Here is a 139173-nt window from a genome sequence, read left to right on the forward strand (position 1 = left end):
CATGTGCTGACCTGGCTTTAGCCAGCAAAATGTGAAACAGGTGATACCTGATTTTAAAACTACAAGTAGCCACTGTGCCTCATTTACTGAATCCTTCGGAAATCTGGTCACTGGAAACTAAAAAGGCTAAAAGGTATTTAATTTACTTTATGCTGGTTTTCTGCGTTTTTAAAGCAGTAGATCTCGCTGCTTAGAGAAGTGGGAGTGCATTTCTTGGCACTTGGTGCAGGCCTTCAGTGCTGAAGATAACTAGTAGCATTATGTTAACATGCTGCTTTTACCTCTCTGTCTTGCCATCACAGTGAGCTTTACTGACCAGTTACCAGTTGCAAAATAAGTAACTCACATTTCTTCCATCAACAGCTAAATTTTGAGACCACTATCAAGAGCACAGAGAAGCCATGAAGCTGTAAAAACAGTGAATTTTTTTTCCCCTGATCTGCTTCGTTTACCACGGTTTGTGTTCTGTAGGCTGCTGCCTTGTCAGAGTGCTGGCAACCATCACTGCTGACAGGAACAAGAACATCCAGGAAAGAGCAAATTTGCAGTGTATGACTTACCAGTTAACCCCCCTCTGGATAACAGGAAAATACTAAGCAGTTCTTCCAAGGCAGAGACAGTAGACCTAGTCTGCAATATTAAGTACCCATCCAGAGATAGGCAGATCTTTCATTATCAATTACACTTCCGTTTGTGACAACTACCCTTTTAAACTAAATAAAAAAAACCCAAAAACATGCTGATTTTTGCTTGGGTAAATTCTTGATCACAGAAACACCACCCCAGCTTCCCAGTGCATGCAACATGTCAACTACCGGTACTATGCCAGGTCAGGCTGTGCTTTCCAGGCCATAAAGAAAACAGTACAGCCTGTAACTTTTGTTTCCAAAATGAGCAAACAAGTTTCCACGTGCTTAGATCTGACCCACTTCAAAAGCTTCTGCCCTGAAAATAACCTGTGGAGGTAAGTTGCAGTAAAAGAACAATGCTGTAGAGGAGTGGTAATGCAGAAAGGTATGTTAAAACCTGGGAGAAAAACTACTTGTGTTAAAATAATTGCATCTCAAAACCAAACTGTGAATACCCTTCACAACTTCCAAAAACTACACAACTGATACTTCAAGTAGTGCATGTAACTGCTGAGAAACTGCAGTGACTTATGGAATTAATGTTATGATTTGGTACATAAAATTGTAGCTACTGTGAATGGTGCAATGCGTTGTGAGTAACCGGATATCTCCATACTTACCCTATGCCACCTCAGTGTGCTCATTAAATTTTGTAATGCCATTCAAGGGCCTGGCAGCAGATTAACTTCTCTGCATAGATCTTGTAAATTTTTCTAGTGCCAAATAATGGGTCTTTGTTAATGGAGGCAGCACAAGAGAAGGCAGAGGTGAGCTGATGCCAATTCTGACATTTTAACTGCTCTGAACTATAGTGTTTCATGTAGTAATGATAATGACCAAAAAGAAGTGACCTCTGTCCAGACCTGCTGTGGAAGAGGAAACATGCACACAGAATGCGTGTGACCTGAAGGGCTTAAAACCTACTGCTTCTCAGTATGTAGTCATAGGTATTATGACTAAATAATGACCAATTGTAACTAATAGTTTATGTAACAACATGTAAAAACAGTTCTAAAATAAATATCTGAGCTATAGTATCTTAGCAATATTAAATATGTTTGCTTTTGATAGTATTTTGATGCTATGCTGATAGCTTAATGTATGAAAGCATAATATTTTGGTGTTAGGGTAGAAACAAGAAGTTCTCTCTGACAGGTAAAGGACCAAGATTATACAATGTACAGTCAGATCAAGTCCCACTTACTATTACAAGAAGCATACCTTTCATAACACACAACGTAACACAGAAATGGCAAAAGGATAGGGAGCACAAATTCAACAGAAAATGATAAAGAAGTACTGGTGTTCTATCCAGCTAGTTAGACTCAAGAAGGATGCCATGATTCAGATAACCATCCTCAGATAATAAACTATTTCAGAAATTAAAAGTAGAACAGCTTACTCTTTTAGGTGCATAACTGCGAAGAGCGAGGGGAAGCAAGCAGCCGACTCAATGTGAGTGATAAAGCAAGCTTCAATTTATTACGGCGCGATTATGTCTTATATACAGTTCCAGTTAATTATATGCCTACAAGTCATCTGCTAATTGGCTAAGCTCTAAGGGGTTACATTTTCATACGTCCTCCTACTTGCGGTTTCTGCGGATAGCTAGCTACATATATTTTTTTCTCTCTTGTCTACGTGAATTCCTCAAAGTTATTTACAACATTAGGCACAAGGTCAGTGCTTTTCTCAGCTTCCTTATCAGCATGCCTCAGCACAGCTGCAAGGCCTGCTTCAGCTAACTTACGCTAACTTTGTTTCAAAAAGATCTTTAAGGGAGTCATGGCCGTGATCACACAGCCATTCTGCAACATTTCCCCCTTTTTCTCTTTGCGCAAGCAAAACTTGTGCAGTTACACGCTCGAGTAATTTTCGAATACAAAAGAGAGCACAGCTTAAACATACGAGTGCAATGCTAACAATTATTACTATAAGCAACACACTTCACAACAGCCCTTTAAACTACCAGAAGACCGCCCTAATAATAGAGCACCATAACTTTGTCCATTAATTATCAGAGGTCCTCGGACACGAGTTGCAATTTTTTGTGTTCGGTTGTCAATTAATGTTGTATCTACTGCTGTTGCCAGGTCCAGGCCGAGGCTCCCTTGGGTGGCGGGTTGTAACACGGTGTCTGTCGATAAGAGTTGGTCATGTCTCCTGGAGGGGGTGTCGTGAAGGTGACAGGAGTCGCGATTGGGGTCGATGCGCTGCGGCTCCTCGCGCTCGGTTTCTCGTTTCCCGTCTGCCGACAGACGTTGGTCTTGTGGGTTCCTTGCTGACAATTTCGGCACCACACTTGACGTTGTCGACATCGGTCACGGGTATGTCCTGGCTTCCCGCATCGATAGCAGAGGAAGTCTCGGCGCGTGGTGGTCACTGGCTTCGGGGGCGCGGTAGCCCCAGGGGGGCGCAGAGGCGCAAGCGCTGCAAATGCCTGACTTTGGGCTTGCACTAAATCTCTCCCTACTGCTTGGATTGCTTCCACTAGCAAGGCTTGCTGACCTACTGGCACCCGACTCATTCGCTCTAGCATTGTTTCTACAGAAGAATCTAAGGGCAGGGTTACTAAAATGCCTTTGGTGTAACTGTTAGTATTCTCCAGAATACACTGGCACAATAACTGCCCTTTCATAAAGTTAGGTGTATCTGGTGGGCTCACTGTGGAGGCCTGACTCATTCACTGTACTACGTAACTGATTTAATATTTTCCAATCAAAGCCTCCCAGGTTCCCTGTCTTTGGTTAGCGGCATTCATCTGATACGTTACAGGGAAAGCTTGTAGGGGGTTGTCTTGATCAGCAATATCAAATATTCCCTGAGCAGCCGCTTCTTGTGCTATTTTTTGCCAATTAATGTGCGTAGAATGCACCAGTTTCTTTACTGGTTTTTTTTTTTTTGGTTTTTTTTGGGTTTTTTTGTGTTTTTTTTTTTTGTTTTGTTTTGTTTTTTTTTTTTTAGAATTTTGTATTGACTGCTCACTGCTATTTTCTTCCTCAGCAGCACTTTCGTCAAATGTGTCCCCGCCCTCTGGCCCCCCCGAGGCTACTGTGCCGGAGGGGGGGGGGGACGGGGACGGACGGACACACGAAGGGTCTATAGGTGGTACAGAGAGCACTGTTTGTGATAAAGAGGGTATTGGAATGTGATTTTCACATAGCATAATTTTTCCTGCATTAGGATCTGTGCTTGCAAGTCGGCTTGTTACTGCTGCAGCAAGGCGCTCTGCTTGATATCTTTTTACACAATTAGTTACTTCATGCCATGATTTCATCAATTCTTAGCAACTTTATCATCATCAATTACTAAATCCCATAAACAATCTCCATAATTACGCCATTCATCTACTTCAAACATATGCTCAGGATCTGTAAAATATCCTTTCGCTTTACCCATAGTAATTAACCTGGCCAGATCTTTTAAAGGGCCTACTCCCCGCTTTTCTAAAAAGCATCATAAAAGTGCTACCTCTTTTTCCATAGCGCGCTTAAAATAGTCCTTTTCCTTGATTAAGATGCAGCCTTTTCTCTGGGTAGACACTCACGGACGGCAAACCTTTCCTTGATTAACGTCGGTTCAAGCATGGATCGAGGTACGATGCCTGCATCAGTCGATCTTCGCTCCCTGGTCGCTGCTACCAGTGCTTCTCCGTCCTCGCTGTCCGGTGAAGAACAAGGATTGGGGGTCCTTTGTTCGTGTGCCACTTGCGACGAGCGAGGGGAAGCAAGCAGCCGACTCAATGTGAGTGATAAAGCAAGCTTCAATTTATTACGGCGCGATTATGTCTTATATACAGTTCCAGTTAATTATATGCCTACAAGTCATCTGCTAATTGGCTAAGCTCTAAGGGGTTACATTTTCATACGTCCTCCTACTTGCGGTTTCTGCGGATAGCTAGCTACATATATTTTTTTCTCTCTTGTCTACGCGAATTCCTCAAAGTTATTTACAACATTAGGCACAAGGTCAGTGTTTTTCTCAGCTTCCTTATCAGCATGCCTCAGCACAGCTGCAAGGCCTGCTTCAGCTAACTTACGCTAACTTTGTTTCAAAAAGATCTTTAAGGGAGTCATGGCCGTGATCACACAGCCATTCTGCAACACATAACCGCTATTTTTCTCAAGCTGAAACAGAACACAAACACATGATAAATGAAGAAAGAGATTACTTTGTGTTTCTGAAACGTGCTTCAATGATTTCTAGTGATACTCTGAAGTTCAAACCAGAAAACTTTGAGACCACGATGGCCTTTAGAAAGATAATAGCAAATACTTAACTGCACCACAAGTTACTTTATTACATATTACATCCATATACATGTTGTAATATGGATTTATATAACTTAGCAATAGTCACAGTAACTTTCATCTAAGCATTTTATTATTACATTTTCCAAGTTTTGCTTTATATCAAATCAATATATCAAGACAATAAAATGGCTTATCTTAACAGCTCACTTGAGGCCAACTACTGAATATTCCAGAGGGAAGGAAACAGAGTGAGGTAAGCATGCCTGCAGCAAAGATAAATTCCCATCTCTGCCTGTGTACAGTAGGTACCATAAGCAGATCCATCTTTGGTGAGGTGGCTCTTTACTGCTCAGCTTAAAACTTCACATAATCAATTGAGTTCAATAGAATTACATTGCAGAAAAATGCATGGATCCACTAAGTGACACAGTGTTAGCCTTGCTATCCGTACAGGTGCCCTGCCCCAGAATGAGACCTTGAGCCCTGTGGTGGTATTTGGAATGTTTCTGCTCCAGGCAGGGGAGATTTAGGCACTAGGGAATGAGATTTGCATCTGGGAATGTCCCTCACTGGGGTCTGTAAATACCGGGGGCCGGATTGAGGACATGGGGGGGGGGCGTATCCGGGCCGCGGCCCGTAGTTTGAGGACCCCTGATATAGCTGATGGAGGGCGGGGATGTCTGCGTAGTTGCCAGCTCTCCGTGAGCGAACCCGGCTGCATCCCCCGGCGCGTTTGCGCTGCTGGCTGCGCCCGTGAAGCCCGGAGGCAGCCGGAGGACGTGCAGCCGCTCCAGGCACCGCGGGCCATGACCGGCGCGGCTCTGGCAGCTACGGGGGTGCCTGCGGGTACAGCCTCACGGCACGGAGGCTTTGGCGGCGGCCGGGAGCCCCATTCACCGGCTTTGCTGAACGGAGCAGCTCCCCAGGACAAATTCGGACGACGCTCGCCCCACCCGAGCGCTGCTCTTGCGAGCTGCTGGCAGCGCCGGAGCTGTTTTGAGCAGAAAGGAGCGAATGAAAAACCGTGGGGCTTTGTGCGAGGGGGTGGCCGCCTCGTCGCCCGTGGAGCTCCCAGCCCGGAGTGCTCCGTCTTTCATTATCAGCCGACAGTGGGCGCGGACTGTATCGCAAGGCCCCCGGTGACACGGTGATGCGCTGGCACCGGGGTGCGATGCAGCTCTCACTAGACAGTAGGTAGGGCATCGCTGCTAAAAGGCATGCACAGAAACAGGGCGCCTGCAGCCTCCCGCGGGCGCGGGGCCCCTGCCGCTCTTCGCGCCGCGGGCGGGGGCGGGGCTGCGGGACCGTTCGCGAATATAACCGGGCCGAACGCCCCGAGCGGCATCCCGCGTTGGCCAGGGGCCGCTACGGATCGTGCCGGTGCCGCACGCTAATTGGCCGCGGCCGCATGTCGGGGCGGGGCTAAGACTAAAGCCTGGATTGGCAGCTCGCTCTTGCCGTTATTTAGCATTGGTCGCACAAGTTGGCGGTTGGTGGGTCCGGCGGCGTTGATAGGTGGCGGCCGAGGGGCGCTCGCAGCTCCGGCGCTTGATTGGCTGCCGCGACTCGGGAAAGGGCGGGGTGACAGCAAGCGCACGGCGGTACGGGCAGCGCTGAGGCGCAGCCGGAGTCGGCGCGGCGGTTTCTCCGCGGCGGCGATCTCCAGCTGCGCCGCATGATTCGGCCCTGCGCCGCGGCGGCTCTGCCGGCTGCCGCCACGGCGCCGGGGGCGGGGGCACGGAGGGTGAGTGGAGAGCCGTCCGCGGCGGTGATGAAGAGGGTGGTGGGCAGTCCGGTGACTGCCGTCATGCAGGAAAGCTTCAGTTGCGCCATCACCAACCGCTTCTGCCACCTCCTGGACGACCAGTCGGACCCCTTAGACATCCTGCGCGCGGCCGAGCTCCGCCAGCGGCCCGACCCAGGCTCCGGCCCCGGCGGCAAGGCGGGCTGCGGCAAGAGAGAGTCCCAGAAGGAACGCAGAGAGCTCGGCCCCGCCCTGGTGCGCAGGGGCCCACCGCAGCCCGGTACGCTGGGGGACGAGGCGAGGCGGGCAGGCGGGCCCGCTGGGCCGGGGTTGTGCGGGGGAGCGGGGCGCCGGCGGCGTGGGGCCGGGGCGGGCAGCCCGAGCCGTGCGGCGCGGCGCGCTGCGGGACGCAGCAGGGCTAAGAAACAGGTTAGTGCCTCTGTCGCTGCGAATGCGAACCTGAAAGTCCCCTTGCGGAGGCGGGTGACAGCGGGAGCGTTGCCCGGGTGCCCGTGCTTGGGCGCGCTCCCGACGCGGCGCTGCGGAGCCGGGCTGGCGGCTGTGGGGGGGGCAGCTTCAGCGGTAGCCCATGGGCATGTGGAGGGACGGCAGCTGCCACGGCGGCACCTGCAGATTTCGTACTGGTTTAGCATCCCTCTTTATGCGTTTCCGCACTTGTCATCCTGTCCATTTGCCTTCCGTGTTCGGTGCTTCCAGGCTTTTTTCTTGGTACCGGTGACTTTTTTCGGCACTTCAGCTTCTTCACGGTTATAATGTGTCGGGGGATCTGTTGCTTAGTTTCCCTTAAGCTTGCACTGATGCCCAAAACTTTGAATAAAAACTTATTTCCTGGGTGAACTCTGTAGCAAGGTGTTCAGGAGTGGTCGAGGTCATTTGTCAGCTTCTAAGTGTTGGTGCTAAATATTGCTGCTTTTTTTTTTTTTTATCAGAATGCCTGACAACAGACCACGTTGCTGGGCTATATAGCTCCTTGCATTTGGAGGCATTTTTGTGAGTCTGATTGTATGCTTCTATGTAGTAACAATGGTTTGAATAGGAAGGGACCTTAAAGGTAATCTAGTTCCAATCCCTGTACACTTAAGCTGCCTATAGACAAGTAGGAGGTAAAGGATGCTCTTCACATACCTCCATGCTCCTGGCTTGTTCAACTTTTTTATCAACACTTGAGACCCTGATGTTCACTGAACAGGCTCCTTCACCTTCTGTTGATAACCACAGCAAATATTCTCTAAATAAAATAAGACTGTAACTAGTGTAAGTGTTGGTCTTACAGGCAGAGGTCTCTGACAAAGTCGTGTAACAACCACAGAGGAATCTCAAAAGATGAGTTTCATACAACTGTCCAAAGGGACACACAACTTGCTAAGATCACCCCCTACAAAGATGCTCATTAATTAGTGCATACTTGGCAATGAAAGATTTTCTGCTCCACAAGGTCAAATAATCACTGTCAGAGCAGTGAAACACTGTAAGTCTAAGCAATAGATTCTGTAGCACTGGGAATGAATTGAGGCGGCAACAACCCTGATTCAAAGGCCACACCTTTTCCTAAGGCATTAAAACACATAGTTCAGTTACTGAGGATTTAACAGGAACTTTTACCACAGGATGAAAATAATATCCTAATAAGAGTTATTGTGTTAAGCTTCATTGACTGCTGCAGGAGAATGGCAATTTACAACTCAAAGAGGGTAAAACCAGAATCTTCTCAATATTTGGAAACCATCAGCCAGCTCTCAGATACTTTAGATAATGAATCACCTGAAGCTCAGTACCAGGCAGAGCAGGACATGGACCTGTTGGAGTGAGTCCAGAAGCAGACCACAAAGATGATCAGAGGCTGGAGCACCTCTCCTATGAAGACAGGCTGAGAGAGTTGGGGTTGTTCAGCCTGGAGAAGAGAAGGCTCTGGGGGGACTTTATTCCAGCCTTCCAGCACCTAAAGGGGACCAGCAAGAAAGCTGGAGTGGGACTTTCTAAAAGGGCCTGTAGTCACAGGACAAGGGGAAATGGCTTTAAACTGAAAGAGCGTAGGTTTAGGCTAGATATGAGAAAGAAATTGTTCACTGTGAGGGTCATAAGGCACTGGCACAGGTTGCCCAGAGAAGCTGTGGCTGCCCCATCCCTGGAAGTGTTCAAGGCCAGGCTGGATGGGGCTTTGGGCAACCTGGTCTAGTGGAAGGTGTCCACTAGAATTACACAGGTGTCCACACAGAATTACAACTGTAAGTGTAATTCTGTGGTAATACACAGTGACCTTGTGGAGTGTCTGATGATTTTCTGCTACCCTGATATTAAGAAACCCAGTTACTTGTATAGAGACATCAGGCATATGTACCTTGTTTTAATTTCCTGCTAATTTTAAATGAAGACTGCTGGTTATATTAGCCTTTGTGAAAACGAATTAATATCTGTCTTGAGAAGATTTACTTGCTCTGAAAAATGCCACGCTTTCTTCTTTAAAGAAAGTGCTATCTTGGATTTTGTGTGCACCATGTTTATGTCTTGGGCTTGTTGTGAAGTAAGGACTGTAAATGTATAGTGCTCAGGATGCTAAACCAGGGCAGAGACTGAGACTTGGTCCTGCCTGCATGCTTCTCCTTTGGATGTGCTGTCTTAGCAAGTCTGCTGTGAAGGACAAGGATCACCCTCTGACTTTGGGTAAATACAGTGGTGGCACAGCTGACGAGTATTAAGTGGCAAGTTGAGGCAAAAATCTAGTGCTTTTTTCTTGAAGGGGGTCCCCAGCTGGTTATTTGGACTGCACAAAATGTATTTGTTATACAGGATTAAACCAGAAAAATTCTGGATACAGTAAAAGATTCAGGGGACTGTTGGCTTAACTGTTGAGAATGAGTAACAAGTCATTACTGCCTGCCCCCCCCCCCCCCCCCAGTTTCAGGCATAAGTCCCTCTAATTTCATTTCGCCGATTAGGAATTAAACACTGTAAAGAAGCATCTAGACCCATCTGAACAGGTGAATGGGATTCTGATGTTACAGGTGAAATGACAAAATTCAGTCTGTGTTATGCTAGTGTTATCATCACAGAACAGCCCAGGTTGGAAGGGAAGACCTCAAAGAATTGTTTGGTCCAACCTTATCTGGGAAGGGCAGCCTAGAAGAGTTCACCTAGCACCCTGTGCAGTCACATCTTGTAAACCTCCAGTGACAGGGACTCTGCCACTTTCCTGGGGAGGCTGTTCCAGTGATACTAAGATGAAACTTCTCCTTGTGCAGCTTGTACCTGTTGCCCCCTGCCTTTTGTCTTCTCCATGTGGCTCCTAGTGAAGAGAGAGCGATCATCCTCTTTGTAGCTGCCCTTCAAGTACTGGAATGCTGTGATGTGGCCCTCTTTGAGCCTTCTCTTTTCCAGGGAGGAGAGGGCTTTGCCAGATAATCCAGTACTTTGACCTTTAGAATCCAGACTATTTGTTATGAATTGACACAGCTGTAAGGAGGTTATTTTAATCTTTCTTTAAGAAAAAAACCAACTTGCATCTCAAACTCTACCTAACCTTACACTTTTGATCTTAATGATGCTTTTCTTTTTACCAGCTGTGTCGTTTTGTGATTTTTAGGCTGTGTGCTGGGGATTTGAGTAAAGGCTGTTTGTAGTTATTACAGGTCTTACAGTTGCACCACTTAATGTTAGCTCAGTTCATTCTTAGCACAGTGGCCAAACTGTGTTTGCCAGCGCTTTATTCAAAAGGCCCAGTTGCAGAGCTTGCATTCTTTACTGGTACAGGCAAATTAAATTTGTTGATCATGCAGTAATAAGCTCTGTTCTGTTGAAATCTCTAAACCTTTGTTGCTAATACCTCTAAAAGGTTTTCTTCTTTCATGTACTTTCGATGACTGGTGTAACGTTTAGATGTAGTTCCTGAATACTATGTGTTTCAGTTTTCAGCTACAGTTTGAAGTTTATATGGCATAGAATGTTTCTGTGGTATTTTATCTTATACTGACTGCAATTTTCTTATTTTTAAGTAATCTATTCTGGTATCATTCTTTCAGCTACATAGTCAAAAAGGTTTGTCCAGAGGACTGCAGCAGGCAATCCTGTAATTGAGTACTGGCAGACATGAAAACAAAATACCACAGAATAGAGTGTTAACTTTGTGTGTCCGTCTTTGGTGTGTTGCATGCAGTAGCTGAAGCCTTTTTTTGTATCTTGGGATACTATGGTATTATTCTGCAAATCGTGTAGTTAGCAATACTTTGATTCACAAAATTATTTGCTTGAATTTTGGAATTAAAATCACAGGAGCACACACATGCAAAGGGGAGGAAACAAGGTTGTTTGTGCAGTCTGAAAGCTGCTGTACTCTGAAATATATCAAAATAAGTTCCTGAGAGTGTGAACTGTCTTTTACTATTTCCAGTTATGCAGCTTTATTGTAAAGGAAGATCAGTTGTCCATGTATAGGTATTACTGTGTTACTGAGGTGGTGATGAAGTAGTGTCTTTGTATGCAGTCATAATTAATGACAGAGATCCTTGAATTGTAGCACAGTTTCTCCACTTGCCCTCATTCCAGACCAACTGGAGCAGTATTCCTGTTTCATTTTTGTACTTGCTTCATCTCCTCTGAACTCCCATTAAATTGTTTCTTGAGGCTCAGATATTTTTATTTTAAAATGAGCTGTTAAGCTGAAAGCAGAGGAAAGAAGAATCTCCTTGAATAAGTGGAAAGACACATTTGAATTTAGGACCAGTGATTGTGCTCCTGTTAGCTTTGTTATAACATCTACAAGGCAGTTCAAACCTGTCTGAAATGAAAAATTCTAAGCACAGTTTACATTTTTTATTCTGTGTATGTAGGTGTGTGGGAAGTCTGTGCTAAAAGAGCTGTGAGTGGGATACATAACAAGTTTTCTGGTACAAGGCTATTTAGCCCAGTAGCAGAAGAATTGCAGGGCAGTGACCCAAATTACATACTATAAATGAGCTATAAAATGACAGAGGAAATTTGCTATCAGTAAATGCAAAGTAATGCATGTGGGAGAACATGGATTGAGGTGGGGAGTGGTTTTGCAAGCTATACTGCAACATGAAAAAGTCTTCTAATTCAAACTACTGTAGTTTAGGAAAGAGAGCTTGTAGTTATTTGCACTGTTGAGAGTAGAACAGCAGGTGTGTTTCCACACCCTCTGGGAGAGAAGCAGTGTTGATGTTACTGAGATAGCAGTAGCAAGGCTAGCAGAAAAGGAATTGTTACACCTTTGAAAGGATCTCGTCTTCCAACATACTGAAGTGTGTCTGCTCTTTTGGTCGTCTCAAAGATGTTAAAACTAGAAAAAGCACACTAGAGTGACATGCATGATGAAACTTGGGGAACGATTTATATATTGAGAGAAATCTAAGGTTTCTGTCTGAGAGGTGTCTGAGGTTACAAAAGCAGTGTGTATAGAACTGCTGGTGAGACTTGGAGAGGGCAAAGAATATTTTTTCTTGCAGAAGTAAAGGGATATGATTTGAGACAGGCTTTGTGAAATAAGGAGAAAGAATGCTTTTTCTACAGAGACTAATTGACCTGTGGCCCTTCTTGCTGTAGGGTGACGGTGGTACATCAAAGCATATGTCTATTCAGGCAGAAGTCTGGGTAAAGTCATTGCAGCCCATCTGCAGATCTGTCCTTCATATATCAGCGCTTGTAGTATTTGCTTCAGAAAACCTCTAAGGGTAGATTACCGGGTAAAAAGTATTTTGTCGTGGCTTTTTTCTTTCTTTAAATACGTGTTATAAGGCATACAAGTCTTTCATATGGCTACTGTGGTTGCTTTAATGTTCATCCTAACTGAATCAAAACTATACTCGGTTTGCCTTAGCTCTGCTTCTCTGTGTGGCACTTGGGCAAAACAGAAATAACTCTTCATTTGGTACTTCTTTGTCTCAGGCTGCATTTGTGGAAATTGAGTATTGATGGAATCGTCTCACTGGGTTTGAGCGTCACCTGTTTTGGTGGGATGAGTTGGTCTCTGGCTTGTGAGAATTCCTAGAACACTATGATACTGTATTGTCAGCTGGATTTTAGGGCAGAACACAAGGTTTCAGTGCTCCTCGCAGCAGTAGTCTCCCTCAGCCTGTGAATTGCATGCTAGCTGCAACTTTCACCTGCCATGCCCCATGTAAGGGAATGGGGGAAATGGAGCAAGATTTCTGCTCTAGCTTATAGTCACTGATAGCAAGTTGCAAGCTGGGCTTCTTATGTTGTTTGTCTGAAGTCAAGGTTTGCTGTACAAAAAACTTTTTTTCCCTTAAAAATAAAAATCTAAAAAGTGAGAGCATGCTGTCTCAGGGGCCAGTGAAAAGCCCACAAAACCTAGAAGACATCTCTTCCCAAGCTAAAGTCCTGCATGGCTGAGGACAGATGGTAAACATGAAGAAACTTGGAAAGAACTAGACAATAACACTGCAAAGGCAGGTGCATTTTGCTGTGTTGTTTTGAATCTGTCTGCTAAAACATAGAAATCCAGTGTCTGGGAAACCAGGCAATGCAGGTCATAAATACAATTTCTGCTTTCTGTGTTGAGGTCTGTGATACACATATGTTAAAAACACTTTTCTAGTATAAACAAAGCCTAATAGTAAAGTATTATTGTGGGGAAAGTGAAAACTACTTAATCATAGAGAGCTAACACACTATAGAGTTTTAACAATGGCTTGTAAAACTGGACTTTTTTTCATCAGCAATGTTGAGTTCTGCTAACTGGTAATTCTAGTATTTATAGATGTCTTTCTAATAAAGGCTCAGCTGCTGCTTCTGGTTAAAAAAAAAAAAAGGAAAAAAATCTGGGCCTGTTGAAACAGTTTCAGCATCAGATTTCTTTTTTGATACCTCAGCTTAGAAAGGAAAGTGATGGGCACCTCAACCAACAGACTGGGCTGCTGCAGACACCTCCCAGGGGAGTAGTGGTGAGGTGGGGAGGAGTGCACAACATCTTCAAGCTGAACACAGATTACAAATATAACTGTAAGACACAGCAAAAACACCTTAAAGAAAGATTAAACTTGGTAACTAGGAAAGAGCAATCTTCAGTTTTCAGCATGAGGTTTCTAAGACCTCAAGTACGTGATCCACAAGACTCCAGAGCTTTTTTTGTGGTTTTGAAAACCTGCATACCAGTCTATGTGTGCAAACAAGCAGACAAAATTGGAGTGTACTTGGAGAAGTAGTTGATGAACAAAGTGTAGTCCAGTTCTTTTTAAGTGACAGCTATTATGGCAGCGCTACATAAGACTGCTTGTGTTTTGTTGGTTTTGTTTGAATATTTTTTTTTTCCCAAAGGGTAGGTGACCCTTCAGCTCCTTAAATAAAAATGAATCTGCATTGGGACAGACATATGGCAGACAACTAAAATTGGATAGCTTATGCTATTGCTGCTGCCCAGCTCCAGCTTAGTTTGCCCTTATATGCAGAGCTGAAAGTTGTGCTGGTATTTGAACTGATTCACAGGCAGGTTACAAGTTTCTGCCTGAGGGTAGCTCAGTTTACTAGAGAGGTGTAGTTGCTGCACATCATTTTAATCTGCTGGTGCATGTCTGTCAGCCCAGTTAAAAATGTTGTTATACAGGTAATAAGTCCCACAAATAGTCTTTCTAGTATTTAAAATCCATCTCCAGTAATTACAGCCGCTCATTAGAATCAAAGTGCAATAGCTTTGTGCTGAAATCAGAGTAGAGCTAACTGCTTTGTTTAGTGCAGTGCTAGTGACATGTAGTACACTGGCATATCTGGCAAGAAGACTTGTTCTGGAGTACTGTTAAGTGGTACTGGGTAGCAGAACCAGAGACATCTTTTTAAAGTGACTTTTGCATCTTCATTATTTTGGCATTGCATTGCTAGTTTTAAGGAGCTCTTTGAAGGTGAAATTGAGGTTAATACTAAGTATCTAGGGAAGGTGGTCTCTGATTACTGTGTCCTTGGCAAGTTAATCTGTTTGAAAGAACTGATGTTTCTGATAGCCAGTGAGAAGCTCAAAAATAAATAAAAATGCACACTTGTATGGCAGTTTTGTATTCAGATCCAAACAAAATAAGTAAAAATGAGGTCAGAAATGAGTCGTCACTTTTTCCACAGCAAGATTCCAATTTGGAATTAACACTTGTATAGTTGGTGGTGTAGTTAAGATGTACATGCTGTTGGGAAACATGTCTGCTCTTATGTGCAATTCTGTATTTATGATTTTGCTTTTCAATAAAGCATCCTCATTCGGAAAGCTTACTTAGAAACCAATTTCAAAACCTGTCCTTATCCAGAGATTACATCATAATTTTTGGAATTCAAATATGCTTGTTGCTCTAAGGATGGAGCAACTCCAAACCTTGAGAAGAGAGAATTAATGGAAAATATTATGTCAGGTGGTTTGTAGTTTAAAGAAAAGCAAAGCTAGGGTTGCTTCTGCGCACAGATAAAACTATCTTCTGTGTACAGCTACAACTGTCCTTCCTGCATAACAGAAAGTTTTATTTACCACTCTTCTACCTTATTCACAGAGTGGGTAGTTCTTTGAAAATTTCTTTTTAAAGGTGACGTTACAGACTTCATGCTTGCCACCTGAGCTTTGATCAGAGATCTTCTTACATGGGTATTTCTGTGAAGCTATGAATTAATTTGTGTCTTAATATTGTAACATAGAATAGGCTTTTTTCTCTTTATGTGTTAGCAACAGAGGCACAGTAGCCAGGACTGTCACTCCACTAACCTGAGCTCAGTAACTTGCTTAGCATTGCACAGGTGCTTCTTGTGGAAAGAAGAGCTCAGTTTTGTTGGTAAGAGAGCAGTGTTTCTGTAGTCCCTTGCTTGCTTGACTTAAACGAACACCTTTTTGGGCTAATAGTATAAGAATAGGGGCCTAGAAAACAAAAGGCTTGCTTGACTCTAGAGAACTTTATCCTAAATAGAGCACAGAATCTGGGAAAATGGGGAAGGAAGCACATAATGAACTTTAATCTTATGCTACATGTATATGGGTTGAATGGGTAACATCAATTCATTGTCTCTTACAACATACAGTTTCTCTGCATACACCCTGCCCTGCCTGGTGCTCCTTAACCCCAACAATGGCTGAACAAACCCCCAAAATGCTTATGTATGTTTTATCTTGGAATATGTTGATGTTCTAGAATCAGTTAATGCTGTTGGAGCCTTTGTACTTACTGCCTGAATTTCTGCCACTTAAACACCAACTTGTAGTGTTGGTGAGTGGTCCCCTCCTCCGCAGAAGAGTGACAAAGGAGGTGACTCTCTTCTGGCTGTTGGGTACCATAGTTGTGAGCTTGAAGCAGAGGTGTAGGCTCAGACTTCTAAATTCAGCTCATCTGGCAGGAGGTGTTCCATGATCAACAACTAACACCTGTCTGTAATGGTCCTCATCTTTCCCCCACCTTCATTGCTCTTGCAGCCATCTTGCAATTCATGTCTTCCATTGAAGCTTCTCTGCCTCGTCCTGTAGTACGCTAGCAAGGTCTTTGAGAGAAACAGGTTTTGTCTCCACTTCTGTGCCTTAATGTGAGCAAAATAAGATTTTTTTTTTCCTTAGCTTGTCTCTTCTGAAATGCTTGAGCTGTGTCAACACTCGTATTTTTGCCTGAGGCAAGGTTCATCAATACAGAAGGGAAAGTAAGTAGATGTCTTTAAAACAGAGCGTCTGGCAACATTAACTGTAAGTACTTTTAAATTTTGGTGGACGTGTGATTGGAAAGGGTAAAGCAGAAGACCGTAAGGTGTAATCAACTCATTTCAGCCAGTAGTTTGGTAACTAGTAGTATTGTTAAATTGTTTGTAATCTCAGTGTGTGTGTGTTTAGGCCAGAAGCAAGCATCTAAGCAAGGAGTACAGCAAGGATTCAATCACGGAGGAGCACAGGTGAAACAAAACAAACCTGAATGGAGACCATCTTTCAGGGAATACCATTCCTACGAAACAGAGAGAGATGCAGAATTTTTAATGGAAAGGTAGGTATCATACAGGGAGAAGTAAGGTGCCTTGCAGAGGATCTGCATGGGAGTGGAAAGACTTAACCTTCTTAAAACAGATCTAGTAGCAAGGTATGACTCAAAGGCATGGCTGCATTATTACCATGTAGATTTGTTGTGAGATGACTTCATTCATGCCTGTTGGAGCTGTAATTTCAGCTTCCCTGCAGATAGGTTCGGAGTGGTTTTGTTAAATGTTAGAAACAAAAGGTGAAACTGGAAAGTGTAAACATCTGAAAACATAACCTTCAGTCTGCAGCATAAATGTTCTTTTCTGAGCTTGTGTACCAAGCTTTGCAGAATGCGGTGCAACTTCCAAGTTGAATGAATTTTACTGTTCAAACTGAAAATATATCTTTGTCTTACTATTTACTGCTTGGGTGAATGTGTATCAATTTTGCTTGCTTTGTAAGTACTAGAAAATTCCACCTAAGATGATAGCACTTGAGAATGTGGATGTACTTACTTTACATCACAATAGTTGGTATTTTACAAGTTCCCTGAGATTTTTAGCAGCTGCATGTAAATCTGGGTTTAGCGAGTGGAGCTGTTGTCTGATAAAGTTGGTGAAGATTTGACAGTTTTATATGCTTTATTTAACTTCCGTGATGTTTTCAGTGTTATCAATAAGCAGCTGAACTTTCTATTCCTGTTGTCTGTAATAATTCCATCTGCATTCAGTTTATGTCCATTTTTAATGACAAAGCTGACACAAGTGCTCTGCAGAGATGCACTCTAAAAATCTGTACACTAGCTCTCATGTACTGATGTCTCTGTCAGCTGCACAAATACACCACGTGAACTTTTTTTCTTGTTAACTGTTCCGTAGAAACAAAATCTGACTAGAAACCTTGTTTTTAGACAAATCAAAAGGTCAGACTGTGAAAGGCCAATAAGAGGTCGTGGCAGAGGAAGAGGTGGAATGCGAGGTAGAGGAAGAGGTGGCAGAATAAGCAGATGTTTCGATGGCTTTGACCAAAGAGGAAGACTGGAACTTGAAAGGCAAAGTGGGAATGGCAAAGTGTAAGTGTTCTCTGTGCTGCTTCTTACTTAGTATACAAGTAAACAGCGCCACAGTAGTGTCTCTTTAAGTATTCTGTTCCCTTCTTCTGTATCCAAGTTGGCTGGGTAAAAGTCAGCACTGGTTTTAGTTTGAGGTCCTAACAAAAAAAAGCTCTTAAACTCACAGAACCCTATTTCTCTCTAGAAGAATGAAAGCAGATGACAAAAAAAGTGGAGGTGAAGCTTGCAACTGGGGAACAGTTAAAAATGATACAAGGTACATCATAAACTTTTGCCCACCATAGATCATAATTTTCCATGGCCTACCTTAGATCATCACTTCTCCTTCATCAGTTTCATGTCCATTTTGAGTTTTGTAAGCCTTGCTTTCTGTTAATTGTTGTGATTAATGTAGTTTTATTGTTTTCTGAACTTGTCTCCTTCGTGTTTGTGAGATTAAATTGTAGCAAAGGCATGGTGATGTTTCTTCAGTTAAGACTGTCAAAACTTTTTGACTGGGGCCAAATTGCCTTTTAACTGAAAAAAGGTATGACTCTTCTCAATAGCTGAGAAGTGGAACTCTGGCATTTAATGGCATTCTACAAAATGCTGATTAAAAGATTGAAACTCTGTTAGTGGGCCTAAAGTCCAGTGGTTTTTTTTTCTCAAGTTTTATGAGTAATTTCTAAATGTCGAGGCTGTAATATAGTTCACTGTGGAGGTATTATTTAGCTGACTCTATCACTGAAATACATTTTAAAGCACACAGGAGGATCAGTAACAGAATGTGATGACTTACTAATGGTCAGTTAGTTTTTTAAAAAAATTGGGAATTTTCAGTTCAGTTCTCTTTCTCCTAGTGGTTTCTGTCCAGATTTGCAAAAAACTCACCAGAAATGTAGAGTTTTATCTATTCTTTGCATCTAGCAGTAAGCTACTTTTACCAGTAGCTTTTTTTTCCTCACATACATCTAGAACTCTTTAATGGAAGGCTGATAAAAGGACAGAGAAAAGGCAGCACTTTGAACTTACAGCAAATATCTTTGGCCACATATACATTCATTCACAAAATTGTTTAAAAATGAAATCTAATTTTATAATAAAAAATTAAATTTAATTTATTCAATTAATTATTTAATTATTCACTCAATTTTAAAAAATCTATAATTATAAGATTTTATTTTTAAAACTTAGATCATGGGTTCAGGCAATCTGGCTGAAAGGTTGAAAAATACAGCCTTGATGGGTAATAATTCTAGGGCTTGATATTCCTAGTTCTTCTGAAAGATTGTACTTAACTTCTATCTCTTCTGTAATATTTCATACTAAAAGGATCGGTTGGATACTCTGGCTTTTCAAAACAAAGGATCAACTAGGTTAACATAGTTCTGAGTGGATAGCACAAAACTAGATGACCAAAAGCACAAAACTAGCTTCTGTAGAATGTCAGGGCACATTGTGTGAACTTCATAAAGTATGAGAAATTTAAGATCCCTTATATTTATTCTCACTTGATAAGTTTGATTTTTAGTTCACTAACACCAGAACTTGTGATATAAACATGAAACATCAATGCTTTCTTGTGATGTTGTGCATGTGGTAGAAGTGACATTAAATTGGAATTGTCTAAACAATTCTCTAAAAGCCTGTTTGTGCCTTAATAGTGCTTAGTGGTTCATTGAAGCTAGAAGGTGTTAATTTTAAATATGTATGCCTACCAGTGGAATAAAAGCAAGTGTGCCGGGGCTCTCATTTGACAGTGAACTACTGTCCATGTTACAGAAAATACGAACTTGGAGTATGGAATTTACCATTTTAATAGTTTAAAAGAAACAAAAAGGTGAACCCAAACATTAGTGATATACTGTAATCAAGTACTGATTTTTAGTATTCATGATCAAATTATTTTTTTGCAATGCATACTTTTAACTTTTTTGATTAAAAGTACATAGAATTCATATTTTCCTAATAATTCTCATTCTGGTAGTTGTTCAACTAGTCATTTAGTAGATCTACTTTCTGCTTATAATCCTAGAGTTTTTCTCCTCTATTTTTTCCCTTCCCAAGCTGGAAACAAATAATGTATCTATCTGCAAGGTTTTTTTCCAATGTGACCCTTGAAGACTTTGTGGGTTTTTTGTTTATTGTTTTAGTGGGATGGAACAGACTTCTGTGGAAGAGACTGCAGAAACAGCTCAGCCGCCAGGGGCATCTGAAGGACAGCATCTAAACAAGTATAGTCTAACTAAAATATTTTCTTTCTAAATGCAAAGAAAACAATTGGATGTTACTGATATACTTGTTTTGAGAGACACACTTGAAATGTAAACTGTGAGGTTTTGCTAGTGCACATGTTTAAAAATAGAAAAGAATTGCCTATGTTTGTGAGTCAAGAAAATGCATCCCTATATTCTGACTAAAGCTTGGTTTATACAGCTGCAGATGGCTTTTAATTGCCCGGTAATGCTTATACCTAAGATTTGGTGATAACTTAAGGCGGAGCTCCATATTCTCTGTTACCTTTCTAATTTTGCTGATTTATAAAAACTACCCTGCTTTTTGAAGTTCTCAGAGAAAAAAGTATTCAAGGTGCCTATGCAATCTTAGAAACACATCTAAAATACACTAAGATAAAATTCTCTACATCAGTATTTGTCAATCACTAGCACAAGGCACTTGTCATTTACTCATGCAGGGCCCCTGCAGAACTTGAAAAACTTGCTGGAAATGGTCTTGCAGTGAGCCTTTGAAGTAGAGAAATGGAGAGAGAAATCTGCCTCTTGTTTTCTGGCTTTCATTCTGATCAGTGTCCAATAAGAATTTACTTTGCAGCAAATAGACACTGACTTAAGAAAAAGTAACTGACCATCTTGTCCAAGTAAGAGACTTTAAAGAATAAACAAACAGCATATGGTGAATATCTCCTAGTGAGTGAAAGGTCAGTGCAATATGTCAGTCTTCTCGTCTGTTGCTGTGAAGCCTTTTTTACCTAATGATGCAGCTCCAGTTGCTAGTGGCCTTGGCTCATTTCTTAATTATAAAGCTGACTGGACTACAAAAGCTGTTTTTTATGTTCAGGTTGTATAATCATGTAAGACGTTGAGTTGGTATAGCTTTGATTCTCTTAATTTTAAACTGGCTTTTAATTTATAGCTAGAGGTGTATATACATGGGGAGATCTGTCTCTGAAATTGAATGACTATGATTTGATTTCCAGAAAACATTAGATGGGCAGTGTAGATAAACTGTCAAAAATGCACTGTATTAGCTGAATATGAGAAGAGTTATTCAGCTTTTTTTGTCAACTACTGGTACCTCTACTTGTTTCAGTCTTGTATTTGTTTCTACTCCAATTCAAGCTCTTCGTAGATATGTCCTGACCTGGAACACAAGGCATGAGAAGTATGTGTAGTGGAAAAGGCATCTGACAGAATCTGCTAGTTATCTTTAATTCTTTTTCCTTTCTCAGAAATCACTAGGTATTTGGTCACACTGTGAACCTTTCTGGAGATTTTACTCCTCTTCATGTTTTTTTTTTTTTAAAAGCTTCATTTAGGAATAGTCCGCTGAAATCCATGAGATTAAAAAATACAAGTAACCTACTGTTGTGGTTTAACCCTGGCCAGCAGCTAAGCACCATGCAGCCACTCGCTCGCTCACCAACCCCACAGTGAGATGGGGGAGAAGATCAGAAGAGTAGAAGTTAGAAAACTCATGGGTTGAAATAGAGGCAATTTAATAGGTAAAACAAAAGCCGCACATGCAAGCAAAGCAAAAAAGGAATTTGTTCACCACTTCCCATTGACAGGCAGGTGCTCAGCCATCTCCAGGAGGGTTGGGCTCCATCACATGTAATGGCTACTTGGGAAGAGAAATGCCATCATTCTGAATGTCCCCCACTTCTTTCTTCTTCCCCCAGCTTATATACTCAGCATGATGTCAAATGGTATGGAATATCCCTTTGGCCAGTTTGGGGCACCTGCCCTGGCTGTGTCCCCTCCCAATGTCCCATGCCCCTCTAGTTCTCTGGCTGGCAGGACCTGAGAAATGGAAAAGTCCTGGACTTAGTATAAACATCGCCCAGCAACAACTAAAACCATCCGTGTGCCATCAACATTGTTCTCACACCAAATCCAAAACACAGCACCGCACCAGCTACTGAGGAGAAAATTAACTATCCCAGTGGAAAGCAGGATGCCAACAAGTAGAAAATTCTGCATTGTGTACTCTTTTCACTGCAGTAAATATTGTCATGAAGACTTACAAATCTGTATAGAAAATACGGATTATGTATACCTCATTGCTCTTACCTTTGGGGGTAGTATGAGCTTGGTGAGTCTATGTATTTTAAAATAGAGGAGGAGACAATATTACCTAGATAATTGGTGATGGTTTTATGGCATACACCCTAATAAGGCAGAATTATTTTTGTTATTCTTTTAATATTTAAAAGCGGAAAGTGGCAGGGTGTGGTTTTCAGGCTTCAGCATGTATCTTAAGGTCTGAAATGCTTAGGTTGCCCCTCTCTCCAGAGCTGCTGTCTTCTGGCAGGTAACACTCCAGCAAAAAATTCTAGCTAGCCTGCCTTCTGCTTTTGCTACAGCCTCAGTATTAAGGGTGTAGGTGCGGCGAATGAAGAGACGGGACGCAGCTTGATGCAAGCAAATGTCAATTTATTATACAGAAGCACGAGTTTATATACACTTTCAGAAGCTGCGCGTTTTAAACAGATTGGTTCTTGAAGCTAAGCACTGCATACTAGGCAACCCCTGATTGGTGGTTAACTACCATCGATTAACAGCAAGGTGTTACCTTTCCTTGGCGCCATCCTCTCCCACTCCCCTGTGCTCTGCGAACATGCCTCATCATGTTAATTGTTGTCTAGACAAGCTGGAGCACATTCCCCTCAGCTAACTGATTGCCACGCTTGCCCTAGTTTCCAGACTGCTCCTGCATCTCCCCCTTCCTGTTGCACAAAAAGAACCTTTGAAACCGAACGAGTAAAAACAAGGTATAAGTAATAGAACAAATAAAAAACCAACTAAGACATATTATCAGTGTCAAAATAACCCACTGTCTTTGTTCCGTACAATTTTACAATTTCCCCTTTTTGTTTTTGAACAGCTAGTACCAGGTTTGCCATGTTCTGCAGGGCCCTTGCAAACATGACAGCAACCAAGGTAATAGCAAACAAATAATACTGCCAATTGAGTGAATGGATGCCAAAAAGGCTGAAATTTTCTCAGATTTTGATAACATGTTGCTGCAATGGGGCGCCTAAAATCCACACAGCACATACCATCAGAATCCTCACAGCCATGTCCTTGAACCAACAACAAAAAGTGGTGGCAATTTTGACCCACATTCTTAACTGCCTACCAAACAAGGTGATTTAACTCTTTAATGCTTTCCCTGCTGTTACTCTGGGTAAGAGAAGAACCGCTGCGACACGTTCCCATCATAGCCTCCTACTACATTAGCATCTACAGAAAGACAATTATCGACATTCAAAGTGTAAACAATATCATCTTCTTTTGGATTAACATTATACATAGGTGGAAGGGCACACCAAACAAGAACTGGTTCAGTCAAAAAGTTCGAAACATAGCATGCCTTCTCTGAACATACCTCTGGGGTCATTCCCTTCATTCCCTCTCTTTTTTATGCAAAGAGAAACACTTTTACCATAACAGAGAAGCTCCTATTTACATCTCTGAGCCCAGTTTGGACACAAACCGCAGCTGTATGTGCCACCAGGCTCAGGGCAGGAATCATTCATGCAGTTACATAGCTATATATCACTACAAGCGTGCAGACACCTATTAAACACTAGATAACCATGTTTATCTTTCCTATTCTCCTTCACAATACCTAGCTGTTCTCTCATCTCTTGTTAGGTCAAATATTCTCCAGTTTCCTCTCCTATATCTCTCTTCAGACATTCTCTATCCTCCCCTTTTTTGCTTGTTAATTGCGAGGAGGCAAAGGAGGTGTGTAGCTGGGTGACCATGACCTGCTTTATGTTACAATCAACTAAACACTGAATACAGGAAAAAAAAAAGGTATAGGAGACATAAGGCAAACATCAATAAGGTGGTTAAAGATAATTATAATAAATCCTGTAATACTTTTGAGTCATGGCCCAAAGTTTCCCAGCCATGAGAAGAGACCAAAGGCATCCCGCCCCTGGCTCTGTTGCAGATCTCTGTTTTAAGGCTTTTGAGTTTTGTATACTTTTGTAAATTAATTCACAGTGGTCACTCAGATTCACGTAACACATCCTATCAAAGTCTTCACACTTGTGTCCCTGTGCTAATAATAAAAATCAATAGCAACTTGGTTCTGTAGCAACATATGATGGACAGAATCAACATCTGTTAATAAGCCAGAAAAAAAAAAAGAACAGTATTTGTAGTATTACTTTGTTTAGCAAGCTAGCAGCCTAATTTACTAAGCAAGTTAAGAGCGTGTACTATTCTTACAGAAGAGATTAGAGAAGCAAAAATCTGTTATGCTGCATTCCAGAACTCAGCCTGAGAATTACAGTCTGCTGTGAGTTCTGCGTTACAATCATTTGACACATGTTGGGGTTGCGATTGTGAAAGTTGCCCGTTTACAATTTTCATTGGCATTATCACAGCTAGTTGTTTTAAAAGCAACCCTTGAGCTTCCTGATGTTCGACTTGTTGCAAAATAATCTGAAGCCAATCAATCAAGTTAGTATTACAGTTAGTGACTCTCTAGGACCCTGCAAGACTGTGGCAAGACTCCCACATCCTGACTGCCTTAATAGCCATCTCATTCATTTGCAAACAGTTGTCCCTGGGATACCTTGCCTGAGTCACAGAATCGGCACAGTTAATTTTCTCCAGCCAAGTGCTCATGGTTAACAGCAATTCCCCGATTAAGGTTTTCAATCAAGGCCACTACACATAGCTCACAAAAATCAGATAACCACATCGATACTGTATCAGTTAGTACCATACAAAGCAATAACTTCCAATCATGCAGTGTGAGCGTATAAGGCTCTGCCATCACTTCAGGAAGGGACATAGCAAATTTATTATGAATCCTCCCTTCCCGCACTGCTTTGCTTAACCCTTTAACAGCCTTGTATTGCACAGGCTGCCACTCTGCAGGTTGATTTGTCTGACAAAATACTGAACATGCCATAGCGACTCCCAAAACCCCTCACTTAAGTGTTTCCCACTTGCATTCCTGTCACCAATCCCTCAGACTCCCTTTCACCCTCCCCAAAAATACAATCAATGCATCAGGAGAGACAAGGGGGTGGGGGAAAGGTCTAGCTCCTTTTCCAGATCTATAGGACCTGGATCAAAAGGTTTATCAGTGTCAATGGAATCATTGTCCGAGTTGTCCTGTTCCCGTGCTTGCTCCTGTGTTGTGAGGGTCGCTGCAATCAGTGACAGAAGCTTTGGGGGCAGAGGAGGTGTGGACGGAATCGCCATCGCTGACTGTGTCTTGAGAAGAGTCGCGCTGTCGGTGGAATTTACAGCTTCCTCCGGTTTAGCACCGTTAGTAGAATTAGTCCACACTTGGCAAAGAGTAGTCAGGATTTGCCACCAAGATGTTAAATGCATTCCCTACACGGAGTTCCCCTCCGCGGCAGCATCATAAAATTGGCTGCTGTATGTACACACTTTCATTCTTTCAAAGTCTCTAAAGTTTCTTGGCTGCTCACCTGTCTCGATAAATACAGGTGTTATCCTCGGGGTTTAGGTTGTCCGCCTGGTCCAGACAGCAAGACAATCGTTCAGCCAAGCCGTCTCCTCCGGAACACAGCCCTCTTCCACGAACTGTCTTCTTTCCGTCCTTATTCTTCCAAGGCTTCGGAACACCACCATAGGGGTCACCGTTTGAGGAGACTGAGGCACGGACTCCCTGATCTGACTAGAAGATCCTTTATGAGTCCATAAACGTCTCTTTCTGGGGACGAAGCCCGATTCCCCGTTACGGATTTCCCACAGCTCACCTCTCAACTCCGGAGGGATTTCAGGCCGGCTCCTGCTTCCTTTCAGCAGATCATTCAAAGTTCTGTGGGACTCGCTGCAAGTCGCTCAGACAGGCGATTCGAGAGCCCTTCACGTTAGATCCTTAAACGCATCACATCGGGGTCACCAATTTGCGGCGAATGAAGAGACGGGACGCAGCTTGATGCAAGCAAATGTCAATTTATTATACAGAAGCACGAGTTTATATACACTTTCAGAAGCTGCGCGTTTTAAACAGATTGGTTCTTGAAGCTAAGCACTGCATACTAGGCAACCCCTGATTGGTGGTTAACTACCATCGATTAACAGCAAGGTGTTACCTTTCCTTGGCGCCATCCTCTCCCACTCCCCTGTGCTCTGCGAACATGCCTCATCATGTTAATTGTTGCCTAGACAAGTTGGAGCACATTCCCCTCAGCTAACTGATTGCCACGCATGGTCCTAGTTTCCAGCCCCATCCTGCATGTAGGGGTGTGTGTTTGCTTAAGCTACTGCTAGGATTTTTCTCATTTTGACTCTTAAATGAAACAACTCCAAGGAATCCATTTATTTTCTGCTGCTTTATTGCAGTTGTGTGCTTGTATTGAGGAAGAGATGGAAGACTTGGGTTTGCTTCTTTGCTCATTCTCTTTCCTGTTGTAACTGTTTCCATTTAAAAGAAAAAAAATACGATGGGGAGGTACTGTATAGCTTTCTGGTGTGGTACTGGCTAATTTCTATGCAACTTTTGAAAGACTTCTCTGGGCTTCTGTAACTTAGGGGTTCTTGCCTTCAGGACTATGCCCACATTGCTGTTCTTGAATTTCCATTTGCAAAGTACTGCAGGACAGGAGTTTCTTTAATACTTTAATATAAATTTCTTTAATATAAAGTTTCTTTAATACTTTAATATAAATTATTCTTTCCGTATCTTCAAATTTCCTTGTTTATCAACAATATCCATTTCTGTTCATAGCATCCCAAACTGCATGCTAATAATTGAGGGGTTTTTGATGCAAGTTTTAATTATAAAATATAAAAGTAGTACAGTGCTATAAGTTTTCCTCACAGCTGCTTACTGTTGAACTTGTCTTTATGGTCTGGACACATAACATGCCTGTGTTCACTGGTAATTCAAATGAGTAGATTTTTCTTATTATTATGACACATAACCTAATCAATTCCTATCAAAGGTATTTGCAAAGTTAGTATTTATACTGTAGAGATTTCATCACATAGGACTTCCTTTTTGGTGAAGTTGTGTATTCTGGTCATTTAATAGGAAGTTTTCAAAATTTTGTCTTAAAGTTTTCTAAGCTATTTACCTCTTTTGTTCGCTTTTGTTTGGTGGGTTTGTTTTAATAGTGGCTTAAAGCTATCCATAGACCAGGCCACATCTTTGTAAGTATTTGATTCAGTGTTTTTCTTCTACAGTTCACTTGTAGAGTTGTTGCTTGGTTCTTACCTTGTTTACATTTTGCCATAATTAGTTTTAATGCTCTTTTAAATTATGTTTAATAGGAAAGATTCACGTAATTGATTTCTTGATAAATGCTGGATAAAAATTTGGTTTGTGCAGCTGAGTAATACAAAAATGATTGGGAAAAAAACTTTGCTACCATTGTTTTTGGTGATATCACAGCGTGATCAGAGTTGGAAGGGACCTCTGGAGATCATCTAGTCCACCCCCCCGCTAAAGCAGGTTCACCTAGAACAGGTTGCTCAGAATCATGCCCAGGCAAGTTTTGAATGTCTGCAGAGGAGACTGCACAGCCTCTCTGGGCAGCCTGTGCCAGTGCTCTGTTGCCCTCAAAGAAGTTGTTCCTCATATTCAGATGGAACTGCGTGTGTTGCAGTTTGTGCCTGTTGGCCTATGTCTTTTCACTGGGCACCACTGAAAAGAGTCTGGTCCCATCCTCATGACACTCACTTTTAAGATCTTTGTATGCATTGATATTGGTATGATCCCCTCTCAGTCTTCTCCAGGCTGCACAGGCCCAGCTCTCTCGGCCTTCCCTCATGAGGGAGATGCTCCAGCCCCCTCACCCCCTCGGCAGCCCCCCGCTGGCCCCTCTCCAGTCGCTCCCTGTCTCTCCTGAACTGGGGAGCCCAGCGCTGGGCACAGCACTCCAGGTGCGGCCTCACCAGGGCAGAGCAGAGGGGCAGGACACCCCCCTCCACCCGCTGGCCACGCTCCTCCTGATGCAGCCCACGCTGGCAGCGGCCTCCTTGCCCACCGGGGCACACTGCCGGCCCACGGGCCACTCGGTGTCCTCCAGGCCTCCCAGGTCCTTCCCCGCAGAGCTGCCTGCCAGCAGGTCAGCCCCAGCCTGTGCTGGTGCGTGGGGTCGCTGCCCCCCGGCGCAGGACCCTACCCCCGCCTTTGCTGAGCTTCATGACGCCCCCCCCGCCCCACTGCCCAGCCTGCCCGGGCCCCGCTGAACGGCAGCGCAGCCTCCGGGGTATCAGCCGCCCTCCCAGCGCTGCACCACCAGCAAACTGGCTGCGGGCACGCTCTGCCCCTTCACCCAGGGCGCTGGTGGGTGGGCTGAGCAGGACGGGACCCGGTGCTGAGCCCCGGGGCACAGCGCTGGCTGCGGGCCCCCAGCTGGGCTGCGCCGCTGGTCACAGCCCTCTGGGCTCTGCCATCAGCCAGGTCTCAGCCCACCGCCCTGCCCACGCGCCCAGCCCACCCGGCCTGCGCTCACCTGGGGCGGCTGTGGGAGACAGGGTTGAAAGCCTTGCTGAGTCAAGGTAGACAACATCCACCACTGTCCTCTCATCTACCCAGCCAGTCATTCCATCATAGAAAGCTATCAGGCTGGTCAGGCATGATTTCCCCTTGGCAAATCCATGTTAACTACTCCTGATAACCTTCTTTTCCGCCACATGCTTAGAGATGACCACCAGGATGAGCTGTTCCCTCACCTTTCCTGGGATGGGTGTGAGGCTGACCAGTTTGCAGTTTCCTGGATCCTACTTCTTGCCCTTTTTGAAGGCTCGAGTGACATTGGCTCTCCTCCAGTCCTCAGGCTTTTATCCTGGCCTCCATGACCTTTCAAAGATGATGGAGAGTGGCTTAGTGATAACATCTGCCAGCTCCCTCAGCAACTGGGGGACATCCCATCAGGGCCCATGGATTTGTGGATGTCAGGTTTGCCTAAATTGTCTCTAATGTGTTCCTTCTTGACCAAATGGAACTTTTCCTTTCTCCATACTTCATCTCTTTCCTCCAGGGTCTGGGAAACCAGAGGGCTGGCCTTGGCAGTAAAGGCTGAAGCAAAGGCGGCATTCAGTAACGCCACTTTCTCTGTGTCCTTTGTCACCAGGGCACCCACCTCATTCAGCAGTGGGCCCATGTTTTCCCTAATCATCCTTTTGCTACTGATGTACTTGAAGAAGCCCTTCTTGTTGTCCTTGACATCCTTTGTCAGATTTAATTCCAAACCAACCTTAGCCTTCCTCATTGCCTCCTGCATGTTCTGACAACATCTCTATATTCCTCCCAGGTGGCCTGTCCTTTTTTCCACATTCCATAAACTTCCTTCTGTTTGAGTTTTGGCAGAATCTTCTTGCTCATCCATGCAGGCCTCCTGCCCCCTTTGCTTGATTTCTTACTCATAGGGATCCACCTGTCTTGAGCTTGGAGGAAATGATGTTTGAATAAAAGCTAGCTCTCTTGGACTGCCTACCTTCCAGAGCCCTAACCCATGGGATTTCCCCATGATGGTCCTTGAAGAGACCAAATTTACTTCTTCTCAAGTCCAGGGTTGCAATCCTACTTGTTGCCCTGCTTCTGCCATGTGGGATCCTGAACTCCACCGTTTCATGGTAGCTGCAGCTAAGGCTGCCCCAAGTCTTCACATCTCCAACTGGTTCTTCTTTGTGAGTACAAGGTCCAGGGGTACACCTCCCCTCACTGGCTCCTCCACCACCTGTGTCAAAAAGTTATCGTCTGTGCTATGCAGGAGCCAGCTGGACTGTGTGAGCCTGGCTGTGTGCCTTTCCAACAGATATCAGGGTGGTTGAAATTCCCCATGAGAACCATGGCCTGTGACTGTGAGGCTATCTCCAGTTGTCTGTAGAACACCTCATTGACTTCCTGACCAGGTGGCCTGTAGCAAACACCCACAACAGTGTCACCCATGTTGGCCTGTCTCTTAATCTTTACTCGTAAGCTTTCAACTAATTTTTTATCCACTCCTAGGTAAGCTTGATACATGCCAGTTGCTCACTCAATTAAGGAGCAGCTCTACCACCTCTCTTTGCTGGCCTGTCTTCCCTAAGAAGTACATGGCCGTCCATGACATCATTCCAGTCATGCCAGCTATCCCACCACGTCTCTGTAATAGCAATGAGGTCATGGCCCTGTGACCACACACAGATCTCTAATTCTTCCTCTTTATTCCCCGTGCTGTGTGCATTGGTGTGCGGGCATTTCAGAGAGGTAACGGAGCATACAGGTTCCCCAGCAAGGGTGTGAGTGGAACCACCATAGCCCTGCAACCCTTGAGGTGGTTGGCCTTCCAATACTCATCATAGGAAGCAGCTAAGGAACAGGTATCACTGCTCTGGTTGGCCTGGCTTATTCCCCAGTTGGATGCGATGGTGTGAGCATTGCCACTTTAGACCCCTCCTCCTGAGTCCCCCAGTTTAAAGCCTGCCTCACCAAGCTGGCCAGCCTGCTGCCAGACTCCCTTGCCTCTTCTAGGCAGATGGGTCCCATCCCTCCCTAATGGGCTATAGTCAAAGAATGTCCCATTGCCATATGAAAATAATTGGCCAGATAACAGCTGAATGCCATTCTTTTCTATTTCTGTATGCTAATGTGTTCATGTAGGGCAGTTCCTGCAAGAAAGGTAAACAAAGCATAGCTAGAGGGTTATGGCGATCCACTGAAAACACTGAAGCAGTAAAGGAACCATTACTGAAAGCTTGCATTTGGTGTTTGGTGTGTATGTTTAACTGCAACACCATACTGTTACAAGGAAACACATGAACAGTTTTGTTTGGAACAGATGTCACTGCTGGTAGGGTAGGTCTCAACTGAGTAATGTCTTCTGGGTGGGAACAGGTATTGCATACTGAATGCAGTTTGTTCACCACAGAGGCTGTGCTTACGTGTCTGACAATATTGTTTTTTCGATCAGGCAATAGCTTGATTGTTGGTGTGCCAAGGAACTTACTAACTTGATTATTGAAAATACACACCAAGCAGTTAATAAAAATGTATAAAGTTAGAAGGTAGAAAGTAATGCATAGAGTGTACTTTCATGCAGGCTTGGTGCAAATGCAGGTCCTGCAAATAACCTGCTGCAATCGAGCCTCTGTCCAAAATGTGGTTGCTGTTTCACTAAAGAGAGGTGTTTCCTCTTGCGGGTCTCGGCATCCTAAACTGGATTTGTACTGCTAATAACGTAACAGCTAAAACGATCTTTTGGAGTAAAATCAAATCATACTTTGCAGTTGAAAAAACAAACATTTGCAGTGTAAATCCACCAGTATTTCCTTTAGTACAGGTGCATAGTTGTTTTTGAGAGATGTGTACTTTCCAAAGCAATACCTGTGATTGCTTGAGTGGTCAATTTGCTGTGTAGTGAGACGTCCTCATGTTGTCATATGATCATTGGAATGTAGATCTGAAAGGGGTCTTGCTCACCCAAGGCATGACCAACCATACCTGTGCTGCTTCTCATAGCTGTCTAGTTAATTTTAATGGCCTGTTCTGATAAGCAATTTCATTGTCCCTTGATGGTCTTTCCAATACTTTGAAAACAGAAATACTGTTTGCATGTTTTGTTTTGTTTTCCTGAGTGTCTTGCCTTAACATCATGGATACGCAAAATTTTCTGTCTTTTTTTATATCATGTATGTTTATTCCTCAGCAGCTCTTTAAAGGCTTCCCATGTAGATTGTGTATTTTAGACCTCATATCTGTCTTGCAATTCTATTCGGGGCTTTCTACCTGTTCCCACCCAGAAGACATTACTCAGTTGAGACCTACCCTACCAGCAGTGACATCTGTTCCAAACAAAACTGTTCATGTGTTTCCTTGTAACAGTATGGTGTTGCAGTTAAAATTCAGCTGGACCAGGTTACCTGCAATACTCTTGGATAGTTCGCGGGACTGGAGTCTCTGCTTCAGAACTTCTGCCTTGCTAGTGGTTCTTTCTGTGTTTGGGTGGCAGGTACTTTTGCTTGAGAGTACATATTTCTGCTTGTCCTTGAGACTTCCTGGTGGTGGTTGTTTTGGTTGATTGTTTTCAAATCGCTTAGGTGGTTCCTTTAGCATCTCATACCACTGGTCAGTCCTTCAGTATTCTTGAACACTTGCTCTGTTGTCCTTTTCTTTTGCAAGCTTTGTGCCATAGAAAAGGCAGTAAATGTAGTATGTATTATGCTGTGGATAACTGCACAGAGCTGGCCCTAAAAGCTCCAGTCAGATGCTTGTTTTTCTGTGGAAGAAGGCAGAAAGGGTTCCTGAAGTGTCTGGGGAGTAATCCCTGCTGGTTTTCCTGTAGCTCATGGTATTTGACTTGCTTCTGCAGCAATTATGGTGATGAAGCGAGTTGTGATCCTTGCATGCAATGCTACTTAATAGGGAATAGCTTTCTGCAAATATCATTAAAAGGCACACCTGTAGTATACTCTTAATAGCTGCTGGTCCTGGGCAAATCAGTCTTGGTCATCATCAGAAAAGTGGCAGAAGAGTAGTCAAGCAGTCATGAGTGCAGAAGACTTTTTAGTTTTATGTATCTTGTCTTATGAATACAGATATAAAGCCTTGGACTTCTGTCTTTACAGTTCAAAAATATGCAAGGTAGACTCCAACATACTCAATATGTTTTCCTTGAACATATCATCATTATTGCAGTTTGTGACAAATCAAAACTGGCGTAGGATTAATCTGGTTTTGCCAGGTGATAGTCTCCTTGTGTACTACTACATCTGACAAAAGAAATCAAAGAAGCATCTTGTGAAATTAACAAAGGAAGTGTTAATAATTACCTAGAAGATCCCATGGTGTGATCGTCCTGTCTTTTTGATGACTGAAAGCTGCACTGAAACATGAATCCATCTTGTATTGTCATCCTGTGGTACAAGTCAATAAAACCATGCAATTGGTGTTTTAAAACTGCTGGGTATGCTTTTTTTTTTTTCCTGTGGCTATATTTGCTACAACTAGATCCACTATTAAACAGTAGAGTTGAGAATATGTGAGATCAAAAGACAGGCTGGCTTTCTCTAGAATCCAAAGTGCTTGAATTTACAATGGCACTGGTTAAATACCAGAACTTACTACAGGAGGCTGGAGACAGCATTTGTTCATATGACTAATTTCAAATAGGCCATAAGTACATTTTCCAACTTACATTAATGTAAAGCTCAAACATCAAGTTACTGTGGGAGTAAGTGAAATTGAGGATAGTAATTTGATGAGAAACATTCAAAATGTTTTGTTTAGTATCCTTACTTTAGAGGTTAGTGTTCTTGTTCATCCTGGCATGTTGCAAGCTAATGGTTTTTACTTTACAACTATAAACCTTTAGAGCTGCTGAAGGAGAGCCAATGGAAGAAGTAGTTCAAGAAATGACGTTAGATGAGTGGAAAAAGCTTCAGCAGCAGAATCGACCAAAGCCTGAATTCAACATCCGGAAGCCAGAATCCACTGTTCCTTCCAAAGCAGTGGTGATTCACAAGTCAAAATATAGAGATGATGTAAGCATTGCCTCAGGAATTCTGTAAACTGCTTTATGCTCAGGGTTAGGAAACTGTCTCTATATTCTTTTTCTACTAGTTTTAGTATAATCTGAACAGACTAGAAATCAGTATCTAAACTTTGTTACTGTAATGACATATGTGCCCCAAAACTTGCTTTAAATTTACCATCTTTTCATTTTCTTCTCTCAGATCGTCACCGCTGTTTTGTATGCAAATACATAACATATCAAGTTGTTCTACCTTATTACTCAGTCTTAGCAATATAAAAATCATGTCCTTGCTGCTGCCACCTGTGTAGATCTGTGGTAATGCTGCTAGAGAAACAGTTTACTGAACACTTCTTATCCTAACTTTGAATCTTGTTTAGCTTACTTGCAGTATACACTTGCATATATATATATAGAACTCAGGTTTTGGCATCTGTTAATCTCAATGCTAAGTGTCCCATTTCTCATCTGTGCTGGATCCCAACTTCCATTGTGTGCTTGGAATACAAGATTTTTTAAAAAAAAAAATTTTATTTTTTTTTAGTTTTAGGGTCCTGCTTCTTAGAAGTAACTCTGGAGAGCTTGTTCTGTAGTAATGTGCTTTCCCCTCACCTCTTTTCCCTAAGTGTTATTCCATGATATTACTGAGATTGACATTTCAGGGAAAACTTCTAGTTTATTGATATGATTGGGGAGAGAGGGGAAGCTTCTTTCACAGATTCTTGCTTACTTAGGGTTCAGGTTTTGGGAATCTTAGTCAGTCATGACAGAATTGTGATCCTTAAAGTCTGCATGCTTGTTTGAATACACATATTATTCTTTGTCTAGTTATAATATTAACATCAAAGCTGGCAGCTTTTTTCAGCCTTAATCGCTTTAGGTCACTGAGCACTTCCATGACAGACACCAATACTGAAGTGGCCTGCATTCTTTTTAGCATGACTTTTTGTGGTCACAGTTGCTATTATCCCCTCTTCCTTCTCTGAGGGAGATGGTGGCAGGAGTGAGGAGAATATCTTTCACAAGCTCTGAATAGAATGCAAGTGTATGAAGAGTGCATGCAAGTTTCTGTTCTTTTTGCCCGTAAAGTTTCTTGGCTGGCAGTATCAAGGGACCTTGTCAAAATGAACATAGAATAGGAGGTACAGGAACTGCATAACATGGAAAAGTCAAATCCCTGTATTAGGGATTATTAATCATTTAAATAAATGATTCATCATTGTATGGGATGAGTTTGCATATATTTTATTATGACTACAGTGCGCATTAAAATTATGATGGAAAATAGTCTTACATCCACTAGCTAGACTAGGAATACACAGAGTTAAAATGAGCAGTAATCTCATAGTTGCAAATAGATTGGTTAGTAGCCAAATACTGTGCTTTACTATGGCCTTTTAACCATTACTTGAAGGTAATTATAGGAGTAAGTAGATTCAGCCTGATTCTCTAGTCCCTTAAAACCTTGTAGATGATATTTCTGGAAAACCTCTTCAGTGTTACAGAGATGGTACAGAGGATTTTTGTTGACAGGACTCTCTGAGCCAGCAAAGAACTACCCCAGGCATCTGGGAAGCTGCAAATGCCTCGCCTCTGTTAAAACCCTGTGCAAGTTAAGGCCTGTCTTCTATTCCAGCTGTCATCCTGATTTATCTGCTGCTTAGTCTGTAATACAAATGTGCGTGTGTAACATATCATGGAGGGGAGATGGTTGTACATGGAAGCTAGAGACTTTAACCACTTCTTCTTTTTAGTTGCAAAAAGGCAACTTTGAAGATGATTCTCATGTCTTTCGAAGACCAGTGAATGACATAACATCTCAGCTGGATATTAATTTCGGGAGTCTTCCTCGCCCTGGCCATGGATTAAGAGGAGCACGAGGTGATCGTGTTTATGGCAGACAACGTGAGGAGTCAGGACCTCAACCAAACGTAGGAGTAATGTTTTTTATAATTTTTTATTTATAAAAATTATATTTTTATAAATAAAATTTTATTTATAAATATTTATATATAAAAATATAAAAGTTTGCTTGGTTTTTTTTCTTTTTGGTGGTTGGTGTGTGTGTCCTGCCCACTTTTGTGTGGAATTACTGATTTCTGTAGTGACAGGCTTGTTTCTAATTTCTGCCTTATAGTATGTTGGCCTGGTTATTTTGTGTTCTTGAACCATCATGTCACTTAAAATTAAATATCAGTTCAGGTTTACAACTCTCAACACATAAATTTCAAAAGTTCTGGTTAGTAGTTGCTATAAAGGTAACTAAAGGAAAGGATGCAATCAAGATTTGTTTCTGCAATTAATTTTGTTATAAATTGGAAAGTAATTAAAATTACTAAAGACTTGTATCACTTAGAAAGAATTTCAGTATACTATAGTAATAGTACTTTGATTATTGAGAGTGAGATCAGTAAATCTGGGATCCTACAGATGAAAACAGAATCCTACAGCATCCTGCAGAGTGATAAAAGTATTCAATATAACCATTAAAGAAAGTCCACTGAACTTTTTCTCTTAAAAAAAAAAAAGCATTTGTATACTGAAAAATGACATCTTTATTCTTCAGACTGAAGGTCTCAGCTTTCTTCTCTCTAGTATGAGTAAAATAAGGTTGGGGAACTTACAGAAGTGATTTGATGCATTTGTTTCATCTGAATGAAGAAGGCTCTTTAAAATAACAGAACACAGAGTTTAAAACTAGAATCCAATATGTGCAGTAGGCTTAGAATGTAGAGAGATAATAATGCTTCTTCTAAAAACAGACAGCACTTTGGGTGAGATGGCTTTACTTTTTTTCTTCACTTCAGTGCTGCAGAACTTGGGAACTTCTAGTCCTTCCCAGACAGGAGATCAGCATTATAAACATGGTCACACTGAAGAATTTATAGTAGTTGTAACTTCTGAGATGAATGCTTAGCATTTCTGTGACAGTGATGGACGCAAAGCATTTAACTTGAATAGCAGAGTGAACACTTTTCAGGATAAAATACATATACATAACTGTCAGATGCTTTTGAAATGGATTCATTTTTATAAAGCTACCTTTCTTACTTTATAGGTGCAACTTGTTGCTCCAAATCCTGATGATCCTGAGGATTTTCCAGCTTTAGCGTGAAGAATCGTCATGAATGGTGGTATCTCAAAGTAGATTTGGTGTAGCTGTGAAGAGCCCAGCTTTATGCTGGTGTGGATTAAGTCTGCCTCGACTGGAAAAGCTGTTGGAGTGGTTGGTGTGGAACGATTGCATTCTTCTGTTAATGGGGTTGGTTTCTGGACACACTGGGGGACTGGGATCCTGTCATAGGTTGCAGTGTCTGCCTTCATTTGTGAGAACTGTATGAAGGCTTACAATACTTCACTACAAGGCTTCAAATGAAGTTCAAGAGTACAGTGTTTAAAAATGTGTATATAGAGATTGTTATCAAGTTCTTCATGACACCATGGTGAAATGTAAACTTGTACAACATGGTCTGCGATTGGAACTTGATTTCACTGTACCTTTGAAAGCTGCTTTCCCAGTTTCTTTGGGTGAAGTGTGCATTTCACAGTCACAAGTTCTTTGGAGTCTGGCAAATAAAGGAAGTGCTTACTGGTTTGGGTTTGATGTATTATTTTCACAAGTCAGAGTAGCAGATTGAAGCTTTTGCTATTTGGATGTTATCTGGAAAACAAAAACAAAACCAAAAAAACTACCAAACAACCTAAACATCAGACCTTATCCAAAACAGTGAACATCTCTGAACGGAAGTGATCTTTAAAATTAAGGCAGCACAGATGCTTTTAATTGATAGCTAACCATAAATCTTGCTTCAGTAGCAAGATATATTCTGCAACTACTTTGAAAACGTAGTAAAGTAAGAATTTTGAGCAAAAGCCTGTATGTGTATAAGGATATATACATACAGACAGAACTAAACTGTGAAGGAAGCTTTTAATTCTAGCAGGAGCAAGTACAAACTAAAAAGTTTCATTCCTTACCAAGAAGTTTGTATCACATAGGGGATGAGGTGGGATGTCCCTTCCTTGCAGCTTTAACATGACTTCCTTGAGGCAGGTACCCTAACTTGTTCCCTGTCAAAGGGGACACTCAGAGCCGTTCATGGGGGATCTGAGAGAAACAAGGAAATGGTGCCAGAAATGATGAGGGACAGAAATGAGAGGACAACCACAATGGACATTTTGGAAGTAGCTGTTAGCCTTAAAGGAGTCTACAAATGCCTGCTCAGCTTGAAGTCATTCTTTCAGTTTACTGGGAAAGCAGATTAATATAAGCCTTTCTGTTTTTCCCTGTTCTCTGCCTCACTTTGTTTTCTATCACTCTCTTTCTAAGCACTCTCCTTTGAGAGCAGATAGTGGATGAGACTTAAAGAAAAAAACTGTTTTGGTTTGAAGTAAGCTCGAGGAGTTTTCAGAATCTTAAAGTAACTTATCTCAGTGGTAAGGCTTTACACAAGTAGGATATTATCACCCAGGGAGGACTACTGACTTTTCTACATGCTCCAAACAGATGGTCTGCAAAATAGTGCTGCCCAAAGGACTTTTCTTACATTGTTAAATTACTTATATGAAAATTTGCTATAACATGAGATTTTGGATTCCACAAGGAGCTCATTTTAGTGGCATAGAGATACGCTGACAATCCACGGTAGAAAGAATGTGCAAAAGCAAGGGAAGCGTTGGTGTTAGAGAAACCTATGCTGCTGCTTTCTGAACTGGATGAAATAACATAAATGACTTTTTCACCTTGTAGGAGTGTTATCCTAGGTCTGGGTTCTTCACCTGGCATGCAAGAGCCAATCCACACACACAGAGCAGAGCAATTGTTTATTGCATGTTTATTGCACAGAGATGGGTGCTGGGTGGTAAATCCACAAAGCTAGCACACTCTTAACACACAGTAAAACACTTTATACACTTTGAACAATTGTCTAAAACTATGTTTAGTCGCACTTAATTCTCACTGGTTTGTAAGAGCCTTGTCTCCATTTGAAGGTACAGTATTCAGGTACACAGTTCTATGGGGAGGGGGCTTTGTTTGTAGGAGGCTTTCTTTGCTCGAGGGTGGATCTTTTACTATGCTAATTAGGATAGTTCATACATAGTTTCAGTAATTTTCTGTTCAGTCTCATTAACCATTTGGTTCTCCTTGAGCTTAGCTTGACATACTGGTGGTATCTATTGCTTCCCCAAGGCCACGTCTTATTAACTATCTGTAAGGGTTGATGAACGTCCTCTGTTTTTCAAATTCTTTCTTGTCTTTCATTATAGATATTTACAAATATATATTTTATAAAAGTAAATAATTCTTGTATCAGGAGCAAGCTGCTACTTGAAATCACTGCAGCTGCTGCTGCTCTTGTAATAGGTGTTTGGGTGTTTCTGCCAAAAATGGCAATTTCGTGATTGTGGAACAGAAGTTATTTTGTCTGTGGGAGTCTTCGAATTTTTTGGGTTTTTTTCCCTTCCTCTTCACCTTATCCCACCAAACAGGGAAGAATGTGTCTAAATTTATGTTTTTGCTTGCAGGTGTGAGTGTATATATAGGTGTGGAGAGCTTCTTTGCAAGGCTTACCCCTCTTTTCCATTGTCTTTTAAGGGTGTAGCTTCTTCTTTTACTAACACCTCTTTTTGCTAAGGAAAGCAGTGAAATACTTAAAAGCAACCCTTCCACTAAAAATTTGAAACCTTGTTATGCTACTGGGCTGAATCTGGTGTAATGCAGTTGGTTCGGTTCTGACTGTTCTCTGGGAAGGCTGAAAGGATTGTTTTATTTTTCAGTCTGGTGCCTGATGCTGCAAAGATCCTATTTACTCCTCTAACTTCTTTTCAGACTATCAGACTTCAGTATGGCTTAAGGATATATACATACAGAGAATCAATTATTAATTGTAAGTGGTGACAGTGACCCAATTCCTTTGCCTAGCTGTGAAAAGGTAACTTACTAAAACCCAGTCATCTGTCGTATTTAAGGTACCAAAATAGCTGTATCTGTTAAGCACGTTTGCTGCTTAACATAGCACTCCTGGTCTAGCTTTACTCCTTCACATAAAGCAAATGGAAGCAGGTATACATATATACACAAACACTAGTAAACCATGGCATGCATCTTAGGAGGAGATTAAATTGTGTTGCAGATCTTAGTCATGTTACTCTCTAATGTACTACTACAAGGTACTCTACTGTTAGTATTACTGTAGCGAGTGGCCTAGGAAAACTACTGTATTTCAGCTTTGAGTTTTAGATTAATATAAATCTCATTAAGTTTGCAAAAAGAAGAATTCACTTTTCTCTACAACTGCCATTTATATATGATAGTGTTGATAACTGTGTGGTCCACTTGAATCATATGTAGTGCTGTAGTAGAGTTTATTACTATGAAAGTGCTTTTAAAGGGAAGAGGAGAGGAATGTCTGTGCTTAACATAAGAATACTGAAGGATAACTAAACAGACTGAGAAGTAAAAAGCCCTGGTGAAAAACTTTAGTTCATGAATACAAGTATTAGGCAATTGAGCCCATGGGATATGAGCTTTCAGCTCTGGTTACGCTTGTTCATGTGAAAACAGGGCTGGGAGGGTATGAGCAGCCTTTGGGCCCAGACCGCAAATCTGCAGCCCTAGTACATCTATGTCATTATGATTATTCTTACATAATTCTCACTCCATGTTTTTTTCCTTCAGAGGTGTCTCAGGCACATGTGCACCTACACACACATCCACATAAAAATACATATATACACACATATATATGTAGTGTTGAAAGTAATGTAACACTGACTCATTTTCAGTGGATCAACAATTGAATGTGAAACAGGGTTATATTTGCAAATAAGTACATTTCAGTCACTGAATAACAGGCGTGGAGTTAGAGCTTTTCTTTTTCAATAACATACGCTGGGCAAATGCTGAACAGTTTGTGCTTGGAAAGGGAAAACCTTCACTGGAAGAAGTAAGAACTGTTACACTTTGGCTCTATTAGAATTTAATATGAAATATATTGGATTTTCAGCTGCAAACAAATGCCTTTTGAAGATGTGATGCAACAAGTGTCGCTGGGTCTTCAGAGCAGCTTTAGATACTGCATTGCATTTAATTGCAGTGTTATGTTTAAGACTAAGCTAGCACCTACTGAATTGAATAAAGTTTTTGCACTCCCTGTCTGAGTAGCTAGTGTGACTATCCATATTCTGTGTTGTGTTGTCTCTACAATGTTTTACAGCTATTAAGAGGACTCCATAAGCTGCTGCCTGCTTTTAGCAATGGTAGTTCCTGTCTATGTTTGCACTGTATTCAACAAAAGATACTGTTTTGCATAATGTAGTTGAATTAGCAGGATAGTTTTGCCAAAACGTAAAAATAGCAGCAACGAGGTAGGATTTGTTCTCCTCTGGCAAGAGGAATAGTAAGTTGACATACTATAATCCAGGAATTCTGCACTTGTTACTGGCTTGGTTATATTTCTGTTACTTACGGATTGAATGCTGTTTTCAGGTTTCCTTGGCTGTAGCAAAGGCTCTGGAGCTTGGAAGCTATTGTGGGAAAAGTAAAGCCTAGTAACGTTTTGAATGAAGAGTCCAGTGAAATGAAAGAAGACCGTAGGCTAGAAAAGGTCTGATCAGTGGGAGGAAAGGAAGGAACCCAAACAAACCAACATTAAGTAATAGCTCACTTTGAGACATGATGTTGGCATTGGAAGAGTTGTCTAGAAGCATGACACCAGGGTACATGTCAACTGTTGCGAGTACTGAGTAGAGTTTCAGTCATGGGAGCATGACATTTCAGGAGGAACAGTGAAAGATTAATCTGGTAATGGTGTTACCGAAATCTCGGAATGAAGAACTTATCGACACCAATGTGATGTAGATAAGCAGACACTTCTTTATTGACGGCCGGGTGCGTGAGCGAGTCCTCTCACGATCAACGCACACCAGGTCTCAAAATCAGACACCATATATAGAACTTATTCATACATATTCATTAAATATTCATGCATAATCATAACATTTCCCATAAATCATTTACATACTCTCCTCCTATATCCGATTCTGTGCAGTAAAGCGTAGAAAGGTCTAGAAATGGGTCTGGGGTATGATTTGGGTCAGTGGTATATGAGTCGGTGGTCTCGATCTCCCCCTGCCGGAATTACCTTTTACTAAAGTTCACGGTTTCTTGGCAGGTAACTACAAGCTGTTCCAGTCAACTCTCCCCAGTTCCCATTAATCCTACATTCTGACATCTCAATATACTTTCTATATACAGAAGACTAGTTAGATACAAAGAAACCTTTCAAACCCTAAATGATTACTTAAGCTTCAACAATGATTCCAACCCATTCTTCTGGCCTTAGTACAAAATGTACAAAGGGTCTCATAACTACTTTTACTAAATAATCATAACTTTCTTCAACATATATTTTTATCCTCCTATATTTCTATTCTGTAAAATAACTCTATAAAATCAGATAATCAAACCAATAAAACCAATTGATCTCAACTCTTTAACAAATCGACAACATTTCCCCCCTTTGAAAGTGTTGAAAATCATTATTTCAATACTTTCACACTATTTATATATATCTTTTGTTTCAACATATTTTGGTGATGGATCATATCTTGGTAAAATAGTTGGTACTTCTCTTATAATCATACGATTCACTGCAATTCTATTGATAAACTTTCTTCAGACATACATATACTAGCATGCTCATCAAAAGACAACTAGTAACAGAAACAAAGTTTTAATTATAGATTGTATCCAAGAGCTCAAATTCCATCCCAGTTTGCTAAAAATTTTCCCAAACCAATCTTCTGACATATCCTTTTAAATAATTTCAGTTTCTTTTTCAATTTTTCCCGATAGGTCCAGATCATGTTCCACATCCTGAGTGACATTTGGAATGTGGATACAACAGTGGTCCAGTTTATCCTTGAGATATCCACATACTCCATGTTCTTTAAGTAGGAGCATATCTAGTGCCATTCTATTTTGTAGAGTCATTCTGAAAGTCGCCTGTATTTGCATGTTCAATTCCTTAAACCCCTTTTTGTTAACGTTTGCTAATTTTTTCCACTTGACCAGTTAACTTATAAAGCCATGCTCTGTTCCTATATGATGCTATAGGATTTAAAAGTGATTCAAGTGCCCAACCAATTTTCACTCTTGTAGATGGTTCATTCCAATTATCATCATTTGTCTCGGATCTCTTTGTTCGTTTTAGTTCTAAATTCTCTAGGGATCCTCTAAATGGTGATTTCTTCCAAATCGGACACAATGTTGGCATGCCTAAGGTAATTTGTTTCACTTTACCATCTAATGGTAGATGAGTTGTCTAGGTTCCATCACTCAATGCCCAAATTAAATGTCCAGGACTTCGAATAGTAGATTTTCTACAACTAAACAAAGTTCCTCTTCTGACTGTAAAAGTACTGGTTAAATTGAGAGTATTCTTAAGACCTCGACAAAAACAACCATATTTTAAAACAGTGACCTACGGAGGAATTCTTTGGATTACTAAGTCTGCATTACTGCAATCATACACTTTTTCACATTTCCACCATGGCACTACTTTATTTTCCTTCTCTCCCGATGTAGTTGACCTATCATCTACCCAGGGTAATACTAAAAAAAAAACCTTTCCATCCCAGGTAAAACACCAAAAAGTTCTTACTATATACTGAAAATGGGAAAATATGGACATAGACCATATAGAGTCCCATTGTTCTACTAATTGGATACCTTGGCCAGTTTTATTACACTTCCATTTCATGATACTTCTGCTCACATTGGTTTTAAGTTGTTCATCATAAGAACACCATCCCACAGTCTTAAATCTCCCTATTTTGGTAAAAACATGATTTAACAATTTTTCGCAATCCGCCAGACTACCTGGAGTTTTTCACTGTTTTCTAGTGACTTTCACTTGCTCATACCATTGAGTCACTGGCCTCTGTTCACAATAATTGATTTCATTTTTATGTTCCAGGTTAGTCAAATTCATAGTTAAAATTCCCCATGGAATAGATTCACCTACTGCCCTCGGTATTGGCAAACAAGCAGTGATCTGCATGACATTTTGTAAATTGGCAAATTCTTTAGTCAATCCTACCAACAAATTTTCCTCTGCCATTTGTTTGGGAATGTCAATCACTTGTTCTGTTTCTATTTGTCTTTTGTTCCTGTCCACCAAGCCAGCCCATGATCCCACCAACATTAGCAACCAAAAAAAATCCAAAAACCAATCATAACCTGATATAAAAAAAAATAGACATGTTTCAAAGTCAATTTTTAAGTCTCTGGGTCACGATTAGCAATCTTCCACAGAGTAGATGCTTTCTTCACGGTGCTTTCTTCACTCGAGTATAATGTATCCAAGCATCCGATTCTGCAATTTTGATAGCTGTAAAAGTGGTTAGCAGTATCTGGAAAGGTCCTCTCCAGTGCTCCTGCAAAGGTTCAGAGGTCCAAGTCTTCACATAGACATAGTCTCCTAGTTGAAAATCATGCACTGAATTTTTCAGGGGTAAAGGTCTATTCCAAATTACTACACTCCAAATCACAGCCAAAGTTTTCCTTTGAAAAAGCAAATAGTTATATACATCCTGCTTTCCTTTTACATGTATGTTTGGATTTGGTTCTAGAGACTCACATGGTTTTCCATATAACAATTCATAAAGACTGACTGAGGTTCCACTCTTTGGCTGTACCCTGATGCATAATAATGCCAATGAAAGTGCCTGAGGCCACTTTGGACTGGTTTCTTGACAAATCTTGCTTATTTGTCATTTCAAAGTTTGATTCGTTCTTTCCACTTTCCCACTAGACTGTGGTCTCCAAGAGGCATGCAAATCCCAATTAATACCCAACACTTTGCTAACACTTTGGACTACTTCAGCAACAAAGTGTGGACCTCTGTCAGAAGAAATTCCAATAGGAACTCCAAATCTCGGAATTATTTCCTGTAATAACCACTTCACCACTTCTTTTGCTTGTGTAGTGCGACAGGGAAGGGCTTCTGGCCATCCTGTAAAAGTATCAACCCCTACTAGAATGTACCGATACCCATTTTGTCTGGTAATTCTAAAAAATCTACTTGCCAATAATCTCCAGGTTCTGTACCAGATTTCAGTCTACCCATTTAAACCTTTTTCTTAATCATTGGATTATTTTTCAAACATACCTCACACTTTGCAGTTATCATTTTAGCTATTCCCAACATCTTAACTGATACCACTTGTTTTCGTAAAGATGTTACTAAAGCTTCTGCCCCCCAGTGACATTCTTGGTGTTTTACTTGAATTATCTCTCTCATTAAAAGAGGGGGAATTATTACCTGTCCATTAGGAGTTATCCACCATCCAGCTAAGTTTTTCTTAGCATTTAATAACTGATCTAATTTGTCATCTTCCTCTAAATATCTCGGTTTTTCCCTAGGAAGGGTTATTGTTTTAGAAGAAATTATTGCCATTTGCGATGTTTGTCTCTTTGCTACCTTCTTGGCTGTTTTATCAGCTAAATTATTTCCAATTATTATTTTTATATTTCCAATTTGATGTGCTTTACAGTGCATGATTGCTACTTGATCTGGTTTTTGAACTACTTGCAATAATTGCAAAATTTCTGTTTGATGCTTAATGTTTGATCCTTGAGAGGACAATAACCCTCTCTCTTTCCACAAGGCTCCATGGACATGCACTACCCCAAAGGCATATTTTGAATCAGTCCAGATATTTACTTTCTTGTCTTTGCTTAATTCTAAGGCTCGAATTAAAGCGATGAGTTCTGCCTTTTGGGCTGATGTGGTACTAGCCAATGCTCCTGCTTCTATAACTGTAGTCTCTGTTGTTACCGCATATCCGGCATATCGGACTCCTTGTTCCATAAAGCTGCTTCCATCAGTATACAGTTCCCAGTCTGGTCTCTCCAACGGCACATCCTTCAGATCTTCACGACTGGAATAAACATACTCGATGGTAGCCAAGCAATCATGTTCCAGTCGTCCTTTTTCCTGTATGGAACTTAAAAACACTGCAGGATTTACCAGGTTAGTTGTCTTTAGAATCACATCATCCTGTTCAGTCAATACCACCTGGTACTTCATCATTCGGCTGGGGGACAGCCAATGTCCCCCCTTCTGTTCTAGGACAGTTATCACCATGTGTGGAACATAGACTGTTATTGTTCTTCCCAAAGTCAATTTCCGAGCTTCTTGTATGAGCATTACTGTTGCTGCCACTGCTCGAAGGCAGTTTGGCCACCCTTAACTCACTGTGTCCAGTTGTTTAGAGAAGTATCCGACTGGTCGTTTCCAGCTTCCCATCTTCTGGGTTAGTACTCCCAGTGCCAGGTGTTGCCTTTCATGAACAAACAACTGGAAATCTTTGGTTAGATCCGGCAGTCCCAAAGCAGGTGCAGACATTAAGGCACGTTTCAATTCTACAAAAGCCTTTTGCTGTTGTGGGCCCCATACAAAGGGAGAGTTCTTCTGGGCCTCGTACAGCGGTTTAGCTATTAGCCCATAGTTCATGATCCAAAGGCGACACCACCCAGTCATTCCCAGAAATGCTCTGAGTTCATGAATATTTCTCGGCTCAGGTATACCACAAATAGCTTCTTTGCAATTTTTTCCTAATTGTCGTTGTCCTTTTAAAATCTCAAAGCCGAGATATATCACAGTCTGGCAGGCTATTTGGGCTTTCTTCCTGGATTCCTTATACCCATTTAGTCCCAGGAAATTCAAAAGGACAATAGTCACCTGTATACAAATAAATCTTTCTTTTATAACAATCAATATATCATCCACATATTATAAAAATAAATATCCAGGTCTTGGTTTGTCCTGTTTCCAGATTTCAAATTCCTTAGCTAAATGATTTCCAAAAATAGTTGGACTGTTTTTAAATCCTTGGGGTAATCTAGTCCATGTCAGCTGCATCTTTCACCCGGTTTGAGGATTTTCCCATTCAAAAGCAAACAGTTTTCTGGTTTCCTTTTCCAAAGGTATACAAAAGAAAACATCTTTTAAATCAAGCACTGTAAACCACTGATAATTCTCCCTCAATGCTGTTAACAGTGTATAAGGGTTTGCTACCACAGGATAAATATCCTTAACTATTTGATTTACTGCTCTCAAATCTTGTACCAACCTATATTCACCCGATGGTTTTCTGACTGGTAAAATAGGAGTATTATACTCAGATTCACATTCTTCCAAAATTTTATACTCCAAAAATTTATCAATCAACTTCTTTAATTCCTATCTCACTTCCGGTTTAATTGGATATTGTTTAATTCTCACTGTTCCTACACCTTCCTTCAAATCTATTTTAACAGGCTCTGCTAGTTTCGATTTACCAGGAATATCTGTTTCCCATACAGTAGGGATCACTGCCAAATCCACCTCCGGTGGAATTTCTTGTTCCTTTACCTTTTCTTGTATCATCAGGATTTCTCCCGTTTTTGACTCAGGTATTTTCAAGAAAAGTTCTCCTTCGTCAAAAACAATCTGTGCATTTAATTTGGATAACAAATCTCTTCCTAACAAGGGTATCGGACATTCTGGTACATACAAAAATTCATGTGTAATTATCTTATTTCCAAATTTCAAATCCAGGGGTTGCAGGAATGGCCTGTTTTTGTTCCAGTTTTTCCTTTACAGGTATTTAATAAAAAAATGTCACTCCTGTATCCACTCCCAACCTCACAATTTAAACAACATTTTTTTTCCACTTTCTTATTATCAGAAGTTATAGCCATTACCAAATTATCTCTAATAGTTAGCTTACATTCATCCTGCCAATCCTTTCTTTGTCTTAAATTAAAAAAACAAATCCACATCTGGCATTTTATTCCATTTCCCTTTTCTTTTACAATACAACATTAACTACAAAATAATATTATAATTCAGTGTCCCTTCATGGGCCACTTTTCCTGATCATCCAATATATACAAAGGCCACCAATTATTACAATACTCAAATTATTACAATACTCAACCATCTGACTCTTTTGCAGATCATCCTGTAAATTTCCCCAATGTGCCAATAAACATCCCAACAAATAATTTTTCGAGATTTTGTCATTTACAGCAAGATTACCCATGCTTTTACTTTTAAACAACCGAGTTAACTTAGATGCCATGGTATAATTACTCACAGTACAATACACAATTATTCAACTCTGTCACTCCGATCCGCGGATCCACACTCCACACTCGCTTTCGTGCTCAATTGCATGTCTCACCCTTACAGCCACACTCACACTTTCCAACAGTTACTTTAAACAAACATATAACACAATATTATACCTCTTAATTTTCTTCTTAATACACAAACACAAAACCACAAACACAAAAACTTCTTCTAAATTTTTGTTAGAGGCACTACCTTAGAGAACACTATAGCATATAGTTTCTCTTGTCTACACTTTTGTCCAACCCTGCAATAGCTTTCGCTTATGTCTTACGGGCAGACGCCTAGGCTTCCACTTCCACAAGGATCCTTTTAGTCCAACCCTGCGCAGCTTTCACCGCGTCTGACAGGCAGACTCCTAGTCCTACCCTGCGCAGGCCTTTCACTGCATCTGACAGGCAGACTTACTCAGTGGGACTCCAACCCACTGGTGGGACTCTAACCCACTCCTTACCATACACTTATTATAGTGGGACTCCCCCCCACTTTCTCTAGTGCACTTACTTACTTACTTTAGTGGGACTCTCACCCACTTACTACAATTAGAAAAAAGAAGTGTCTTACCAAAATCCAGGGAACGTCGCGAAGAGCCTTACGGATCGGGGATCGATGGGTATCCCCGAGAAATCCTCGGTGCCGGCTGGAACCGATCAGGTCCCCGACTCCTCTGGTCTCCTTCAGCGAGGTCCCATCTGGGTCACCAAACTGTTACCGAAATCTCGGAATGAAGAACTTATCGACACCAATGTGATGTAGATAAGCAGACACTTCTTTATTGACGGCCGGGTGCGTGAGCGAGTCCTCTCACGATCAACGCACACCAGGTCTCAAAATCAGACACCATATATAGAACTTATTCATACATATTCATTAAATATTCATGCATAATCATAACATTTCCCATAAATCATTTACATACTCTCCTCCTATATCCGATTCTGCGCAGTAAAGCGTAGAAAGGTCTAGAAATGGGTCTGGGGTACGATTTGGGTCAGTGGTATATGAGTCGGTGGTCTCGATCTCCCCCTGCCGGAATTACCTTTTACTAAAGTTCACAGTTTCTTGGCAGGTAACTACAAGCTGTTCCAGTCGACTCTCCCCAGTTCCCATTAATCCTACATTCTGACATCTCAATATACTTTCTATATACAGAAGACTAGTTAGATACAAAGAAACCTTTCAAACCCTAAATGATTACTTAAGCTTCAACAATGATTCCAACCCATTCTTCTGGCCTTAGTACAAAATGTACAAAGGGTCTCATAACTACTTTTACTAAATAATCATAACTTTCTTCAACATATATTTTTATCCTCCTATATTTCTATTCTATAAAATAACTCTATAAAATCAGATAATCAAACCAATAAAACCAATTGATCTCAACTCTTTAACAAATCGACAACAATGGCAGAACTGAAACTTGGGAAGAAACACAAACGGGTCTGGAGAGAGACTGTGTTTGAAGGAGGGGTAATGAGATGGCTGACTTCTGCTGAGTAGAAAACCAAGGGACTACCCAGTCACCTTAAGAGAATGGCATCAAAGCACTGATGGAGGTAAAAGCAAGCTCACAATGGTGAGAAACAGTCTGCTTCGGCATGTGCGTAGTGCCCACCTTCCTGCTACTGGCAGCAATCACTTTGCATTTTCTTGCATTACTAACAGCTGCTGCCAAGTGTCATCGCCTGTCTGCTCCCTGTCAAGGAGTTTGGGATTTACCATTTTATCCTGTTTGTGGCATAACTGGTCTGCAGCAACTGACACAGTTGGAAGAGCAGGGAGTCAGAGGTGCTAGTGACACCGAACTGCTTTTTATCTGCTGCTGCGCAGCAGGGCCAGTGCGTGCAGGGCTGAGGGATGAAAAACAGCATCTGCTGCTTGGCCCTTTCGTTTTGCCACATATTCTTTAGCCACCCTGTGGACTGGGACAGAGTCTCATAGCAAGGACATGGTCAAGGAGCGGAGCTGTTTAAAGGACAGACTTTATAGATGCCCTCTAGTCCCTCTTGTCACAGTCCAGCACTTGGACCAGGTTCTTGGAAAGACCCTGTGGATGGAAGGTGTTATGCTTAATACCAGATTTACTTACTTGAAGATGGTTGATGTCACACATTTCTGATTTAGAGTGATATAAAGCATAATGACACAACATAAATGTAAGCTATACTTCGCAAAATATAGCAATTGCAGTACATGTTGCAATTGCAATACATCGTTCAATCACAGTACCAGTGTGATTCCCATTACTGGACCCTATGATAATCCTGTCACCCCACAGGGTGTCCCCAGTCCCTGACAACAAACAGGAGGGTTGATGCCAGCTCACACCGACTGTTCTGTTCAAAATGCTTTTGGCAGTTCCCTGGTGCTTATACTCTGTATATTCACTCTCCCCATGCTGCTCTGTCCAGTTCAGGGACATCTTCACTCTCTCCAAAGCACTTGGGCAGAAACATTTACACCACCAGCTGATCCACTCAGCTGTTGATATTCACCTAAAACAAAAGCCACCCTCTAGTCCTCTTGTGTTGAGATAAATTCATCTGCTTGGCAACTGCTGTGGTCCACCACAGCCTGCATCACTCCCTGAGCTTCACAAGCACAATCACCCTTGCCCATCTCCTCTCAGCCTTATTCTATTTTGGGGCTTGCTAGTCAGTTACACCCAAGTGAAACCAACAGACAAAACACAACTGCAAGAGAAAGCAAGCATATCTCTCTCAAAATACTTGTAGTTAGGTTTAAAACAGGTATTTTAACACCAGCTTTGAGTATTTCTAAACAGCGCATCCATTTGGCTACAGTGTATTTTTATCCACTCCTACACATGCTATGTAGAAACTGTAACGCGAAGGAGGCTAAAATAGAGCCAAATCAAACTTACTCAAATACTATACAGGTTATTCTCACAGTGCACACACTTGCAAATGGATTTGACCTGGGCCACCGCTCCGGCTGTTCTCTGAAAGATTTTTTTTTTTAGTCCTCTGCCCTCTCCTGCCCAGTGCCAGTACTCCTTAAATCACTAATGGTATCACAGGGCTTAACTGTTTTCGTCCAGACATCACATGCATAAACCAGTGTTTTCACAGACAAAACCCTCACTTTTCAGCAGGGAGTTAGGTTGTCAGGAAAATGTCATTTCAACATTAATGTAATTTTAGAAAGGATCACCTTACAACAGATGAACACGGATTTTCTAACCATAAAAATGTATCTTTTGAACAAGAAAGTTTACTTGTCAAACAGTCTCTGCTTCAGGTGTGCAAATTCTGCATTTTCTAATGTAGGTAAGGTAAGGGTGATCAGAAGTATTTGAGTTGGTCAATACTTTTTGCTGTTGTTTTGTTATTTGTAAGTCTAAACTAGACCACCATCAACTCTTACACAAAAAGAAGTGTTTCTGAAAATTTATTTTTACTTTTGAGAAACCTTCACTTTCACAGTCAGTACCAAATTAGATTGTATTTAATATGATGCTCATTTCCGAAAATGAGTACTGATCATAAAGAAAGGACACAAATTAACTAAACCCCATTGTTCTATCTTCTCCAAGTTTTCTACTGGGTAACAGTATCCCAACAATTTAAATACTACTGTTTTCCAAAGTGAGTCCCCTGAAACGCAGAGCCAGACGGTCTCTATTTTTAAAATTGGAGAAGTATGTGTTTTAAAGATTTGTGCTTTAATTAAAGGTTTTCAGGCAGCTGAGATTCTCACATTATTTTTCAGAGCACGTATAAACCGATGTGATACAGATATGATGGATGTATGCCGAACTTTTTTAGAATGCTGGAAATAAAAGTGACAAAACCAAACTTCGGATTATTACTTTTAATTTTCCACAGTTCATGTTTGCAATTCTCACTATTCAGTATTTTGTATAAAATCAAATACAATATGCAGTATTTTCAAATGAGACACAAATGCATATTGAACTACTTAAAATTACAAGATAATATGAAGCTTTATCTTAAAAATACCTTCAGCAAAATAAACTCCCACTCTGTCAATCCAAGTTAAAAAAATATGATTAGAAATACACAATTTAAAAATAATCAGGATGAACAGTACTGATTAGTCAAGAAATTTAAGATCTTGATAGTCTGTACACAAGTTTATGCAAGACAATCTGCAAACCATTAATATAAAAACTGCAGTGCAACAAACTGGTGAACATCACATTTTTCTCTTTTTCCATTTTAATGCACAAGTCTCTACAAATCTTATTTAAGTCAACAGCACTTCCTCTGTTTTACTGGGGCAAAAAGACAAGGTCTGAATTACCATCCAAGTTCACTTTTTGATGCTGTAACAGAAGCCAGCAATTTGACCCTAGATATTACAGCTTTTGAGTATGTTGCATACTTTTGAGTAAGAGATCAAGGGTGAATCCATCTGTTGTGCATTTTAAATAGGGAAAAGAATTTCTAAGGAAAAACTCCTAATTGATGACAGCAGAAATAACTTCCTTCAGCTGCTCTGTGGTACAGCAGTGATGCAGCTGCTGCCACACATTCCATTTTGGCACATAATTAAACAAAGATTTAAAAACCAAGGACTCTCTCACCCATGGCCACTCTTCACGCTTACTTAAGACAGCTTTGGTACGGTATAATAAAAATGCTAGGCAAAGTACTAAAAATTCAGAAGAACAAGTGAAGCAATACAGTTAGGTGGGACACAATGAGGTAATGAGTTAATTTTCCATATAAGGCTGTTTGGAGAGTTCAAATGTAAAATCCCTTTGACATTTATGTGTTTCTCCCTAAGATACTGGGTGGTGGAAAGAGTACCCTGAAACACACTCATGCCTAACATGCAGTTTTGGTTTAGCTACAGTTGCTATTGTGTGTGTTTGTGCACTTGTTTCACCAAAACTTACTTCTTAGGAACCTGAAAGTGCTAATGGCTCTGCTGGTTACTTTAGAAAAGGCAAATTCCATTTTGGAGTTTGGAAGGGCTGTGAAATAGACTGATTAGGTTAAAAACAAAGATGCTAAAAGAAGCAGCTCAGCTGAGAGAAGGGCAAAGACAAACACAGTATTACTGTATCTTTCTTGACTCACCCTCTCACTTCACTAGTTTCATCTCTTCTGCCTTCCAAGTAAGAATTTACTTCAAGAACAAACAGAGATTCATATTTGCACAATATACCTACTATTGTGGTTACCTGTAGTTCATCTTTTGGGCAAGTGACATACTAAGGAAAAAAAAATGTAATCACTGTATCAGGGTGAATTCAGTTCCCCTCTTTTAGGTGCTTTTCACCCATAAAAAACTGGTGGTGAGGGTGAAGATTTAAGAGGAAAACAAAAAATAATCAGGTATGAGCCTCAATGGTCCTTTATTTTGCATCACACAAGCCTCTTCTGTTTTCTTTTTATTTGTATTTGCAAATTTTGAGTATCCAAACTTATGCATCCTCCCCGAAGCTTACTTAGACTTCCCATCCTGCTTCCCCTCCAATTCAAGGTGATCTTGCCACAAAATGTTTTCAAGCCGATGTGTGGTTATTCATATCGGCATTCAAAAATGACCAGCCTAACAGAAAGCTTAACCTTAATTTAAAACATGTAGGTTGAAACTAGTCACTGAACCTGCCCATTTACACTCATGAAAAGAAAATTCTCTCCCTTGCAGAGGTAATCAACCTTTAAAAACTTCAGTTATCCCACTGCTAACATTTCAGATCTCTCCATTTCTTGTCCTTTCTACTGTGAGAGTCAATCAACAGATAACTGTATGATATTTAAGGCTATGTGGTAACACTCCTCATCTGAGGGATATGCAGCTATAAACTTCAGTTGGCAGACAAGGGTACATCACTGCAAAGACAACTTTGAGATTTCATAATGTGAGAAGTGGTAGGGATAAAACGCTGCCAGTGTTTGAAGACAGTCTTGTAGTGGATGAAAATTGCAGTATCAGACAGAGGTAAGCTGTAGGTTTTGAAGTGTTAATTAGATGTTAAAAACTATACCTGCCTTCAGTTCCACTACCAATTGCAGTTGTACAGCAAGCTTATTTTCCCTTTTTTGTGTGCTGCACTCACTAGGTGTCTCAAAGGCAAAAACCTGCGACATCTGCGTGTTATCAACTGTACCAATAAAACCCAGGAAAAATTCTTACCTTTTAGATATGGTAATCTAAAGTTTCATATAAAAGGCTTGAAGATAGGAAAAGAAACAGTAATGACATTTCAGTATGACAGCACTGCTTTAAATGGTAAGCTGTTTTTCCCTCCCCTCAAAATCACAGACTTAAAGCAATTACAACTAGCTAGAAGAGCCATTGGTTGTGAACAACTAAAAATCTATTACTGATAAAACTAAGTTAATTGCTTATAGTTACATTTTTTCAAAATAAACGAACCACACAACCTTTGAAAATAAAGCACTCTTTGGTGGACAATAGTTGCTTCATGTAGTCAATACTGCTGCTTCATAAAAAACTTCATATAAAATAAGAAAGAACAGCCAATTAACACAGGACAGTACCAATACTATAAGAAAAAAGCTTTTGTGATTTGATTTTCAGTCTCAAGTGCAGACTTGAGCCCAGTCTGAACGGACAACACAGATTTAAATATTTAAAAGCTCCCACTGTCTTTTCATTTCTAGTGGTCAGCAGCTAAGTGATTGCCATCACAATTTATACACATGCATCATACATACTAGCAAGCCCTCTTTATAATAGAGAGCTTACATATTTACACCTGAGTCTGAATGTACACAGATTTTTGTTGGTTTTGTTTCAGGAAGTGTTAGCACATCAGGGAAGTGTCTACAAAGCACGTTGACAGTTCATTTTATTCTGCACATATGGAAGAGATTCTTTTGTTTCACTTTTGCTGAAAAATGAAGCCAAAGTAATCTTCTTTGAATTGCATAATCCCCTCTAGTCGCATCCCCTTCATTCCTGAATATCCTTTTCACCACTGGTTGCTTATTTGAAAATTAATGCAATACTGTTCTAGTCCTTGGGACGGATTGGCTGCTGAAATAAAACATATTTGAGAAAAAAAGTTAAATATGTACTCAGTATGTATTTCAAGCAAATATTTCTGGGAAGGTAAAATGAGCAAACAATACTTCAAAGAAAGAAACAGAAGATAAAAGTCACTGCATTTAACAACAGCAATATTGGCTGTAAAGAAAGCACGGACTGGTCTGATCACAGACAATATGAAGAAAGGTTCCGTCCATACAGAAAAGCAACAGATTCAAAGTACCATAATTTCATTAAGCGCATTTGCTGTAAAGCATTCCTTTTCTTTCTCTCCCTCTGCGATATCATACTGTTGGAAAAGTAGAAAGAATAGTAAAGAATTTTTTTTAAGCTAGATTTAGATTACATATAGACAAGCTCTGAAATGCTGCAGGTAGTTTTCAGTGTTTGAACACGGGTGCAAAAGGGTGCTTTACAATTCCCAGCAAAGCAAAAGCACAGGAGATTTTTAAAGCGTATTCCTCTTTGTTAGTTTGTGTGATCTACCTCTCTGGTTAGAAGTAAAAGAATTTATACAATACACTTTTGATACATTTTCCACCACACTCTCAATTTTTATTTTTTTAATAACCTGACCTGTATTCCCTTAAGCACCTCTACCTACCAAAATTCCTTCACCACTCAAGATTTAGTTTCTAATCAACTACTTACTATACACATAATCCTAATTCCGTTATGTGTAGTAACACAGAAAAGATTGTTTCATTTGTGTCTTACTATGATTCAGTTGGGTTGGATCTGATGTATGCACCTTGCTAAAATACAAACACGAATGTCTCAGTAACTGGCAAATTTACAAGGAAGATGTCTTAACTACAGAAACAAGGGGCATCCACAGAAGAGACCGTGGATAATGCTCTAGCAATACGATTTCTTGTAATTCAATGACAGTGCTATTTCCATCACAAGATACGATGTGCTGTGTCCACCAGCACCAGTCCTTTGTAGATGGCAGCTGACACCTAGAGATGTTCTGTAAAGGAAATGCAGCGAGTGTTATGAATAGGACTGAAATTCCCTTAATTCTCTCTGCAAAGCCAGAATAGAGTGTTTTAGCTGTAAATGACTGTTTTGGCTGAAAATCACTCTGGAGGCATTCTATGCTAGTGTCTCTAACAGTCTGAAGGATAAAATGGTAAATCAGTTACTCAGCTCTGCAGATTACACTGTGTTAAGATGTTTTGCAAATGTGATTAATCCACAGTAAGAATGGACCTAAAGCATCAACAAATGAGATTTATGTAAAAACAGTGTAAGATGTTTCCACTGGAACATATCAAACAAGAAAATGAGAGGGTAAGGCTACACATAAATGTTGAAAGTTCAGAGAAGGCAACGAGGTCTTCACAAAGACATATTGGTTAGGGCATGATCTCAATTTTGTGATAATATTCTCCTCTACCCTAAAATCCACTTGATCTGGAAGAGGTCAGTCAATATAAGCACTACGAGGTAATGCAAACTGCAGAGACTTCAAGAAATTAAATTTAAAAGAGATTTAAAAAACCCAAAGGGATGCTTAAAAGAAGAAGAGAGCAAGGTTTTACCAAACACGGGAAAAATAAAGGACACCTACAAGATTAACAACAAGGTACTGCATTCTAAGTCCATGAAGTTATACAGTCATACCAAAATACCCTTTAAAGGGATGAACACCCAATCTGCCCTCCCTCTCAGATGACACAATAATTAAGAACTCCAGAACTGTGACATACCTGTTTAGGACAAACTTGATTACTGGATGCAGCACAAAATGACTTAAATTCTTTGACTCAAGAGTTAGAAGAAACAAAACAGAATAAGGAATGAAATATTTGGGGTAGAGGCTTCAGAAAAAATCCCTTGAAATATGAAGTATTTTATGAAGTTTGAGTTCAACCCGATCCTTGGTCCTCAGAGTCATAAATCTGGCAATACACCTAAAGGATTTCTTTCAAAATAACTGAAATCTTCTAAGAATTCTATTTTAGGGGTGTTGTTTCCTCCTAGGGATAAGTATTCTCATCTCACACAGGAAAAACATCAACTTGGAGTTGTTTTCTCCAGGGTCTGAAAATCTCTGTTCAATTACACGTGCACATACTTCCAAGTGTTGCAAGGAGCTTAAAACTGGGAGAGGCATGAAGAATAAAAACAGCAGGCAGAATCCATCCAACATGGTGAAAATGACGCAAAATGAAGGAAAGCCCAACCAACCAAACAGGAAAACCCTGAGAAATACTTCAGTTTTTTAGTAAAATATGCATTTCAGGAAAAAGAGATTATTTTTTAACATATTCTTACATTAATCAAAACATAGTTCCTACAGCTACTGCTAAGAATTCTCGACTAGAATTTACTGCAGTCTTCTGCTGGAAGAAGGGTTCGCCGGAGTCAAGAAGACGCTCAATATGAGTTATGCATCTTGCTCAACTTTATTAGTTTCTAACACTACTTATATAGAACCGATACACATGCATATTTGTAAAGCAGAAATATAATTGGTTAGTAGTCTCTAAACGTGCGCGGTTCTCGCACCCCTAATTATCATGACTAAAATAAGCATTCTACCCATGTAGCTAACTGTGTTGCTGTGCTTCAGCCTTGTAGTTTGTTACTCCCTATTTTCCCATTCCGGTCCCTATCCTTCTTGGCCCTGCACCTGCTTTCCCAGCAGCTGTAGCTTGTAACAGCCACGGCCTGTTGGCACAACGTAATTACTTGGTCTCAGGATTCAAGAACAGCTCCAGGCCACCTTTCTTGTTATCTTCAGCACAGCAACTTGAGTACAATTCTGGTTACAGGCCTATTCTAATACCAGGCCTGGACTGTGCAGATCTTCAGAGATTCTAAGGCCATGCTTCTGCAGCCATTCTTCTGCAGTCTGCTGTTAATGACTGTTTCTGATAAGAGTGAATTTTTCATAAATTCTGTTACCTTCAAGATAACAGGACAAGGAAGGGCAAAGAAAAGCTCTGTGAGGAAAAAGCTGCACAACCCCCTGGAATTTTCAGCAATCTTTATAAATCAAACTACGTAACTACTTGTTATGTTATCTGCCACCTTTTAATCTTCCCAACAAAATTCAGTCTCTTCAGCACCCAACAGACCCATTCAAAAGCTTTCCACTATAAGCACAAGACAAACTGGTGAACTGTAACCACTGGAAATTGCTTGGAATTGTTTTAAGCAAATCTTTCAGGCTTATCTTTGATAATGATCTGGAGAGCTGCCAGAGGGGCACAGACACATGCATACACAAAGAAATGTAGCAGCAGTATGGCCATAGGCTTCTGGGCCAAAAAGCACTTTCAGTCCTGCATAAATCTATCTGAATTTAAAATTTCATTGAGCTTTACCAAACAGGTTCAGTTCAGATTATCAGCCACACTCTCAGTGCCAAATCTTATACCCATATACCATGCACTTTATACAATTCCCCTCTACTACTGCATTTCAGTTGTGCATCAAATTCCTCTTAGATTTTACTTCATGTACTGACTAATATTTGACTTAATGCTGTGAACAACTTTTCCGTCCTTTATTACAGGCAGAGGTTTGGTAAAGAAAGGGATTTTTCTTACCAAAATCCCTCACCTTCAGTAATTCTAACTCATATTAGGATTTACCATATAAAATTCTCAAAGCTGAAAGGCTGAGCAACATAAACAACACAAGATTTAATAAGGTTCTAGATATTTTCAGTACATGACATAAACCATAAAATTCTTTCTCATTTCCCATTGCTAGGAGAAGGAGTTGAAACTGTGGCAAAAGCTGCCATCAGCAATTGATATGCCATTTCAAAGTATTTGCCTAGAAAACAGTTACTGGATCTGTAAAGAGGGTAACTCTCACCTTTTTTAACTGTTTTTTCTTGCAGCAGACCTGGTAGTTCTTTTAGTAATGTCTGAACTGTCAGAAATGCTAGGTTCAGAGGTTTTATTTTTCTGAACACTGGAGTGCAGAATTACTCTGGAAAGAGTAGGAAAAAAGAAAGATTATATAATCTGAAAGTTTCTAGGAAAACACTGAAAAGAGGGTATTAAAGTTGATGTAGAGCTAACGCGTACCAGCTGGCTTTTCACAAATCATTCTGAAAAGCAAAGTCCTTGTTATAATCATGGTAATGCAAGTTCTTTTATTAGGAGCACAGCAGCTTTTTTTTGGTTGATTTTTTGGTTGGGGTTTGGTTTTGGTAGGTGGTTTTTTTGCTTTCAAAGAACAATTTAAATTTATGGCTTTGAATTTCCTGTTAGGTTTTGGAAAGACAAAAAGCTAATAAATTGTATTGTATATTACTGCAACAAAACCAAAAAAAAGGATAAAATCTGGAGTATGCCACAAAGCCAAACATTATTTTCCAGACTGACACAGAAAGGAATTCAGAAAAAAAGCCAAGTAATTCGATTTGTGAAGATCCAAGCCTGATCTCCAACAATTAACCAGGAGATACTCCCTATAGTAGGCTGAGAAAATCATTGCATATGCTGGCATTTTGCTCTTACAGGGAGTTACTACACCATACCCAAAACTCAGCTTTACATGCTGGTTGTGCTCAACTGCTTGTCTGGAAGACTCTAGAGCAATATGTTGACTATTCCTTAAACAGGCAGATAAATCCTAGTGTTGCTTACATCAATAAGAAACCCAGACTGTGAAATGCAAATAACTATTTTTAGCCACAGCCAACTGGTTCATGGGGAAAACACATCTTCTGTATTCCTGAATACTTGTAGTGAAATTGTAATACTATGGAGACATTGGAGTCCACAGATATCTATTCAGTGCATCATTTTCTACATCTAGTTCCTAGTTATTCCATCTGTGCAAGGCTCCAACTGTAAAACTATGCATCATTTTAAAGATTCAGAGCCAAGACTAACTTAGCTATTACTGGGTTTTCCCTTGCTGTTACTAGACTCTAATTTTCAGTGGCTTCACTGAGTCCATCTGTGTCAGCAGATTATATTAGATTGGACATCAAAATCTTCATGAAGTTGTATAAACTGCAGTCCAGATGCTTAATACTCTGAAGAAACTGTTTTCAAAAATCCTAGATATGAACATAAAACATAACTTTTGGAGCAAAAGTGGACAGGCATACTTGGGAGAAAATATGACTATTTTCATACTCATGTAACATATTCACCAAAACCAGAAATGGAATAAAATCCCTATGCTTTTACCGTTTTATATGGGTTTAATACCAGAATATGCATCGGAGGTAACACAATTTCATCTGAAATAAATTATTTTCAGCGGTAAAAGTTATCAGCAACCTTATTTACCACATACTTCTAGATTGTTTAGCAAACAGATGACTACAGAACCACAAAGTATTTTGAATTTCGACTTGAACAAATCTCTCAATAATTCAGACTTGCAAAATCTTGTCATCTGATTTGCAGAAGTCCAAACTGAACAGGTGTTCTCTTCCTCTAAGATACGAGACAAGATTGTAATGGCAAGTACTATCAAAATTTGCAAAGCAAATTCTATTGTAAACACAACACATTCAAAGTCAGAGGAATCAGTTATTTGCGAAGCTGAAAACAAAACCCAGGTACCTTCATGTCATATCATGCCTCTGTAGACAACAGAAACTCTCCTAACAATCTATCCTCCTTGCATGCCCAAAGTTAAAAGGTTCAAATCCTGGAAGTTCACTTTATAATTTCTATTGTGCTTGTAAACCAGTTCTAACAAGTTCTAATATTAAAATTCTCTTTTCAGTGCCACAGTTGTCATACAACGTCAACAAATTTGGGCTTTCAACTAGCTTTTCAACTGTGCTTTCAACTAGCTTTAAAAATTATACTAGTGGTGAAAAAAGACTTATATTGTACCTTTCATCTGTGCCACTAGCAACTTTCAGGACTGAACAGAAAGGTACAACGCTGGCTTAACCTCCTAACATTTAGTCACTGAAATATAAGCGTGACCAAATCATGGCATATACCACTTTTATTAGAGCTCAGGCAGACAAAAATATGGAAAAAAAATGTAGTCTCCTTAAATATTTGTATACAGCATCTCTCTGTATAAAAATGCATGTAATGTACACATAAAAGAAAGCAAAAGTTATTGGAATGTGATATAATATTTCTCTTATAGATGTCCATTCTTTCCAGACACCAGAAGTTCAGAAAACAAGTCTGTATACAAGGCTTAAACCCATATACTTATTAGATATGAACTGGAACTTTATGAAGTGTTAAGACACTACCTCGCACAAACACTAAAATATTCATCCTTTCAGCATTTCATAGGTATGTCCTTACTTCCCACATAATTTAATCTGTTCAGCATCAAGAAAGAAAAGAGGTTCTAAATGGGAACATGACTTATCATGTCACCATATATAACTGCACCTTAAACCCAAACCAACCACAACATCATCCTCTTAAAGATTGCTGTATTTACCAAAGGGTAGGGAGAGAAGGAGCTGGCTTATGGGATCACCTCAGAGCCAGCTGTGAGCATGGTAGAACCTTTAACATCATCTGCTCTTCAGTCGATATGTCATTTTTACATCTCAGCAATCCACAACTTCACATGGCTACCCAAGAGTAAAGATTAATTGAAATCCCTGTGAACAAAACATTTGCTGCATGATCAGACATGTTTAAATCAGACTACAATTCTAGACTTCCAAGGCTGATAGCACCCAAGGAAAACAGATGAGGTCTCATTTACACTATCATCTGACACGGTGTGACAATATTCAGAGCTGTCTTTGGGCCTGACAATTGTCAGCTTAGGAGCAGTAACAGTACTATCAGAGCTTTCATTACAATGCTACTGCATACATGTTTAAGGTCAGAAAAGAAACAAATTTATAGAATTTTGATTTAACACAATTAGACTTACAGCCTCACTTGATAGCAGGTTCAACAGATAGGTTTTATAATGGAGATGAGGCCACAGTAGAGGAAATCCTCCCAATATCTCGGACGCCCCAAAAATCCCAAACTATATTAGGGAAGGGTAGGATCCTCAGGACACCCCCTTTACTGTTTTGTAACTGTTCATGTAAAATAGCATGTCATGCTGTACATGACAACAAACAACTTCCAGAAACACCAGCAGAAAGTGCATCTGGTGTACACAAATGTTTTCTAACTCAATGAAATACAATTTATTTTTTTTTTAAAAGAAAAAGCAGAATGTTTCCTGAACACAGGCGATGTTGTAATAGACACACTACTAAACATGTATCATAAGAATTTTTCATCTCCAGTTAATCCATAATGGAAGCATCACTTGGTAGTTCTGAACTTAATATACTCCCCAAACACCAGGCTGCTTATACACTACTTTTTTATTCAAGCTAGTATATTGGCCTTCAAACAAATCAAAACCCACTTAAGTGGAACAGTGTTTGGGTTCAGTAGCACCGTCTTTTAAGTAGTTCACAACTTTTTTTCACCATTTACCTCAGAGCAGGGTGGGAGGACAGGTACACCACCAATACACAAAAGCCCAAACACCCCACAACCCAAGATAAAATCCACCATACCTGAAATGCCAGCAAGGTAGTAAGTCTTGCAGATAAATCAATCTACTCAATAAGCTTTTTTAAAAGAAAAATTATTACAGTGCCCTGCAGAGGAATGAGGGAAAGAGAGGCTGCAGGAGCGTATCTTCTCTGCCCTGCAATGGGCATTTTATTTTTGCTATGGTTACCTGCTTTATGAAGTCTGTCAAATGCAATATTGCATTCTCCTTCATCATCTCATGATTTTTAGGAAAAAAGCCGAAGACCTCTACCACTGCTCCAAGTCATTGATGTGCAACAAGTGACAGATACTCTTTAGTATACAGGGCTGCAGCCAACAGGACTGCCGGACTAACCCAGAGAGATTCACAATCCTGAATGATAATTTGATCTCTTAAAACACAAGGGACACTAGCTGCGTAACAGAGACAATGTTAGCCTAGCTTTTAAGAAAAGCTTAAGCATTTTCTCATCCAGACACAAACCAACATTGTGTGATTTTCAATCTTGGATATGAGGCAGCAGCACCAGTAACCCAATTGCTTACATCATGACACATTTAGCAACATCAAACAGTCTTTTCTCTTTCCCTCTAGCAAGGGAATTTTTAGACAGAACACAAAAACTGTAAGAGAAAGAAAGGATTATAGTTAAGTGAAATTGATCTTACAGTACAGGAACACAAAGGACAGATTGTTTTATTTTTTTAAACCCTTGTTTTAAGTTTAGCTTTTTAGTCTGTGTTTAGAAATCTGAAATCTGACTTTTAGAAAACACTGAGACAATACTGCTACACTCATAAAACCCTGAAAACAATCCTTTCATTTAAGTATGTTCTTTGACAAAGTCAGGTACCAATAAAAAAATCGCTAAAGCTATAGTAAATTTTGGGTTTTGTTTTTCTCCAAAAAAACCAGATTAATATGACCTCAGCTAATGCTGAGTTACTTAGTGTAACTAAGTTGTCCACAAGTCCTCCAGTTCTCATTCTTAGGTATTAAGTCATTTGGTTTAGCAGAAAGAGTCCAATGCTTTTTAAAAATCTGGACAGAAAGTTGCCAGGCCAAAAGTAAGAAGGATAAAAACTCTTCACCTTAATGCTCTGCCAGGAAAGAATGCATTTTCTTACCTCATACTCTGGGGTAAAACACTTTTTCTGACCTACTTTTTCTCTGAGAGCACCAAAGTTTCAAGCGTTCACTCAAAGAAACCATTTCACTTTGAGGGTGGTGGTGATGGAGCAGCTCTAGGCAGACACAGTAGCAAGCAGAAAGCTCTTGTTTGGGTTTCCTGGCAGTTCTGCGTGCTGCTGAGGTTTTGTTTGGCCAAAAGATGGAAGCTGTGATTTGATGAAAAGAATCCACCTTCTAAGGGCAAGAAAGGCACCGCAATCACTGCAGCAGGGTGGAAAAAGAATGAAAACTGTACTCAAGGAACTAGTATGTTTTTAATGCTTTACTCAGCTCATGAATCCAAGTAACAGAAAGAAGGGATTTAACTGGTCTTATAAAGCTCTGTAAAAACTAATTGGGCACAAAAGAAGATGAAAACAGATTGCCTGGGTAAACAAGTGAGCCTTGACCTAATACTGCAACTTGCCTCACCTTCTGTTAGATTAAACAGGAAAAAAGAAATCCCATTTTACTGCCTCTCATGGCACACAATCCTATAATCTCCTAGTAAAAACAAAGACCTACTGACATTTATAACAAACTCTAATCCCTGGCATATCATGTGAGTAAAACCATCCCTTTTTTTTTTTGGTAGGATTTTTTTTTAGGAAACTAAGCTTCTTTGCAAGTTCATGGATTTCAAAGTAAAACTGGAGACAACATCTTCATCTGATATACGCAAAGGACAGGACCCTGTTTTAAAGCAGTACTTTTTCCTTTTTACAAATATAGTTTTGCTCATATAGTTTTGCTTATTTGCAGGAGCATGCAGAGAAGAAAAGCTTCAAAATTATGAACTATCCCGTTTATAAAAGCTCTGCACCTTTTTGTTTGCAAGCCAGCCATAAAACTCACTCAGTTACTCTAAATAATATATACAGAAATACAACAAAGCCAGAGCAGTGAAATTAATCTTGCAACAAAGCCAGTTAAGAAACATGATATGAAAACATGCATTTATGAGACATACTAGACAGAAAGTGTGAGCTATTGTAGAGAAATGGAATGGGACACTTACACAGTGGCTCTCTCTCAGGGGGTCCTGATGGTTACTATGTTCTTAAACCATCTAGACAGAATAGCAGGCTGGGCAGAAGGGAGCCACAAACAATCCACCAGATGACAATGCTACACAGTGTAGACACCAGCATAGCTAGAAGCCATCTAAAAAAAGGGGTTGGAGGGGGAGGAAAAGGTGAACAAAAAATTCAAAAGCAAAAGCTATTGGTGCATTTTAGCTTGTTTCAAGTTCTTCAAAAGCACATTGGTCTATACCTTTTGCCAAGCATTTTCTTACTGTCTATGACAGTAACAATCCATGCAACCATAGCTTGCCAAATGAGGTATCCACGTGTTGCTGAAATCAAAGCGTATTCCAAATATTGTCTGTACACTCTTTGGAAAATAAATGCATGCTGGAGCAGTACATCTCTGACCACTTGCTGCCATCTCTTATGCAGTTTCATCAGCTTGTATTCATACACCACAATTCACAATCATACATCTTAATACTAAAACATTAGATCAGAGCCCTATCAGTTTGTAGGAAAAAGCAGTTCATGTAAACACCCAGATCATGGGGTATATTACCTTCCTGTGTTCAAAGCAGCAAAAGCTAATTCATAACCCTTTGCCAAAGGTGCAGAATATTGCTAATTAGAGCATATACAAAGTATCAACTCATCAAAGCATATAGTTTATACAACCAACTTCAATAAACACTAACAAACATTATACACAAATCCCTTGTGACTTAAATGTAAGCAATGCCTGTAACTCTCAAAGACTATAATTGTCCCAGCTTCTGGTGCTCTTACTTTGCTTTGTTTTTTTTTCTTTTCTGTGAAATAGAACTACATAGAGGATTTATTGTATGCTTCAGTATAAATTGATCAATTTCACTGCAAGATTAATTGTTTTTAACAGTCTAAACTAACGGAAAAAGAGGGACCTCTCTTCAAATAGGGAAGACTTCTGACTTATGTAGGACAGCTAAATATTCTAGCTGTATTTTGGCTTAGTAATCGTAACACAAAAAATATAAGAAGTTATATATTTATTTTTCACCAAATTATTTCAGTGCAAGCTGCAAGCCATACAGATAACTTGGGGGAACAGGAGGGAGGAAATTCCAACTCTGTACCACAGTGCACACTATAAAGAGCAACTATAAGCTCCAAATCAATTATTTTAATTCTACAGAAGTACAAGCTAACTAGTTTTAATTAGAGCAGTCATGTTGTGGAGTGCTTCATGAATGGAATAATAGTAAACAGTTGATAGGCTGTCTGCATATTACAACAATGGCTCTGAATAATAACCATACAGTCTACATTTATTCTATGAAACATACAATAAATGAGATCTTTCACAACTTTTGTTACATAACTTAAAGTACCTTTTATGAAAAAAGTACTGTAAAGTGGAAACTAAAGCACTATGTGCTTTAGCAACTGACGTGCAAGGTAGCTGGTTTTTTTACTGTGCTACCTGAGGTAACTGAGATGATGTGTTTTGGGGTCTTTGTAATGTCAGTTGGGTACAGGCTTTTTCTGAATCTGTGTAAATGATGAGCATGAACAAAAGAGAATCTCTTCAAACAAAAGCATAATTCATACATAGTAGTATGTGAGGGTTTCCAAAGACATATTCCTTTACCTTCAGCACATTCTTGCTACATACCTCTCATGTTTTCTAGGAGTCTGATGACACTGTTTGGTCTTTAAGAAGGAAAAAAAAAAAAAAATCCAGGTGCTAGGAGCATGATCCCCTACAGAAACACAGCACAGTAAAAGCCAAGCTGCTTTTAGTCTGTGACTAGTGCTACATTATTTGCAAAAATCTGACAGCCAGGGATCATCATTGTTTTCCTACCAATCAAGTGAAATCCCTGTATGTCTTGCAAGTCTTACATTCTCCTGTAGTTTATTTAAGGGCAGACAGAAAAGCTTCTCTACCTACAGTTGCTACAAGCTACATCAGATCCAAAGGCCACTATGAACTTCCTTTCACAGGTAGTGTTTCAATACTTGTCTAAAGAGACTATCATACCAGGTTTTCTGACAGAAATGCACTCTTTTTCTATTTACTGAGATAGTGCTACTCTGTCTTCCAGATCTACCAGGCACTGTCCCAAAGCCCACAGGATTTACGGAAAGTTCCTCTTCAAGTAAGAGGAAATGAAAGTAAGATAAAGATTCTTCTTTCAACTCTTCTTATGTAGCTGACTTTACTTTAAAAATCTGTGTGTACAAACACCACCACACGAAGTCATATTCTTCCATTTTTATACTACCATGGGAAAGACAAGAGACTGTGATTAAACTAAAAGTAAAGCATTCAGGAATACTACGGGAGCTTGTAAAGCACAGACTAATGGAATCAAGACAACACAGAAAACTAGTAACGCAGTTATTTAACGAAGTTTTCCTGCCTCTTTAGTGCTCACCAAGCCTTCAGAGAAACAGTGAATCTCATGCTTGTTTTAAATGAGTAAAAGTAGCCTTGGCAACAAACTTATTGGGGCAAAGGGAAGTACGCATAAAGAAGAAGAAAAAAGTATTTCTGGCATTTATATATTCAGAATCTGACTTACGTTAGTGGAGATGTAGTTGGAGCTTTTGCTTGCCTGCTACTTTTCAGAGCACGAAGCTTATCACCTTGTGTTACACAGTTTGTTTCATCTTCATCACTGTACTGGATAAGTGGAGGGCGGGAAAGATTAAAATAAAGACACTTAAGATATTTAAGAATTAACCTTATATTAATGTTAGAATTATCCCAACAGGAAAGTTTGCTAGGATAAAATCAAAGGAAATTCACTTGCATAGATACAATTATGTTCTTTCTAGTTCCCTATTTGCTGCTTTTAAAGCTGTAAACCATTAAGTGGTCTCATTAATTACATGCATCAGAACGTTGTCTACCTTTAGAACAGTGGAAACATCAAATCTTTGCTTAGGTACAGCACAATCTTCACTCAAGTACACCATTTCCCTCTTTCACTTGCCTTTGTAAAACAGCAGTACCATTTTTTTAAAAGGCAACATCAAAAGGTGTTGTAGAAGTTGCAATTACTTAGAAACTAATAAAAGCAAAAAAATATTTCAGCCCTTCTCTTAAACACAGACCATGAAGTAAGAACCTAAACAAAGTAAAATCACAGTGGTTTTGACTGCAAATTGTGAGTACTTCTTTTGTTCTAATATCTACCCAATTATTAAAGACTAAAGTATGATAAGGATACCCCTACTTCACCTGTGTATTGCACTTCTTTTCTCATACTTGCTGTTCATACCTTTTCCCCTCCCCATATCCCCTGATACAAAAAGTGCAAACAGAAAAAGAATCTGATTAACACAGTTTTAGCACAGCCAGAGGTTTGTTCAGATTCTCAAGAGCAGTTACAACTTTTTGAAGAGCACAGTATTTGGATGGTTACCAGCTCAATGTCCTTTCGGATGGTTCTCCTGTTTCTCATGTCATTAATTGAAATATCATCTACTCTTGACAGAATTCTTGTTACAGCAATTTTACAGTTTCCTTTCAACTTTGCACGGAAAATATCTCCTTCTGTCCAAAGTTCTGCCTGTTTGCTATCATAACATGGAAAAAAAGCCCAAAACACAATAAATCAACACCAAAGATTAAGTGTACAATAAAGAAGAAAAAGACATCTAGCTCTATTTTTGAAATAATTTATAGTTAATCTACTTACTCCATCAAGAAGTGTTGTTGTGGTCCAATCACTGAACCAGGTCTATTAATTCTAATCCAGGCAATAGTTTCAGCAGCTGTCATCCGATAATGCTTCATAATATAACAGGCAATAAGTGTGCCAGTTCGTCCAAGACCAGCTGTGTAAGATAAAAGAATGGCTTCTTTCATATACCCATCTTCATCTGGAATCTGTTGTAGCTACAGACATTGTTACTTGGACAAATAGTTACTGGCCTAGTTTAATATTAAGCAAACATGTTACTGATCAAACTTGCTAAGTGCAACCTACCTTTTGATTTTTTTTCCCCCATATACAAGGTTACTAACACATTGTTCACATGCTTTTTGAATTGCACTGAAACCAGTTGCTCTTCCAATTCCTCCTGACTAACCTCTTACTTTAGTTCCCAAGGAAAAGACAGATTTTGTAATGACCATGTCCAGGCACTAGCTGACACAGGCAAGAAGTACTCCAGAATGAGGAACCTTCTTTGCAACGGCCCTCCAAAGAGTTCTATTTACCTTGGGAAACATGAGAAGGAAAGGAGGGCAGCTCTAGGTAAGTGGCTCCTCTCCTCAGTCACTTGCTGTAAATATCAAAACCACACATCACCTTCTCTCATTTAACAACTGTCTGATCAACATCAATGTAAAATCTTCAGTATAACCCAATAGCCAAGGCAATCACACAGCACTTTCCATGCCTTGCCCTGGCTTTAAGAACAGGCTACAGTGTTGCCCTCTTTCTCAAGGGTAAGAGCACACTGAGGAACATAAGGTGGTCTATACACCGTTAGTATGGTAAATATCAAAGAACATCTTAATCTGAGTGAAAACAAAGCACTTGTACCACTAATATACAGTATTCAGGCATAATCAATTTAGCCATATACCAGAATTTATCATCTCAGTGGTGAGCAAGAGTATGCACTCGCTTCCTAACTGTTAATATGCTGGTTTTACCAATTCTACCACTTCACTCTATAATCCTGTTAAACATGCAACAAATGCAGTCTCTGCAGGTCCCTGGCAAATGGGTTAAGAAAAGGCCTTTCTCCAATCACAGCATTATCAGGTACACCAGTAGTGAGGCAAGGTTTGTGAGGAATAAATGTCTGATAGGCTATTAAAGATGGTGTGGGAAGGGAAACATAGTTCCTCTAGAACCACAGAAAACTATCTTTATACCAGCTGCATTGGGCATGCTCTCTTTCCCTCAGCAGTCTAACTCTGGAAGAGCAGATATTCAGAGCATGCCCAGTGTAGCTGGTATAAAGGGTTTCTGAAGGATTAAGACCTCTGCGGTTCTGGAAGAACACACATACTTTATGAGGAATATCCTCAAAAAGCAGCAATGATCTTTTCAAAAGTTTATGATTTGGTACATTTAACCTTACATTTTCAGAAAGACCTATAAACCTTGCCAGGACTTCAAATTCCTGCTCAAAAGCATCCTTTGAAAGTGTTAACACTTTCTAGCAGAAAGAGCTGATAATATTGGCAAGATTAATTTCCCCAGCCTCACTCTTCAAAAAGCTGGGAAGATTTCCCTGGAACTTAAAAAAATTAGAAGATGAAGTGCAGAACAGAAACATAGAATTTGTACGGAAAAGTTGAAGACTGGCAAATAGATGTTAATAACTAGATATAACAGCAATATAGTGCAAAATACCTCAGGAACTGTAACTACAAGCATCACCTGTAATATAATTTTTTTTTAGACTATACCTTTGCAATGAACGGCTATAACACCTTCAGCGTTTTCACAAATATTTAGAAATGTTTTAACTATAGTATCACTAGGTGTGCTTCCATCAGCAAAGAAGAGGTCAAAATGCTCAAATCCAGCATCCGTAAATCGCTTGGCATCATACAGTTTTTTGTTGAGGCGTATTATAGTGGTGACCTTATGTTTCCTGAAGTATGGGAAATAAGCCTCTGGAGCATGGTGGGGATAGCCTATTTGAAAAAAGAAGGGGAAAAAAAAAGAAGAGAGTAAGGCTCAAACTGCACGTATGAACAAAGACCCAAAAACAAGAGATGAAAACACTTTCAAAATAGAACTCATGTTCAACATAAAGAAACAGACTAACTGAAAATGGAATTTTAACATAATCACCTAGGTCAGATACAATTAAACCAAGCATTAAAATTTTACTGCCAGCGTTCTTATAAAAGAAAAAGAGCCAAGGAAAAAACACACTGTTTGAGGAACAATTTTTAAAGCTTGTTCTTACTGATAACAATCACTAAGAAAGCAGTGGGCTTGTGTCCCCCACCTCCTTTTTTAAGCATACCATTTTCAATTTTACTTCTTGAATGAGGTCCACTGAAGGCAATGAATTTGTTTGGTATTATCCAGTTAAAATCTCCATTTTCTGCTCTCTGTCAAGAGAAAATGCTTGGTTTATCATTATCCCTGTATTTTCAGGCTTTTCCTTATTGTTCAAAATACATGCTAGATAGAAGTGATGTACAATTTTTGCCAAAGGAAGTTATGTTAGTTGTCTGCTTTCTGTTCCATCAGGAGGATGCCAGAAGCTCTCAAACTCACTTTTCTTGCCTGTCTTCTCCTCTTTCTAGAGTTTTAGAACAACAGAACTGATGCCCTTCAGATGAAGGGCAATTTCCAGTATTTAATTTTTTATAGGTTTCTAAATTATGACCTTGGCCTTACCTCTGTTCACAATTTAAGTCATGATTTTTTAGATTCTGAGAACACTAAATTTTCTCTTTACAGACAACTGGCAGCTGTGCATTTCTGAGACTCCATATAGTCAAGAGTTGCAGCCCTTCATTGTCACATTCATTTCTCATGCCCCAAAGTCAATTTTACAGGCTTGGAGTTTCCCAGTCCTGCTTCTGTCTTTACCTCAAAGACTGGTACTGTATTTTCGCCATGTGTTCAGAGATACATAATTTAATTGCTCCCCAGAATTCAGGCTTGGACTTGCATGCCCTTGAGTTTCTCATCAAGACTGCTCAAGAATATGCATGATCTCTAAAAGATGGCCAAACTCCCACTCCCTGATCATCTTCCAGGGCTTTAATAATAACGGAAAAACGTATTTATTTCCATTTTGGTTTCTGCTTCCCCTCCCATGTTGGAGGCTGACTATGCTTAAATCTGAATTTTCATATTCTCTCTCTGACCACAAACCTTTATTTAACAATCAACGTTTAAAGAGACAAAACAAAAATGGAACTTAATACTATTAAAAAAAAGAAAAAAAAAGCACTTATAAACAATCACCTTAGCATTAGTAACAGCAAAACAATTACTGAATACTTACTTCAAAATGCTCATATTCATTTACATCAAACACACTGAAATCCAGCAAACCATATTGCAAAGCCTAAAATTCAGAATACAGCTTTTAACAAGGCAACACATTTTCAATGAGGACAGTTTATTACTCTTTTAGGTTACTGAAAGCCACTTAATACCTTTTCTACTCCTTCAGAGAGATTTCTTCCTATATTTGTAAAAATACAGATAACTCAGTCTTGGTTCAAAACAGATTTGTAGATTTCAATATAAGTGAATTTGGACAAGCAAATCCACTCTTTTGTTTTTACTAAGTGACTACAAAATTCCAGACTACAGAATCAGTCAGCCTTTTCATTACTGCTAGGCGTACAAAATAAAAAATGAGAAAAAGAACTGGCAAAAATTACCTATTGAAATTATGAGTACATGCTAAAGTATGCATTCAAGGATTGCAAATATTTTTGTGCATGAATGCTATTCACTCTCATTATGATGCTAATATCCTCACTGATTTTAAATTGCTTGGAGACACACAGTCCTAAGCAGACATTAGTGTGGTCCCCGATGTCCCGTCATCATCCTCAACCATTATATTCAATACTGTATATAACAAGTAAACATTTGGGTAACTGGCAGTTTATCCACTTGCTAAATCAGGAAGCACAAACAAAGATAATCCCGTATCTCCAGATACTTATAATACTACATTCTAATTTCTTCTTTCCCTGCATAATCTTCTGTAGTTTTCCTTGCTGTTCACTGGTACTAAAAAGAAATAGCAATTCACCACTCTTGGCATACAAACAGCCAATGTCAAAACATCCAAAAAACCTGAAAATCACAAATTTTCAAGAATCCACCTTAATCAGTAAAAACTCCAGTTTTTGGCATACCCATAATAAAAAAGACAGTAGTAGGGTGGAGAGCTGCAGATGCCCCATTTCATTATTCATACAGATGAAAAAAAGCATGCATTTGAATTCCCCTGTCTTTCAATGCCGCATTACTTCACAATTGTATTGCTATAAAACACTGGATCATGATAATTTGTAGTTACCAGAAAAAAAAAAAAAAAGCACCTGCCTTCTAACATTTGTTCTATTCATATTACTAAAGCACACTTCAGACATTAGCCCACGCTACAAATGCCTAAAAAGTAACACTAACCAATTCAAAACCACTGTCAAAGGCTATATTCAGCCTAAAATTAACACCAGGGGGCATATAATAAACCTATCACACAACTCTTAGAGATTAGAGGTGTGAACTCCTGTCCTGATAGATTACATAAATAAAACTCAAAATTCTGTCTTTAAAATCTTCACTAGTTGATTACGTAAGTTATTGGTCAACTTCTAGGGATGCTGTACCTAGAAGTTTTGTTGCAATGCATAATACATAATAAGCTAGCCAACAATCAGAAAATCTGCTGCTGTGCAGCTCTAACTGGATCCTTGATTCCTAACCCTTCTTTTTCTGCTAGGCAAATTTTAGCTGACCTTTTGCAACTAGAAAAATATGGTTTTACTGACCTTGTTTATTGCATGAAAACAGTCCAGCAATGTCAGATGAAAACTGCAAGTACCAAAGGAAGCATCCCTGTAAGATATGATCAAATTGGTAAAATTGTCCCATTTCAATCCAAGTGAAAGCAATTGAAGATATTTCTCTAAAACACCTTTAAAAATTGTTCCAAGATAATTACTATTATACTGAAATGATTATGTCAAATGATTATTTAATTTCCCCATCTTGCATCTTACAATAATAACAAAACATAAAATGTTATATTAACAGATGATCCAAGAGCAAGATTAGGCCAGTTACAGTTCTGGTAAACCTGACATGTTTTATTTCTGACATGAACATTCAAATTGCCATCCTTCAGTAACTATGTCAACAAAGAACAGACAAAACAAAGTCCTTCTGGCAAAAGTTAATGTCTAAATTAACATCATACTCTAAAATACACTCTTAGAACATTTTCTTCTGAAGTACACTTTCAAAAACATCAACTTTTAATACAGTGCAAATTTTTTCTCCAAACTCCATTTGAAAGAAAAGATGATGCACACATGCATTCTATGTATACACGAACAGCATCTCCTGACTATGACTGGCAAGATACGCATTTGTGTGGATATATTAAAAGACCTTCCTTAAGATGTATAGAATAGTTTATGCTTAAACACGAGGAGAAGCTGGTTTTCATTAAAACTCCTCCTTTAAACTACAATTTAAAAAAAATCTGTTAATCCAAGAATGGCGTGTTCTTAGTATGTGACCATTATTAGATTCCCAAAGGACTGCAGAGTAAGCATTCTACATGAACACTATAGTCAAGTAAAAAAATAATTTTAAACCAAATCTACATCAAACAGTATTATGTCTTGGCAGAAGACTGTGCAGCCCTCATCAGCAGAACATCATTATAGTTTAAAACCAGTAAAAAATATATCACGCTCAAATTCAACTGAGATGAGGAAGAACTTCTGAAGAACCTGGATGGCTGCCTCTACAACTTGTATCATTTTCCTCCCTAATGAAGCAGCATGAAAGATGGGGGTAAAAAAATTAAGCAGGAGAAGCAAATAACATGAACCCTATTCATGTTACAAATAAAATGAACCCTATTCAAATGAAAGAGAGGACAGGTAAAGCTGATGTTGTAGTGGTCTGTCTGTTTGGCCACCTGACCAGGAAGAACAAGTGGATCAGGCCCTCTACAGACAGATGGGAGCAGCCTCACATTAGCAGGCCCTGGTCCCCACGGGGAACTTCAGCTGCTCCTGTACCTGTTGGAGGGTCAACACGGCAGGACATAAGCAATCCAGAAGGTTCCTGCAATGAGCTAATGACAACTTCCTTCTCCAAGTGACACAGTAGCCAATGTGGAACAGTGCTCTGCTGGACCTTATACTCACCAACAAGAAGGTGCTCGCTGGGCATATGAAAGCCAAAGGCAGCCTTGGATACAGTAACTATAAGATGGTGGAGTTCAGGATCCTGAGGGTATGGAGGAAGGTGAAAAGCAAGCTCACCACCCTGGACTTCAGGAGAGCAGACTTTGGCTTCTTCAAAGATCTGCTTGGAAGATTCTCATGGGATAAGGCCTTGGAGGGAAGAGAGGCCTAAGAAAGCTGGCTAATATTCAAGGATTACCCCTTTCAAGCTTAACAGCAGTTAATCCAAATGAATCTGAAGCAGGCAAAAAGGCCAGGAGGCCTCTGTGGATGAAGAAGAACTCCTGGCCTAACGCAAACACAAAAAGGAAGCATTCAGAGGGTGGAAACAGGGACAGGTAACCTGGGAGGAATATAGAGACACTGTCTGAGCATACAGGGACAAAGTTAGGAAAGTTAAAGCCCAAATGAAATTGAATCTGGCCAGGGATGTCAAAGAAAACACAAAGGGCTTCTGTAAGTACACAGATGACAAAAGGAAGGCTAGGGAAGATGTGGGCCCATTGCTCAATGAGACAGGGGACCTGGTTACACAGGACATGGAGAAGGCTGAGGCGCTGAATGCCTTGTTTGCATCAGTCTTTACTAGCAAGACCAGCCTTCAGGAATCCCAGGTCTCAGAAACCAGGGGGAGAGGCCAGAGTAACAAAGATGTACTTGGTAGAAGAGGATCAGGTCAAGGAATACTTCTGCAGATGGGACATACCTAGATCCATTGGCCCTGGCAGGATGTACTCGTGAGTGCTGGGGGAGCTGGCAGATGACATTGCAAGACCACTTTCAATAATCTCTAATCAATCATGGCAACTGGTAGAAATGCCCAAGACATGGAGGAAAGTAAATGTCACCCTCAGCTTCAAGAAGGTCCAAGAAGGAATCCCCAGGAACTACAGGTCAGGCAGTATCAGCTAAATCCCCAGAGAGGCGATGGTGCAGCTAACCCTGGAACCCATTACCAGACACATTAAGGACAAGAAAATCAGAAGGAATAGTCAGCACAGATTCACCAGTGCAAAGTCATGCTTGACCAATTTGGTAAACTTCTACAGTGAAATGACTGGCCTGGTAGATGAGGGGAGATGAGGTGGTGGCAGAGGGGAAGTAACAGGTGGTGGTGGGGGTAAGTAACAGAAATACAGATTATCACAAGACCATCTCTTGGCAAGAGAGCTAGAAAACACAGACAAGCAAGGACTGAATTAATCACCCCATAACAATGCATTTGGACAGTAAACATGCCTCCTAAAAAGCTTTTTGGCCATTCTTTTCTGCATAATGTGGCAGCCAACGGAATGTTAGTTTAGTCCAACTTTTAGAAACTCTTGTTTGGAAGAAGTTAAGGTGGTGTTCCTCTGCACAATGGATCAACTTTGCAACATTAAGCAGCACCACTTACACCACAAAGAGAAGTCTGTGGACTGAAACAGCTAGGATTACAATCCCTCAGTGGCAAGCAACCATGAACCAATGGTTTTACACATTTCCTCATTGGTAAAAAGAGATACTTTAAAGTTACACTACATCATATGAAGTTAGCTAAGCAAGTTTTATACACAAATCACTATTTTTGGGTTGCTGCGTACATTCAACAAGTGGGAAAAATGGAGTGCTAGAAGTATTACAAGCCATTTGTGATGAATGACAGATATTTTGGTAAACTTAACTACCAGCTACTGGCAGAAAACCAGACCGCCACGTGAGAAGCAACGTAGATCAAAAAGCTCAAGAAGAGTGCATACAAAGCAGTGTGACTCCCTCACCTTCTGTCAACCGACTTCAGTACCTGCTGCTAACACCTCTGTTCAGCAGTCTGCACTTAAAGTTCAGGCAGTGAACATGTTAAAACTTCAGATAAGCCCTGTCCCCAGATTAGTACTGATAAATGCTACATTCTTCTTCAAATTATCAAGGTACAGAAAATTCTAACACCTTGTTATTTACCTGAAAGGAAGATAGGAAATGCTTCCAGCCAATATAAGCCTGTACACATCTTCTGGGGATTTTCTCAGGTATATTATCTATTTTTGTGGAAAAGGACAGAAAAGGAAAAAGATTATTTTTAAGATTGATATTAATAATTTCAAGTCACTTGTTTACTACAGAAGGCATTATCACAGAGGTAAAAAGTGCTGGGAAAGAGTGGCATCAAGAACAACTGTATGCAAGTGTGCAACAATAAAACAAACATAAACAATATAAAATACTGGTCAAACCTAGAGGAATACGTATTTTTATATAAAATGTATAAATTAGTGCATGAGTTGTTCAACTACAGGCTACAGTGACAAAACTTCTGTCTAGATTCTTCCATGTTCCTACTGCAACTCTGCTGGACCAGCTTGGAGATTTATTTATTTATTTAATTAAGATTTTAGGATGTAAATCAAAACACAAAACCCCAGAAAGATATCAGCAAAGCTACGAATCATCTGGTCTACAAAACAGTGTCAGCAGACAAGATTAAAACAGTAATTCATGTATACTTTAATTTTCCTGCAGCAGTACATTTGCATTATTCGAAGTCCTGTACTTGCTCCTTTGCACTGGTAGTGCAGTATCCAGGAACTAAATCCAGATACCACAAAGGGAAGAAAGAAAAAAAAAAAAAAGAAATCTGTAACTTCAGCAGCAAAATCCTAAGAACAGAATGAAGCAACATACTTGAAGCACTGTGTATCAAACTTTCTACTCTCAAAAACACTCAGAAAAGAATTCACAAAGGACCAACTCAAGACAAATATCCAAATGGTCTTCCATCACAACATGCCTGACCCCTCTTGGATAGCCTCTAACACTAAGGTCTCTTTAAATAATACTGTAAAACTCCTCTTTTATGCAAACCACATCTTCCAACGCCACCAAACACCATCCCCCAGCACAACCAGAAGATAACAACAGTTAATAACAAACTGTCATTAACAGGTCAATACTCAGTAATTTCAAGTTAATACTTTTCCTTTAAAACTGCATTAACTAAGCTTTAACACACAAAAGAGTTTTTTTCCATTAACATTTAGTAAAATTATTTGAATCTCTTACATTAATGACCTTTTTCCTTAAGAGGTTTTTTGAAAGTAAGAATCCTAATGAGTATTAATTAAACACCCCCAAAAAGTCTAAGTGTGGCATTTTTGCTTTCTGTTGCTTTTGACATGTTTTTCTTCCAAAAGTCGGCATTGCCTTTCAAATTTCTTTGATGATACTGCAAAGCCAGCTTGAACAAATGGCTTAACATCCTCTTCTACACACATACACACATTCTTGTGAGGTGGGAACGGGAGGCAAAATGGATGACGCTGGAAAAAAAACACCCAGCTTGAAACATATCCTAAACAGACTGCTAAAACATACATGGCAACAGGTGACCCCTTTCATTTTCCCTCTGATTTGATTACTGTGTTAAGTATTTTCTTCCTGTGCAATTAGCAAAATCAAAGAAAAAACCATTTGTCATGTTGAAGTAGTTTAGCTAAGTAATAAAAACTCCATGTTTTGTGCCCATGTGTGCTTTCACTGGGGAGGGGTAAGTGACTTTTGCATTTGTATTTGCAAGCATACACCTGTAATAGAAAAGAGACTTAAAAAGCACCCAAAATATCATTAAATAGCTGCTCCTCACATGCCAGAATTCACTTTCCATTCTGCAGGTATATTCATTGCCTGGATTGGGTATCAAGGTTATTCCAAGAAATTTCAAGTTGTGTGCTTTTGTTACCGAAATCTCGGAATGAAGAACTTATCGACACCAATGTGATGTAGATAAGCAGACACTTCTTTATTGACGGCCAGGTGTGTGAGCGAGTCCTCTCACGATCAACGCACACCAGGTCCCAAACTCAGATTCCATATATAGAACTTATTCATACATATTCATTAGTTATTCATGCATAATCATAACATTTCCCGTAAATCATTTACATACTCTCCTCCTATATCTGATTCTGCGCAGTAAAGCGTAGAAAGGTCTAGAAATGGGTCTGGGGTACGATTTGGGTAGGTGGTATATGAGTCGGTGGTCGCGATCTCCCCCTGCCGGAATTACCTTTTACTAAAGTTCACAGTTTCTTGGCAGGCACCTACAAGCTGTTCCAGTCGACTCTCCCCAGTTCCCATTAATCTCATATTCTGACATTTCAATACACCTCTGCATACAGAAGACTGGTTAAGTACAAAGGAACCTTTCAACCCTAGAGTTATTACCTAAGTTTTAACAATAGTTCCAGGCCCTTCTTCTAGCCTTGGTACAAGACATACAAAAGATCTCATAACTACTTCTACTGTATAGCTGTAAGTTTCCTATAAAATTTTTCTTATTCTTCTATATTTTAATTCTATTAAATGATTTTATAAAATCAATTAATCAATCAAATAAAGTCAATCAATCTTAACTTATTAACAAATCGATAACACTTTGATGCAGTCATACTTTGCATCTTGCAGCACAGGAACACATACTGCTCTCTAGCAACTGTATAAATCTAGCACTGCTTGCTTATCAGAAAAAATGCTCTGCCCCAGAAAAACTCACAAACCAGAGACATGAAATGGCATTAGCAAATAAAATGTAATTAAACAGCAGAAACTGAGTTTGTAGCCAGAAATTAGTCACATGGAAAAAAAAAAAAGGGATTCAGTGCTGTGAGGCTGGGTAATATACAGAGAGTACTACTTGTACAACAGGCAAATAGAAATGCAGCTACTACTAGCTAATCCTGTAAGCACATGTACCTCAGAAAGGTCAAGGATTTCTCCTGTACCTCAGCTGAACTTATACCAGTTTCTCAAAGAAAACAAGCTCCAAGGCAGAAGCATTTGTTTACAAGTCTAACAGCTGCAACAGGCAACTTTTCCCTTAAGTGTTGCATTAAAATAAGTCTAAATAATGTTACAGTATACTGAAACATGTTAGTTCTTAAGCACGGATCCAACTTCTGAAATCACATTACCAGTGAAGTTGCTAGAAACGCTATCTTAACGTACATGGGCGTGCATGTAGACTTTCCTTAACATAGTTATAGAAACACATGCTACATAAAAGGACACTTAAAAAAAACAACATGATTTTTTCAGTATCTGCCATCATTTAGTACGTACAAAAAGCACTGTGCAGGCAGATGGCATTTTTCAATGTGGAAAAGCTACTAAACAAAAATATGCAGTACCTCCTGTACAACTGAAGCAATATACAGTATATTCACTGAAGAAGGAAGCTCTTCCAGGTGGATTTCTCAGAATTTTCTGAAACGAAGACAGACTCTGCTGCACTTCAGCTGTGACACTACTACACACACGAGAAATAACATGTGAACAGTTGCAGAGACAGATGATGGAATGATCAGATGGTATTCTCAGTGAAAAGTGGTTTACAACAAAAATTAGTTTAGTATGAGGATATCTAGACAGATGCAATGGTGTAGAGTGCTTCAAAATGGAAGAATTCAGTCTCTACCCAGAATGGGAAAGACCGTAAACAGATACTTAATTCACAGGGAAAGTATCCTGGCAGTAACACAACACAAGAGGCTGTGACAGTTGAAGTGGAGAAAGAATCAGTTTCTGTCAGAGCCTAAGACCATAAAAAAGTACCCAGCTAGAAAACTTGTTAACAGGCAAGACTGGATGGAAGCTGAATATGGGTGAATCTGGGTTCAGGTTGTGGGTGAACAAAATTCCAGATATGGAAACAGTTAAGACTGAAGGAGTGAGGGAAGAAGCAGCAAAGCCGAGGAAAGCAACATATGTCAAGGCAGCAGAGGCCGTATCTGCAGTAGGAAGTAGTGTGCACCAGCAGAAATGCACCTGCAGACTGACAGCCAGCACTGATGATCTGAAATCTGCATTTCCCGCAGCTTTTAACCTTAACAGCTAGTCCTAGTCTGATCCTGTGGAATCCCATTACCTGTTGGGATTACTCCTAGACGGCTCCACAAAGTGAACCAAAATGCACTAAGCAGGGTTCAAGGAAAGATTCGCTTCAAAAACACTCCTGACATGAACTGAAACTGTTACAGAACTGTATATAATACTGTTTCTGAACAGGCTGTATGTAATACTGCTTCTGAACAGGAGGAGACCACTGAAGCCTTAAAGGTGAAAAATTTCATTGGAATGATGTGGGTGAACAAAGGACTAAAGAAAGCCCGTAAATGAGAGAAAAAAGTAAAAATGATCAGAGACCTATAGTAGACAGAAGTGTTGAGAGGATGGATGACTTTCTAAGGCAGTAAGCAAAACTGATGTTTCAGTAGAGAAGAGAGTGAAAATGTTGATCTGATGAACAGTAAAACAAAGATATATTTGTAAATTCATAAGGTATGTACCGGGAGAAGGAAGGGAAATAGGAAAAAGACATACCTCCAGAAATCAAAATATACAACAGCTGAAATCAGTTTGGTCAGATGCCGATTATAATTTATGTTTCTTCTGTGCTTTCTAAGGTGACAGAAACTTTCACAAATAAAGTTGTTTTCCTACGTTAATGCCAATAAAGCAACTAATAAGTATGATTAAAAAGATTAAAAGTACTAAAATAAATTTCAAGCAATTATACTAACTCTTACTTAGCAGAAGCAGGCGATTTCTGGAATGGCTTTTGCCCATTCTCATATACACAAATGAAGAAAAGTCTGTTAGAATTTTACACTGATTTCCTAAGAGGGTCCTTTCCTGCAAGTCAGGAAATATTAAAAAAGCTGCTTTTTTAAAAACCTTAGAAAATTCAGCAGACCTGAAAGAAATCATCCACAAGTATAGCTGCATCAGTTTTAGAATTTTCCTACAATCATATGCAAGTGCAAATGGGTGTACATCCATATCTACATACACACACACACACACACACACAAATACACATGGAAAACCTCTTGAAATCCTTTACAAATCTTTACTCAAGTACCTTCCAGATTATTTTTTTTCTAGAAAGAAAGAAAGAACTGGAATCTTTCAAGTCAAAGTAACACACTATTTTATCACACTGGGTAATCACTTGTGTACCAACAATTTAGAAATTTGCTTTCTCTATGCATAGAGAAAAATAACCCACTGAACTTAAAAACACAGCCAGAAATTTGCTATTAGCGGCTGAACTATTCACATTGCTCTAATCATCCTTTTCATTTAGGACATACGTTTTGAATTAAGAGACTACAGGCAGCTCTGTGAACGATCCAAGCATTGAGTACCGGGATGCACTCAAGCACTCCTCCAGCCAATACCGTTGGGTAGTCAAACACAGCACTATAAAGTTCACTGAATGTAACAGAAGAGCCTGTAGGACTAGGTGACTCAGTCTTTATAAGCATTTCAAATCAACCACAGAATGAGTTCTTTTAGCAAGCCATGTTACTGTCTCATTCATAATGTTTTCAAACCAGCCCTATTTTTTAAACAAAGATTTCAAAGTTTATCATTACGATCATGCGAGTGGTATTCACAATAGGAAGAAAAGTATTCCTGGTAGAAAAGGAAAGGAGGCTCTGGTTGAAAAAAGCATCTTTATCTTCAGTATATGGGATTGCTGAGTGAAATAGTAACGCTGCATGCAAGACAAAACATGTTTGATAAGAATAACCCATGACATAAGTGGTAGCTTTTTCAGGAAAATTAAATAGGATACTTAAATATGCTGTACTGTTAGAAACTATATCACGTCTGTAAATAGCACTTTAAATTCACATCTGTGATGTGCTTAGTGTAATCAAGTTTGTCCACCTGTTCACCCTTAACCGCCAAATCTACTTAAGGTTGCTACCTAAATCATACATTTTACCAACCATACTGACTTAAAGCAAGAAAATAATGAGATTAATTTTACACTGCTTACAAGCACATTTCATGTGATACAACTATGATCCAGAAATGTCACTCACCCAAAATAGCCTGAACTGCCATGAACTGCAAATAATCACAACCCACTCATTGCGAACAAATGCAAATTACTGTGTGTTACCAGACTCAAACACAAGCTCACACACGTCTAATTTACTATAAAAGTGTTAAATATTTTATTTCATTAAAACCTCCGTTGCATATACTAGTCAGTTGATACATTAAATTTTCTAGCTATATTCCTTAGAAAAAAATTAAATACAGCAAAATTAAAATAGAAATATATTAGAATAAAAAGCTTCCTGTATGAATTTTTGTGGTGTACTGAAGAAATGCACGTGGCCAACAGTCCCTTCATTAGCAGAAACAGAGTCATTAAGTGGGTAAAACAGGCACAGAGGGAATAGCTGCCGGTCTCTGGCATCTCTTTGTTCATCATAAACAAACACAAGAAACCTCCAATTACCTTTTAAACAGCAGAGGGGAAGCATAGAAAACCCTATTAGCTGGGAACTGACCAGGCTGGGCACATCAGTACTTCACGAGTGCTAAGAAAGCAAGTTAGTACTATTGTCAGGGACCCCCAAAGAGCAACCCTTCTTCTACTGAGACCAGCAGTCTGGTAAGAACATCATGAAGAAGAACCTAGTACAAACAGCAGGAAAAGCTGCTGTCATAAAGACTAACCGCGACTTTCCAAATGCAATTCAGAGAAGGTAGCTTTTCAGAGGACATGAACACAAGAGAAAGCCAAAAAGACTTGGGACAACTTTTGCTTAAATGAAAGACCATTACTTTGTCCATCTAGTCTCTGCCACTTGCTTGTCAAGCACAAGCACCTCTCATCAAAGCACAGCTGGGGGTAAACACAGTCTACCCACCCTTACCCATTTACCACCACTCTGCCTGGACCACTAAACAAACATGTTTGCCTGCTTTCCCATGGCTTAGCCAAAGATAATTCTGCAAATGCCACAGTAAGAACAGTGCAGTTTGACATCACACAGATGTGCACTAATTGTTTCTGCAACCTCCAGCTTCTACCCAGTATTAGGCCCACAGCTAGGAAGGACACTAACAAATTGAAAAGGCAAAAAAACAGTACTACGGATCAGAACGGATGAAGGAAACGCTGCTTACCCTGAAGAAAGAAGATGACAAAATAGACAAAGTACAGAGATGAGTCCTGGAGAAGGTGACCTGAATTACAGCAGTTCATGGGGCGGTACCCTCGGAGGGTCACCCTCCAAGTACATAATTAGTGCCAGGCCTGAGGAAAAAAACACTAAGTTAATGCAGCCAAGGGGAGAGGGGGGAGCTGGGAACTGGGTGGACAGGGCACAGAGGAGACATTTTCTTTCTTAATACAGAAGGAGCAATGATGGAAGAAGCAGACTTTCCTCACCCACAGCCAAGTCCTGGTGAAAATCAAGAGAAGCCACTGTAGAGATCAACTCAGAAGATCACTGCTGCTTTGGTAGAGTGGTAAGGCCTGAACAGTGCAGATACCTTTTAAAGAAAAATTGCTTTTCTTTGGAAGCTGAAGAACAAAGGTGGTTTCCCCACCCCACCCCCTTCCTTCCCCTCATCCCCTCTGCCCAAACAAAGTGTAAACATTTAACCCCAACACACTGAATTCTGGCTACCCTTTGAGTGGCTGAACGTGCCAAATTTATATATAATCTACACAAAAGAATATTATTCCCATTATGCAGTGTATCATCTGCAAAAATGAAACAAAATACATAATTAAAATAGATGGAAGATGAACACTAAAGGGATTAAGATCTAAATTGTTAAGATTTAGTCTAAAAAATAACACTTTATTCTAAAACTACATATATAACAATGTATTTGAAAACTTTGCTCTTCACTCTTAATGCCACTTTATACTGATGAGCCCTGTAGCTTGAGTTAGGCTGTGCTGTCACATCAAAGTACACCTGGAAGGAAGCAGCAGATGCAGGAGGAGGGAGAAAGAAGTGTGTAGCCTGGAGAGTTCAGAAGCTACCTCCACTGAAGAGTAAAGAAAGACAAGTTACATGAAGGGGAGGAGTAGGTGGGAATATTAAAACACACCAACTGTGAAGAAAAGACTGGGAACAGACTTTGCTTGTAAATCAGAACAATAACACCTGCCCTTATACTTCACCACAGTTCATGAAGTCTTTCATAACTGCTTTAGTAGTCAAAATGAGCATAACCCCACATGACATATAAACACACATATAAATTTAAACAAAATATGTTGAATGATAAACATGCTAACACATCCCAACTCCTTTAAGCAGAACTTAAATAATGTTCTGTTTAAGAATACAAATTTAAGGTCAACAAGCCCTTAAAATGACAGGCTCTGAAGCTGCTAGCATAAAACTATTCAATGTTTATGAGGACATGCAAGTTCCAGAGGAGAACTAGTTATATACACTTCATTATAGTTTCATAGTTAATTTGTGATTTACGTTTTAAAAAAAGAGAGAACAAAGCCAGAAAGCACACACACTACTATGCCTGTGCTATTCCTCAAACCCTGGCAGTCTGTTATTCCTAACAAGTAACTTAAAGCACCTGAATCTACAGAACACCTTGCACCCAAAACTATGCTTAAGTTATCAAAGGCCTTACAACACATGCAAACAAGCACTATTTTCATGACTAACTCTGCAAAGACTACTTTCCCTTTCTACTTCCTTGCCCTTCCCATCTGAACTCCTCCAACCTAATGCACTGCCATGCAGTTCCTCAACCCACTATGAAGCTAAAAAACCAAAATCAAGTAACAAACACATTAAACCCACAGAAAACAAAATACAGTGGCAACCTACCACTTACCCTTAAGGGATTTTAGACATTAAACAATGATACTCAGTTGAAGCAATGAAGAGCATTACCAACAGGACATTTGGTCTGATTAACTAAAATTACAAAAATGCTTCTTACAGTTTTAACTAATAGCTGGATGGATTCTTATTCACCAAAAAGCAAATCACTCTGAACTGGACAAGTAGGTGGATGCTTAAGCCTACATATGTTTTAAATAAAGATGGCCTATACTTCCTTTCAATCAGGAAATATGCTTATAGGCATATATTTATCATGCATTCTGAACAGATCCTATACGCTACTGCTTGCCCCATAGAGAACAATCCATTTCTCCCTACAGAAAGCAGAAAAAGGGGACATGTATGTTTGAACACTTCAGCAGTGACTGCTGTAATTAAGCCTGCCTCTTCATGAAAGATCATGAAAGGGTGCCAGGGAGAAAAAAGTAAGCCTCAGGGGCATAGTCTTTTCCTGTGTGATCTTCCTCTGCTGGAATCCCTCCCACACAACTCTGGGAAGAAACTCTACACGACTTTATAGAAAAAGCAGTACCAATGCCAAAGTCTGTTGCACTAAAAAAAAAAATCAGCACCTAGCTACAACTACTTCACCACCTAGGACTTCCAACTATGCAAGCCAGACATGTTCCGCTTCAAAGAGGGGACTGATGCTCACAGAGTGCTCCACTTTGCCACAGGAAACTGCCGAAATACTCAACCTGTACAATGCAATAACCTAAGCACAAGTCTTTCTACTCTGAAAATGACTGGTGGTTTTGACTAGCCTCTTTCTGCCATATGCCAGCTGTCTGAAACCCCTCCCACATGCATTGGCTAGTCAGTCATGATCTCGTGCCATACTCAGCTGGATCTGTGTTAGCATCCTCTCTGTACTGTGTAATGCCCACTTCTTCATTGCAGTCCTCTGAAGTAAAAACTGCCTACTCCTCTGTCCAACAGCCTCCATTTTTAATTACCATGCTTTGGACTGTCATAATCCATACATATTAATATTAGAGCTTTATTCAAGTCTATCAAAGCATTCTGCTTTAACTGCATGTTGTTACTGCAACATGGCAGAGCTACTGGATGATCAGAACTAACATTTGTGTTAGGTTTTTTGTATACTTTTACATCATCAACAAGAGTACTTTTGCATTAGATTGTTTTGCCATTAGTTAATTTTCCATACCATGGATTCTGCTTAAAATGTCAGCTGCTGTGCTACACAATACTACTACACATATTCAGAACAGAAGTTTACTGAAAAACAAAAGACACTTCTTCCCAAATAATGGCTGATAACTGAAGTCAGTCCCCTCTCACTCTCCGGGCCTCCATTAAGACCAAGTCACTAGGAAGGAGTTTTCCTAAAAGCTGCAGCTCCTTTGTCAACATAATGCCTTAACTGCAACGAAGTTTAGTAAGTCATGTTGCTGGTTTTTGTGTTGTTTAAGAATGCAAATATCTACAGCAACATTCTAAGTGCCTCTGTTTCAAAAACCAAGAGTGACACATTTTCAAATCTAGTTCTTGATTTGTAATAAGTACTGTAGAAAATAAACAGAAAAACTCTGGTGAGCAGGAAATGGACCTCTTGCATGATGCAGAGGGGCAACAAGGAGAATACCAGCATCACAGCTAGTACTGTATAGCCTTGCAGCTAATAAAGGGGAATGACCTAAGACTACATAAACTCTGACCCCTCAAATCTCCAACATCAAAACCCGCACAGATTCTCACTTCATTTTATTACTCAGTGAACGAGAGAGATGGTTACAATCAAGGTGTGTTACAAGTCAAAGCAGAACATGAATATGGTACATCACATCTCTCATGCTGAAGCATTCCGGTTTATTCCTTGACTACACTTCTGTGTACCAAAGACATGCAGTTGTGATGTAAAGCCAGTTGTTTTCCCTTCTGCAATCAGGGCCATGGCTCAGTGCATTTCCAGCCACCTTCTGTATTCCCAGGCTTTATACTAGTCCTAAACCTACCACATGATTAGTCCTTCTCCTAGATTAACTGAAGAGATCACCTTACATTAAAAAAGCTGCAGCTGGGGAAGAAAAGGTCTACTTAAACAGGCATGCAATGGGAAATGCTATACTGTACTTTGTGCATGGTAATATTTCTCTGTTTTAAAAAAGTAAAAAGAAAGCATGTGTGGGTGAGGGAAAGAAAAACCATCAAGAAACAGTATTTTTTTCTAAATGAAAATATTCATAAAGATTTTTTTTTCAGTAGTGCTCTTATTTCTTAGGAGCATAGATTGTAGTAGAGAGGAAAAAACCAAAACTGTAGAACTCTCACTCATACACCCACTAGACATTAAAAATTGTCTTAGTATGTGGTACCTTACTATATAATACATTAGTAGGAAGATATGTATTCATGAGACAAGAATTGGTTTTATCTTGCTGTTTTAGAAACTACGTTAAAAAAAATTTAACACATTTAGCAAGCTGATGTAATGTAAAAACTTAAAATACTTACTGCGTAGGAGCCTATGAGGAATGCAGCATTTGCTTGTTTCTTCTGATCAAAGCCAGTATAATGAATTATTTTCTTCCTTATCAATGAATATGACTGTATCAAGAAATGAATGAGATTATGATTTTGCATTTTAGACTTTTCATACCTTCTTTTATAAAATCAGAGGAATGCAAGGGTCTGTTTACCTACTTTCAGTCATCTGTATTCAGAGGACCAAACATATTGTAGACTGGTCGCTCAAAAGCTTTGGAATACTCTACTGCATCCCTGCCTAGATTGTTCCAGTATTTTTCCCAGTATCCAGCCTAAATAATTTTTTATACAAGTTACAGTGATCTTTCTTTTTCTCCTTAAATTAGTGTAGTATTTCTGACTTCAATCCCTAACAGATAGGTGTTTATGAGAGGTAAACACAAAGTAGCATTCTCAAAAGCATCACAGGCATGTTAAAGTCACAATAGTTTTGAAAACCGACTTCAGACTTTTTATTCTTAAAGAAAACCTGACTTTAGATAAACTATCCGCTAACTGGCTACTGAACCAAATTTTGATGCTCTTGAAACTGATTAAATTTGATTAACTGCTAAGATTGCTATTTAAATAGTGACATTTTATGCTATGTTGCTTGTTCAGATACTATTCAAAGCACTCAAGACAAATAAACCCCAGATCACTAGCAGCAGTATCCAGATCCCAGTAATCCTAATATGCCTCTCCAATATCAAACCCAAGATATTCAAAGGGATTATAATAGAGACCTGTGTTGCTTCAAAGCATCCTGTAAACAAGAATTACGAGAATCTTGTCTCCATGAAGCCCATTTGTGGCGCCACAGGGACAAAGCAAGTCTGAATTATACAAACTCATACCAGTGACAGACATCAAGGAATGGAAAAACAAGAAAAACCCAAACCTCTGTTAAAATATAATGTTCTGCATACTTCCCAATTTTCACAGTTCAGGGGCAGTTTCAAGAAAAAAAAGCAATTTTGAAGAGGCAAACTGTGATTCACATCAATGCTAATAAGCTTTTTTATCTGCCTAACAGGTTTTATACTCCAACATCTGTTAGAGGTCAACTAACTCAATGTCATTCATGTTAATTAATATAGGAACCCTCTGTTTTGAAGACACAATGTTCTATCAAAAGCCCTATCCTGAAAATTACCAAGCAGTCCTCAGAGGAGATAATGTGCAGTAAAAGCACAGCAGTCTCCTTCAGGACAATGCCATAAATGTTACCTAAGATCAAATGTTGCTTCTTACCAAAGAGATGTCAGGACCAAAAGAAAAGCCCAAGTCAAACAAAAACCACCTCAAATAAAAATGCGTTGCATAGCCATCAAACTTACTCAATACTGGCAGATTGCCAAGATGACTGAATTCCAAGAGGGTGGCTTTTCATTTAAAGCAGTCTGTACCCATTTAGCAACATTTTAGGAGCTTAACATTACTTACTGCCACAGTGGTGCATTTTCTGGATCTTAAAAGTAAGTGGTTTTCCCTCCTGATCGTCCTCCTCCCTAAATTTACCTTGATAAAATTTAGCATTTATATCCGAAACTTAGCTGGATTAGGAACTCAGGAACCACCTGAACAAAAAAACCCCACAACCTTTTGGCCCATTTGTTTCTGTTATTTAAAAAGTCAAGAATATTGAACAAAACCCCCAAGTGTTACCTTTAATTTCTTATTTAGCTTGCAGCAGTATCTGTAGACCATTGCCAGATTGAGTGGTCCAAAGTCTGCATAGAAGCTGGCAGGAGAAAGGGGAAAAATTGCACATGACCTCTGTAAATGCCTTTTTTTAAAAAATCAGGTGCACAAAGCAAGAAATAATAACATATATGATGTATGTGCATCATACTAAAACAAGAATGCCTTCTTACATACATACTATTTTGTTGGAGGTAACAGTTTTGTCATCTTTAAATGGGGGCTAAAACTATTTTTTTTGTTTTCCACACACCACCACTCATAACCAAACTAGAATACTCCAGGTTTGAAGAATTCTCTCTACTGTATCACTCTGTAACCAGTTCAGAAACTCTTATTTTAAGAGCAACCCAAAAGCTTTACTGTAAAAGAAGGCAATTAATATGGCTAGAGAAAAGTGAAACTGAGAAAAAAGATTGATTAGTACTTTCAAAAACAGTAACCATGCTCTTGGTCAAAAATATTTAAAGAATTGGCAGCATTCCAAGATCACATACAAAGGCATACAGTGTTCACTACAGGGGAAATATTACATCCATTGTCAGCTCATAAAGACTTGAATTGATTTTGCTAGTTTTTTCTTCTTATTCTAGAAGGTTTAGCCTTTCCACTTAATACTTGAGCAACCAAAGTCATCCTCTTCAGCTCGGCAGTCCAGTGCACACTTCTGAATACATATTGTTGCATCATGTTCCTGTATCTTCTAACAAGAATGGGTACAATAAAAGCTTTTTCTTTGAAAAGAGTTTTAAGAAATCCTGATTGGAAGCCAAGAAACCATTCTAAGACATATAAATCATCACGGCAGATAAGCCTGAGAGGACCAAAATCATGTAATTAGTTCTGTAATGGGAATGGTATGTTTCCCTCAGCTACATTTAAAAACAGAATGTCAATTAGACTGGTTCCTCATTGCTGTTGCTCTGTCTAATTTATTTCTGTAAAAAACCGGAAAAAATAAATACTGTACTTACTTTTCATACACAAGTTCATCATCTATGCAGAAATAATGGGTATTTGCAGCTCCACTCTTTGGTGTTTGGCAGAGAATTGCAAAATAAAGGCGATCTGAAATGCAAGAAAATTTAAAGCTTTCATAAACATCATACTTTTCTGCTGAAAGTCTAAAGTATTACCTCTCAACAGAACAACTTTAAGTGGTTTAAAATGAACCACATCTTCTTTGAAGTATTACTGAACTAGATATGATTATTTCTCTGGTGTTAAGCAATAAGGCACACAAAGACTGAGGCTTTTTGCTCAGCAGCGTTCCCATGATCTGCAGCTATTTAGTGTTTTTTTCCCAAACCAAGTGCTCCCAGGAAAGCTCCCTGTTTTGACGACTTTGCAATATAGCAGGAGCCTGACTTGCACGCACACACACAGCAGAGACCCAACACCTTTTGGCAACAGACCCCACTGCTGCACTGTGAACACCAACACACACACACACATCTCCAACTAAGTCACAAATCCCTCAGCATCTCATAGCACCTAGTTAAACTAAACTGCAAAGCATGCTTGTGTCAAAACGCAAGTACCTCCCACCTTCTCATAAAACAATGATTTTGATGGTAGTGGCATGCAAGTAAAGCCTGCAGGCAACGGACTATAGAGGGATGCAAGGGGGCAAGGAGGCAGTCACCGCCTGGACACATCCCTGTCCGTATGCAATCCCTACCCGGGATGCCCCTTCAAAGCCTCCATGCACGAACGCAGGAGGCACCCTGTGCTTGCCCCGGCTTCCTTTGTTAAGCTGAGAGGAATAAAATGCCAGTGGTATGAACACAGATATAAATTATTTTTATGGCCGGGGAGCTGTAGCCCTGGTGAACTTTAAACATTGACTGTGCTGCTGCTGTAAATTGCTGTGCTTGCAGTAATTGGTCAATAAACATTGAGGCCTTGCAGCACCAGAGCAGTATTTTTCTTCCTCTTGCTGAAACAATATAATTATAAAGTACATGGATTAAAATTCAAACCTAAAAGGAAATATTTTATTTTTTGCAAACTAGTTGCCTGAAACAGATACATCACTTAAATATCGAAACAGATCACCTGCATATAAAAGTATTATTTCAAAGCATGGTTTGTGATAAAATGTTATCTCCTTTTCCAGAATGCAGGAAAAGAAAATCACTTTATGCTTCAAAACAAAATCCTCTCTGACTAGCACTTAGAAATTACTTGTATCTTGAAAATACATAGTAAAGTATGCCACGAAAGGAGTCCCCCATGTCTGTATTTCAACATTCACATGCTCAGTGCTCACTTAGGTACAGCAATATCTCAGGTGGTGGAGGCAGACACCACCACCAAAAAGTGTACCTTTGCTAAATGCACATTTCAATAGAACAGCAGCCTGATGTGAATGGTTTGGTTCAACATTTACAGGTCAGGTGCAATCAGTGGGATGTACAGTAACTCTTGAGCAAGTCGGACACCTACTTCCTTACTTTCTCAGCAGAAGTAAGGCATTAAACTTGCTTCTTTAATTTGTAATAGTCACATCTTGCAGGCACAGCAGCTGTAGTACTAGCTGGGAAGTGCGCATTACCTGCTTAGGAACTTCTGTACCTCCCAGCATTTGCCAAAGCATCTCCTGAAAACAAGGCAAAGGATAAAATTTAAGAGTAATGCTGTGCATTTTAAAGAAGTGACTAAACTGGCCCACGAAGGGAAATATGTGTGGAGAAGCAAGTGCACTGATACCCCAACTTGACACAAAATACACTATAGGGAAGACTGCTTCACAGAAAGGCAGTCCTGGGAAAGTGTTTAGGCCAACACTTTGGGGGTGGATGGGGCCCCAGCTTACCACAAATTCCCTGCATCTGCCCCCACCATTGTGTTGCTCTCTGTGCTGTGTCAAGGTGGATTTGTGTGAATAAGAAACTGTAAAGAGTATCCTAGCACAGCAGAAATAGAAAAAGAAAAAAAAATAAAAAGAAAAGAAAAGCTGCTTTGCTGTTTTACCTTCCTCTGCCCTTAGAATCAGAGCTAAAATGGGGGGGGGGCGGGGGACGGGGACTGAGGGCAAAGGAGGAAGCTGAAAGAAGGACTGAGAGGACAGGGTATCTTGGGATTATGTTTAAACTGGCATTTTACACTGGCATTGCTAGATTAAACATGCCACACTACAACCTCAAGCTATAATTTCACACCACTTCTGAACTGATTTAATGGCTAGCTGCCACCAGGTTCCTTACAAGAAAAAGTTATCTTCTGAGTTAGCTCACTAAACCAGCCCACTGGGGGTTAACAGCAGGAATACACAGCCAGAATTTTTCATCTGTCCTTTAGATCCAGTCTGATTATTGACTTAGACTGAGCTCTCCCTTGTACACAAACAACATCCACATCAAAGTCTGGGCAGAAGTCGACTGTCTTAGCAGTCGAGCTGACATGCTACCTCCTTGCACACCAGATTCTTCCCGTAACTTTCAATCATTTTTGAAAATACACAAGCACTACACAAAGAGTAATCTAAAATCCTCGAATAAAAAAGGGGATAAAAATGAGAATAAATATGTTTGCACAGGTCAAAGGCCTAACATAATATACCATTTTGCTCCTAAACAGGATTTGGAGTAACAGAACCACTCACTTCCTCAGTGCTCCTACTTCTACTAAAAACCTTCTGCAGCTTTTGCAAAAATGTCCAACAAAAATCAGAATTGCTATTTTGAGTGAACTGTGTGTATGTGGCCTTTTTAATTGCTGTTGGCATTCAATTCTTGCACTGGTATTCCAGATCATGTTAATTTTTGCTATTCTTAACACACCTGAAAGAAACTCGAGTTCAATGAACTTACAGAACTACCTCACAATAAGAGCAGTGTGTGTCAAATGCCTGTCTCCTCAGAAGCTGTCCATTCCTGTGCACCACTAACAATTGCTTCCTATTACGTAAACAGTGGGCTCCACCTTTGTAATGTTTCCTATAGGGAGATTTTAGAAAAGAGCTACACAGAGGAGTCCTTTCCCACAAGTGTATTTACCTTTTTACTGGCCTACTGGTCCAGCATCAGATAAATGCTGTGTTACTCACCATGTCTGTTTTTACCTGACTTTTTTGCAAACACATTTCCAGTTCTGTTTAGCCAAGGATTAGTGTTGATTTTTTAACAGTAGTAACAGATGCTGAGAAAGGAGAAATCCTTCATTAAGGATCTGATTGCAGGATGAGGGCTTACACATAAAATACACCAGAGTACTGATGGGTTGATTTCACTAGGACTCTACAAAGGTTTGGACTGCTAGGAGCAAGGCTTCTGTTTTGTTATTTTTATGCTTCCTTTGCTAGTTTTAGCTTTTTAGTATTTCATTTACATATAGTGTGCTTGAGCTGTTCCAGATTCCTGCAAGTTTCTGATGAACGGTCATCCTAAAAGTATCAGAACAGAGCAGACCTTTCTAATAATCTCTCAGAAGAATGAGACAGTAGGGCTCACTGCCTTAAAGGCTGCATCTGCACTGCAATTAGGAGATATGATTGCAGTATGTCAGATATACTTCAATTACACTTAATTTTGTTAGCCTCACATAACAAAACAGTTAAAATACAGAAATATGGATGTCAATGCATGCAATTCATTTGAGTAAGCATCCCATGTACAGCAAAATGAGCCTGCATACCCCTAAGAGAAGACTATGTTACCACAGCTTTGCTACTACTGGTACATGAACTAGTGAGATTCAAGCTAGCAACAAGCATGTCTACACAAGCTGTAATAATCATGCATCTGATTGCAGTGTGCATATAGAAGGAAAAGCATTTTGCTTGTTCTTCAGATTTACAGTGTTCTATGGAAATAGTCATATAGAAAACTGAGAGCCACGACTTCAAAATCATATTAATGTGAACACAGAGATAACAAATTAATCTTCCCTTTACTGCTGCACAGGCCTTGGAAAAAGAAATTTCAGTAATTCAAGAGACAAGTAAATACCAAACAGGCACTTTCTGCATGACAAGTCTGCATATGATCAGCAAAGGCTATTTCATAAAAAAAGACATTCTACAGTTCTTTTGTTAAACAAATGCCTTGGATGAGAAATTCAGAAAAGACTGACAGTACAACAAAACCCAATGTTAGTCTGTTTTGAATTACCAAGATTGTTAACTAGAGTTATTTACTATTGTAAGCAGAGTGTATTTCTAAATTCAGAGTTGGTATGTAGTATTTTCTTGTGTTTGATCTAAAAAACCCCAAAATACCAGGAAGACACATGTAAAAGCATAAAAGACAAATTCTGTTACAAGGTCAAGATGAAATACACAATGTATATTTTTTTTAGTCATACTATCCTTGAAAAGATTGATTCACTCATCACTGCTTCAAATGTAAGTGATGATAAGAGTTGGCAATTAGAACAGCCTGGCATCTGAAACAGAAAATGAAAGCATACTAAAAAGTTAAAGGAACATTTTACTTCACAAAACCCATGAAAAAACAGGGCCATATCACAACTGATCAACAACACTGGGTTACTTTACTCAAGTAAGAGTCCTTACACTTTGCTGCTCTTGTCTCATACACAAGTCTACTTCACATATATTCACGCACTTTCAGTGCTGGATTAGATATTAAAGCCTTAAATTCGTATTTAAAATCTTTACTTTGAGAAAGACTCACAAGTAAGTGAGGTTATATTGATAAAAGAATAAATACAACTTCTGTACTGAGATAGTTGTATAACAAAAACTAATTCAAAGTGCTGGTAAGTCAAAATGTTGGAAAGCTTAATGATACTCAGTCTTTAGCATTCCAAAAATATACAGTTTTCTAAATAATATGCAAAGTTTATAATGACAAACCAGCAATAATGGAAAAACAAAACCCAGTGCAATGGTTTAGGGAAAAAAACCAACACAAAACCAAAAAAAAAACCAAAAACCAACTCACCAATTAATGAGCATCCTGAATCGAATGCTATTTCATAAAACCACCAAGTGACAGCATAAGTAAAAAATTCTCAATAAAAGAAAAAAGACATATACAGTACAGCTTAGCTCATCCTTTAAGATGCTAGTTCCTCACTGTAAACAAACTAGATACACATGTAGCAGGAGGAGAAACAAATGTCAAGAAATGCCCCACAGTGTTACATCACTTAAATTTTAAGTCCACGTATAGTATAATACAGAATTAACTACTGAAAAGCGAGACAGAAACACACACCTTCTGGCTGAGGTTTATGTAAAATAATTCCACATCTTCTTTAAAAAGTTATTTACAGAATCAGAGCAATGACAAAGAAAAGCAGCCAGGAAAAGGGAATAAACAGCTTTCAAGCACCTCACAAAGAATTGTTACATTTTCTGTAATCGTATAAATCACTTCTTTCAGAGATCAGAAGATAGGTGAATATGCTTCTAATAAACAGAAGAAACTGCATTCAGTTCCAGCAAATCGAAGTCATACCAGCAAGCCTCATGCATTAGTTGACAATGAGAAAATGGTAAGGTTTACCATGCAGCTTAACAGACCAAAACAAACAAAATTTTTACAAGAACAGCCTTCCTGAACCAGTCTTAATAGTAAACAAAAATATTTAATGATTAAAAATTATTCTGACATACGGCTAATGCATACAATCCATTAAAAAATAAAGAAATGCATAATTACCCTAAGTATTTTGAGCATAAAAACCACGCAAATAATGGATTAGAAATTCTGCTGTTTATGAAAGTAACATCATGCAAGAAAAGATCCATAAATCTTCACAGCTATTCGGGTTTGTTTTCTCCCTCTGTCTTTTAGCAAAGATGAAAATGAAGGTAGCCTGTTCTTAATGAGTTTGGCACTGTTTCTGTAAGCAGATAAGCTAATGCAGATGTCTCAGCCTTTACAGAGACTAAAATATTTACCTGTATGTCCATTTGCAAGAATAAGGCCCTATGCTTTAATTCATCTCCAGTCCAGAACTATAAATTCATTTCTCAGAACTTTAAGAAGGCAGAACTGACAGTTCAAAACTTGAAATAACTTTTAAAACAGCTGAAGAAAAAGATAAGCATCTGAGCTCATTCTTTCAAGGTTTCTGTTTTCAAAAATATGTATGACATACCTGCGTAACAAAAATTTGACTATAACTGTTCTGTTATTAGAAGTCCGTAAACAGTGGTCACTGTGCACATTAAAAAGATCAAGAAAAAAGAAATATTAACAATAATAATTACTGCATTTTAATCAAGTTTGTTATACTGTGTACTGCTGCACATGGTGAAATGCCACTGAAAAAACACAAGTCAAAGCCTAGGTGCTCTACGATATTACTTAAAGGTGTGAACATTTCTTTGGAGGAGAAGATGCAGTAATTTAAGGGCCCTGTTGATGTCAGATGTGCATTATCAGATCCAAGCAACTGCTATGTGAGAACAGTTAGATGGACCAGTTTGCTGGAGACCTGAGCTGGACAGGTCAGCTCTAGGTAGTGCAATTATTTTGATATCAAAAAGTTACCACCTGCCAAATGAGGGGTTTCTACATCTAACCGTAAAACAGTACCATCATCACTTCCTATATAAATGGTTGCAGTTATAGCAAAATACACATAAGGAGTTACTGTTGCATTAGAATTCTGCATGTAAGTACACTATTATGTTTCTCTGTGTAGATTAGGCCTAAAATACTGTATTCTAGGCTGCAGTATTTAGGATTTTATTCCCTGACAGTATTAGAGCTTTTTAAAAAAGAGGAATCTGGTATGCTTTGGGAATTTACATTCTTCCGACATCTGTATACCAAATTTCCGAAACAAAATCTTACAGTTTCCTAAACATAACATCATGTAGGAGACACACCAGATAATTTAAGGAACCCTGTTTCTTGGCACAGGTAAGACCGGTGCCTTTTGTGCACGTCTGCCCTTTGCATTTTTGCTTGCTCCATCTATGGACTATTTCCCACATCCTCCACAGAGAATTAGTTAAGTGAGGTTTATTTCTTGTTTTTAGGAGATGTTGTAAATAATACCACTCTCAAACTCTAACACAGGACATTTTTTTTTTTTTTCTTTTAGGCAAACTGAACTCAAGCGTGTCTTTTAGCTGGGGAACTCAAACCTAAATCCAGAATTATTCTGGCCGTGATCCAATCTGCTTCTCCACCAAGGCCAAAACAAAGCACAGCCCCAAGCCTGGGCCATGGGAAGGACGGGGGACACGGAGCAAACCAGCCCGCAGAAGCCCTGGGCACTCGAGTGTCAAGAGGAGGTGCAAAGCTTGTCCGCTATTTTACCCGTCAGTCAGCAAGCGCAACGTTCGGAGAAATGTTATATTCGGACCCAATACCGAGATAAATACGCTACTCCACCTCCCCCCCGCCCATGTTTTACTGGTTCAAATGTGTTTTCCCTTTACTCTTTTACAAGCTGAAAGAGACTGTGCTCGGCACAGCCAGGGTTAATAAAAACCCACGGTATTTAATCTTCTGGAAGCACGGCCGGACTCGAGATGCATTTTTAAAGCACACTTCGCTGCGCGGAACGCCGGAGAGACGCAAGAACCGACCCACTGCCCAGATGGCAGCGGCGGCCGCCGCCGCCCAAGCGCCGCGGGTCCCGGCGGGGCTGCGGTGACCCGGCGCTGAGGGAAAGTTTCCCTCCCCGCGGCCGCACCTCCCGCCCGGGGGCCGGCGCGGCACCCACCGCCAGGAGGGCGGGACGCGGACGGGGACGGAACGCGACGCCAAGGGACGGGACGGGACGGGACACCCCGCGCGCCAGCGGCCCCCACCTCGTCCCCGAGCTGCGCCTCAACCCCCCCGGCCGCCCCCACCCCCCGGCACGCCCCCCTCACCGGCGATCCTCAGGCAGGTCTCCGACCCAGCGGGGGGCGGCTGCCGCCGCTCCGCCTCGCCCCCCGCCGTCCGCGACGCCGCGCCCCGAGTTCTCTTCAGAGCCGGCGGCGCCGGGGCAGCGGCGCGGCGCCGGGCCTCGGCCCAGCTCTTCCGCTTCATGGCGGAGGCGGCCGCGCCGCTACGGTGGGTGCGAAGCGGCCCGCCTCATCCCCGCCGCGCCGCTCCCCGCGGGGCCCGGGCCGCCGGAGGGGAGGGAGCCCGCGACGACGGCGGCGGCGGCTGACGCGTCTCCCCGGACACCGCCCCCTCCCACCGCCCCATGCACCTACGGTCCCCAACGCCCCGCGCCGACGGCGGCTCCGGCACCCCCCGCCCCCCCGCGCCGCCTCCGATTGGGTCAGCGCCGTGTGGCGTCACCACACGGCGGAGCGGTGGGGACGGTGATGTCATAGTGGCCGCTGTAACAGGTGGACGGGGGCCGCGCGGGGCCCGCGGCACCTGGCCCCTGCCCGCCGCCGGGGGCTGCCCGGGGGGCGCCGGGCCTCAGGCGGGGGGGGCGGCGCCGGCACGCGGCGTCTAGGGGGGCGGCGCCCCGGCGGCCGGGCGCGCCGGCAGCGTTGCCGTGAAGCCGCAGCCTTCGGACATGAGCGGTTTCGGTTACTGAGTGTCTTGAGGCGTCGCAGTCTTCCAGGTGCCTCTCGCGACACGTACCGGAAGAGGGTCCCACGGGGAGGTGGCACTGCGCGAGGCCAGCTGGAACGTGTCCAGCGCACTGAGCCGCCCTTGCTCGGAACTTAACATGGATTCGTCTGGAAAGTTATGATCACTGGGCGTGAGCCTGCCACTCGGACTCGGTGATACTGCAAAACACACCGTTATTATAAGCAGACACTGAAAAAATCAAGCTAGTAATTAACTTCCCGAAACCCCTCATCTCTTAACTGGCTGTGACAAAAGCCCTCTCATAAGTGTTCACCCGTCTGCTCAGCATGAGGTCACTGCTTATCTCCCACTGGTTTCTGTCTTCCACTGTGTAACTTTTTAAAAAACAGTTTTTCTAAATAACACCAGAGACCTAACTGCTGACCCTTGGGAAACGGTTTCTGCCATGGATGAGTGTGGCCATCATTCCAATCCATGACGCACGTGGGAATGGTGGTGTGCTCGCAGGGCGCCAGAGGGCTCGGTGGGGCTGTAGCCGGGTGCAGAACGCAGGGCTGGTGCCCTGTTCGGATTGCTGCTCCACCGCACTCTCCTCTGTCGTCTTCCCTCATTTTGTTTGCCCTCACTTTGAGAATCTTGATGAACATGGGATTTTGCTGGGGTAACACAGAGGCCGTGTTGTGGCTCCTGTCAGTATTGAAATGGTAGAGAATAGATGACTTCGACCTACAGAGCCATCAAACTACAACTTAATTAGTTCCAATCCCCATTAAGAGTTTGCAGTTCTTCTAGCTATAGTTATTTTCATTTAATGTAGAACTGGCAATAGACCTATTCCCACTGTATATTATTTGAATTCTTCTGAAAGCCACACATGCAGAAAAACAGCTAGCCAAACAATTCCTTTAAACTCAAAAGAACCAAGAACATGAAAATGAAATGATTGCAAAATAGATGAGGAACTAGAGTGGGTGTCCGTGGCAGTAGCGATCAGATGAATGAAGCTGAGTGGAAGCACTGCTAATAAACATTTATCATTCTTTCTCTTTGAAATTAAGTTTTCTGCTTTTCTTGTCTTTGTTTTACAAACATAAGACCAGTTTTCTACCTTGCTTTCTGCTGTGGAGGCAGCTGCGTTCCAGAGTTTCCAGCATACGCAGAAATCATTGGTGAGCTGGGGAGCCCTGGAGGGAGGGGGCAAGCTCCTTCTTTATGAATGTAGGGGTAGGGGTTAATGGGAAAGGGACTTTACGCCGCTGTAACCCTCAGCTGCCATTGCCGGTCCCTTATGCCAAGTTCTGAGGAAGCCTTTGGCCAGCCCTGAAATTACACGGGTTCAGAGTCTGCACGTGACTACCTTTAGTCCTGTGCCGAGTGCTGTGGAGTCAAAGCAGGGAACTGAACAGTGTTTTTATGTTAATAATATCCTTCTTCTAAATACACTGTTATCAAAATGGGTATGTAATTAATAAGGTGCTAAGGCATAGTACCTCTAATGGAATTACACTGCTTAGTATCATTATGTTTCTTAAGCAACCCTTTTATTTTTCGTTATGGAACACTGCATTTAATTTCACATGCTCTAAATAGTGTAGAGCTCTCTGCAGCTTGCTCTGGGCCTGCCTGGTGACCTCAACGGATGCAGGGACAAAAGTCTTCACAGAATACTGTTTTACAATTGCATTAGTGTTAAAGCTTAGAAGGGGAGAGAATTTGCAGGTGACATCTGTATTAACTGTAACATTTTACAGTGAAGGCCAAAGATCAGATACTGCAGAGAAGGATATGCTCCTCTGCAGGTCTCAGACAATCTTATTTTAAAATTGCTTAAAAGTAGTGACTCATGGATGAAGGAGGGCACATCTACTTTAATGAAAGCAATAGATTCTGAACATAAACATTTCTAGAAAAATGGGTAAAATATCTAACAGAACTGCAAACCAAACTGTTGTCTTTAGCTCAGTTGTCTCAGACAGAAATAACCAAGGACATTTTTTCAGAGACCTCTTGCTCTGAAAGTACATACATACAAGGGAGAATATTCTGCTGCAAGTCTTCGTAGGCAAACAAGTAATTGACTACAGTCTACTCCAAAACTGACAGTCTGATCAGAAATATGTTTAGACATCTCTCCCTCATCTTACAGACCCACCTTTTTGTATGACACAGAAAAACTGCAGACAACGGATGATGTATTTAAAGTATTTATTTAAAACTATAAAATGCATTTCATAATGTCTGCGACAGATGCAAAAGTAGGCATAAGCTGAAGTCCCAGTATTCAAAACTGATTTTTCAAGGTTTATTTTAATACAAGACCATCTATCACACAGTGCTAGAAGTTTTGAAACATTGCTGGCAAGTATTGGATTGAAAGCCTGTGTGATCCACTGAAAGCAAGAATCCCAAGTTCTTCCTGAGCAAAACCAGATTTTTTAGTTTGGTGCATCTTGAACAAAGATTTTTAAAATACATTAGCAAAATTGTTTGATGAGGAAATAATAAGATACAGGATTTTTTGCAATAAGCCTCAGCTGTGTTTTAGTTTTTGTTACCCTATACGCAACAGAAATACCACTTTGTGTCCATCTTCACTGCCAGCTAATTTGTTCTGTGCTCTCATTTTTTAGACAAAGGTTTCAGATGTCATGTAAAGACACAATGGTACCAATGCTTGTGGGAATTGTTCTTGAGGAGCACAAATTAAAAAATTTGTATCTTGTGTCAGTGTCATATGTCAATAATCTGGGGCTTGTTTGTGAAATTTACTGGTTTAACGCCTGCCAGCTGCAAAACTGTATTAATGGGAACATGATCCAGCCTGTTTTTATCGAGATGAAAAAAATGAACTTCATTGCCTGGAATGGAATGAGAATAAGATTATGTGAATAGTGGAATAAAATATTTATTTATTCAAAGACATAACTGAATCAAAGAAGCATTCTGATTTCCTACTAGTTGTTATTCAAACGTGTACTAGCTCTATAGATTGCACAACATACTGTATTTTAAACAACAACAATTTTTGTTTTAATTGTTATAGAAGGAACACTGAAGCATCTAACTGAACTAAATCTGCTGTAGTATGATGTTTCCTAATGATTTGATGACTTTGTCATGTTGCAGCCCCATTTTCATGCATTATTCCTCTACTGAAATTACATTAAATACCTCAAATCAAATGTGAAAGCAGAATGTAGGTAAACACCACAATGTCAAAAACCCCCTCCATGCTCTGAAGCAGCTGTTGCATCAGCACTCCTATGAGCTTGCAGGACTGTGATCAGCTTTCTGCCACCTCTGTGGGAGGTGGGACTGCACTATGACACTTTAACTGGTTCCTTTGGCCAGCAAAATCACACAGTTCAACACAATACAATACTGTCTCCTTGGGGTCCACAGGGACAGCGGCCAAGACAGTAGCGCTAAAGTGAACAGCTGAAGAAGAAGACTGTTAATGTTCATGCAAAACAAAGAAGCTCACCTGGGCCTAAAACCAAAGCTCCTCCCTGCTGAGCAGGGTCTCCTTGAAAATCAAAAGCTGGGCCAGTCATTGCTCTCCACACACTCCTAATGCTTCCCAGGAGTGTGTTTGATTTTACGTGAGGGCTCCGCACTAAACGAAACAGCAAAACTCTTGTTATCTAGAAATACAGACGTATATAAGGAGAACAACAAAACTGATCAACTGCTCATGAATAGTTCAGAGTTTCCTGATTACCACTGTTTTGACAAAATACAGCCCACAACAGACCGTCTGGTGAGCAAGTCCCTTGGTATTTCATTGTGATTATACTATTTTATCAGAGCATTGTTGGTTTTCAATGTGTAAGTCCAAACAAGGTGAGAAAACTGTTCTTACCTGATATGTTACTACCTTCACCTCTTTTCATGCCAAGTGTTTTATAAATTTCCCTTTGTGGATCTACATACATTTCATGTGTATACCCAGTTAAACTGCAAAAGGGCTGCAAAATATATGCATACAAAAAAGTAGTATTTTTAAGGTTAAGACAGTAATTAGTCATTAATGTACTGACAGTGGAAAACCAGTGACACATACCCCCTCCCCAATTTGGAAACCTGTGGATCTGTCATGTAAGTAAACTAAAGGCCAAAAATCTTTAGCCACAAAGCTTTTAGCTACCAGTGAAATCAAGAAAAGATGCTTCCTTAGTAAGCCCCAGTGGTTTTTAAACTGAAAGTTTATTTGCTTTATTCATGTACTACTATTAGAATTGCTTCAGGAAAAAGAATTCTGTCCTCTTTCTCTGTGGTTGCAAATGACCGTCTTTTCACTCAGCTCTAAATCCCTCAGTGCAGACCATTAAGACACAATAGAGCATACAATATATTTAATGCCTACTTTATTTACCTTGATGTGATGGTAAGATGACTGTCCAATAACTATAAGCCTCACATTTGCTTCCTAGAACAGAACACGGTATTGAAACTGTAAGGAGGAACTCTGTGTTTCTGCATGGCTGCATAGAATTGCAGACTGGTATCCTGAGTTAATGATCACAGTGTGCTCAGTTAAATTTATTTGAAATCAACATCATTTACACATTTGGAGCCTGCAGCTTTGTCTACCAATGACAGTTAGCTGCTACATTAATTTATTAAATGAAAAATTATTTTTAAAGACAACTTTTAAATAACAGATGTGTAAACTTCAAGTTTTCTGTAGCATTAGTAGCCATCTTTTCAATTGATTGCAACCTGCTATTATTTTGGAAATTCAAAATTTCCACTCAGTTGCACCTGCATCCAAAGCAGCAGCATGCAACACATACATCTGTGATTTACATATAGATGCTCATTAATAAATGTAACTTGAATCTACCTGTACTGCTTACTTGCAGGTGCAACATTAGGCCTGAGTCTAAAACAGAGGCCAACACTTAAGTTGATTTAGATGCCAGTAGAATAGTTAATAAAATGCAAAGTTGTTTTAATATTAGGGTGTAACACCTGCCTTTCCCATATAGAATCATTTTACTTGATATTAAAAGAAGCCCTCCTAAACATGGAATTCTCACACCAAGAAAAGCATGACAGTTTTGATTCCCTGTATACATTTGAACAGCCAAATGAAGAAATGTCATTCTGAGTAACGCTGATAGAGAAGTTTTGAAAAATCTGTCCTGAGAAGGGGAGCTGCCAAAGAAATTCCCCCTTTTCATCCCCAAGTCCCTAAGTAGTTCCATCTAAGGCTTGCTGTCAGCAAGGAGCTGTGTCTGTCATCAGCTGTGCTGCTGTTGGGAATAAAGTATGACAGAATTTCAATCAGCAGCCTAGAAGAGCCAGATTGACCTTCCACATTTAGCAGGGGATCACTGTCTTTCTCTGGTATCTCCTAACACCCAATACCCATCCATAGCAACCCCTGCCCACTACATTTCTCCTTTCTGTCACTATGCCACTCCTGTTTGTGCAGCTGCCTAGAGAACAGGTCACACAACTGATGCAGCTGACAAATAGCCATAGAAAAAGAGACTATTTAATCGAGATCAATTTTCTGATCTTGTTCCACGCACAACCATCTGTCAGTGGTACCAGCACAACGGAAAGGGCAGTAGTTAGTGGTCAGGAAAAGACAGCTGCCCAGGGCACTACTAATACCAAAAGAACTGCCTGTCAGATGTTGTCCATTCAGAACACAGCAGAAAAACCTGCATCAAACTAACAGGGCAGGGAGAAATAAGGCTGCTGCAATGGAGCATGTAATGCAATAAATCCTGTGTCTCCAGGCAGATGCATTATGGCTATTGTAGCAAACAATGCAAACTTTCTTCTGAGCCTTTTTTAATTCCTAGAAGGTTCAAGCCTCATGCAAGCCTATGGCAGGACATAAGAAACCTGCTCAACTACATCAAGCCTACGTACGTATTAAGGGCAGAGTACTTACTTGTAAAAACGCCTTGGGGACCTTTGCCAGGTCTTCTACATACTCCTTACAGGTGTAACATAAAAAATTCTGCAACATAACCAGTTGTATGTGTCAGAAACAGACAACATCACATAGCAATAGAAGGATCAGATTCTGACTTTGGGCACAAACCATGTTGGAGTTGATCAGGAACAGGACACAGGAAAGATTTAAGTTCTTTGCAGTCACCAAAGTCGGATTAGGATCCTGGTTTAATCCCAGCCTGAACAAGGCCACTGGCCTACGGGCCTTGCCAGTATTTCTATAACTGGGTGTTTTAGAAATGCGAGAGCTGGCTCACTGCCCGGGATATCAGGGGACACAGTACTTGTTTCACTAAACACATGGCTGAAGAATTATTTCCTTTCAGGTGAATACTGTGTCGTTTTACCTGCCAAAGAAAGGGGCGGCGGGGTGGCAGTGGCGTTTTACAACTAATGTGCTTCGTATTTTCCTCCTGCCGCAGCGCAGCCTGTGCCAGCTCCCCGCTCCCCGCCGCTTGCGCAGCCGCGCTGGGCCCCGCAGGGCTCCCCCCGCGGCCCGCAGGCCGGCGAGCCAACCCTCCCGGGCAGCCGCCCCTCCTCACCCGCACGAACACCACGATCGCTTTTTGCTCCCCGTACAGGGCCTTGAAGGGGACGCTCCTCCCGTCCGCGTCCACCACCAGGCAGCGGGCGGCCTCCCGCAGCTCCACCGCCTCCTGACGCTGCCCGCGGCCCCACGCGCGGCCGACCTGCTGCGTGACCGGCGACGCCGCCTGCCCGGCCATGGCCCGCCGCTCCGGCAGGCCTGCCCCGCGCAGGAGCAGGGAGTAAGGCGGGGCCGCAGGGGAGAGCGCGGCGGCTCTGTGGGTGACGGGCGCGCCCGGGCGGGCTGGGAGGGCCCGGCCCGGGAGGGCAGCCAGGCTCGGCGGCGCCTGCGGCCCGGTCGGCGGGGGGGTTGGTGCGTCTCGGGCCTGGGGTAAGAAGAGCGAGAAAGCTGCTGCCAAAGCCGCTGGGCGGCGGCGGCCGGAAGGCAGTTTTGTGCCTGGAAGACATAACAAAATCAAACCGGGCTTCCCGGCAGCGGTGTGCGAACAGCAGCGGCGACCTGGTCACGCAGCCTCCCGGTCGGGGTGGCCTGGCGGGGTGCTGAGGCCTTTCAGAGGTCTGTGAGCGAGCCGCGGAGCTCTGTTGTGGAGGAGTTGTCACACTGCTGCATCAGAAGAAACCAGGCCCCGTTCCCATGCTGCGGTAAAAGCAGAAGGTCACGGACCTGGGCGGGTGAAGGCGCAGGGTGCTGAGCAGCACCCGTGCCAGAACCGAGAGCACAGAGAAGCGTGAAACGAAGGTGGCTGGGCAGCTGAAGAGTACCGTGGTCTCCGGGACTGTTGTGTTAGCTGACAGCTTTGAAGGAGGAGAGCACTTCCCTTAGCTAAGTGGGCAGAGAAGAATTGTTGGCAGGAGTAGGACTGGAGGATCTTCAGAAATTACTGGCCTTCATGAAGCTCTCCGGTGTTAGTTCCAGAGTGCCTCCAGGCAAACTGTCCCAGTGTCTATTATAGTGTTGATGTTATTCAAACTTGTATCCGCTGTACTTTGTGTGAAGCCCATTGCTTTTATATGACTAGGAAACCTGTCACATGATAGAACAGGTTAATTCCCTTACTGCAGTGACTTTTCAGCCGTACACTGACAATTGCTAAATTGCCCTCAATCTGCTGTTTCCTAGACTAAATAATTTTAAAAAAAAAAAAATTCTTCTCATCAGTCATGTTTTCTACAGTTTCTGGAACACAGATTTTGTAGTTTCCTCTGGAATTTCTAGATGGTTTCTGTCATTCCTCAGGTTCAGTGCCTAGAACTAGACACAGTATTTTAGCTATATGTTAAATTTTCTTCATGTCTTGGGTCTGTACATCCCCTTAGACGTGCTGGTATTGTGGCTGTGTTTTTTGCAATGGCACATTTTTATTGAATCCTGTTCAGCCTGAGAGCCACTATCACTTCCAGCTGTTCTGTGCCAGACTTTCCATAGAAGGGAGTGCATTACCAGCATTCCTCTTGCATTAGTCAGTGAAAGAAATTCTCTCTAGTGTCACAATGTCAGAAAAGTCAAATGAGCTCTGTATAAGACATCTACACAGGATGATAAAGCATAGTGGGACCTCCAGCTGGGATACCTCCCAACTCTGTTTTGTAACTCTTGCCAAAGAGAGCTTCAGGGCATGTAAGGTGATTTGTGCCATGTTAACAGAAATGACGGGTCAGCTCTGCATTATTAGTAACAACCTGAGGGAAAGTAATCCCTGACTGATAGCTTTTTACAAGTTTCCAGCACATACACACACAGGTGAAACTATCCACTATCCAGCCACTAGTATAGTCCTGTTGTTTCAGAAATGAAAGTTTATTTCACCATGTGGATCCGGCTTGTGGCCTTGCCAGGTTAACTGTGAGCATAATAATACTACTACTTTGCTGAGCTAGCAAATCAGTGTTTGAACATCAGCAAAGCATTTTTTTGTGTATTTGCCTATGTCTGTGTACTTCAAGGGCTAATCTTTCAGTCAAGCATGTCCTCACAATGACTTTGATTTAAAAGGCAATGAGCTCAAAGTAGTAAAGAATTTCTGAAAATTGTGAAACTTACATTCTGCTAGGTGCAGTTGGACTTGCTGATCTTAAAGGTCTTTTCCGACAGAAGTGATTTTATGATTCTGTAAGAATTTGGGCAGTATTTACTCCCCGTTGTTACTGTCATCAGCCTTTTTTGTTCACTTAACATTTACCTATATATTATGCTGTCAGATTGCTTTAACTAGCGGTGGATGAACCAAACATGGGCTGTGCAGCACTGCTCTGTGGCCCCACAGCAGCACTGATGGGAATCATAGAATCATACCTTGACTACTGCAGAATGTAGCAAAGCAGGGACAACTGACCACATCCGATACGCCTTGCTTTTTGTCAAGAGGCTGAAGTGGGCAGGCTGAGCGTGTAAATTTGCTATGTTGGGGCCACAGCAAAACTCTGGGTAGTGTTGGGCAGGGCTCAGGAGCACAGCTTTGTCATCAGTATAGCTTGGACCACAGCCCTTGCCATTGCAGCTGGAAATTACAGCCTGCAGATGACATGGTTGTACTACTAAAGGGTACAACTACCTCTGATTGGGAGTACAGAAAGGTATGAGCCTGTTGATGAAAAAGAGTTGGGCAGCATGGTGTTACAGACTCGAAGGACACTGTCCCAGCCCAGTCTGTGCATAGCTGACCTTGTGCCCAGAATGCTCATTCTCACTTAATTTGAAATGAAATGCCTGAGGAGTCCAGCCTGTCTGCAAGAACTGGTAAACATTCCTACTAAGCCAATCAAGACTGCCTGCAGACCTCACTCCTTTATGCTATTTGGCCTCCTTAAACTAGCTGAAAAGCATATCCTTAACACTAGGTTTCAGCTATATACAATTGAGGAATAGCGACTTCTGAGGATATTCACCAAAGCATTCTTTACAGCCCCTCAAAAGTGTGGTTCTAATATTTTATGCAGATTCTTAAGTGTTGCTAGAATAGAAATATATATCACTGTCATCCCCAGTTTTATGAAGAAAGAACAGAGGTGAAGGCAGTTGAACACTGACATGTTCTCTGAAAGAGGAAACACTCAAAATTACGAGTCACTTTTTAAAGCTGAAGCTTAAAGGCTTTCATTTATGTATGCGTAACAAAAATACAGATGTAAGTTCCACTGACTTGGGTAGGAAGAAAGACTCCGTATCTGCCAATACACTGGGCAGTACTGACTGTCTTAAGATGGCAGGCTACTAAACTCACATAATTCTTCAATATGAGCTGTGATTAGGGAAACTTCCCCTTCTACTCTTTTCTTTATAGCTCTTAAATACAGAAATGTTGGTAACTTAAAAACGCAGTCATCAGAATGATGTCTTTCACAGTGTCCTAAGGAGAATCAATTAGTACATTGGCATTATTAATCATGATGTAACATTAAAGATGCAGTGTCTTGCAGTGCAATTTACAATTGTAAAGAGAAATTTATCTAATACTTAATTAACCAAGGGTTGGGTTAATTTGTGCTGTGGGTAGGTGTCATGGTTGAACCCTGGCTGGCAACCAAGCCTCATGCAGCTGCTCACTCACTCTCCCTCACCCAGAGGGATGGGGAGGAGAATCGGAAAGGAATGTAAAACTCAAGGGTTGAGATAAGAACAATTTAATAGGTAAAACAAAAGCTGTGCAGACAAGCAAAGCAGAACAAGGAATTCATTCACCACTTCCCATGGGCAGGTGTTCAGCCACCCCCAGGAAAGCCGGGCTCCATCACATGTGAAGTTTACTTAGGAAGACAAATGCCATAATGCCAGATGTCCCCCCCCTTCCTTCCTCTTCCCCCAGCTTATATATTCAGCATGATGTTCAGTGGTGTGGAAGATCCCTTTGGCTAGTTCAGGTCACTTGTCCTGGCTGTGTCCCCTCTCAGTTTCCTGTGCCCCACCAGCCCTCTCGCTGGCAGGGCCGAAGAAACTGAAAAGCCCCTGACTTAGTGTAAACGTTACCCAGCAACAACTAAAAACATCAGTGTGATGTCAACATTGTTCTCACACTAAATCCAAAGCACAGCACTGCACCAGCTACTGAGAAGAAAATCAACTCTGTCCCAGCTGAAACCAGGACAGTATCCATCCCTTATTCCATACCATTTACATCATGCCACACTTTCCAATACAACCTCATTAACCACTCACCTTTCCCGTCCTTTGATATAATACACAGGTATCATCCTCCTAGTCTATGGACCACCCCTGTAAAAATGTTAATAAAATGTCCACAAATGTCCACAGAATGTCTGTTGAGTTCATTTAGTCCATGAACACGATTTCTTCTAGTGGTCACTCAGGAGAGGAGAGGTTGTGTGTTGTACGGGGTGATCGGTCACCAAGGCCAGCTCAGGTCAGGTCACTGCTGCACTTGCACTGCTTCTTGTAAGGCTTGTCCTCCAATGGTTCAGGTGGTTCCTGCTGCAGTCATTCCTATAACATGCGACTCAAATAATGAGTTACAACAATTCAAAGGTATTTCCATTACAGTCTTCACCTGGTCCCTTGGGAACAGCCCATGGGGTTTAACATTGCAATGAACTCCTCCGCTTGCTCCTTCTAAGGCTTAGAGCCATGCCGTGGAATGCAGGTGCTCAGTGGGCCACTTCTGGTAAGCCCACTTTGGACTTCCCCACAGACTGCAGTCCCTTAGGGTTGTACCTGCTGCAAGTGGAGCCTCAGCTATGACCCACAGTCTCTCCAGGGGTATCCCTGCTGCAGCACAGACTCATCCACAGCCACAGTCACTTCGAGGTGCATCTGTTCCAGCATGGCCTTATCCATGGTCCGTGACCATAGACCTGCTCCAGGGTGGCCTTACCCACAGCCACAGTCCCTTCAGAAGTAAATCAGCTCCAGCATGGCCTTATCCCTGGCCGCAATCCCTCCAGGGGTGTTACTGCTCTGTTGTGGGTTTATCCATGACCACATGCTTTGAGGTGCTCCAGCATGGCCTCATGCACAGCCACTGACACTTCAAGGTGTACCTGCTGCAGCATGGACTTGTCCACAGCCAGAGAGGCTTTGATGTGTACCTTCTCCAGCGTGGACTTGCCCTTAGGCCACGATCCCTTCAGAGGTATACCTGCTGTGGCATGGACTTATCCATGGCCACAGACACACTGACGTATACCTGCTCAGGTTTGGACTTATAATGGCCACAGGGGCTTTGGGGTGTCCTGCTCCCATGTGGACTCATCCACAGGTCACAGTCCCTTTGACTCGAGCTCACACTGGAGTTCCAGCCTGTCCAGCAGAGCAGCACAGAAACAGCAGCCATGCCCTGGCCACCTGCCAGCCCCGGCGCATCGCCATGGCTGTTACCAGAATGTTCCCGGGCACAGCACAGTGAGTGATAAGCAGTGCAGCAGCACAGCAAGCAGCAAAAGCAAGAAGCAGCCACTAACGAGCACCAGAGTCTAATATACAACGAGGCAAGCATGCCCCGTGGCAAGCACAGGAGCCTGCCAATTCAGAGCTAAACAGCAATAGCAGCTATAAATTTCAACTAGCACATTCCAGTCAAATCTGTTGTTATCTTGAACCCTTTGAGCCCCATGTTGGGCACCAAAAAGGACTGTCATGATTGAACCCTGGCCGGCAACCAAGCCCCACGCAGCCGCTCACTCACTCCTCCTCACCCAGAAGGATGGGGAGAAGGATCAGAAAGGAATGTAAAACTCAAGGGTTGAGATAAGAACAATTTAATAGGTAAAACAAAAGCTGTGCAGACAAGCAAAGCAGAACAAGGAATTCATTCACCACTTCCCATGGGCAGGTGTTCAGCCACCCTTAGGAAAGCCGGGCTCCATCACATGTGAAGTTTACTTAGGAAGACAAATGCCATAATGCGAGATGTCCCCCCCCTTCCTTCTTCTCCCCCCTCCGCCCCCCCCCCGCCCCCCCCCCCCCCCCCCCCCCCCTCCAGTTTATATGCTCAGCAGGACATCATATGGTATGGAATGTCCCTTTGGCTAGTTTGGTTCACCTGTCCTGGCTGTGTCCCCTCCCAGCGTCCCATGCCCCTCCAGCCCTCTTGGCTGGCAGGGCCCAAGGAACTGAAAAGTCCTTGATTTAGTGTAAATGTTACCCAGCAACAAGTAAAGACATCAGTGTCCTATCAATGTTGTTCTCACATCAGAGCCAAAACACAGCACTGTACTAACTGCTAAGAAGAAAACTAATCCTATCCCAGCTGAAACCAGGACAACAGGAAGTTCAGATTATTGCCATTTCAAGCGGAAGAAAAATAATTACACAGAGATATGGAGTAATTTATTTGTTCTGTATTGAATAGTGAAAAAAAATACCAGCTGTAATTATACAACTGGAATTCCTTTATTTACAGCAGCTGAACAAAATATCTGACAAGAGATGTGTGGCCTATATCAATAGCATAAACATTGTCTAGAGTATGTGGTGTGTATTTGTAAAGCAACCAGTTTACTGCAAGATGTATTGTTTATTTAGCACAAGTGTATTCTTGTTTATCTAAGTATTATTTAGCTAGAGATAACATGGTTATTACTTATCAGCTGAAAATAAATTAGTGTTTACAATTCTATGGTAAAAACATCATGCTAAGTGCTAGCTAAGAATGAGTTGGTTTGAAACTGTTGTTGTAATTAAAAAACAGTGAAATATACTGCTCTGTAGATAAGATGAATTCTTTGTAATGAGGGTGGTGAGGCACTGGCACAGGTTGCCCAGAGAAGCTGTGGATGCCCCATCCCTGGAAGTGTTCAAGGCCAAGTTGGATGGCCTTGGCTTGGGGGTTGGAACTAGATGCTCTTTAAAGGTCGCTTCCAACCCAAACCATTTTATGATTCTTTGATAAGAGGCTTTTTCCTTTATTGCTACCTTTCATCACTTCCTTAGTGTCATGATGTACCAGGAGTACACTAGAATTCTTGGTGTAGGGTCATGGGACTGATTCTTCTAATCAGCAAGGGGAATAATTTGCAGCCTTGAAAGTGATATTGCAAATGGTGGCTTCATCTCCATTTTTTCTACTTGGTGTGTGCTGTCTGTCTCTAGATGTTTCTCTTTAGTTTTGCTTTCTATTTTTTTCGCTGAGGGAGGAGATACTAAAGTTTGAAAACTTGCTTAAGTTTTGCACTTTTCTTTTTCACTTCTTTTAGAACCTAGAACCCTTAGTACAAGACTAAGAGTTTCATAAGCCTTGTTGCAGTGTCAGTGTGTGTTACATACTAATTAACTGTTTTTTCACAACACAAATAATGTAAATGTATTTAAGAAGTTACTCTAATAGTTTAGTGATTATACTGACATATGGAGAGAAATTTTTTTCCTATTATGTTTAGCACATTTGGTTTTGTAACACGGACCCTACATAGAGACCAGTAACTACAAACTTTACTACACAACAAAATGTAACAATATTAAGTTGTTACTTATACTTTATTTTATTATATATTATTATATATACACATATATACAAAATAATTATGTATTAACTTTGGTTAATATATCCTCAAGGCATGAAGAGAGCCTTTAATGCATTTAGTAAGAGCTCTCTGTATTTGATCTGTTTCTGTTTTGCAGCTACCTATTCTTTGTGCTGCAAATAGAAACGAGGGGTGACCATCTGTACGTCAAGAAGAGCAAATTATATGTGAAGACACTGTTTAGTTGCTCAAAGTGCCACTGGTTTGAATCTTTCTTTAAAGAACTAAGAAGAAGCAAGCCTCTCACCTGAAGAAATCACTACTTAAATAGATGAGACTGAGTCAAAAAGCAAATAAAAGCATTCCAAACTGGCCAAACAGACTTGTCTTGTATCTTGTTAGCAATAAGGCTCTTAGCAAGTAAGCTAATTATCTTTAGTGTTTAAATTATAGTGTAAACTAGATCAGAGGATTAAGAGATAAGAATGTGAAGAAAAGGGAAGGTGATCTCATGGAGCATTCATGCCAAATTATGCTTTGTTATTTAAGACTCCTGGTGTCTTACAAGGTAAGCAAAAACTTTCTTAAAAGCTTTAGATACCATTCTTTTTTGCTTTCAGCTGAGCAATCTAAAACTCTTCTTCCCCCTGCCCCCCACCTCCGCTGATGGTATTCTACTGTTCTTTGCCTGTGTAGGCAAAGCATACTGTAGTTCCCAGCTGCTATTTCTGTTTTCTGTGTTGATATAGAGCTGGGTGTGTACTTAGCAGTGGATTCAGTTCAAATGGCTCTTTTATGTATGGCAATGTTGACATTTAGGTACTGTTAAGAATTGCCTTCTTGAGGGCAGTAGATGTTATAATATATTTGCTGGAGGCTAATAACTTCAGCTAATTTTAGTACACACTTGGAAACAGATCTCTTTTATTTCCTGATATATAATTAAGAGTAGCGTCATATCAGACATATCTCTTGTGCCTCTTTGCTAGAGGGATCAATTAGGAACCCAGGCCATACAGAGGCACATTTGATTTTTTTTGCAAGCACTTACATTTGACTGACTGCTCATATCCCCATGACTACAAATCCATTGCCCTTGCCTACCCTTCTCCCTTTCAAAATGGGTAAAATGTGTTGTTTAATTATCTCTTATTATCATGTGTCCGACGTATGTACCGAACTTGGATGAAGTAAGCCACGGGTTTCATTTAGTAAGGCTTTCCTGAATAAATTATTTAAATAACAAAAAGGAGTCCAAAAGTAAAGTGTCTAATGGTTGTCATGTGAATCCTCTGTCAGGAACTTTAGAGATCACAGCTTTCCAGCTGGCTTTCCTAAGAGGGCCTTTAAAATTCTCTCCAGTGGAAATAATGTGTTTGGTTTGTAACAAAAACTTCCACCACAGCCAGTGAAATTCATGCCAGAGCCGAGGTGAAAGGCCCAGCCCTTGAAAGCTTTTTGGGTCTGGAGTTCGTGTGGATGTCAGTGTGAATCCTGCACTTGGCGCTTTGAGAGCTGATCCTTGGCTTAAGGCTCAAGAATCTGGCCCCCGCTGTATCTTCCAGTGTTTAAACAAAAAGCTGTTTTTCTTCCTGCTGTTTGCATCATAATTGCATTATTTGCTTCAACAAAGATGTCAATCTGCTTCAGAAGATTCTTACTTCTTGATGAAGCTATTTATTCTTTCCTTATTTTTCAGTTGCTATCCTCAGTTCTGTTTATACATACATTTCTAATGCAGTCATTTGTTTATGCACAAAACTAGCAGTAAAAGTGAAAAACAGATTAAAAGGGGAGAATACAAATACCTTAAATACACTTTAGTCACAGGCAACCATAAATAAAATTGTATTAACATATCAGCTAAAACACAACTTCTCCAACTGAAACATCTGTAAATGTAAAAAAAGTGTTATCTTTATTTCCAGATTTGTGGAAGGTCATTTAAATTAGTTCCAGTTTATGTACTATTGTTACATTACACCATCATCTTTCATGTTATAAGTTAGGATGCGCAATATCCTTCTGTCTGCAGCTAAAGATTTTGAACATAAGAGCTAACAACAATGTACAGGCAAAAAAAATGTTAAAAAAGAAAAAAAGTCTGACTGCATTCTCCTCAAAACTTTTTTTTTCATTTTATTTATTGTTACTTTATAAAATGTTTACAACAATTTAAATTGGTTTCCTTGATGTTGATTTTCATGCATCAACAATTAGTTAAAAGCAGCTTCTGCCATTTCTGCGTAGTACATGAGTCATTATTTTTTCAGACTGAATTGACTTCCTCTTGTGCTCGGTCCTGAAAGAGTGATCAACAGCGACTGTTTAAAAATTCTCATTAGGCACTTCAACGTTCAAGCTGTGGTCCTGCCGTGGTTTCTGAGGTCTTGACATGGGACTGTAGTGATTTCAATATTGGTTTGATCATACAATTAAATTAGCTAGGTATCATAACAATCTGTAAAACTTACTCGTCTCTATGCTGCTGCCACTCTTAATTCTACAAAGGGAAATTCTTTAATGTACCAATAGTTGTTGTTTGAAAAGGTCAGAAGAGTGAAGAAATCTGGCTGACAGTCCAAGTGGGATCAGCTCACTGTCCAGAATTGCCATGCCAGCAGGAATCAGTTCTTGCTAGTCTGATGTGTGTGTCCCTTTCTGAGTGGTTATAACCACTGTTGCTTCTCTTAAATGGAAAGACCATAAGACAGAAAAAAATTAATCAGAACTTTTTGGGTGACCTTTGTGGATCCCATCCTACTTCCCACCTACTGCTTAGTAGGGTGCTAATAGCTAAGGCGGGTGAATCTAAGCAGACATTCTGTATTTATTTAGTTATTTACACAAATGTGTAAAATGTCTTTTGATTGGCTTAATCTGTTGGCATATTTATTCTACTCTAAAAAATGTCTTCTTCAGGAAGTATAGTCCACTTGGGAGATGCATGTGTAATTTATTCTTTTTCCTAATAAATTTTTCATATGAGCAGGGTGTGTCTTTAGCTACTTTGGAATGCTTCCTCTGTGGCCTGTGCCTCTGTGGTCCTTATAGCAGTGACTTTTGAATAAAAGCTTTAATAAGATCCTTTTGAAAATCTTTCTTTTAATTATTTTTCCTTGTATGTCTGTGCAGCTGTATTCTAACTAGATCATTGTAATTCAGCCTCTGTTTCCAACAATGTAATAAGGAGCTTGTTCACACTTGAAAGTTAATTCTCATTAAAATACATGTAAATTTAATTTCTGTAGCTATTGCTGAGTAACTCCACTTGCGGATGTGCTTATTTGAACTGTGCTTATCTGAAATAACTTTCAAATAATGAGACTTAAGTCAGAATAAGGGATAATTCTGCATGAAAAGACATGTAAAAACACAGAAGTTGTCCAGAATATCTATAACTGATATTGTGGACAAGCTGTGAGAATTCTTTTAGTGTGGTACTATTTTAGCTTTCTATGGGAATTTCAGGTGATAAAAATTGTTAAGGTCTCTGTTGTTATCTCTGATGTCACTTACCTTACAAAGGTTTTATTAAATGTGAAATTGAACTAAGAGGACTGCTTTCTTTGAAGAAAATTGATGGTAATTTTCTAGAGTAAGTTATTTACTGGTTTCCAGTTCCAGAATAAAGCATGAAGAACAGGCAATCAACAGCTGGCTTGCTGTGCCAAATGATGGATAGACAAGTCTTTGCACTTGGGAGGTGATACTGTCTGTCTGCAGTTTTCAACACACAAATTTACATAGTATAATCCAAAAAAATGAGTTCATACTTCCCTCAAGTTCTAAAGAGTCAGAGTCCTAGACAGAATTTTCCCATGTAAAGGGAGAAAGCTGTCTGTTGTTGGTGTAAAAATTCCATTTTCCCATGTAAATCATCTCCTTCTGTGCATTGTAGAGGCATTTGTGGGATCTATACAGTGGTTTATTTCTAAGCATAGTGTGCCACAAAATTTGGTCCTCCATTTTTGCAGGATATACTAGAACTTGCACTGAAAGGCTTGTAAAAGGTGGAGAGAATGGGAAAATAGCATGTCATGGGTGCAGAAGTCTCTGTTATTAGTTCTCCTGACTATTTGAATGACGTGTCAACCTGAAATCACAAGCTTTCACTAAAACGTTACTAGTTCTCCTTCTGTTACAAACAGAAGCTTGAAAATAGCTCTCCTGTACCTAAAAGTTCAAGTTCAGCTGAAAAAGATCCCCAAGTGTGCCACCCTTGAAAAGATTCTGAGTCAAGAGCTACCTTTATTTGAAGCTGGCAGTGCTGAAGTTACCACTGGCCACTTTTTTCTAATGCTTCCCGTAAGTGCTGCAATGTTTAGCCTGTCCACCTTCAAATTAACAGTGCACGGCCTGTACTTGAAGGGAGGAATGTGGCTGTATCATTTTTCTCAAGTCTAGGTGAAAGAAAAGCACTTTTCCTGTTGAAGCTGTGGCTTGACCTTGTGTTTTCTTCTCCAAGCATTTAGCGAGATGTGGGCTTCTAAAAGCATGCAGAAATACTGGACAGCACTTTGAGACAAGAGGCAAAAAAGTGTACAGTATTGAAACAAAAAAAGCAGTGGAAATTGATGTTGACAGAAGCAATTGAGAAAATGTGATTTAGTCAGAACTCTGGGGGTAACCTTGTTCACAGTGCAGTGGAGATCTCTGAGGACTATAAATACTTCAGATATAGGTTTAATACTGTATCTTAAAGACAGTGTTTCCAACAATTCAGCCTGACATTGTCCTGGCATCTTATTTAATACCACCTCAGTGGTAAGAATACAGCCTATGGAGTCACTAGTGTTAATGCCTGCTGTCTACCTAGCAACAGGTGCTATTTGGCAGTTACCTGTTACCTTAAAAAGAAGAAACCATACAACATAACATTTTATATAACTTACACTTCATAATCTTTCAGATTAAATAGTCTTCCAGAGAATTAGCATAATCAGCAGTACTCAGAGGAAAAAAGAATTTGTGAAACTCTAATGCCAGGACTGAGATAAATCCATCATCTCTGGGTGTGCGGGAAGAACTAGTGGGGGATCCACTTTTCATGTACCTCTCACATGAATATGTCTCAGCTGCAGGCTCTGTGAGTCTCTTCCTTCACTGAACCTTGTAAGAACATCCTGAACCAGTGGTCCAAATGTGGTGGCATCACAAAGGAAATAGCCATGATTTGGGGAACTGGTGTTGAGGTTGTACACATAAGGTTTTCTTTCTGCCAGTCTTTTCTTCTCACTTGTTTTCCTCTGCTCCAGTGTGGTTTATGCATGGGTCACAGTTCCTTTGACGGAGTTGCTGCCCTGACGTATATTGTCCATGACCCGGTCCTCATGGCGATCATCCATGGGCTGTAGCCCCTCAGGGGTGTCCCTGCCTTACTGTGTGTCACTTGTGGGCCACAGTCCCTTCAGGGCATCCCCACTGTGGGCTGCAGTCCCTTCAGAGGTGCACCTCCTCTAGCGTGGAGCATCTCTGAAGAGCACACATCTCCATCAGTGCCCTCAGTCAAGTTCCTGTCCATGTGTCTGCTCTGGTTCTTGTCTCCCAGCAACAGCCACTCTTTCTTAAACAGGTCTGAACAGAGGGCACCATGTAGTTGGTTGAAATTTTGGTGTGTGATGTGGGGTTTCAGAGCCAGCTGGAAAGAGCTGTGACTGCACAGGGCAGCTAATGGATTCCTCCCTGCAGGGCACCCTTGCAGCCTTTGGCTGCAGAAAACCTGACATTTGTGCCCAGTAACAGTCTCTCGACATAGCATGCTGTGCTCCTGCAAGACCAACCTTACTGAGTGGGCTCCCAAACCAGTCCAAGGTAGTTCAGGGTCCACTTAAATAGCAAACTGTTTTCCTGCCTTTTGGTTTGTTTATCCTGTGGTTGTGTGTTGTTACTTGACATCTGTGAAATGCTTAAAACTGAAATAGAAACCAATTGCACTTCTTGTTTGTTAGTAGCCAAGTCTCTTTTGAAAACGGCTCCTCTACAATGTCGGTGTCCACTGGACATAACAGTTGAAAACAGGAGCAAAAATTAAAGCAAACGAAATTGAAACTGAGGCTATTCAGAAATTGAACGTGTTAATGATTTGTCACAAAACTGGCTGTCTTTGAAGGTATCTGCCTTCAGTTACCAAAGATGAGTCGTGCAAATCTCTGAGTTAGTATGAAAGCTGAGGAGATGCTTTCTTTCATGTCTAGCTTGCTAGGCAAAAATTGTTATTCTTTAAGATAACAAACTACTGACAACAATCCATCCCTGTCATCATCACCTCAACAAAGACTGCTGTAATGATTTATATCTGAAGCTTGTGGTAGGCACCATCTTTACTTGGTGTATATGCTGCACTTAATTTTCTTTGTATTAAAAATATTATATTGATTAATTAAATAAAAATATTATATTAAAAAATACTAACAGTAGGTTGCTGTAGTTCTCAGAATCCTTCACAGTCTCTTATTCAACTTCTAGTATCCATGCAAGAGCCCTTCATCTATTTTTCTTCATTTGCAGCTTGGTGCAAAAGCTGTGCTCTCAGGAACCATGTAGTTAGAAAGCTCTGGACAGATGAGGAAGGTTCTTGGAAGAGGTCACTTGGCTGTGGAAGGAGCAAATGGGTGAAATAAAAATTAATTTAAACTGCAATTTGCAATGCTTAACTGCTAGGAAAGTATTTTCTGTGTTACTCCAGACTGAATTATATTAATGGAAAGGTCGGGAATGAAAGAAATCAGCAAGCGAATGAGAATTTGGACATATTTGTCTTAAATGTCCACCAGGGACACGCAGAGAGCAGGATCCACTGGGAAGTATTCACTGAATGTCCAAAAGACTTGAAAATGTGTAGGAATTGTGATGACTGCCTTACAGTTACTTACCACGTACAGGAAACAGAAATAAGGATAATTGTGCTCATTTTAATTGTTAATTAGACATAGAAATTTGAAAGGAAAATGGGATTTTTTTTTCCTAAGTGCCGATCACAATTAGTCAATAAGGAGCAGATTTTTTACTGTTGAGAGAGTCTGAAGACATCTGGGTTCCAATAATCATTAACTTTGAGAAATAATTGGTCTCAACAAAATGAAAATCACACTGGTGTATTTGTTTTTGTATTGTTCTTGGCTGGTACTTTTTATTGTCTGACTTGCTTCTGTAATAGCAAGGGAAGGGGGACAAGTCTGTTTCATGTCAGGCTTAGCTTTAACTCCTGTTGGGGCTCTTTCATTTTTTGTGAGTTCCTTTTAGAATATGTTACGTAGGTGTTTAGTAATGTCCGCAGAATGTGAGTATGGTTTCTCTTAGGATTATTTAAATACTTCTGACTTCTGAATTGAACACTATTTTGAACATGAATAAATGAAAATTCGTTTGAAAGGTAAAGGGCCTGAAGTGAAATTTAAAAAAAAATTAGTTCGCACTGTGGCCTTTTTATGAAAAACCATCATAGGACCTGTAACCCATCCTACGGTGGGCTGAGAAGGATTGTCTATAGGAGCACCTTTGAGTACAAACTCCTCTTAACAGTCTTTTGAATGTGGAGGAGCATGTTCGAGATCAGCACAATGCACCCTTACAGATTAACCACTTGGTGTCGTGAATGCGTAGCCCAGCGTTGCTCAGATGTCAGTCAAGCTGAATGTGGCTAACACTGTGTAGGTTTATTTTTAAGATGTGGCTTCAGCAAAAGGGTGGCTCTTCTGTTTCTTCATTCTTAATTTTCTTTTCTCTTTTCCAATGTTTAGGTTTTCATGCTGAATTTTCCCCTGCTCCCCATCTTTATCTTACTCTTTAGCTGCATATTTTGGTTTGCTAAAATGCTGGTAAAACCAAATCCTGCTGGAATGTGTTTGGCAGGATTTGTGTGCAAGAAACATAAGCCTTTCCTGGGATATTTTCTGTGTTCAGAATTGCAGCTGGAAACAATGAATCTTTCAAAGAATCTCTCTGGTCTTAAAATGATTTATACAGGAGAGCAAAGAAGCATCTACTAAAAAATTAACAGAACTCCCCACTGTTTTAATTAAGGAAAAGAATGCTATAAACCAAGCAATGAACATAAAAGATGACTAGATAACAGTCTGATGTTATTTTTAAGGATTTAAATGAACTTCCCAGCCCCTGACCCCAGTATTACATGTTTCTAACCTTTGCAAAGGCATTCGGGAAGATATTGAACAGTCTGTCTCCATCCCTCCCACCTTATGAACATTTTGCAAAGCCAGATCAGCACCAGTTATGCTATCTCTATCCTGTTCACGTTGCAGCCAGTTTCCCTGCCACTGTGTTGCTTTCAGCATGGAAAGGTAAAGAAGAAAGTAAGGAACAGGTCCAGTGGAGAATGTAATATAGAAACATGCAGCAGTAGACACATTTCTATCCGAGAGCTTCATCTGGAGAAATATACTGTGCTATATTTCACATATCTCAAATTAAAACACAGAGTCATATCTAATACCATGGTGTGAAGCTGTTCTAGAGTATCTAAAATGTAGGTCTGTCCCCAGGTTTAACAGCTTGAGTTCATCTTTGAAGGTATTACAGCTTCTTAGAGGCCCTGGTTTCCCCTTCAGACAGAGCAGAACTTACTCTGAAACCAAATTGGCTCATCTAGATACTCTGTTGTTGTTTACCTGCTTAGCTGTAGCGCAGGTGCTCATGTTTTTGTGCCGGGATATTTGTCAGAGAATTCACAGCTCACTTCAGTTTTGTGCAGTTTCCCTCTGGAATTTAGGTTGTGACAGCCTCTTCAAGGAAACATTCCTCAGAAGATATATCTGTCCAATAATGAGTTAAATTTAGGTTGGGATTTACTGAAGTGATGATTTGGGGAAGACACTCTTTACCAGAACAGAGTAGATCCTGTTAACTGTAGTTTACCCTAGCCTAAGATGAACACTACCTGAATGCTTGTTCTTTCAAGCCACAAGCAACCCTGTCAGAAAAACAATTTTAAAAGACACAAACACACTTTTGAGTTAATAAGTGGAAGCTGTAGTGAGCTCCAGAAAGTGAAGTCCTCTGACTCTACTGCTGACTGATGCATTCAGAAAAATGGGAGGAAAAATTGAGATATGCTAATGAGGATTGTATGTTGTTTCTAGTTATGAAAATAATTGGCTGTCACATCACATGCTTGCTATCTCCTAGGCAAAGCTTCCTGATACTTCAGTGATATTATTCTTTGAATCTAACACAAACAGACTTTGAACACAAGTATGAGGTTTTTATATCTAGCACAAATATACTTAGAACAGAAGCATTGTGGCTTACAGGGAATTTCTGTATACTACACTTTTAATGAAGCTTCCTATCCATTTCCTTTAAAATTCAATTGATCATCTAAGTCTTTGACATGATATTCTGGTACTTGGCAGCTTTTCCTTTTTCCTAAATAAAAATTGGCCTGTAGGTATCTTAACCATTTGGATGTGGAAATCTCATTTTCTGTCCTCCAAGGCTATGAAAAATAGTCCAATTTGAAAAAAACCCTGTCTTTCCTCCTTGAAATAAAGAAGAAAGAAAAGGAATATGTAAAGCTACAGAATAATCTTGCACGTATTATATGCCATATCCCTGTCACTGCCCTGACTTTTTACACATCGCTCTGAATTAGTTTAAATAGTCATTGGCATTCCACACAGTGCAGCATATAATAGGGATTGCAGTGCTCATTGTAGGCAAGTGGCAACGTGAACTTCAGGGAGTTGTTTAATATTCATTGTACACATTTTGAAAAAAGACAGAACATGATTTTCAAACTTCAGTGCACATCTGTGCATCATTGTGTGTATATTGTGAGCCCCAGTGGGCACTCAACAAGCTGGGCCAAATCTGCCCTCAGTTGCACTGCTAAAAGTCTGGATAAATCCTGCTCTTTTAAAAACAGAGATACCCTATTTCCACCACTGTAGCAGAAGGAATATTAGGCCTACTGTTTGCTTCTTGCTGCTGTGATGGGCTGATGGTCTGTGCTTAATGACAGGCCTATAGGGGTATCTATACAACAGTCTCAAATCAATTTGCTGATTTAAAATAAACACACTGAACTGAGACTCTTTCTAGGAAGAAATAAAAAAGTAAAAGGAATGATAACCAGCCTCCTCTGATTTCAAAAAAGGTCTTTTGGTAGAGCCTTCTGGTCCCTAATCTTCCATGTTCTTCTACATGCACTGCTCCCCCGAGAACTTTACTTGTCCCCAGGGTCAAAGCCTTAGATATTCTTGGATTTTCTTGTCTGTAATGCTAGGTTCTAGGTTAAAGGTTTTGTATGCTATTGACATCTTAGAAACTGCAAGATCATTTCTTGTTGTGTATACTCTGCTGTACTTCCTTGCTGAATGCTAGAACCAAGTTCAGTTCTCATGGCAGAACACAACCACTACACACAGATGTCGTATGTACCTACTATGTCAGGTAGTCTGATTAATTGATTATTTTTTTTAATTTATCCTCAGTTATGTGGTTCTGGCTGCTCTTTTCTAATTTGATTAGTTTATGTTACACGGCATTGATATTCTTCCTGTATCTACAGCAGTTTCAGGGTTAACTTTGTACTGAGCTGTGTTAGAAACTGAGATGTGCAAGAATGTTACTGGGATAAGTGATTTTTGTTTGGTCTGGTTTGTCTGTTGTCAGTAGAACTGATGCTAATAAAGCATATGTGAGCTAAGATTCTTCATGGTCCTTGGTATTTAGAAACTGAACATATCTGAACTGACTGTAAATACAGAGAAAACTTTTATGCCAGATATCATCGATAACTTGTTCGTGGTAGAAGTATAATATATGATAGTTAGAGGAGGTGCTTGTGAATATGGCAGAGATGAACTGTTTTTAGGTACAACTTTTGGAGTTAGGGGAATATATTGATTTACCATTGTACAGAGCCTGAAAAAATTATCTAAGATATTTTTCTAACCTCTGCCACCACAGTTTATAAGAACTGACATTTATAACACTTCATTCTGAACCACTGACATTACATGACAATGTATTCTTTCAATGGTGCTGGCAACAAATTTGCTTAGTTCATAACGTAGGGTGCTTTTTTTCTGGCTGCCATCACAACCAGGGATCTGAATTCTGAGTATTTTTTCCTAACTTCATTGACCCCACCCTGCTTGGTAGCAATGATAATCTTAATGAAAGTATATGAGAAAAAATGTTTCTGTGACTGCCTCCTTGGGACAAAGGTTAAGGAAACAACGTTGTAATAAAAATTTGAGTGGAAAACATTACATTAATAAAAGTATATGGTATAATGGATCTGTACAGAATTGCAGCCAGTGGATGTAGTCTAGGCTAAGAGTGTAATGCAATTTAAATACATTTGATATATTTTCCTGCAAGTACATGTCACTACTAACATACGCTCCTGGCATTTCTGTTTGTGGTTCTGATTCTTCTTACTTACATGAAAGCCACTGAATAAACACTCAGTAAGCACTTTTTGACTGTCTGTGGTACTGAATGTGATCTGCAAGCTCTTCTTCAGAGCATTGCTCAAGTACAATTTCACGTCAGCCTGAATCTATGGTCCTGCTCCTGCTTACTGAACAGTGATACTCATGTTGTTATTTTTACCAGCATACTGCTGTACACGTCTGTGACATCCTTTCCTGACACCTCTGATGACATCATATTGCAGCAAATGACTGCTCACCTCCTTTCCAATGGTGGTAGTTTACAAAAAAGACCACAACCACCAATTCATCTATTTAGTACTCTAGGCTGAGCAGTGCATATGCTCTATGTTGCACCGATCAGAAGTGTCTTTGTCTTTACCTAACCATGAAGGTGTTGCTGAATGTCTTTGAAGCCATCTTTCATGTTGCAATGAAAATGCAAAGAAAAAAAAAAAATCTTTGCTGCTTTATTTTCACACTGCAGGCACGTTTACTTGCTTGGCCATATGACCATGCTATCTGCCTAGAAACCCATTTGCTTCATTTCCATGTGGTGATGGTTTTCATCCTCCCTCTCATATTAGTTGTCTGGATCACAGAGTGACTGCCCATCAACTTCATTCTTATTGGGGTTCAGCTTTCATCAGCCTTTCAGCAAAGTGTTCATTTAGGTGAAGTATTATGAACCTCTGTGAGGATAGCTTTTTCTTTGTCAAAAAAAGTGCAGATGGATGTGCAATCTCTCGTACTGTTGTTGTCTTTGGCATGGCTGTAGCTACCAGCTGTTGCAGTTGATAAATTTAAGGAGTGATAATGCTAAAGAGGGGACTGGACTTTTTTACTTCATAGTGAAAAGACTTTAAGGCTAACACTGGTTGACTGAGGACAAGAAAGATTGGGAGATTGCAGTCTGGAGGTTGTTTAATACTGTATCAGAAGGATGAATAGTTCCTTTATCTGTGAGTCAGCTCAGTGGAAAAAAAATATTAAAGAAACTAAAATTGAAGTGCAATAGCTGGAAATTACTCTGAATGATGACAATAAACAAAGACCAAGCAAACAAAAATCCACAAAATGAGTAAGAACCAGAAGGGCTATATCTTTTATTTCTTTGGTGTTATGGTGATATGGCTTTTCCCTCTGTGTCTTTCTTCATTTGGTATTCATTAATCAGCCCAGAAATAACTCCATGATTCATCTGAGCTTGGAGCTAAACATCCCAATTTTTGAAAGATATTTAGTGTTTGGGAAAGTAGGCAAGCTGACAAAATTGTGCAATGTCTGTGTCTACGAATTGCTAGATCTTAAGTAGGAAAGCTTCAAATTTTCACCCTCGGGCCCCTTGTTCTTGTTCAAACCTGCCCTGAAGGTTACACCTCTCTGAGCCTTCTTGTTGAGTGCGGTCTTAAGTGTGAAACAGAGCGCTTTAGCAGCCATGTACTTCTCATAAAATGGAACAGACAAGTGCATTTATTTGCTTTACTTCTGATTTGAAGCAGTGCTTTAAGGGTGAAAGGTTTTTTGTCATACTTCCCAGCTAAGATATCCCAACAGAGATTCAGCTGACCTAAACTGTAACATTATACCTGGCTGTGCAAATGACATTTAAGACTTCGCTGCTTATGTATCTTGGAAAACCTTTTTTTCTGTTAAATATTAATACCAGCTCAGAACAGTTGCTCCCGAGTAAAGCAAACCTTCAGGTCTCTGCAGCATGCTCTGTTGGGAAGGGTTCCACAAGATGGCAATGTGTATCCAGATTGTGTTTCCGTTTGCTTTAGTGGGAGATCTTCCAAGTGCATCAGCAGATTTTGCTGGTGGAATGAAATATTAAAAAGTTCCACAAGACAAAACCCTTATTTAATTAAATATTCTTGATTATTTTGTTTAAATTTAAACCATCGTAAGTTGTTTTAATATTGCCAGATTAATAGGCAAAAAAATGATTGTTTTGTAAAATATACGTTTACAAAATAAAATAAAAATATACGAAAACATATGTTTTCTTTCCCCACCCCATTCCATATCATGAAATATATCTTTGTTCACACAGTATTATTTTATTGAGACAGATAACTGTATAGAAAATATAAGTAATTACGTCCATTCATAATTCAAGTAATAACCGTTTTAGTGAAGGAAACATTGCAAGTTAATTGTGCCTGGTTTTGTATCACTCTCTGCTTGGCTCTAGCTTAGCTGAAGATTGCTTTTGATAGCATCCCGAATCATACACGTAAATTGTAATCCACCAGTCAGTCCCCTACAGATTAAGGAGGTCTTTGTGGGGCAGAGAGATGAGCAACGGGGGAGTTCTCTTGTCAAAAGGGATAGGCAGGAAATACTTGCCTAGTGATGAAAGGCAGAAGTAACTCCCTTTTCATCCTGCATAGAAGATATTCCTCACTCCTTTATTACTGTTGGGCTCTGGTGCCTTCCTACTTTACATGAAGTAATAGATAACTACAGGCAGTTGGTGCCAGGGGCTGGGTGCAGTAGTACACAGGGAACAGGACTCAGTGCACAAGAGGCTGCATTTCACCACAGAAGCAAAGTGGAATCAGGGTGATACTGAGGGAGGCTGTTTTAGCAGTTTTTTAACAGTTCATCACACACACACACACACACACACACACACACACACACACACACAAAATGAAGCTCATTTGTGAGACAATGAAGGAAGAGTGAGCAGAGCTATGGGAGAGAGAAAAACAGTTCCTCCAGGAACTACAGTACTATTAAGATCTGGTTCCCAGTGGATGTCTGTGCCTTATGGGGTCTAATAGGTATGAGCTCAAATCTAATCTTTGCTGGCAATTGGAATATTCAGAGACTGCTGAGAAACACCAAGTTTCTTTTTCAGGGGGTATCTCAGGTGACTAGTAATGTCAGAATGCATGCTTTAGCCTCTCTGTCTTTGGGGCACTGATGTGGCTCTCTCCCTTCATTGCCTGCCTATTTCCAAGCAGCTTCCTTTGAGACCCCTTTTTCTTATTTGGCTGAAATTGAACATAAAGTTCAGATATTGTTGAAGGGAAAGAGACTGGCAGAGGTATGGGCAGATAGCAAGAGTATGTAAAAGTGAGATTTCATCCCTCATGGTAGCGGGGGGGGAAGAACAGTGTTAAAAATGCAATTTCTGTTTCTCACCTTAAACTTCTGAGGAGACACTGGATCGGTACTGAGGAAATGAGGCTGAACTGTATCTTCTGCTACACATGAGATGACATGTATTTTAACAAAGATGTAAATATTTTGGGTGATGGATATTCATCTGAAGTGGATTCCTCAGGATGAATAGAAATGGGGTTTATTTTATATGCTGGTGGGCTACTTATCTCTCCTTGTACCGTCCTTCTAGCCTTCTGAATTTATAAGAGCCTGCTAATTTTCACTACTGGAGAATCTGAACATTCTTACCAGACACAGTCACCAACTTTCTTATAATAAAGGCAGTTCTGTAGAAGTGTACATTATTGAGGGAGTTCAAAATACTTGCTTCTGTGTAACTAAACTGGTGAGCTGTAAGCATGTACTTTAAAAGATTTATTTCTGGCATGTTGTTGAGCGATTTTTTTGTTACTTTAGCAAGGTAAAAAACTATGCACAGAATGTTATTGCTCTGCCTAGTTGTAGTCTGTCTTTAGAGAATATGTAGGAATTTTGCAATATATTGGAACACCTCAATTTTCAATTTGTTAAAAGCACTGAGCGTTTTCACAACAGTGTTTCAAAAATATGTGTTTTGGTAACATAAATGAGTAATGTAACATGTGGTCTTGTTGAGTTATCTGAGTCAGCAGTGGAAAATGCCTGTTTATTCATACATCTGTCTGCCTGGTGGTATAACTGCTTTCCTTATTGATATGAGACTGGCAACATGATTCTTATTTTCTGACACTACCTAGCTGATGCAAGCCTAAAGTGACCCTTCTTGATTCTTGCTGTAAAAACACAAGTAAAATTTTTACTTCAGTGAAGTTACAACAAAATTCTCACCCACCTCGATAGTTAGTGGCCAGAATTTCAGCCATATCTAGTAAGAAACTTATTCTGAAGTACTTAAAAATAACTAGAAGAAAGGAGACACGAAAGAAAGCTGCTGCTCACCCCCACCCCCACCCCCCACCCCCGGGTCTGGAGGCAGGTGACTGAAATACAAGGAAGCTAGGTGGGACCTTTTGAAAAGCACATAGTTGATATGGAGATCTACCTGGAGCTATCAGAAATGCCTATGTGTAATGCCAAACTAAACAGAATTCTCAGCAGTTCCCCTGTACTTCCTATATACCTCTAATAACTCTAATGCTGTGTGAATTTCTTGAGAACACCTTGGCAAACTAGGCATTGAACCACTTTGCACAACCATGTCTTGATACGACCATTAAGCTTTGCTTTCCCGTGCAGTGGGATTGTGCAATGAAATATTTTACTCAGGATAGATGCCTCATTCAAAATAAGGCCTTGTGACCTTGGTTGTTGCGTACTTGAAATGTTCTGAACTTCATCTCCATTCTGCAGGGAGGTAAATGCAACTACTACAAAAACAGTATGCAAATTAAAATAATGCCCTGAAATCACTGTGGGAAAAACAAAACCCAGCATGACCCAAGAAAACAGAAAAATTCCCTCCGATCTCCACCTGATGTCCTATATGACTAGTTCTGTAATTCAGTCACCAGTGCACACTAGACACCTTGAGCACACCAAATGTTCCTTCCTTGCATGATGCAAACCTGCAGATAAGCTCTTTGCAAAAATATCAACCCAAAACTGAAACACTTATTTAAAATTGCAGAATGTGGTAGACAGCAGCATCAGCAATGTATGTTGCACAGCATATGAATAAATCAAGTCCCATCGATAACTAATGAACGGCTTTTAGATATGCTTAACACTAAATTACTTTTGATTAAAAGCTTACTGGAGAGACAAATGCAAACTGTAGCTAGGTGCACTCACGTTAGACAGTTACGTGCTGAATCTAATTTGAAATGGGTAAGTGCTAACACATTTCATTTCCTGCATACTGAGTGAGACAATGTTCACATTTTTTTTAAACAGTAATTTCAAGTGAGTCTTTCAAAGTGCTTGAGTCAGCAACGCAGCAAGAGTATTTGGAAAGATGATCAAGCAAATGGAACTTCAAGTGATTTAATGTGCTCGCCATCACAGGTAGCTAGCTTGATCTATGGCGTACTTAGAATGATGGAACAAGCTGTGTACATCAGTGGCGTATTTCAAGCTGTTAGTATTCTTAGCAAATAATGTTTAATACGGGTTTATCTTTAGTCTGGAAAACTTACTAGGAAGTGTGATGAATAGCAAAATTATGGAAGCAACAAATGAGAGTGGATGTCCGGATGTAACAGCAGAGGGGAGAGAGAAAATGAGCCAGCTGGGCTACACCATAACTGTTCTGGATCGCCTTATGCTAAGTTGTGTCAGAATTGTGATTTCTTATGAGTATTTCTCAGACTGGAATCTGGCAATCTAAGAGGAATAGCATGTGTGGTACTAGTCGTCACAGGAAGGAAAGCATGTTTGTGGGAAAGGGTGCAACACCGAGTTCAGGGTCAGTCAAAGATGAGAAGCAAGTGCCTCACTAATATCTGAGGTAATGGAGTGCTGGAAGTCAGGTAACTTTGTACTAGAAAATGCTGTTTCCAAATATAAAAAGCCTTGAGGTGAAGGAAAGAAATGTTGGGCACTGACAAAAGCTCTTTAAAAAGGTAGAGTCTGTAATGATTTTAAAAAAGTAGACAATTCTGTCTGCAGTTGTTTTTGCCCAAAGGTAATAATACTGCATTCTAAGCAAAGCAATAGGCATGTAGTCCTGTCCTAACATCATCCTTTTAATACTCGCAGAGGGCAATGAGTACACTTGCTCTTTACTCATCATCAGTCCCAGAACAGTTACTGCCCTCTATAGCAATTAATATAAACAAAGTTTTTCACAAAAGAAATGTGTACCTTTTTGCAAGAGGACATAGTCTTTGCAGTTCTGGAAGTCTGAATAGGTAGGCACTATTTTTTGTACTTCTGGTGGCATTTAAAATGGTTTTGAAATGTAATGATATCACTAAGTTTTTCAAGGCAAAGGTATAGTTTGACCAGAACTGATACTCTCTGTTTCTTTTCTAACCAGACTTTGGCCACAATTTCCATGATGGCAGCAGTCTGCTGTCTTGGTGTCTGGCCCATAGCAGGAAAACGAGACGTGAGGCCTCTGGACTGTAGTGAGACAGAGTAGCGACTGAGTAGGCACAGGTCTGTGCTGAATGGAGCAGGAGTAATACATCTGAAGAGCTCCAAAACAGTTGTTTTATTGTGCTTTTTTTCCTGAAATTTCTGCTTCAAAGTAATAATTATTCTTGATAATAATTTGTCTTTTGGTCCAATCTGACTGCATGCAAATTAAAAAACACTTTAATTTCCAGTAGGATAAAAATTATAGAATAGTCTACATGGAAAGGGACCCCTGGAGATCACCTCATCCAAATTTCTGTTGAAAACATTGAGTTATCCAGGGCCCTGTCAAGCTGTCTTCAGTATCTCCAGCAAAGGAGATTCCACCACTTCCAGCATTTAGTTGTCACAGAATTAAAGAATGGTTGAGGTGGGAAGGGACCTCTGGAGGTCATCTGGTCCAACCCCCCTGCTCAAACAGGTTGCCCAGGACTGTGTCCTCATGGTGAAGTATTTTTTCTATATCCAGAAGGAATTTCCCCTGAAGCAACTTCTGTCTCTTGCTCTTCTGTCACTGTGCATCTCTGTGCAGAGAGCACCCTCACCTCCTCTACATCTGCCTTTTAGCTACTGGAAAACTGTCATTAGGTGTCCCCAGAGCCTTCCCTTCTCTAGTCTGAACAAACCCCATTTCTTCAACATTTCTTTGTATGTCTGATTTGTCAATCCTCTAACTTAGTGGCTCTTTGTTGGACCCTCTCTGGTACTTCAGTGTCCTTGAGCTGCAAAACAGGATGAATTATTCCAGGTGTGGCCTGACAAGCACCAAGAGGAATATTGACAGCCCTCAAGCTGTTGGGTTACCTCTGGCTGATGCCGCCCAGGAGTCTGTTGGCCTCTTTGCTGCCAGGGCACACTGCTCGCTTAGGCTGTTTGCTGTCCCACGGACATCTTGCTAGGAAGGCAGTTAGGTGTCCCCAGCCAGGCAGTTAGGTCTGTCATTGGGTTCATCGGTATGTCTGCTCTTTGGAGTCTTCCTACTCAAGATACCTTCCCAGCCTCTCCTCCACCACTCTTTACTGCCTGTGTGTGGATCTCATGTGATAAAAATCTGAAACATGAGTTAAATGGTTAAATTCTTCTAGTCCGAGGGAAGTAAAAAAACAGTGCTTCCTGCTAAAGGTTTAGAAAAGGGGATAGGGATGTCATGTCATTATGTAGCAACCTTCCTGTCAGAGAAAAGATACCTCCAGCCCAAACTGAACTTGAGCCTGGCCATCAAAGAGGAATCTGCCTGAATACTTAACCATCCCATCTCTGAGGAAGGGAAGACAGGCTGTTCATTTTCTGTTCAGTGAATTATGTATTAATGACAGAAATGTGCATTTTATCTAACTTTTACCTAAGTGCTGTGATTATTTTTTAAAATTTTTTAATTTTAAATACAGAAGAAGGGAGTTAAATCCAAAAAAGGTACAATGGAGGGCACAGAAGAGGTACAACTGGCTCTTCAGTCCATGTGTCAGTCTCTACGTTGATTCCATTTTATGTTATCTGGCTGAAATAATCCCAGTCTTTCATGCCAAAATCAGTTACATCATACCTGTTCCTCAGCCAGACCAATGGTACTGCTGAACAGAATACCACTACACCATTATCTCAGAGCAGTGTTTTTTCTTTAGCTTTTAGGAACTGCCAACAGTTTAACTGCATTAAGGGTATTATACATATAATGTTTTTAACTGGGCCCTGTTTCTAATGTTCGTGTAGACTGTCTGACCTACTGAGACAAGTATCTGCTTTTCATGATCCATCACCATTACTGTACTTGTGGAAAAATGTAAATTCTTTCTGTGCTGAACTCAACCTGGGGTTAAAAAGAACTACTTTTAAAATTCCTTAAATCAATCATGTACATATTGTTCTTCTTCTTCTTTTAGTGATAGATTAATCCATACACATATACTTTAAACTGCCTTCTACATTTTCTGCAACCCAAAAGAGAGCACCTTGTTATCAGGATAAAGAAAACAGAAATGGAAGAAACCGTAGTCTGTGCTCCATTTACAAAAACCTTTGCAAATCTGAACCAACGCCTAATAGAAATACAAGGCAAAAGATAACATTTGAAAAGGAAAAAGTAAATGTAATACATATTGCATGAACCTATTATAGTTATATGAATTATCTGAAATCAAATACTTTAGAAGACATGGCTTGAGTTTATAACAAAGCCTGAGGTTTAGCAGATCAACCTCTGATCTGTAGCTGGGTATATATGCTGAGATAGTTGGGTAGCATTTAAGAGAAAAGTCAAGATAACTTCCAGTGATGTATTATTGGGCACTTCAAGAAAAAAGCGGTGGAATTCAGCTGAATGTTTTTCAGAAAGGGCAATGCACCATGGCTTTAGGATATCATCCCCTTCACAGCACTTCACTTTCCCACTTCTCACACGATGGAATTGGGTATGCAAGCCCCCTGCACAGAACATAGCACACAGCTCTCACCAGTCATTTCTTCATCTTCTGCAGTACTGCTTGCTCTGCTCATCACTTGGGTCAGAGCAATCAATGGATTACAGGGGCATATATACCCTCATTTGAAATCTTTTCACACGGTTACACCAGGGGTGGTTACCCTCTTTTGGCATCTGTGCTACAGCGCTGCTTATGAAGCTTAACAGTGTGGGATAGGTGCAGAAAGATACTCTGGGAGACTGGGAATGTGGAGCCTCGTAAGTGAACTGAGTTAAGTCTGCCGCAAGAGGAAGAGCTGAGATATAGATTAACAATCTAGTTACTATAGTGACAAAGGGGAATATGTATTGAATGTGACAGTGTCCTTTTCAGCACTTGACATAATACGTATCTTTTCTAAAATAACAATACAATTTACAATAGAAAAAAAAAAAGGCAACTGTGTAAACTGTGTATGCTGCTTTCTGGTATTTATTGTGTGTATTTATTTCACAAAGCTGCAATGGGAAAAAAAAAATGGCAAAATATCCACCCTGGTAACAGAAAAAAACCTGTGTAAATAGGTATACATGCGCTGTTACATCAATGAACTAATGACTCACTAACACTAATGCTTTCGTGTAAACTCTTTGGTTACCTGGCAATACATGGAACAGAATCTGATCAGTAAGAATAGCCCTGTTTTAAAAATCACTTCTCAGTTTCTTTTTTATTTGTGAACACCTACTGTTAGCCTCCTTTGTGACAGAGCTCCCACAGAGTGCATAAAGAACTGCATTAGCAATTAATTTGCCTGGCCTCATTTCCCAGCTGTACATCAGTGTCACACTATGCAATAAAATAGCTGTCTTCATAAATTTTCCAGTAGGAAATAAAAACAGAATGATACTTTTTGAAGCCTAACTGAAAACCGATAGTACAGACATACAATGTTTTCACTACCGTAAAGAGAAAAGTCACCTTTCATACCAACAAAAGTCCCTCCTGTTGAAAATTAGGAACAGGCTCCCTGGTAATTTTTTCCTAAGAGGCTTTAAAGTTTCTTTTTCTCAGGCCTCCACTGTTCTCAACTGCAATGCATATATTAGTATTATTATTTAATTCTTTTGTACTCTTGGATACTATTTCAAAGAAAGTTAACTGCTTGTTATCATATAGTATTTTCTTCAACTTTCATAAGATGATTGCATGTTTTGACCTCTTCTCATCATGACACTGTTTAATTCTGGGTTCTCCTTCTTTTAAAAAAAATTTCTCCCAGGTCTGAATCCTCACTTTAGACAGCAGAGTTGGCATTACTCAAAGAACTGCTATCTTGCTATCTTGCATGGAGTATTAATGCAGGAATGAAATGGCGATCTGCCTAATGGGTTAAATCTGTATGAAGGAAGAGCTGGGAGGAGGTATTGCAATTCTAATGCTAGAGGTGACTGGCTGAGGAGCACCACAGGTCCTCCTCCAGAGTAGTGTCTCACAAAGATTGCCTTGCATGTCAATGACTCTTATCCCTGGCTTGGGATAAGTGACAGACAGCTCAAGTATGTACAATGCTCAATTAGTCTTCAGCTGACTTGCTGGTCCTGCCAACAGAAGGACGAGTTTGAACTATCTGCAGTGGTGGTGTTCTGGTGGACAACTGCGGTAGGATCTGATCTGAGATGGCCAACTCATTTCACATAGATTACCCAACAGCCTTCAAATACAGCAGGGTTGGCTGTTACTGACCTGGGCTGGATTCAAACTGGCAATTAAAGAATGAAAGGCTCCATATGCCAGTATCTCCCCGAGCCATTAGGTGACATATGGTTTCATTCTGAGAAAAATTATGTTAAGCTGCTCTGAAATTATGTATGCAAAGGTTAAAGGCATCTTTTGCCATACCCCTTGGGAGCCTTTTAGAGGTATTTATATCACAGGGGAGTAATCCATAGTGTGGAAATTATAAGTCCCCTCATTCATTTAGTATGCCTATTCATGTTAAATTGAATGATAAGTGGTATCCTAAAATGTCTGAAGAAGCCTTCAGGCCTTACAGTTTGTGAGTTTTTTGTTTGTTTGGTTTTGGGTTTTTTGGAGGGGCTTTTTTTTAGGAGAGTGACAGTAAAGATGGTTGCATACTTATTTGTTCTGTTCTAATCCCTTTTATGAAAAGTAAGTCTTTTAATTTCATTTCCATCCACAGTTGTCATGTCACCTGTCCAGAGTTCTTGTATAGCCTGGCCAACAGGACTCCTAAATCTCCTTCTACTGCTTTTAGCTAATAGGGGCAGCTGGACTCTTGTTTCTGTCCTACTCCAAAATATGTCCAGAAAAGCTTTTGAGAAAATTGAAAGAGGTGATTGGAATAAGCTATCTACAACTGAAGATCATGTTGAAATTTTAATTTCTTCCAGGCTATGGATGCAATTTAAAATATTAAATTTTCTTCTCCCATTTGAATGAGTCCTGGTATCTAAACAACAGAGAGGTTAGCTTTACTTAACTTACATTTCATGCAGTCCTATAGAAAAAAAATCAGCAGACTACATTTCCTTCCCACACCAAATGTTTAAGAAATCTACTAAAACTGAACTTAAAAGTACATGAATATTTAGAATAGCAAGGTGATCTCATAGCTAGGTTGTGACTACCAATCTGAAAGGCACTGAGTGGGGAAACAGGCAGGCCCGGGTTCATTTTCCACTACTACCAGAGTCACCCAAAAGTTTCAGTTGGAAGGAAAAAGAAGACTGGGAAGAGGCCAGGATCTGGACTCACAAAAATCTGGTCACAAATAAGTCTTCCAAGGCTTTTGTCAACACCAAAGAATTACTGCTATGCTTCCCCCTACTAGTTCTTACCTAAAATGTTCATGGCACAGTCATTTTAAGTTGGAAATATGGCACAAAACCTGAAGCAGACCTGTTGATTTCCTCTGAGAATTTTGTTAAGTGTTTTTATTCTCCTCACATTTCCTTCCTCTTAGTATGCATTATAAGTGCAGATACTACAGTGGGCATAGGAGACGCACCATTATTCTCAGACATGGGTCTACAGCTGTGGCACCAAATAAATGTTACTTCTGATGCCCCTGAACTTTTGTTGTAAATATGTCCCCAGAAGAAGAAAATATGCTTGTTAAGGGAGGGACATTATATGTGAGAGCATGCCTCAAGAGGAGGCAGAGAATGATTGAAGTTTCAAGAGAAAGCCATAGGAGAAAAGGTCTTTTATAAACCACAGAGAAGCCTGGAGCATACCCTGTGGGATCTGGAGGAAGAGATAAAACTAAGGAATAAAAAAGTGTGCACCAATAGAATGATGTAAATTACCAGGAGAAAGAAGTGATTGTGAAGAATGAAAATATTTATCAGACACCTGCTGGAAATAAAAGTGTAACAGACTAGGAACACTAGAAAGTGATCCTTTCACTATCTAAATCAGTTCATAAGCAACGTGAATAGAAAAGGTGTTTTTAGCCTTTACCGCGAATAAGACAAAATAACATGTATTTTAGTAATTCAATTACATACATCATTTTTGTAAACTTATAATAAAATATGATGTAGCCAAAGAAATGGAGTTAGGAGTTTTAGACCACTAAGGATGACTGAATGGATTGGAATGGCTTCGCTGGAATAATCTGAGGACTGAATATATGAAATACAGTATGCATATTATCCTATACTCAGTATATACTATTGTCCTGGTTTCAGTGGGATAGAATTAATTTTCTCCTCAGTAGCTGGTGTAGTGCTGTTTTGGATTTGGTGAGAGAGCAATGTTGATGGCACATGGATGGTTTTAGTTGTTGCTGGATAATGTTTACACTAAATCAAGGACTTTTCAGTTTCTTAGGCCCTGCCAGTGAGAGGGCTGGAGGGGCACGGGAAACTGGGAGGGGACCTGAACTAGCCAAAGGGATATTCCATACCATATGACGTCATGCTGAGTGTATAAACTGGGAGGAGAAGATGGAAGGTGGGGACATCTGGCATTATGGCGTTTGTCTTCCCAAGTAACCATGACATATGATGCAGCCCGACTTTCCTGGGGATGGCTGAACACCTGCCTGCAGATGGGAAGTGGTGAATGAATTCCTCATTTTGCTTCACTTGTGTGTGTGGCTTTTGTTTTACCTGTTAAACTGTCTTTGTCTCAACCCATGAGTTTTCTCACTTTTACTCTTCTGATCCTCTCCTTCATCACACTGTGGGGGAGTGAGCGAGTGGCTGTGTGGTGCTTGATTGCCAGCTGGGGTTAAACCACGACAACTATTTTGCTTCAGGTTTTGTTTCTGGCCCCTGTCAGTCTTCTGTTCTTTTTCTACTCTATGCAATCAGGTGTAATTAACTGCAGTTTGTTTTGTGGTGTTTTTTTTCCTAGAGCTATCTACAAAAGCTCCCACTCTATGTGTTTGTATAGCTCTCTTAAGCACAACCATGAAAAGAGCTGTCAAGAGCTGGGCAGGGGTCAATGCTAATCAACAGAAAGACTTGGAAGAGGAATAGCCTGATTCAAGATCAAGCTTACCATGTTTGGGCAGAAAAGAACTGAACAACACAGTTGCTTCTTCTAGTGTGAGAGGTCATAAGGCCACAGAGGAGAAAGCTGCAACAGCAAAGACGAGGGCATCAAACGTGTGTGAGGATTTCAGTAGTGATGACCTTCAGGCAGTGGCACTCCTGACCTGCTGCTTGCTGGGTGGTAAGGAAAGAGAGAGGGCATGTAGCTTAAGGATCAAGTTCAAGGTTCAGAGCTGGGTCAGGTTTTTCAGTTGCTTAAATTTTTTGCAGTCTTGTTCAATTTTAAGTGCAAATCAGCACACTTTCACTTAATAGAGGCTGGAAGACCTGAAGGTATAGCTGGGGACGGAGTGAGGAAAAGCCCATAAGTTCATGGGAGACAGAAAAGGAGAGCAGTCATTCATAGCATTGCCGAAGTATCTTCTGCAGAGAAATGGCAGCTGAAGATCTTTTTATTAAAACTGGTTGTACTTTCCCAAGACTGATTTGTAAGTTTTCCGTGGGAGGACAAGGCTGGTTTATCCCAAGGCAACTGCTTTTCATAGTGAAAATCAATCATTTACAATCAGAGTCTAAAACAAAGCTAAACTCTGTGAGCATAAAGATTATATATATCTCTGCAGAGTGCAAACTGGGATCTGATAGAAAATTTACACCAACAGTGGATATAAAGCTTAGTAATGTGACTCAGGTTTTAAGCAGGTGGTTATTCTAGTGGATCTGCTCTAATTTTTGCTATTTTATGCTCCAGGGCTATAAATCTTTACCACCTTCAAGTGTTTCACCCCTTAGACGGCTCATTTTTTTAAAGTTACATACTGATCTAATTTTTAACATAATTATGAATGGAACATGAAGTATATGCATTTTAAAGCCTTTTACATTGATATAGTTAAACCAACACTTGGGTAGTAAATGATTATTTTATCCAGGCTAACTGAGGTCTTTTTCATTTGTACGTGTATTTCCAATAGGTGGCACTCCAACAATTTCGGTAAATGTTACGCTGTTTGAGTCTGAACTCTTGCAAAAGCAGAAAAGTCTGTACAAATAATGAAAAATTTATTTGTAACTCATTTATTTTAGACATCACACCAAAATCTCATGTGTTTATGAATTACATGTTTAAGGCTGTAAACTGGGGAAATAACAGGGGAGGAGGAGAAATAAATTTGTGGAATTGTTCGTTTATAGAAAGGTTGTGAAATGTGCTACTGGTAATTTGATTCAGTATTCTCCAGTCATCTCCCGAGACAACTACAGTCCTTGTCCAGAAAGTCTGAAGTGCCTGGCGTGGAGGCAGATCTCCTACCTGGGGTGTTCTGGCATTTGATTCAACAGAGGAGTGATTCTTCTGGCCCTCAGAAGAGCTACTGCCAGTGAGAGAAAAAGGGAACAAACAGACTTGAAGGAGACATCAGATTACACAAGAACACAAGAAGGAACTATGAAGCTGGATTTACCTAAATTCACAACAACAGTAAGATACCCTGAGCAGGTCGATGTGCTTACTCCTAAAGGTGATCTTACTCCAACCTCATGCCCTTCTTTGGATGATGAATGAAACTGGGGTGAAATCCCGACAACACTGAATGCAATAGCAGAGCTTCATTAAGTTGAAAGAGATGGAGATTTTACCTTGTGGCACTTATTCTCCATCCACCTGTAACCATCACTTGTGATACAGACAATAGCAGGGCTATGGGAAAAAAATGCTTGTTCTGAACGCTCTTTAAATCTGGTTTAGCCATGAAAAATTTGCCTGTTCTTCACTTTACATGAAGCAAATTTGGTAAGTCAGTGTGGTCATTCTTTGTGCCAAGCAGAGGAAGGGCATACAATTCAAAACACTGGGGCATCTCATTCCAGACCAGCTCAATCTGCCAAGCAGCAGCATTACGACTGAGACCTTGTAATGCTGCTGGTATTATATGTGTTTCCCGTGGATCTTTAGTTTTACTCAGGATAGTCAATCTTGCACAGTAAAACTTTGGAAAAGTGAAAAATAATACCTTGGTGATTTCTTAGTTTATGTGCACTGTTTTAGTTGCTCAGCTTATCATTCTGGGTAACAGTTCATCCTTCCTTGTCCCTAAAAGAAGCACATTTGAAGGTAAAATGTCTTTTTTGTTAACATGCAGTGTAGTAACAAACTTCTAGTTCCACTTCCTAAGGGATAGTTTGACAT

The 139173-nt window shown here is 40.3% G+C and overlaps 3 protein-coding genes across 22 annotated transcripts; 1 reads left to right on the forward strand and 2 right to left on the reverse strand.

Annotated features, from left to right (window-relative positions):
* The first annotated feature begins 6248 nt into the window (after window positions 1-6248).
* HABP4 (hyaluronan binding protein 4) lies at window positions 6249-36924 on the forward strand. Of its 5 annotated transcripts, none has more exons than XM_080373236.1 (8): window positions 6249-6906; window positions 16444-16606; window positions 17489-17650; window positions 17835-17906; window positions 19783-19863; window positions 33171-33339; window positions 35084-35266; window positions 36388-36924. In XM_080373236.1, the coding sequence occupies exons 1-8, from the start codon at window positions 6558-6560 to the stop codon at window positions 36442-36444; spliced, it is 1236 nt and encodes a 411-aa protein (XP_080229362.1). In that variant the 5' UTR covers window positions 6249-6557; the 3' UTR covers window positions 36445-36924. The 5 variants fall into 5 exon arrangements, with proteins under 5 accessions (XP_080229362.1, XP_080229363.1, XP_080229365.1 ...); XM_080373237.1 differs by having other exon boundaries at window positions 35084-35260; XM_080373238.1 differs by having other exon boundaries at window positions 6251-6906; window positions 16459-16606.
* Window positions 36925-37057: 133 nt separating this feature from the next.
* Window positions 37058-100564, reverse strand: CDC14B (cell division cycle 14B). 11 transcript variants are annotated; one of them, XM_080373227.1, is made up of 15 exons: window positions 97805-100564; window positions 89973-90066; window positions 88963-89038; window positions 87283-87375; window positions 76073-76149; window positions 72701-72767; window positions 71191-71253; window positions 70195-70282; window positions 69626-69856; window positions 67896-68034; window positions 67620-67773; window positions 66774-66874; window positions 58364-58480; window positions 48936-54514; window positions 37058-41152 (listed from the first exon to the last, which is right to left on the reverse strand). In XM_080373227.1, the coding sequence occupies exons 1-13, from the start codon at window positions 97962-97964 to the stop codon at window positions 58369-58371; spliced, it is 1455 nt and encodes a 484-aa protein (XP_080229353.1). In that variant the 5' UTR covers window positions 97965-100564; the 3' UTR covers window positions 37058-41152; window positions 48936-54514; window positions 58364-58368. The 11 variants fall into 11 exon arrangements, with proteins under 11 accessions (XP_080229353.1, XP_080229352.1, XP_080229351.1 ...); XM_080373226.1 differs by lacking the exon at window positions 58364-58480 and adding an exon at window positions 64197-64342; XM_080373229.1 differs by lacking the exons at window positions 37058-41152; window positions 48936-54514 and adding exons at window positions 60932-61097; window positions 64197-64342.
* A 95-nt stretch (window positions 100565-100659) lies between these two features.
* On the reverse strand, window positions 100660-110827 carry PRXL2C (peroxiredoxin like 2C). Of its 6 annotated transcripts, none has more exons than XM_080373256.1 (6): window positions 105024-110067; window positions 104380-104448; window positions 102844-102897; window positions 102331-102436; window positions 101953-102084; window positions 100660-101326 (listed from the first exon to the last, which is right to left on the reverse strand). In XM_080373256.1, the coding sequence occupies exons 1-6, from the start codon at window positions 105435-105437 to the stop codon at window positions 101199-101201; spliced, it is 903 nt and encodes a 300-aa protein (XP_080229382.1). In that variant the 5' UTR covers window positions 105438-110067; the 3' UTR covers window positions 100660-101198. The 6 variants fall into 6 exon arrangements, 5 of the variants coding, with proteins under 5 accessions (XP_080229382.1, XP_080229385.1, XP_080229383.1 ...); XM_080373259.1 differs by having other exon boundaries at window positions 104987-105213; XM_080373257.1 differs by lacking the exon at window positions 102844-102897 and having other exon boundaries at window positions 105024-110073.
* Window positions 110828-139173: the final 28346 nt, after the last annotated feature.

This window comes from Falco punctatus (genome assembly GCF_963210335.1).
Source record: "Falco punctatus genome assembly, chromosome: Z".
NCBI classification, from domain to species: domain Eukaryota; kingdom Metazoa; phylum Chordata; class Aves; order Falconiformes; family Falconidae; genus Falco; species Falco punctatus.

Bases quoted from the DNA above. Each gene is read 5' to 3' on its own strand.
- CDC14B (XM_080373223.1), bottom strand. From the start codon at position 97,964: ATGAAGCGGAAGAGCTGGGCCGAGGCCCGGCGCCGCGCCGCTGCCCCG. The intron at 89,039-89,972 runs GTAAGTACAGTA...TTCTCCTGCCAG, and splicing joins GATGAACTTGTGTATGAAAA to CTTCTATGCAGACTTTGGAC. The intron at 69,857-70,194 runs GTATGCTTAAAA...TTTTTCAAATAG, and splicing joins AAGAAGTAAAATTGAAAATG to GCTATCCCCACCATGCTCCA.
- HABP4 (XM_080373236.1), top strand. From the start codon at position 6,558: ATGATTCGGCCCTGCGCCGCGGCGGCTCTGCCGGCTGCCGCCACGGCG. The intron at 6,907-16,443 runs GTACGCTGGGGG...TTGTAATCTCAG, and splicing joins CAGGGGCCCACCGCAGCCCG to TGTGTGTGTGTTTAGGCCAG. The intron at 33,340-35,083 runs GTAAGCATTGCC...TCTTCTTTTTAG, and splicing joins AGTCAAAATATAGAGATGAT to TTGCAAAAAGGCAACTTTGA.
- PRXL2C (XM_080373256.1), bottom strand. From the start codon at position 105,437: ATGTCTTCCAGGCACAAAACTGCCTTCCGGCCGCCGCCGCCCAGCGGC. The intron at 102,898-104,379 runs GTAAGTACTCTG...GTTCTGTTCTAG, and splicing joins TCCCCAAGGCGTTTTTACAA to GAAGCAAATGTGAGGCTTAT. The intron at 102,085-102,330 runs GTAAGAACAGTT...TGTTTCGTTTAG, and splicing joins TGAAGGTAGTAACATATCAG to TGCGGAGCCCTCACGTAAAA.